The sequence below is a fragment of the Lonchura striata genome, chromosome 2 (genome assembly GCF_046129695.1).
Source record: "Lonchura striata isolate bLonStr1 chromosome 2, bLonStr1.mat, whole genome shotgun sequence".
NCBI lineage: Eukaryota > Metazoa > Chordata > Aves > Passeriformes > Estrildidae > Lonchura > Lonchura striata.
Window position 1 is genome coordinate 58,444,276 of NC_134604.1, and position 144,179 is coordinate 58,588,454.

Genomic DNA, 144,179 nt, shown 5'->3' on the forward strand with positions numbered 1-144,179 from the left:
AGTGTGCCACCTGGACCCCAACTGTTCCTCCAAAAAGATACAAATCTTACACAGCTCCAGTGAATACTTTGGAACTTAGGGTGTTTCAAAGACATTTGATACTTCTGTGTAGAAAACATAAAATCCTGCTGTTTGTTTTTTTTGTTGGTTTTTTTTGGTTTTTTGGGTTTTTTTTTGTTTGTTTTATTTCTTTCTGAATATAGCTAAGCAAAGATTTCTTTTAGAAGTTCTATGCACAGCACTTGGCAAACCATTTGATCATATCAATTTAGTTTAAACAAAAATTTTAAGCCCTCCATAGGGAGCGAAAACGTTTATCTGAATGCTAATAGATAAATTGTATTCTTGAGGCAGGGGTTAAAAACCTTGAGCTTTGTGTTTCACTTTGTTTTGTTTCTGTCCTGAAATCTATTCTTAAACAAATCAGGCAAAAAACACACCTTACCAAGCACCATGGGGAAATGAATATAGGGATTCCTAAGTATTCTCCTAGTTTGTATGCATGATTCACAGTCTGGTGGCAAAAATCAATTTGTCTCTTTAAAAAGGTCCCCTTGGGGCTAGAGGAATGCAGAGCTGTAATGGTTTACTGTCTTGAGAGCCTTTGTCTGATGACAAACAGAACTGGAATTGACAACAGAGAGTTATAGTCATAAGTAAAATTATTCCTGCGTTATGGCTTTTTCCCTCACCTGGCTTTGCAAAACTGCACCTGAAAAACAGTGCATCTGTGTCATTCACGTAGTCACCTCGATTGCATGCTTCCATGGTATTTACAGGTACTGACAGTGCTTGCATTTTTCTATCCATTTATATGTGCTGATACTCCTTTGCAAATCAAGCACTCTTCTGTCTGCACAACTGTACAGGCATTGGTAGATATTCAACCATGCGCAACAGAGAACCCCACTGAGAATGTTCCAACCTTTATGTCACACAGTGAAGCATATGAAAGAAAAAGTGCATGTCTGCACACATTTCATTACCATACAGGCAGCATCAGAGACTGGAGAGAGCATTAGGCATAAACTCAGAAAATAACAGGTTTTATTCACAGTTCAATCCACTGTATTGCTTTAGACACATACTATTACCTGTCTGAAACTTCCCTGTACTAGATCTTATTTTCTTTAATTGAAAGGTAAAAATTTTAAAGATCATCCCTTTTTACTCTAGCTAATGCAGAGGACCTTCTGTCTCTTACAAGTTATTTTTGTATTACAGTTAAGATTCATCAGTAATACCATCCCCAGTTTAATGTCTGTCTGCCAAATGCCAGTGGAACATTGCTAGTTGATACAACACAAAGGTTTAGCCCAATGCCAGAGAATTTTTTAAAGCTTCTTGCTTTTTATCTACAAATAAAATACATTACCTCCTAAATTTGGCACTGAAATTAACTAAGGCTTCAAATATTAAACGTGGGCATGGGAAATCACAGACTGTGGCAATGAAAAAATACTGGACTGGTCAGGAAACCTTTTGAATTCTTATTTGTTCTGATTGAAAATCTTACAGTCACTTGTATATTTTGTAATAAAGTTGTTGTGGTTTAACTCAGCTGGCAACTAAGCCTCACACAGCTGCTCACTGACTCACTCCCCACCCATGTGACGGGGGAAAACAGTGGGAGATTAAAAGTGAGAAAACTCATGGGTTGAGATACAGTTTAACAGGTAAAGCCAAAGCCGCACCCACGAGCAATAGAAAGTATAGAGTTTTCCCATGGGCAGACAGGGGTTCTGCAGGAAAGCAGGGCCCCACCCTATGTAACAGTGACTGGAGAAAACCAATGCCTTCAGTCCAAACACCCTCTCTTTTTCTTCTTCCCTCCAGTTTTACAGTCTGAGCATGATACCATGTAGAGGGAATATCCCTTTGGCCAGTTCTGGTCAGCTGTCCAGGCTGTGTCCTGTCCCAGCTCCCTGTGCAGCCCCAGCCCTCTCTCTGCTGGGGTGGAGTGAGAGGTCAAAAAGGCCCCAACTCAGTGTCAGCCCTGCTCAGCTGTAACAAACACATCCCTGTGTAAAAAGCACTGTTTTTGTCACAAAAACAAAACCAAAATAACAACAAACAAAAATTATAAAACAGCCCCCTGCTAGCTACTACAAAGAAAATTCATTCTACATCAACCAAAATCTGCAGGAAAGTGTAACTAAAAATAAGTATTTTTGAAAACAAAAGGAAAACTGAGAGAAGAAGAAATTATCAAGAAAACTTCCTTTTCCCCCCCTTGAATATGAGTTTGGTCAAACCAGAAGTATACCAATTCAATAAAATGGAAACTCTGACTATAGAACCTTGTTTCAGTTGAAAAATGGAGAAAGATGCTTACTAACAAATAAAAAGATTTCTGTCCTCCATTCAGGTACTCAGGGCGATAAAGATCCAAGTTTACATTATGTGCAGCAATAGGCTGTCAGTGTACAGATGATAAGTTCTGTTGGCACTGGATGCAGAAAAATAATTCAATACAGAATTAGTATGGTATTATGCACAAGGATATTCTGGATTGATTGTACAACCAGATGTGTGAATTCAATCAAGAAATGTTTTTTGTCACCTCTTTTCAAACAGACATGCCAGCTTCATTCCCAGTTGAGATGAGAATAGGAATCCATTGCTTACTCTATTAACAATAGACAATTTTTCTAATAATGAATAGATTTTTTTCCAGTCTTCTGATGAAATTGTTTAGTGCCAGATATAGCTGTGATTTTTTTTTAAATTTCGTTTTCTCTAGAGAGGGAGCAAGAGTTTAATTATTTAGGCCTGAGGAACTTGTTTTGAATGCATCTGAAACAGAAGTAAAGTACTCAGTAGCATACACCCACAGATAATATTACAGCTTTATCTTACAGAAGGCATACACCCTGGTTAAAGGCTAAACAGGAGATAAGTGAAAAAAAAAAATCAGCATCATACAAGTATACTTTAATTCAATGAAAATCACTCAGTCCAGGTCAACTAGAAGATATCACTGGTGAGATTCATTGATATCAAAATACATGTGTACTCACATGTGTTTTCTCTGTTTGTATACTAAACAATATGCACTGAAAGCAGAAAAGAAATGTTTAGAAATCTAGAAATACTTTTTTTTCTAAATTATGCAGTATTTTCTTCTCTAAATTTAGCCTTTTATTTATTACCTCAGGCCCACTGTGGGGTTTAGAGTTATTTCTTCCTTAAAAAAGAAGCCACCTTCTCTCTTTCCTTTTATACAATGTGAGTAAATGAAAAGCAGTTTACCATTACCTACAATCACAAAAAAAAGAGACAGTGTCAGGTATTCCCAGCACCTTTCTCCCAGTCCTGTAGCTTTGCCTTTGCACAAAACTTAATGAACTGATATTGCATTATTCTACATGCATTTACTACAGAGATGTTTACTGCAAAGCAAGGTCAGTCAATAAACTTCTTATGAAGGACTTGGAGGATTTGATCCACAACCCCTTACTGCCTCCAAAAGCTTTTTTTTTTCTTTAAAGACCATGCTGATCATAACCCATTGGCATCTTGCTTAATAGGCACATCCCATGGCCTGCTGGGCCAGCATAACTTAATAGGAAAGGGAGATGCTGATGGGAAAACATGCACAAGAGAGATGAGTTGTAAAAGTGTAACTGGCACACACACAGAGCAAAATATCCCTGAAGACTCCAAAGACTTCTCAGTCTTGAAAACATTTACAACCAAGCACAGTGATTTATACCCCAATTCCAGCAGATTTACTCATGAGAGCGAGTAATATGCTCAGTAGTAATTAACAAGCTTGAATTTTCTCTGTTATTTTCACTGACTCTCACGCCTCTTCACACTGTCAAAGAGGTGTGAAAGAAGAAGGCTTGAGAAGAGGATCTTATTTCATGTTTTTTCCTCAAAGACATTTTTGTGCTAGCAAATCCAGCTTTGGGGAATAAATGTCACCAACCAAGAAAAATCAACAAATGTGTAAATCTGTATGTCCCCATCTCATTTATCTCATCATGTGTGTCCTGACAGTCCTCCAAAACTATCATTCATCTAAATAAGTTGTGAATTTCAAAACTGAAATTTTAAAGTGGGTAATTTGTCTATTTAGTATTTTTCCGTTTTCTTTTGCTCTGTATTTTTCCCTCAAAACCCACCTGCACAAGCTGACAAATGTAAATTGCTGCATGAAGTCAGGTACCCAGGTGTGGTCAGCAAATTGACATTCATGTAGAATGGGTTGGCTCTAGGATATTATAAACAGCCTTCTTCTTCCAAGTTTTAAACCATCAGTTTAAGGTTTCCTATTCAAAATAGCATTTAAAATCTTGTTGAGCTTTAAAGCTTTTGCTGAAGTTTCAGTAAATGGACCAATATATACTGAAGTAATGTCTTATTTGATTTCTTAACACTAAGCTCCATTTTAGCTACGTAAAAGTAAATTTAGGGCTAAAGCTGCCATATAGAGTGAAATAAGATAAAAATTGCTTTTCACCTTGCAAAGGGAATTACATGACAGAACACATTTAATATTGTACTGTGTTTACATTCCTAAGAAAATTAAGGGAGGAAGCTTTGTCTGAATTCAGACAATATTGTGTGTGCTTTTATAACTGTAATTGTTGAGAAGATAATCTTCTCTGTAAATATTTGAGTTAGGACACTATCATTTGACAAAAGGTATTTTTGTGCATACTTAGTTCCTTTTATAAATTCCCTTTACTTTATTCCCTGTCTTTTCTCAGAAATTTTATCCAACTTTACATCATAGTTCTGGGTTTTTTTATAATATTTCATTTGGTATGAGTTATAATGCTTTCTTCTACAATCAAAGATATGGTTGTGTATTAGAGATAGACATGTTCAGTGCTCAGGGGTAGATATACATTTCAAGAGGAATCTCTACAGTACAGTTTTTGCCTTCGAGATATTTTGGGATTTAAAAAATGATGAATCACAGAACTATTAGGGTTAGAATGGACCTCTGGAAATCAACCAGTCCAACCCTCCTGCCAAAGGAAGGTTGCCTAGAGCAGGTTACACAGCTACATGTCAGGTTTTGAATGTTTCCAGCAAGGGAGACCCCCCTTCAACCTGTACCAGTGCACTGCCACCAAGTTCTTCCTCATGCTCAGGTGGAACTTCTTGTGCTTTTGTTTATGCCCATGACTACTTGTCCTGTAATTGAGCATCACTGAAAAGAGTCTGGCACCATTCTCATGGCACCCGGTTTGAGACCCTTATATGCATTGACGAGATTATAAGATATTAAATAGGCTTAAGTAACTGAGTGTTCTTTCTAAGCTAAGACAGCAACACATTTCTCCTATAATTCTCAGAGATGTTAAGTATTGGAAAACATCTTTCCCTCAAAATGTATCTAATTTTCCCTAGAAAAAAAATTTCATTAGATCTTCAGTTTTGTATATCTCACTATTCAAACTTAGTATTGTTGGTGGAGCAAAATTAATTAAAGTTGAGTGAAGTGGATTTCAGTAACCAGAGGTAAAATCTCAATTATCATTCAGCTCCATGGCACAATAACCTCTGATTTCATTGCAGACAGGATCCAAAATAAGTTCTGATATATATATATATATATATATATATATATATATATATATATATATATATATTTATATTTCCAACTAAGTCCTCATGACATTCTTTAATAAATTAAGGAATTTTGGATATTTTCCTGAGAAGAAAGAATTCTGACATGGCAGGGTATTTGGTTTTGGTGGATATCTCCTTCCTCACAGTGGATGACTCTGGAGAGACCAGCTGAAGCAGAGGTCTCATAACACCTCAGTATGTCAGAACAGTTCCTGAGAGAAGGAAAAATTAGGCTGTAAGTGTCCATTAATTCCTGAAGTTATATTTTATTTTTTCTTCCAGTTACTGTGCCCCAGACTGCTGCCTCCCAGATGTGCCAAAGCACTATTGCAACCCGAAGTCATAAGTGAGTGGCTGGAATGCTTATGCAGAGGTACAAGGAGGCAACAGGGCAAGGGTGAAGCCTTGTGCGAGGCTGCTGCAGGGAGTCCCTGGCTCTCAGAGACTGCTGCTCTTTCCACTCCTCAGCTGCTGCTTTGAAACCCTTGCCTGAGGAGAGACACCCTTATGTGGAAACCACTGATCCAGAGATTCCAGTGAGAAATGTTCAGGTAGCATCTTCCATATAAACTCAGGGTGTATAAGGACCTTCCAGCTGTGCTGTTAGACTGTTTGTTCAGTTTCACAAAGGCCCTCATCACGACAATGGTTTTAGAAAGTGCCATTTAGGACAAACTGCGTCAGGTTACCAAACTGATACCTAGTGAGGATAACACTTGAGGGAAGATAACTCCTGCAGGCAAATACAGTTTGGAGCTCTTTTCATTTTTGCATGAGACCTCCTCCAGAAAGGGCTCTTGTTTAACACATCATCTTTATTTTACCACAAGGGTAAAAACACACTGCTGTAACTCATTCCTGAACTTAGACACATTGATTTTCTCTTTCTGACTTACTGGGAAATTTTGCTGTGTTGCCAGAGAACAACTCCACAATTCTGTCTTTGTGATCTGTGTAGGTACTTCTAAGGGCAGAATTTAAAGAAAGTGTTTCAAGGTTCTCTTTTGAATGACCTAATATTATTTCACTTGAAATAATCTGAGCATACTTAGTAGCACAAGATTTTGATAAAAAATGCTCTTTGAATAAAAAATATTTTATGCGCAAGTCGCATTGTCACTTTATATTAACTTTCTTATCCATTTCACCTTTATACTGTCCTCTGTATTCATTCATTTTTAACTAAGTTATCTTTTTTCAGTCCTGAAATAGATTTTTAAAAAGACAGGAGTGCCTGTGTCAGTCTTAAAGAAAGCTATCCTCTGGCAATTAAAATCTGCTTGAATTCTTCATAAGCAGAGGAAATTTTGTTAGAACTATGTTCTCACTGTAAACTAATGAAGTTAATGTATAACTCTTCCATCCTTGAATCTTTGAATCCTTTGCAAAAAGGCACTTCAGTACTACAGTGTAATTTTGCTCAGCGATTTTGACCTCCTAAGGGTTCTTCTGGTACAGAAAATTACCTAGACAGAAATGTTACTTTATATCAAAATGTACCTGATCAAATACAGTATAAATATCAAATTCTGTAAACTAAATTTTGTGAGCTTATTGTGCTGGGTTTTGATTCTGAAGCACTAAATGTGACATTTCTGTAAATAGGCTGCTTCTGTTACACATTTCCTCAAACTTCGACATGCTCTTAGCTAAAAAGATCTCCAACCTAAAATTAGTAATGACAGCACTCAGCATCTCTAAATGCCTGTTGTGATTTTTTTCCCCTAATTGTTCAATTTTGATCTAATATCAGATTATAGAGACAGATCAGTTAAGTGTAGTGCTGCATGATGCCATTTATTTGGCTGTAGCAAATAGGAAGACTATTAGCTAATGTCCTTTCTATCTTCAGAATCAGTAGATCTCAGACCCTGCTGCTGTGGTTTATGTCCAGGTATAATTGCAGCACACTTCACAAAGATTCCTAAATGCACTTCAGAAGACAAAATGACCTTTAAAGAGATGTTCTTCTTCTGCATGTGACCATGTCAAGGATCACAGCATGTAATGACACAGTTACACTGCAAATGACTTTTGGAAATGATACTAATGATTTTGAAGCAACATTTAAACAACCGGTGTCTCAACAGGTCATGTTGTTACCATGTTGTCGGTGGTATGTCAATAGATCATGAGAGATCACACAAATCTTCCAGTTAAGGTAAAGTCATTTCATTGCAAAGATTTTTGTAGTACTGCTTCACGTTCCTTATTTTCGTGAGTGCCTGTGTAAATGTAAATGGAAAGAAATAACTAAGAAGTCTCTTCTGGTTAGTTCTGCACTAATCTCAGTTCAGGTTAGGGAGTACCTTTGTATTCTTGAGATAGCTCTACTCCCTAAGCCACCATATAAAACATTTAACAGGCCCCTGCTCACCCTCCCAAAATTTTCTACTGTGGGATTTTAAACAGCAACATAATAAACCTACCTGCAAGGGCACTGCATCCTCTTTCATTAGCTTGGAAGAAATTTAACTTTACAGAATGCATCAAAATCCCTGCTGTGAAACTGTCATCTTCTGAGTGCAGTCAAAATACGCTCTATAATCTCTTATTCATTTTAAAATCAAAATTATTCAAGCCTCTGATTTTTCCTTTATTTTTGAGCTGCAGTTTTGGTGATTTTATAAATCCTGAATAAAAATAACAGATCATTATTCACAGTCCTTTTAGTCTTCATTAGCATAGAAAGACTCACCAGCTTGCTAAATAAACAGAACACATAGGTTAGACATATGTTTCTTCACCTGACTTATTTCATGATGCAGAAAGTACTTCAGTTCTATTTCAGCCCTTTCCTGTGTGAGAACAGAATGCACCAATTAATAATGTCAAATTACAGCCAGAAACCCATGCCTGAATGAGCTTGTCAGGACAATGAGACTTTTCTGCTTATTATTTTCAAAAAATTCAAGTGAAAGAGAGAAGCTGTGAGCAGTTGCAAAATTCTCTGTACTTTATCAGTGCTAAATAAAGGACAAATAAATATGTGTAAAAAGCTTGCATGTTTAATGCTTTAAAATAACATAAAATTTAAAAATCAAGCTTTATGTATGAGGCATTGTAAAAATGCCAATTTTTATATGCTTGGCAATGACAGTATCAGCTATTTAGACATTCATTTAAAATGTTTTTTAATTCCTATTTGTACAGTCTATCTTAATCCCTTATTCCACTTTTATTAGTATTATAAAGACAATTTAACTCTGAAAGAGAGCTGGAAGGTCTTGAATTTGATGTAGGACTCACCAAGAAAAAGAACCAAGAGAGGATTTGCCTGCCTTTTGAATAGTGTAGGTGTCCTAGACCCTGCCTGGACATGACAGATGTGAAAGGACACCCTGTGTCTTACAGCTGCTTATTTATTATCATTCTCATGCAAAATAAATAGCATTAATTGTTTTCAAAGACTGAGGGGATCTCCACCTCAGAAAATGGACCATGCATTATTGTGTCACTGCTGAGTACCACAGCAATTACATAACAGAGAATTCCCACTGTGAGAGGTGGGTAAAAATAAGCGCAGTAATAGAGAGTGAGTACAATAATAAGAAAGCATGAGCTTGCTATGAGCTCTCTTTCCCCAACAAGTCTTATAACACCTCCCAAAGTCAAACAACTTGTGGGTAGCTTGTTTGGCAGCTGGCTGAGCTGCTGCACACTTGCTGGAATAACTCACCCACAGATGTCTATGCCTGCTATCCTGGCAGTGGCCAGGCTTTGGAGCATTTCCCACAGTTTGCGGCAAGAAGCAGCACCGCAACAAGGACTGACTCTCCTCCCACAGGCTTGGTGCTTAGCTCAGCCCTACTGCAGCCATTCTCTTTAGACTGGAGGAGTGCTTACAGAATTCTTAGAGCAGGTTAAAATGGAAACCAATTTAGAAGTACTGTTATTACATCAGTGTATTGTGGAGATAATTAAAACAACTGTGTTCCCTATCCAGTAGGAATAAACAGATTCTTGCTGTATCTTAGTCTAGCAAATGAATCTTGGTAAAGGAGAAATCACATCCTTCCAGCCAGGACAGTTGATAATTGTTAAATGGGTTAGGTGTAAGCACAGTAAATAAAGTCATCCAGTTACCTGCCATCATCTAAGCAGCAGTAGCTGAACTGGCTGTGGGCAGTGTCTTGTGAGGGGATTCAATAGCTCAGCTAAGAGCTGAAAAATCAATCTTTTGTCTAAATCAAATCAATTGATATTGTCAGCTAACACATAATTACAGAAAATTTACTTTTCCTTTGCAGTTATTTCATGCACCATTGTGTTCAAGATGTCTCTGTAGCAATGGCAAAACCTTCTGGGAAAGCCTCGAGTGTCAGCATATCTTTGACTATGTGGAGTCAGGTGGCAGCTGCACATCTGCCTTAGGTCAGACCTGCCACAGGACAGCTCTATGTTTCTATAGTGCTTTTTAGTATCTTTCTTCCGTGTTCAGACACCAGCTATGAAGCAATGAATCATGGAGGCACAAAACAAGTTTCACACCTGCAAAAGATGCCTGTTCAGACGAGGCCACAAACCTTACCCCATGGTTAACTAAATACAATTATCATAATTTCTTCATTAGTTATGTTCATAGTTATACCCTCCTTGAAAGGAGGAACTATTTACAGAGGAAAGAGTAAAATATTTTCAGGATGGCCAAATTCAGCATGACAATTTCCCTCAGAAAAAATACACCTGTGTTTGTGAGAGCTTGTTATGGTAGTTGAAAACAATATTTTGGCTTTATTTATTCTGCCTCTCTATCCATTGTGGAGCAGGCTGGCACCTGCCCTTCTATCCTAAGGAAAGGGCTAAGTACAATTGTGCTGCTCCCAGAAACCTCAGCAGGGAGCTAACCTGTGCCAGCCCATTTTTTGTTGTAACTTATTTTCTCTCACTGGTCAGCAATTTGGAGGTCACTTGCATGGAAAAAGGAGAGAGCAGCTTATTGGCAGCTACTCTGCTGCCATGGTGATTCCTGGAGTACAGAGAATAGTGCATGAAGGATCGTAGGGGGATACAAGGAGGTAGGAGTCATCATTTTTATACAGAACACAAAATAATAGAGGAAAAAAAGTAATGTAGGTCTGTAACAGCAAAAATGAAATAACATTTATATATCAAAGAAAAATAAGTCAGCAAAAGAGATGCAGAGATTGGAAGGATATGGATGCATGGCAAATTCATCATTGGCTTAGTATAATTTTAAGAAGCTATAGTGGGACTGGGGAGATTTTTGTTTGCTTGCTTTTCTCATAAATTCACAGACAGAAAAATGCTGGCCAGCTCTAAGAAAGGGGCATCAGTCATGCAGGCATTTAGCCAACATCACTACTGGGCCCTATGAATGTCAGGTGCTATTCAAAAAGCTAATTAGTTTGTTTTCCTTCAACACTTTGTTGAAAGAATGTTTCATTACAATGCAAATGGTGTTAACTCACAACACAAGCCAGTCAAAATCTTTCAAAACACCAGACCTTTATCATAACTTGCCGAATAATAAATGCTAAACTCACTTTAGAAGATACAATTCATACTGGTAGCAGGATGCTGACTGTCAGACAATTTTACAGCCTTTATTATTCCAGGTACTTTGAGTCCCAAAGTAATTTGTCTTATTACCTCTGTTAACAATGGATTGGCACTTGCCACTGTAACTAGCTGGATTGATAGCTGAAAAGTAAACTACTGCCTTTGTGAAAAGAATATGGTTGAAACACATCCTACCCTGTGTTTTTTTCTGCTGCTGCTCCCTCCTTTCCTTCCTGCCAGCAGCAACTACAGCAGGGCCTCAGAGTATGACAGGTTCAGGAAAGCTGCAGCCACATGCTCACTCCTCTGTCATCTTTCCCAGCCCAATTACACATGAATTCAGTCTCTGTGCTGTACTTTCTTGCCCAATGACTTTCTCTGAACAGATTGCTGAGCACTTTCATTCCTTTCTACTCCTGCCTTCATTTGGGCTGGATCAAGACATTTCAAAAGTCAGACTGGATCAGCTCTTGTCAACTTATTAATCATTCATTAAGTCCACTTAATATTTTTGGCCTTTCCTTTGTCAAGTTCATTGATTCAAGCCATAGTGAAGCTCAGGTCCCAGAAGGGCGATGAGAGCTACCATGAGTGCTCTCCACTGAGGGTGCCATTGGCATGAGGTGCTGGTATCTGATGAAAGGCATCAGTTTATAGCACAGATGAAACACTGAGCCTACACTCTACACAGGCAAAGACAAGACAAAACATGTCTTTGTGTGAGGTGGTTATTGTCTTCCATGTGAGAGGAAAAATGCTGGGCTACAGACGCAACTGAAGGAGGTGTAAGTCTTGGCCAGGCAGAAAAAATGCACTTAATACAAGATGCTGATTGCTCTGCTATTCAGACCTGGAGGGTGGGCATTCAGTACCATGCTACAGCTTACAGTGCTTACAGCTGGCAGATTATACACTGATCTTACAGGACCCACAAATCAAGCTCTGGAAAGCCATTGTTGCTGAACAGAAGAGAGTTTGAATGACAAATAGGACAAGAAGAAAGGGTAAGACTCTTTTTCCTGGTGCCAGTCATGTTACTGACTTAGTAGTCTCAATGATTAATACTCAGAAGTAGTACTCAGAAGTCCTAAAAGAGTAGTAAGAGTAATGTTAATTCCACCATTTTCTTCAGATGAAAGTATTTTTCCCATTTTCACAGTAAGATCCAACTCAAACTCTTACTCAATGCAGGGATTCAAGCACTTTGCAGGCAGAAAGAAAACAATATAGAGATTAGCAAAATGCAATGCTTTTTTAAGTGCCATGATTTATTGTCAATAAAATGTGCAGACAAGTAGATGCGCTTTTAGATAGAAACAGTTTAGAGACCTTAAAAATAGTATTATTCACAGCAGAGTATTTTGTTTTGTTCTTGACTCAATCTCAACAATAGGTTAATAGACTGAACCTTGCCACTGCAAGGCATGCTCATATGTATGCAAAATAAAATATTTTATAGGACTGATGGCATAACTGATATTAAAATAGTAATTTATATCCACAGAAATTTTAAAGACACAGACAGAATTTTTAATATTATGATTGAAGAATCATTATTCAGACCTCTGTAAAAATTAAAACTTGCAGAACACTGTTTTGAGTATATCAAATCATTCCATTTTTCATAATTTCTTAAAGTTTTGTTGCTATTTAAGTAACTTTCTCTTTATGTCCTATGTTTTTTGAAGAACAATTTTTTTTTATTTCCAGTTCAAAAACTTTTTGATGCAATATTTATTTCATTGAAAGGCAACATTTAATATGATGGGTTTTTTACAGTGTTTGAGTTTTACACTGTGATTGGAGGTTGGTTGAACTGATCACCGGTTCATCAATCCTATAAGCTAGTATGTCTTTGGTCTTGCCTGTTTCTAATTCACACTACTGAGCCAATGGCCCCTTCAAGAGATTTATCTCTCTGGTTTTGGTAGGTCGGAAGCCTGCACTCAGATCCTGGTTAGAGTATTCTATAGCTCTCTTGCAGCCCCTAATATTTGGGTTTCTTCCACAAGTAATCAAGATTCGTGGGGAATTGGTGCACATCCCAGTCTGCTCAAATACAGAATGAAATCTTGGGAATTAGAACAACTACTCCCAGGAGGAGATTGACTTCACATCTTCACAAAGAAACAATTTTTAACAAAGTTCTGTTAAGAAACTTTCATTTGGATCTTCTGGACAGACGTTTTTGAAAATAACAAAAAGTGGCTAGCTTTTATTTGCAAAACTCTTGACTGTTGCAAAATTTTGACTTCGCAAAACAACATATCAAGGACAAAAAACAGGAAATGAAATTGTGAAGGTGGATAATGTGCAAAGAGGAAGAGAAAGAGCAGAAAGAGTATGTAGGATGTGAGAAATGAGAGATCTGGATGGCTGTTGCCAGACAAAGCATCTGTAAACAGACCTTTGCTGCAAAGTGTTCCATACACTCTACCAGTGTGAAGTAAAAGAGGGTCTATGCATCAATGAAACTGGATGTAAAAATAATCAGAGGACAGGTCTGCATTTAGATTAAGTGCATTAGAAATATTCACTCTGTTCTCTGTATTTTCATACTCTGAAATCCTAAAACAGAAAACCAAAACAAAACAAAAAACAAAGCAAACCACATCAGAATGAAATTCAACTCACAACTAGGAAGAGTATTTGCTTTTAAATATAATTGAAGTAAGGACAAAGTAAAATTACAGAACAGCAAGGCATGAACCCACTGCATTTTCTCTGTGTGATACTGTTCCAAAAACTCAGTGAAGCAAGATGCTCATACTGTGTAAAATATTAAATTATTCATTTGATTTGTATTTAATGGTTCCAAAAAACCCAAGCTGGTAAAACACAAACAACACTTAGTGCACCTTTCTTTTTTTTTTTGCTTCAGGAGGCGCTTGTTCCAACACCTTCTGCATGCAGGCTAAATTATTTCCCTCAAGTAAGTTTTGTTTCTATCCAACATTAGTAGAAAGGTGTATAGTCTTTCATTCCCATGAGACACATATGTTTTCACACCCCCAAGCACATTGCTTTCAACTGCTTGTTAAGCAGAGCCAATGAAACTGAGAATTCTTAAACAAAACACACATTAGCATGCCTCTTGTTTTCTTAGGTTTTCATTGCTCCATTTACTATTTAGAACTTCATCCCACTCCTATTGAAGTGAATAATGAAACTCCCATTGATTTCAATTTCAAAGCCTCTCAATTGCATTAACATCTAACTGTTGGAAAAGGGAAAGCAGATCTGTGAATGTTATGAACCAAAGTTTTGCTTCTGTATCTGCTCCACACTTCTGTACTATGGAAGTTACTGCTTTATCTGGGATATTTTCTACTTGTGGCCATGTTTGCTTGTCTTTTGCAGAGTGCTTCAAATTTTATCCAAGTCATAGTACTGATAGAAATAAAATGAAATTTAGAATATACCTCCCACCTTTAAAATGTTGCACGTTTAGTAGTTATCAATTATTATTTAAATTTTTGTAACAGAGGGACAGGAAGAGATGCTAATCTGGTTCATCTTCTGTTTGATAATAAATCTCAAAGAACACCAGCTACTGCAGGGATAATTACCCCAAGCACTAGGGCTGCCCTGTTCATTCTTCTGAAGTGACCGATAGTCTGGGAATGTTAATGCCACTTCCTCAGCTTCCATCAACTGCACAAGCTATCTCCCTCCTCCCACTTCTAAACACCTCTGTGGCTCTAGGGCTGTCAGCAGAGCACATGCCACTATTCCTTCTCTTCCTCTCTACAGAGTCCTGTTACCACCTGTTTAATAACCTGTTCCACTACCCTTCACCACCTCCCTTCTTCTCCATCCTTCATGCTTGAATGATATTATGGGTTCCAATTCATCTGAAGATGTTGATGCCAGTGAAAATGTCCTGAAACAGGCAGCCTGCATAATCACACTAAAACTTTTGCTTGAAGCATACAATCTCTGATGATCTGGCTGAGATCTTTCAGAATAGTATACAGTTCCACAAAGCTGGCTTCTAAAATCCAGTTCTGCTTTCCGTCCTTTCCATATTTTATATTATCCCATGTATTGAAACTGTCTGAAATCCCAACACACATACTTCCATCCCTGGGAGAAGTTCCTTTGAAAGAACTCTTTGACAAATCAGAGTATGGCTTGCATATATCAACAGACATTTGTTTATAAACATAACTAGATCTAATTGAATTAGTTTTTTATTATATTTGTTTAAAACAGCCTTAAAACAGCCACAGCTATATTTTTTTTTCTTCTCCCTTTTGAGAAAATTGCATTTTGAAGCTCAACAATCTTCATATCCACCCACCTCCTCAAGATGTATTCAAGTAAATGTAATCAGACTCGTTCTGAAGAAAAATATTTCATTGAGGCTAAGTAGAGGTTTTACATTTATGTGTGGGGGATATGTACTTTAAATAGCAGTCATTTTTCTCTTGCCTGGGCCAAGCCTTTTTGGTCTCACTGGCATTGGTCTGTTAAAGCCAATAAAACTGCAGTGGAGAGATGCAGACTCATTTTGGGCAATTTTGAATGATTAAAGAAAGAGGAAACTTTTAGCAATGTAGCTGCTTCTTGCTCAAATTAAAATAAAATTAAAAATAATTAAAAGGAAGTAGTGAGGTTTTGAACAAGCATTTGAATTTTTCTTTGCAGGACACATCCATCCACATGTTTTAGTGGAAAACAAGTATGATTTTATGTTTTTGTTTTTGGTTTTTTGTTGTTGTTTTTTTGGTTTTTTTTTTTTTTTTTTCAGAATTCCTCATCTCCACAGGAGGTAGGCTTTCTTTCTTTTGAATATAAAAAAATCCTGATGCGCTGTTATTTGTGGTGACAAGTTCATTGAAGAACAGACCCTTCTTTCTTTTCCAGATACTTTCAAGAACAACTTGCCGAGTGACTTACTGGTCACCTTCACAGATTGTGGCAAAAAAAAATACCAAAAAAGGAGCAATCAAGAAGTTGTTCAACTTTTCTAACACTTTCAACCAGATTGAGCCCGGCTGTGTCCGTGCCGGGCGGGCTCCCCGGCTGTCCCGCTCACCGCGGGGCCACACGCAGCGGCCGCCCCGAGGCTCTGCCCAGCCGGGCCGGGCCGGGAGCGCTGCGGGCGGGGAGCGCAGCACGGACACACACGGGGAAACCGAGCCACGGCAGCGAGGGAAGGACACTCGGCTGAGTCTGCGGAGAGCTCATCCCGCAGCGGGCACAGCGAGTGACACATCTGAGCCCCAAGGGGCCGCTTTCCAAGGGCAGAGGGAACACGGGGAGGACACAGCCGGGGACCGACAGGAGGCATCAGGGGAGCGGGGCAGGGTAAGGGCTCCCCAAGAGAAGCCAACGCGGGGAGGAGCGAACCTCACACCCAATTCTGCTTCCAGGAAGGGATGGGAGACAGGGAACTCTCCAGAACCAAAGGAGTGTGCTAGCTTTGACAGACAGGCCTGAGACAAGGCACAAGGGAGCTATACAGGCTGATTGACATGTGCATTGACAAACATTTTGGTGGGGGAAAACTGGTGAACACCTCACGACTGAACCATCAGGGAAACCAAATGGAGTACAGAAAATGAACCACCACAAACTGACAACAAGGAATATTAAAACATACCACAAAAGAACAAACTGTAAAATAACAGACTACCACACCAGATAGTTTTGGAACATAGATATTCTATATTCCTCTATTGTTTTTATTCATTCCCTTTAGCACATTACTGGCCATGAAGCCAAGAGGAGGTAAAAAGAAAGGTCTCTTCATCTGCTTAGCCCATCACATAATGTAGGGTTTTCTCAGTGTACGGTTTTTGAAGAATGAACACTTTAAATTTTTTTAAAATTTTTAAAATTTTAATCTCGGGGAATCTCATGTTATATTTAATAGGTTTTCAAAGGCAGAGCATTGTCTCCTCCTTTCCAGATCAGAACAACAAGTTTGGGTCACTTCTGACTTACTTCTAGCAGGTGAGAACCTCTAGTGCCAATATGCCAGCAAGTCACAGACACACTGACACAAGCACTCATACCGAATGACTGCACCAATGTGAGACCATTTCTTTCTAGTTGTCCAAGTGAACAGGATAAATATATATATTTCATATATATAATATATCATATACAATATACAATATACAATATACTATATATTAAATATTAGATATTATTAGATAATTATATATATATGTATTTGAACAGGATAAATATATATCTATACATACATACATACATACATATATATATATATATATATATATAAAAATAACTTCTTGTCACCCATATAGCCATAGATTTTTCCAAAGGAAGTTGCCTTTTTCTATTATCCTGCTCCCCATTCGAACTAAATCTTCTCTGGAAAAATATGAAGATAATTCCCAGAAGTAGGGGTGAAAAAAAATCTCCATTCAATTATATATTACTGATTAAGGCGCTGTGAGTAAACATATATTTTTTCCTATCTAAACTCAAAAAATTCCTCATGCAGTATCTGATTCTGGGTAGCATTTTCGTATTTGGGATTGATGATAATAGTCTTACTTTATTTTATAGACTTGGGGAAAATAAGCATAAGTGGAAGGTGAATAAAAGACTCAAAACTTCACTTCCTGTAAGAAATAGCACAAATATAAGAGCCATTCAACAATTCCTGAGTGTTTGTATATTGCACAAGGCTGACAAACTCATGCATTCTAAATCCTTTTGAGGGGCGGACTACTCACAGATGCCTCAGCTGTACTCTTATTATGCAAATGTATGTTGACATAAAGTTGCCCAGATATCTGAGAACTGCATTACCCTAGTAATTCCCACAGCCCTGCCTTAGCTCCTACCCTTCTCTACTAACATCATTCTCCTTCCATTGTGGGCGGCTTTAGAGCATACTGATGCAAAAGAGCAGAATTTGCCCCTTAAAGTAACAGAGAGATTGACATATGTTTTCTCCATCCATTTGGCTAACCTACAATAAAATGCCTGGTGCTCCATCAGAGTTTGTAATTGATTGGCCAGTAAACAGCTTGTTGATAATAACATATTCTCGCCATCTGATGTTTTGAACAATCCAGTAGCAATCTGCAGCAATGCTATTTACACTATGTTCCCTGCACTGGGCATGGATCCAGCTTTTACCACCACCAAGAACAAAGAAGCAGGAGGTCTGTCATAACCTTCAGAAGTTTTTGTGAGTAATTTTAAGGTTTTCAGAGACAGTTTGGCTTCTAGCAGAGGATTTGAACACAGAAATATTTTTCGTGTTCTTTGTTTTATGTATCATAATGGGGAAAGAAAGATGTACAGAACAAGTTTTCATAATAGATAAGCATTTGAAGGACATTGTCTTTGACTTCCTGCGAAGACAGAGTTCAAGCAATGCTGAGAACATCCCATCAGTCATGTTAGGTGACCTTGGACTGATCTTCTAAGTTGCGTAATGCAGTGTATCTCAAATCATGTCCTCTGCCTATTTGGATTGTTTGCATTATCTCCCTTTGGGATCCTCCTACAGAATTGAGATCACAGAGGAGCTTGCTGTATGCATGTTTGTGACCTCTTTTGGTATTTTGCTCTCTATAATCAAATATTTTTAAATTATATACAAATAAGGACATGCAAGTAATAGCACTGACAGAAGTCTTAGTAGAAGCAAGGTCTCTCCCAGTGTCAGAAATATTCCTCAGCTCTCTATAAAAGTTCAGTACAGGCACTGAGAGTACAAGTGCTAATGTCCTGAAGTGTGAGACTGAGGAACATACCAGGATGGAGATGTGTCCAGAACAGAACACGAAGCTACTGAAGAACAGTCAATTGCCTTCAAAGTACTGTCTAAATTTAGGCAATTCCATTTCTTTACAACAGCAGGGCAGGGCTTGAGAGGATCTAAGCCTTGCACTTCACTTTCAAGCTGCTCATTTCAAACGCTCATTTCCATTTTAACAGTGAGTATATTTTCTTTAACAGAAGTGTATCTACTGCATGTAATTATAAGGCTTAATAATGGTCTCAAGTTGTGTTCTTATCAATCACATCCCAATGAATTTAACTGATTTATCTGGCTTTTTTATAACATTGAAAATGAGACCTTTCCCCCTCCCAATGTCCATGATATTCCAATATTTGCTATATCTGTATAGAATAACAAACAAAAAGACATAGCACCTATTGAACACCTTCTTTGCTTGTCTTTTAAAATATCCCCAGCTGTCCTGTTGCTTGGAGCTCCTTTTTACTTCTTTCAAGAGGACCTAAGGTCCCAATGTCAATGGTTATTAGGTTTAAGTTCTTTGTTGTAGCAATAAAAAAGTCTTCTTGGCTAAAGGAAATTTAATGTCTTCCATAAATTTAAAAAATATTTTCATATCAGATTATTGTACAAAACTATATCTGCCCACACTTTTTCTTAATTAAAAAAATCGTAAGCAAATAAAAAATGTTAGTATTCTGCTTAGTAAATCCTTCTTTGAAGATATCCCTTTAATTGTGAAGATTTTCATTTACACAATCTAAGAATTAACACTGTTTATTTCAAACTATTTGTTTTCTGAATACTCATCTGAAGTTATCTCACAATTTAATCTCCAATGGAGCTTTTTATTCTTTGACAGTATATTGGCTACATACCAGTTTGGGGTTTTTTTATCCTTTTCACAGTTTCTTCAGCTCAGCTGTTCCATATAAGCTGCCAGCATTTTTAAATGGCTGCTTTCATTATTATTTAATGTGTGTTGGTTTCAGCAAATATTGTAACTACAACTGTTGCTTATTATGGGTCTTTTTTTTCCCTATAGTCAGTCAACTGGCAACATTCCAAACTCCTTTTTAATTTCCTATGACTAGAAAACTGTGCTTGCAAGGTCTACTCACTCTTTCAGATGTTTGACATCATTACTATTTAATATGCTCCTTCAAGAAATGTTGTTGCCACAGCATTTCCTGACAGCTTTACAATTCTGTTTCCTCATTAAATACAACTGTAATTGTGCTTAAAAAAAAATTACTTTGAACACAACTATTTCCCACTCTGTCCAGCAATACCATAGGAGACTGGCTCACTACAGATTTGTTATCTTCCCTGAGTTTCCTGAAAACAACTGCACCAAAGACCTAATGTAGTTCTCAGAATTTCCAAGAAAATTTTAGTATCTACTCACCTAGGCAAGAAATAGGGATAATGGAGTGGCTCAGCACCTCTGGTTCATGTTTACATAATCAGTTTCAAAAAGGGAGGGATGAAGAGGTTTCAAAAGTCTCTGGAATCTTGCCTTAGTCATTTAAACAACCCAGTATTAATTAATGCTTCCAATTCTATTTAGACTATTTAGATCTGCAAAGTCATGATAGAATTTTTACATGGCCTTTGAACCTTGAGAAAACCTTGTGGGTATTTTTTCTCATGATGACTTACACAATAAGTAGATGTCCCTATCAATAATGCACCAAAGAAATGTAAATCCTCCTAAATATTTCCTAAAATTTTTTGTTCACTGCCTAGCCTTCTATTCATCCCCCTTGTTAATTCTGCTCTATATCTTGACATTTCCCCACAGGCATTTAAATAAAATTCTATTAGAGTACCCAGCTGGGAAAGAAACCCCTTCCTCATCTTCCTTTTCTTTTTCTCCTCTGCCTCACTTGTCTCATTCAGGACTAAACATACTCTTAAAAACAATTAACCTTATTTTTCTAGCATTTTCATTATAGGGTGAAGAAGGAAAAGGTATTTCTTCATCTGAGACATTAAAAGCAAGGTGAACAGGAGGGTAGGAATGGTGATTCAAGGCATGTCAGCAGGAAAAAGGCTTGCAGGTTGATAAAATTGGAGAAGGTCCATCATTAGGTGGTAGAGATGCAAAACTACCAGAAGGTATATGTGTTTCTTTCTTAAGCATTTTTTCAACCATAAACAACATGGAATCTTTTTTTCTATCATACTCTAAAGCTGTCTGTTATGTGTAGCTGAAACTGTGAGGTTCTAATCCCTAAGCACTGAGAAAGCTTAACCATGGAGTAAAGATTTACCTTGTGGGAAAAGCAACTTTTGGAGGGAAGGATGGCAGTTTGAGACTGTGACCTGCCACAGCAACTGGGGCACTTTTAAACCCAATAATATATTATTTGAAATGGAGGATCTTGTCTTTTCTATCAGAAATATAGTGACTTAATTTAGGATGGAACAGTATGTCTTGTCAAATGCATTTTTTTTAATCCTGTCTGTTCATTTACTTCTCCTGGGGAGAGGATATGCGTATGAGAAAGAGAGAAAACAAACCACATATAACAGATATTGCCAATGTTGCTCAGCAAATTACAAGTTATTCAAACCCTGTTATTTGATGGCCACACATTATTTTATTCACAAACAGGAAGTAGGTCTCCAGTAGCACAGACCTTCATGGTACCTTGTTCAAGCATTTGCATTTATTGCAAGGAAAAATAAGTTTTAATTGGTTACTGTATATCAAGATATTTTATTTAAATCTTTATAGTTGCACAGTAGTTGCAGTTTTGAATTCCATTATGCAGCCTTCAAGTTTAGGTAAGAAATGGGTCATTTTGCATCAGGTAGAATCATAGTCCAAGTCATCAACCATAACCCACTATTACAGCTATATCATTATGCAAATTAATACAACAGTCCATGAATTCAAAATTAAAACAATTCTTATATCAGGAAAATGTATGCAATCTGCATTTCCATCAGATATTTATCAGACTAAGTTTCTAATGGAAGTGATTATTTGAATTATGCATGACTATTTTAATTATTTAAAACCTACACATTTCTAACAAAACAATTGAGTTCTACCTGTCTAAAAGAAGCCTTTTCAAACTTAATATGAAGATACAGAATAAGTAGGTATTCACATATTAAGAACATGTAATTGTTTGTTTGTATTTTCCAATTTCAGTTCACTAAACACAGTTATATTTGCATTGAAAATAGAATTTCTTACAAATGTTTCTTTCTGCTATGCTGTTTAGTTTTTAAAATCTGTTTTCATGTACAAAATTACCATCAAATTTGTTTACATCAAAACAGGAACTACATAAATTAACTTCCCAATGAGATGTGCCTTAAAAGAATATTAAGGTTGAAAAGTTGAGTGCTCAAATGAAGAACTAACAAAATTAAGTTTGCCTGTGTTACTCACATGCACATACATCTTCCATCCCTTGTGAATTGGTGATGTTTCTAAATCTTCCAAAAATACCTCTTCACATTCATGCCCATTCAATGGTCAGGAATAGCAATTATTGTAATGAAGTCATTATAGCTATGTATATGTAATATTGCAATTTTAATTCCATCTTAAATATACAATGCTTCTATCTTCATCATCCAATTTGTTTTACAGAATTCATGTTACACCTAAGATAAAAAAAATCAATTTAACCATAAATTTTAATAGAGGAATTTGCTGCATCTGTAAGGAGTCAATGTGGATAAGGAGACAACACGGGACCAGGTAAATCAGATAATAATAAGTTTCCACATCCCTTTTCCAGTGTTAAAAGTTATAGCTATACGTAAGAGTTTGGCTGGACTAAGAAGCAGATTTTTTGTAAATAAAAGTTATGTTACAAGCAAAAGTGAATGTTTTCTCTGAGAAAATTAATACTGGAATTCAAGTGATCTGCTCCAAATACCATACCTATAGATCTTGGTAGATATAAAATTAGGAGTGTGAAAAATTTGTCTTGTATTTCCCTTCAGATTCTTAATTATTAATTTTACTGATGCATTTTCTCTTGTGTTTATCTTGTCACTGTTTTCATTTTCATTCATATTTACACTAAATATGTAAATGCAGCCCCAACACATTAAATAGCACATATATTTAGAATGTTAAACATACACTGTACATCAGAAAATGCTCTGGAGTGTCTCCCAACAGAGTTTTGCTATCTAAAGTTAATGAGTTTTAATGTACGGTTTCCTTGTACCTTTCCTTTTTCTGCACATCAATCTGTTCATGGCATCTGTCAAGCATGCAATAGCAGGGAAATATTCTCTGGGGCTGTCAGTGAAATGACACCTTTCTCCTTTACTGGAGTTTGAAAATAATGCCCATATTTCTCTGAAATTCTCCAGGCAATGTATGTCTGCCTTACAGAACCAACACCATCTGCCCAGGCAGATTCTTAGAGCCAATGACACATAAAAGATTTTATCTGATCTCTGATGTCAAAGATATTACATTAGGTTATCAAACTTCCACTTAACTAGATGACTTACCTGCATGCCTGACATTCAGATAAAATGGTTAAATAGAACAGTGACTAGGGTTAATTCACTGTATTATCACAATCAATTATTATAAGCAAGGACTCTAGTATATGAAGAACAATGCAATTACATGTTCAAATAAAGGCTGGAACACTTTGGCATTAAATCACTGCATGGCAGATGACCATATTAAAGCTATATGTGTTTTAGCATTCCTGAAATATTTAGAAGCACACATTGTATCTGTAGGCAACATACAGACCTGTACTTGCCCTACAATTAATCATTACACAAGCAAGCCTCCACAGGTTTTCATTTTGAGTCTAGCAAATGCTTTGTGGTTTCCTGAAAAAGCTCAGAATACTCAATATTAAGAATTTCACCCACTTTTGAACATGTCTCAAATGAGTTGCCTCATTTATTCATTTATGCAACTGTAAAATGGGTGTACTGTACCCATCTGTCTTAGTTGATGGAAAGATATTTATCCATATAAATTTGTTTCTTCAGTAAATTGTTTTTGAGGGTTTATTGAAGAACCATTCTTAATTTTAATAAGATAAATAAAAAATCTGAAGTAAAATTAGAACTGCAAGTCAACCTGAAGACAATGTGGATTTCCTTCTGGTAGTTGCATTTACTCTCCAGGCCAGCTGTAAAAGTACCAAATGTCAAGGCATCACCATTTACAGATGATATCAGAATTTTTACCCAAATAAATCATGCTGATTATTATCATTACCACAGCACCTTCAAGTATGATGACTTCAAATGATTCCTCTCTAACCTGGTGATCTCATCTTCTGTAATTCCATTTCTTCAAATTGGCTCACCCTTGTCCTTTAACATTAATGGCAAAGAAATTATGACTATTGAGTGAGAACTACACTTACATTAAGAGAAAAACTTATTTTTAACTATAATTTTTTCCCCAAGGATATATTAAAAATCATAATCAAAAAATAAATGAGGACATAGCACTGATCTCTAGTAGAAAAGAAAATAACCATGCGCTTAAGCAACACTGTCTCCAACAGGTTTGAAATGCACTGCCTAAGTGTCTTCCTGAAAAATTATAATTGATTCTGTTGGTGCCAGTGTGTCTGAATTTTATTAAGTCACAGCAATGGGGGTACACTGTTTTTACTGTTTTCTTGAATGTGGCACAACCTAATTTCAACATTTCATTTGATGAGTAAGAACATTTTCTATAAAGAGTTGATTATTTTTCTACAATATGAATCCTTTCCTAGAAACAAAATACTTAACTTCAATTTTCAGAGCAACTCAAATTTAATTCATTGGGAGATTTGAGCTGTTTCATACTATATGTCTCTTTTACCCCTTTAAATATCGTATAAGAGACTACTATTTTTAATATAAACATTTAAGCTCAAAATTAATCTTAATGTTATTGATTACAAAATTTACTAGAAGACCTAATTTGATGTAAGTCTAGGATGGTGATTTTGATCAGTAATTTGTAAATAATTTTCAAAATATCATTTCTGAACTTTCTGCCAAAAAAGTTTCAGCTTAGAGCATTCCAGCATTTCCTTTCAGAGATAATTATGACCAGAGAAAATTATTTTTTTTACCAAGTGTACATCAGTCTAGAAACATGAAAAAATAAAAACATTTCAATATCTATGCAGCTGGGCTTCTTTTATTTCATTCAAAAGTAGTTGGTGTTTTTCTGTAGTTCCTTCTAATCTTCCTTTGTTTTACTGCTTTTAAAAAAATTCTGTTTTATGCATCATAGTAGACAAGAAAAATACTAAATCCAGGTTTTTCTTATTCTCTCTATAGCAGAGAAAGAACCAAATCCTAATGACTGCTTTAGAAAATCAGATCTTTATGGCTTACAACTAAACCAAGGAGACCTTGGCCCCAACAGGGTTTAGGCTGACACGAATACTTGTAGGGGATCAGCATTACACTACTTACCAAATATTTTTGTCAGAGAATACCACAGTCGCCCCACCAATTCCTGCAACACAGAATAGACAAAAAAAATGTACTATTCAACCAATGCAATTTCTTTTTACTACTCCTTTTGCAAATGAGTATCCATTTATTGCCAGTTTGACCAAAGAAAATCTTTCAGCCTCAGGCTAATAGTCTGTAACTGTAAGACATGAGCTCTTCTGCTAACCCACCTTCTAAAACCCCTGCTGCTGGGACCTGGAAGTCGCCTCCCTGCTTCAACATTCTAAGTAAGAAAGCAAACTATGTCAGCATAAGTCACTTAAAGAGCAGCATCTGTGCTTGTCTTTCCTGTCGTCCTCTGGTACTTCAGACACACTGAATAATTGAGCTTGCTGGACTCCGACCAAGTTATCTATCTCTGACGACCGGTGTGCTGTAAATTCATACAGAAAACTGTTATATTCCACTGAGCTGCAGCTCCCTAGATAAAATGGTAAATTTTCTGCAGATCTTCCTGTCAACTTCAACCTGAAGGTAGGATTTAGGAAGGTTACATTTCTCAGCAAACAGTCAGCTGGAAGAGCTTTTTCAGCACCTCTCAGTATTTCCCTTTAGTAAAGCAAGGTGAGGGGTTTTTTTCAGCCCTTAAAGAAAAATAAAAATTGAAGACATTTATTATGGTTACAAGACTTCAGTAGTTCCAGAAATGTTGTCTTGAGGTCACTGCATTGTCAGAAGACCTGAAGAATTGCTTCTCTGCATGAAATGTAACATCAATACCAGGTTTCAGCAGCATTCCAGCCAGCAGTGAAGTAATTTGGAAGATATTACATTTACAGGTTCATTGTTTAATGTTTGCTCTTTCTCTTGTCTATACTTTCAGTTGAACTCCTTTAAAAAATCAGACAAATCAGTATCAATCTCTAAAATTGATGGCTCTGAAGACAAATAATTTTGGGGCAAAGAGTCAGACTATCAGCTACATTTTTTCCTAAAATTTTCAAGAGTGGATATGTGTATTATATTTAGATTAAATTTTTTTAAAAAATATTGTTCCCATATTTATTCTGCACAACTGTGAGAAGCTCAGTAGATGAGAAATGATACATAAGGTCTGAAAGGTCCAAAGCCTGTGCTGAGTAAGCATCATTCCAATCTGCTGCTACAGCTAAGTGGTAAGGCACGTTATTACAAAGTCCCTGATTCATCTCCTTTCATTAGAAAACTTTCAACTGTAGCAACAACAAAAAAAATCCTTTTAATGCTTTTTTCTACTTTTTTCTTTTCTTTCCATACTAACACCCACTCTGGTGCTGAGAGTTTAGAAACTGCTTTTTCTGAGTCTCTTAGTGGTTTGCACTATTCCAAACACAAAGCCGTTGACTGGCACTTCAGAAAGTGATGTGAATAACTCACAGCATATTGGTTTTGACAACATAAAATAAAGGATTTGCCCCCCTGCTGTTATTGCCTGGCGGTGCTCTTGTAGAAAATAAAAATAGCTTCCAGAGGTAAAACTTTGAGGGGTACAATTACACCATTTGTGTAAATGGAAAATCTGTGAGGGGAAAATGACATGAGCTCTATATTATCAGGGCTCAGAACTACCACTGGTTTTTTGAATTACATGGCCACCTGTCACAATTTTACTTGAGATGTCAGTGAAATGGTAGGAGCCTGTACTAAAATGGGATGAGTAGCATTTAAAATATTTCATCACTGCTGATCTTCACATCTGCATGTAATATTTTTAGACATAAATACTGTTGAAAAGTCATTGGCTTTCCTTCCTCACTGTCTCATAACACAACCTGATAAATACCAAATTTACTTTTCAGTAAATTATGTATTAATGCCTTTATTATTCAACCACAAACATCATTAAATAATGCACCAAGCACTAATAATCTGATAAAACCAACAAAATCAGGGTTTGCTTTCACAGAGCACATTAATCTGGAAGAAACTTTAATTGCATTAGAGAAGTTACTCTTTTGTCTACCACTTGTCATAGAAATGTGTTTTAACATACTTTCTTAGCATTCTATATAGATCAAACAGTATACAATACACAGGAATGCCTTAAGGCACTACTGAACTGCAGCCATGTCTTCAGCAAGATATAGTTATTTAAAAATACACAGCAACACAATGCAAGCTTTACTGAAATTAGCATGAAAATATTAATAGAAATAATCTAGTGGGGAAATCTTGGTTTTCTGTTTTGCCCTGAGTACAAGAGCAATCATTTCCATTTGTATAATTTCCCCGTAGTTAGACCATTTATCAAAAAAGGAGACTGCCCCAACTCTAGGCCCTTGTCAATGACCTTGTCAGTGGCAACAGCCTCCGCTTTAGTTGGTCACTTTGCTCAAATCTGCCTCCTGATTTTCCTTCATACAACCTGCCGCAGCCTTGCTACTCCGCAATAAGCTGTGCTTATTTCCTCATCACATCTGCAGGATTCACTTTTCCTGTTCCTCAGATAATGTCATCTATCTTTTAAGTTCCTCAATCTGATTGTATACTTCTGGATCCCGCTTCACCCTCATATACAGATTTGCAGCCCAAATACAAACACCTCTCTCAACTCATTCTCCTTCTACTCTCTCCTGTATATTTGGCCCATCTAACATGTCCAAATATGAATTTCAATACACTTTGAAGACATGCTGCATCTGGTCGTCTGAAGAAGTATAACTCAGAATTGTTTGACATTTCTGATACTAATGTTTCTAATCTTTCCCTCATAAAACCTTAAGTGCAAGGGCTGTGAGCCCTCTTCTTGGATGAAATTACATCCAGAAATAAATCTATCTGTCCCTTCATTTTACATATTATCACTGAGTAAAGTAAAAGAACAAGAAATAAAAAAGAATATAAACTTATGTTCCATTCCTTGAATGAACTAACTCCTGATATCACACATGCGGGAGGCTCGAGGCACAAGAGCAGCAGGGGTTGGGGAAAAGCAAGTACTGTATCTACCAAACCCCTTATAATAACATCCAAAACTTATAACTGATATAGAACTATTTGCAATTCTACCTCCTCCTTAGCATCTCAATATGCTGAATCCTGAAAGGTAAAAGGAACAAAGGGGAAAACAAGGGATGAAGCACATTGATAACACAGATTAGCTCTTGTCTCCACTACTCATCCTATTTTTCTTTATTGCTTCTGTTTTACAGTTTTTCTGTTTTGTTTCCACTTTTTGGAGTTGCTTAGTGATTATCATTATGGCTTCTAAATCATTTTACTTTAATTAGTAAGGCTTTGATCCCAAATAATTTTCAACGTGGCCAAGTGCCAGTCAGGGTTGAAAATAATTTCTGTCCACTATCAGTTTCAGAATGCAAAAAAGGTCAATCTTTGTACAGCAAACTAGTGAAAGATGAGGGAAGATTTTGTTAGAGGTTGATTAGAAACAGTGCCACAAGTGATTTTTTTCCTCATTGAACACCAAATGAAAACAGTTAATAGTTTATTTCCTTTGTGGCATGTGGTGCCATTGTAAGATAGTTGTTGCTATATTAATTCCATCAGCTTCTTAGATTTATGCCTTGATGTATATTCAATCTCCTTCCTTAGTACTTTTTTCCCTTCCTTTTTTTGAGTGATTATTTTTTTCTTATGCGGTTTTTCCACCAGAGTTGCTTTTACATTGAGACCAAAGGGGCTTTTATTTTTCTTTGCTTACATTTTTTATCGTGCAAATTTGAAGTTTGACAATAATGGAGCAAGATAAGAGGCTTTCCCTAGAGCCTCTGCAAATCCTTTGCACAATGCTTTGGAATTTAGACAAAATTGCTAAGCCCTTCAGATTGGTATCTATTTAGCCAATGAGAATTTGTATTATGATCTTTGTTATAAAGAACACCATGGGACAGCAAAAAATGTACTTATAGATTATACTGAAAAAATAAGGAGTGGAATTCTAAGATGCTTTAAATAACTTTAGGGCAGAACATGAAGCACTTAGTCATATTGGTGAAGTACTAATCACTTGAAAAGACCCACAGAATTAAGTCTTAGAATTTGTGTAGGTATTCTTCAACATGACAAACACCTCTAAAACCCAGACCATAAATTACTTTCTGTTTTGCGTCCAGTAAATGATGCATGTAAGGCCCTAAATTTCATCTTGAATACAACACTGAGGAAAAATTTATTCTTTAAGTGGATAGTCATAGTTTGTGATTTATTTTACCTAACTTAGGACACTTAGAGTCTCTTCAGTCAATAGAGAGAGAGATAAACCTTCAGAGGTGACACATTATTTTTGATTTAGACAACAATTGACAGAAGTTACCCTACATGCAGAGTATTCATCCAATTCATCATGTATGGTATTCATCCAATGAATAATTAACATATTAAAAAAAAAAAAAATCCTTATTTCTAGCCTGTGCATGGTTAGCTACCACATGCAGCTGTTGGATATCAATTCATATTTTGCAAAGAATGAAGAAACATCTATTATCAGAAGTCTATTTCCAATGCATGATAAAACCAACCTTTTAAACTACTCTTTGACAAACTGAATAACTTTTATTTCTAAAGCTCTTTCTTTTTCTTCAAGATTTCTGTGAAACATGTAGGTATTTTTTTTCTGTTTTCTTAAACATTTTCATGTTTTTATAAGAATTTGAATAATCCAGAAGTTTCAGTTAAGATACTCTTCACTTGATGAGCTTTGGCATCTTATTAATGACTTTTTGTATTGCCCTAAGGATAGTGAACTTAAATCAAATTACTCAGGGTTATAGGAGTTACTGTTACAGAGATTCCAAAAATATAGGCCAGTAATTAGATTTGGCCATATATGTGTGAATGCCACCAGAAAAACAAACAAACAAACAAACAAACAATCAAAACCAGAATCATTGAAAATACTAATATTTCATCTCTAGAAATTTGGTCTGTGAAATTAGAAATTTAGGAAGTGGATTCAGTCAAACGGGATAATCATTATTATAGATGTCACCATTACCTAAGGAAAAATTCTTCCAAAACAAAATGGCTGACTTTTCAATAACCAGTGACTGTTCATCATTATAAAGTTCCTTTGGAATATACTTAGCTTTGATGGGTTTCTCTATTCTAGTTTCCTGCATTTCGATTTCTTCTATCACTATTTTTCCTTTCTTCATCATCATTTTTAAAGCATAGTCAGATTCAAAGTATGATTGATTTGCAGTGCTGGTGCATAACAAAATGCAGTTTTTCACAGGATTCTGTGAAAAATAAATATACTGAAAAGCTCTGTTCCAATGCATTGTTTTCAAAAAATCATTGTATTAATAATAAAGTGTTTACACTCATATTTTAAGTTAAATTTGAATTTATTTGATGTCATGGATAAGGAAATAATATAATGTCTAAATGGGTTATGATGCCTGTAATGATGCCCATTCCCATCCCCAATCTCTTAAAAAAAAACACCTTGATTACAGGAACCTCTAATTTACATTATTTTATAGTGATATAATGCCACAACAGACTAAGAAAAATATTATTTTTGCCCCCCAATATCACCCAATGTATATAAAATATCAAAGCTGATGGAACCCTTCATGAGGTAATCTTAGTTGCTAGGAAGATAAACCACTGGAAACAAAACAAAGTCTGGACTCATTTTGTTCAGGGCTGTATAAATCCAACACAGAGGCAGAATTGCTTAGGAATTTGTAGACATGCTAATTCTAAGCAATTCTGCTCTATCTGTTGGTTCTAAATGCAATTGCATGGCAAGCAGAAGATATGAAATTCTCATAGTTAATTATATATGACAGGGAAAAAAAAAAACACAAAAATTTTCAGCCCCTACAATTTGAAAATGAAGATATATGGGAGAGTCCAGGCACACAACAGGGGAAGAGCAGGATCTGCACAGAGGATCTGCAAAAAGAAGAGGACACCATGCTAAATGACATAAGTTTATGACATTTTGAGAGTAAGCAGGTATTCCTGAAGTACAAAAGAGCAGGAAAAATTTGTAGGGATTACTTAGCTCTGAAACAGAGTATAGTTTCTCAGAGGTGAGAAAAGTTTGGGAAAGGAAAAAAAGCACATCAAAACAAGTAAGTTTCAACCACAGCAGGAAGAGTAAAAGGTTTACATACAGCAGAAGCGAAAGAAGATGAGAGAACTGAAAGTAGTTAATAGCAGTAGAAACAGAAGGGCAAGGTAAAGAATGAGAGAGATGGAAGGAAATGAAAGAAGTAATAGAAGGATGTGATTAGGAGAAAACGTAGCATGATGAATTAGAAGAAATGTATGTTTAAGATCCAATTTGGGATCGCAGAAAGCTTTATAGAGACACAGAGAGATGAGAATAATCAGTGGAGATAAAAAGAACAGACCAAAAAGCGAATGATCAAATGAGTTGGATTAATTCAAGAAGTAGAAGCAGTTTGATTGAAAGCAGAAAGTACTTTAGAACTGTTCTTCAAGTGATGAATTGCAGTAAAGAAGATCCAGCAACTGTATTCTCATAGGTATAGCCTGGCCCTAAACATCTCCTTGGATGCAAAAGCTTCACTCAGGGCAGTAACAAGGCTTGAGGCTGCTCACCTCACACTCTCATTGTGTGTCATTCCCTAAATCTTGTAACTGATAGACCAGAGATTCTACATCCAAGCCTCCTTGTTCCTCAGTGTTCTACCTGAATGGGTCAGCTGCCCTCTCCACAGCGCCCAACCCTGTCTCTCCCAAGGTCCAAGAGCAGACTGGCTGAAGAGAAGATGCTTGCTCATATGGTGGCAGCACTCAACACCTCCTCCCACAACTCCAACATCTCCTGCTCCATAGGATCTGGGGAGGAAGATAGAGGAAGAAGAACCACAAAAGGGTGGGAATCAACCTTTCCCTTCTAAGTGCAAAGTGCCTACAAATCTGAAGGCTGTGGTATAAACTTCCCATTCATCAACCACATTGTTACACAAGCTGCAGTGCTACCCAGTGACATTTTAAATGAATCAGCTACAGGCTATGCACATAGGATGATGGATTATGGAGCAGAAGCAGGTAAAACACCTTGAAAGAAGAGCACAAAGAAATAGACCAGGGCTCTGAGGAGCATCCCAAGATGCAGAAAGAACGAGCTGCCAGCATTTGTATGCCCTTTGCCTTGCCTGTGCAGAAAAACCTTCTCTCTGTGATACACCAGCTGCTGGCACAAGTGTATCAATGGGACCAAGGAGGAAATCAGAAATACCCAAATAAGGAAAACCAGACAGAGAAAACCCACCAGAAAATAAAAACCAAGCAAGAAGTAAATTAACTCTGTCTGATGATGGTTTCACAACCTTTTGGAGCACACTGCTGCTGCCCTTAAAGGGGCTCTTTGAACTTCCCTGAGGGAATAAATACTAACCTGAAAGGATTAAAAGCAACCTTCACCTGCTATTCATCCCCCAGAATGCATTCTGGTTGCATATCCCTGGTGCTCTGAAATTTGTCTGTGACATGTAGCTTCAAGAGCCAGGCCCACAGCACTCGACATGAGCAGCACCTCATGTGACAGGAGGACTGAGTGCCTTGCCCAGGACCTTGTTGAGGACAGGGATAATGGAGTGCCTCGGCAGGAGAGTGTAAGATCTCCTTAAAGTCAGGGATATTCTTTTTGTCATTGATGAGGACATAAGTGGGAGAACATGGCTGTGGCTGACTGACAATTGTCGTGGGAAGTTAGAGGAAAACCAAGGTCTTTTACTAAGTAAAATAAAAGGTAGCCTTGCCTGTCTTGTCACATTATCCAACTGGCATCAGATCTAACAACTCAGGCTAAAACATGAGACCTTGATAATAGAGTTTTGCAACTGTTTTGACAAAGGACTTGCTTGAAGAACTGGAGAACAGAGCCTAGAAATGGTATCATAGAGTCCTTTATAGTCTAAAACTTTAGCTTGAGAAAAGAAAATAGTTTGACTTGAGAAAACACCCATCACAAGCTACAATTAACCGGCATCTTACTGCACTGGGAGTGGGATCCCACCAACCAAGTGCACCAAGGAATACTTTTGTTCCAACAGACTCTGTATCTTAGATATACCTGTAGCAATTAAGATTAGAAACTGTGAAAAAGAAAAAGATCACTAAACAGAACAGCACCAAAGTAGAATTCTAATGTCAATTTGAAGTTAGTTGAAAAAGGCTTAGGGCAAGGTATGGTATTGCTGCCTTTTTTTTTTCTTTTAAATTCTCTGTGTGATAAATGAGGTGACAAAACAAAGCTAATTTATTTGTCAGAAAAAGATTCTGTATAATGAGAAGAATAGGTGTATGTGTTTACTAGATTGCCCATTTTGATTTATCAGGAGACTATATAAATATTTTTTTCTATTATCATCCTTTTAAAATCTATGTATTTTGTCACTCTTCCTTCCCAACAAATTATTAATAAAGGGATATAAAATTAATTGCTTAACATTTAATTCCAAATTTCATTAATTTGTTGTCAGTATTTTCTCTAGGTAAGTGGCATCTGAGCTAGACTATCCTTTCAGGCTCTGTTATAGAGCATTCAAATTAACCATGATATTTCTGTTCTTCTGTGTGCCTCCATAATATCAAAAAATCACCTGCTCATATTATAGACATGCAAAATTGCATGTGTATCTATAATATTTTATACAAATATATATATGCTCAGCTTAGGGTTATGTGTTTGCTAAAGGTGTCTGCTTTCTCCAGCTGCCTTATTCCAGCTGCCCTCTCCTTCCTGCCCAGGCTGACACTTCCCTGTTTGCATGTTCAACCATTTGGCAAAGTTTACCTAATATCCCAGAGATTCACAGACGCGGGCACATCCCTCACAGACACCCAGCAGTTGTGGGATGATGCAGGTGCTCATCAACACCCCCATGTCTGACTACAGCAGCAAGCACAACATTTCACTCACACTCCCGAGGCTCTCAGCAGGAGCTGGCAATTGCAGTTCTTGCAGTGTTCGTATATGTGCCATAATGGGTGACATCCTCCAGGGAGGGAGTTGGGAAATCATCCATAAAGAAGACATAAGAAAAGTGGACAGCTGGGTTCATCAGATGCAGGGGTCAGCTAGGCAACAGTACTGACTGACCCCATTTTACATGACTGGTCCCTTTTACACTGCTTTCTTTTTATCCATATTGTTCCTTCCAGCTCCTCCCTCCTCTGCACATAGCCTCAGCACTAGGTACAATCTCACCAAGCCATTCCAACACCCAAGCCACTCAGTGGCTTGTATCCTCATCAGTTGTGAACTCACTTTGTCAAAGTCAGTTACCTTGACTGACCAGGTTTGTTTCTGACTATTGTCTTTTTTTTAATGCCAGTTGGGTAGGTTTTATTTCTATGTCTGTTTTCCTCCCTTTCCTTTCCCTATCCTCCACAAAAAAAAAAAAAATAAACATCCTTACACATCAAATTTCCATACCAATTAGTGTGAATATCCATGTTTGTTCTTATTGCAACGTGCCTTACCATGTGTCAGTCAGGTTTGTATCTGTTTGGTTTTCTTATTTGTCTGTTTGTCTGGTTTTTATCCTTCCTTTGCCTAGATATTCTTAAAAGAATAGACACATTCTTTCCACATACCATTAGAGTTCAAATTGACAAAGTCCAGATCTGTTTTTTTCTATAGCTTGAAAGTTCAAAGGGAAGAAAAAAGAAACAGTCGGATAAATGTGTGCTCTGACTACCTGCACAGCAGAAATCAGTATACTGAGAAATGTTCAGATACTGAAGAAGCTGAATAGCCTCTTTGCATTTCTTTTGTATTGCCTTCACTCCACCACCTTGGTATATTAAGCTTGATCTTTGCATAGGGAAATTTTCTGAAGTGCAGGCTAAAAAAGCCAATCAACTCCTCCTCTTTAGATTAAAAAAAGTAAAAAGGAAAAAATCGTCCCAGTCTGCTTTATGTATAAACCTATTCATAGAGTTCTAGTTAAGAGATTTTTGGAAATGTACAAATCTCATTATCAGCAATGATTAAACATGGGTGGTTAACCTGGGAGATGAATTTAAGAAGAATGTTAAAGCAGTGATACTTTTCTCCAGATAATCAAGCCTGGGAAACACAGTTTAATTTGTATCCATTCTAAGCAGCTTCATACGTAGGGCTTCTCTGAACGTAGTTCTTTCCACCAGTGTTTCACTTGCAACTAATTTTTATCTAAGCAAATTACTTGTAAGGATTCAGCCATGTTTTCCTTGTGCACCTCAAATTAAGTCAGTTCCTTTTAAGTACATGGGTGCAAAGGGGATACAGTTTTCATCACACTAGCTTTGATACTCTAAGAATTCATCAGAATACACTCAAAACCTTTTCTATTTCTAAACAAAGAATTCACCAAAATATTATGCAAAGAGTAACAGATGCAGTGTTCATTGGTCACATAGCTTCCTCCTTCACAACCACAAAAGCCTGACTTGTATAAGTTTTTGAAAAATGGTTTGAAGGGATGTGGTCTTTCATCATGTTCATTGACTGAGCAAAGTTACTGTGATGACATTGTAAATGACTAAACACACAACACAAGTAATTATGTGCATGCCAGTTTGTGGATGAAATAGTGGAACAGCTGTTTCATGACTCAGGTCATAACTAATAGAAGACATAATTAACACAAGCTAACAGATTTTTAGAAAATGGGTGCTGTTACACTAGCATTTGACTGTTAAACTGGAACTCTAGTAAGTAAAGAGAAGAGAATTACTACAATGTGCTCAAATTCATGTCCATCCCATTCTCTTCTTCCCTATCAAAAATGGCAAAATAAATGCTTAGTGAGCAACTAAGAAAATTCCTTGGTTCATATGTAATTTTAATACAGAGCAGCCTTCATTTCTACAATGAAATTGGTTATACCACTGATGTTTGGTGCAGCCCCAATAAGATGCATGCATATGGACTGGAGTCCAGATCATGATTTTGTTCATGCTTTTCCCTTTAAGCCTAGTTTAGTTTCCTTTTCCATAGATTAAAAAAAAAAAAAAAAACTATTACAAATGGTAGCATTAAACTGTCCATACGCATGACTAAATGATATTGAAACATATTTGGATATGTTGTACTTTGATCTCATTAAAATAGGAAAAAAATAAACTTTCTAAGCACTGAAGTGCTTTCCTAAATCAGAAATATCACCAAGGTGACTTCTGACATATTTTGGAGGTACCAGTTCTAGATGTGCATGCAAGTAGGGCTTGTTTTGATTCCTACCATTTTATGTCAATATAAACAATCACAAAGTTCAGAAGCAACTGTGAACCATGAAAGATTTCTGCTAAAGAAATGAAGACTTCTGTAGAGAAAAGGAAGTAAATTGAGGCAACTCTATTGCACCTTGTGTGAAACACTGCAGATTTCCCCAAATCACATAGTTCTCATCTTACATTTGTTTTTTGGTTTTCCCCATCATGCATGGAAATCAGAAAGGAATAGAAAAAATGCCCTCTGAAACTTTCATAAGACACTTCAACCAGGCTTTGTTGTATCCCCCAAAAGCTACTATACCCTCTGTTTTACATAGATCCAAGAAAACCATACCACATCTAACCAATATACTCAACTCAGAAATATGCTTACTGTTCTGAGACAGATTGTCAAGCTGTGTCATGCCATCCACCTTGGCCAGATGTAAAGTCAAATTCACAAATTGCACGTGAAGCAAAATAAAAATCTGAGTATGCTTAATTGCATGGTCAAAAGATCACTGTGCTCTCTCTGGACTTCAAAACATCCTCTTTGATTTTCTAGGGCTACAGACACATTCTGATCTCTAATGTAATAATTCGACCACTGTATTAGAAAAATATTTTTCTCTCATAAATCAAAACAAAGCAAAAAAAATCTGGAAAATTCTTTATATTATAAACAAGAAAAATATTTCTGTCAAAGGATGTGCAGATAATTACTATGGCTAAGAGAACACAGAAAACCTAACAGCTATTTGTTTGTTTTGAAGTTCTACCAATTCTTATATGTAGCATAAATTTCCATGGAGCTGCTTGCATCTTGGTTCGAATAAATGGCTCTGCTGAAGCTTCAGCTCCAGAACATGGTTGGAATGAAGAAGTGTTTAGAATAGGAAGCGACTCATAAAAAAGCGAGCAGTTCAAGAGAAAAAATGTGCTAACTTCTTTTACAAGCATTTTACTCATACTAAACACAAATACCATAGGAAAATCAGAATCTGACTGTATTTCATCAGTGAGGAGCAAATTTAAAAACTCAGTAAGATTGTTCAAGTCACACATGTACAAAAATCTGTGCAGCTACAATCACAGCTCCAGAAACTGAACATCCCATTCTCATTATTGTCGTTGTTCTTGTTTTTTTCCCCTTGTAAATGTTCTCTAGATAGTGCTGTCATGCTCATAATGAAGTGTCATCCTTCCTATCTTGCAGTGACTCAAGAAATTAATTTTTAAGATGACTTCCAGGCATAATTTACTCAAGATGTGAAAGTTGGTTCTTACTCTGAAGGCACATCACCAATAGATTCTGGACATGGTGTTAACTGAATAAAACAGATGCACAAACAAAAATAATAGAACTCGCTTTCTCACAGTGGTCTTGACTCTACACTACTATCAAAAACTACTTGCTTAAAAAAGTACCTTTTATTTTTCTGTAGTAAAAAGAACAAAGTAGAGCACCTAAGTACAAACTGAGCATTTGTTGCAATAATGCAATAAAAATTTATATTTCCTTTAATCTTCCCATGAGATACTTTGATCTGAGACTGATCCTGAAAAAGTTTGCAACAAGTAATGCTTGCTTCACCTTCTAGATCAACATGCTACAGATGAATGGGCCAGCCATCATCACTGAACTCAGGCTACAAATATGTTAAAGATGTCAGAAAGGCTTCCTTGTTCCTCAATTCTCCCTATGTATGTACTGACTTTATATAAATATAGATATGTACACACAACATCTATTTGGTTCCTTATTCCTTTTCACTGAAGGCATATGAAATAATGATGTCTGCAAGATCAGAAGTCCAGAACACCAAAGATGTACTGCATGAGGCATCAAAAACTCTTAGTGCTGTTTGAAATACTACCAGTTCTTGGAATGAACTCCATATCCAACCCAAAATTTTCACTTATGTGTGTTGAAAAGTCAACATTCACCTTCCTATCTCAGTAACTCTGAGAAAAAAAAAAAAGTCAAACTGCTGATAAAAGCCTATGGATATGGATACTCTCCAGTACAAACCAGTTGTCATATACCATTGTTATTTAAAACCATTATGTGATTTAGAATGAGATCTAGGTTTGAGTTCCTGTTGGTACTTCTGTACCCATCCAGTGGCTTCACACCATTGCTTGAAAAACAGATGTTTTGGTGGTCTAAGGAGGTTTGTTTGGGGGTTATGGGTTGTTTGGGCTTTTTTGTTCTTGGTGGAGCTTTTCAACTCAACCTTCTATTTCATGTTATCTAAAGAAAGATTTGATTTTCCTTGGCATGGCCCTTAAAAGACAATAATTAAAATATTATGGATCTGAATGTCCTGAATCTGAACACTATTAACCACAGCACTTTGGGGTTTATATTGCTCATTATCATATGCCCATCTATAGATGTGTCAGCCTCTGTCGTTACAAATTGCTCTAAGGTCATGGTTAAAAAATTCAAGTAAGAGCAAGGGAGAAAGAAGGGGGTAAGCATGTTTGTAGCTAATACTTGCAACAGTCAATTCTGCTTGCAGCATTAGATCAGATAGCTTAGAAAGCACTAATTTAATGGTCTGCATCCAATGTGCTCTGTTCCTTATGATCCAGGCAAGTTTGTTCTCTGGTATACCCTAGAGGGTTTTCTCAGCATGTAAAGAGAGAAATAAATTTTACAGGCAATACATCCTTCCTATAAAATACCTGAACTACTTCATTTTTATCTGAGCAATGATGCAAGACAGAAGGATCTGGCCACTTACAACACATATGGTATCACTTCTGAGGAAATCTCTTTTTCAGATACCATAATTATCCCTAAGTTTCCACATTTAAGAAGCACCTGGCCATTCTGTGTAAATGTTGATGACAGGTTCAGCTATGGCAGTTGTCAGCATACCATAATGAAACTGAAGTCTTCAGGTGGCCAAACGAATCTGATGAATATTTAGTCTGGAAGAGGAAGTCAAAAGCTAAAAATAGCCATATTCAAGGATCAGAAATTCCAGAAAATATATAATCATTGCTCAAATCACTCTAGATGCAAAAACTGTAGAAAAGCATTGAAAAAGCTCCCTTTCTTCTTTCGTACTTTCAAAAGATCTCAATACTTGACTAGGATGCCAGTGTATGAGAAATACATAAAACTCAGGATATATCTTTTGCAAAGAACTTGCATTCAGAGAGACAGTCAGAAGTGAGAAAATAAAATTGAGATACTGGGGAATAAAAAAAATGATACTTCTGACACTTCTCTCACCTTAGATCTGTCTGGACATGATAGCAAGACAAATTTTAATTACATGATTGAAAAAAAGAGAAATTACCAAATATGGTAAATTATTATGGAAAGTGCATCTCAATCTTAAAGATAGTAGAAGAAATCAAGACAGCACTTGATTAAAAATCTGCTTGAGGCTGGTTTTGTGTACCAATCAATATCAGGTGTCAACTACTCTTTACTGAATGTAAAGATCATTTGTAGAGTGGGGAAGGATGGTGGAAGGGTTTTGAAGATGAAGTCAAGCAGCTTGTGTTTGAAGTGCCAGAAAAGCAGTAGCTAGTGAAGGAAGGTGTGGAGAGAGGTGAAATGGTTGAAATGACAGGCCAGGAAAATGATCTTTGCAGAAGCTGAGCAAGATTGCATTTGTCAAAGGGGGAAGGAAAAAAGTGTGTTTCAGAAGCTGAGACATGAGATATTTCAGCTGTAGAGATAGATAGCAAAGTCACTTCTTAGATATGGTCTGTGAAAAATAGACATTACATGAAAGTGCAGATTTAGGAAGTGGATTCAGTCAAACGGGATAATCGTCATTCTAGATGTCACCATTATCTAAGGAAAAATTATTCCAAAACAAAAATGGCTGACTTTTCAATAACCAGTGACTGTTCATCATTCTAAAGTCCCTTTGGAATATACTTAGCTTTGCTGGGTTTCTGTATTCTTGTTTACTGCACTTCTATTTCTTCGATCACTATTTTTCCTTTCTTTGTCATCACTTTTAAAGCATAGTCAGATTCAAAGTATGAGTGATTTGCAGTGCTGGTGCATAACAAAATGCAGTTTCATGATGAAAATCTTAAGCACTTTCTAGCAAAACCATAATCTAGGGCTGAGTGCTGATGCCATAGCTATGCAGCCAAGAGTTCAGTCACTGGCATCTCATGTCAATAGCTACAGGAAGTTCTAGATGCTTCCTGTGTGCAGTAGCATTTGATGTTTACTTCAGGAGACATCAGAATATTTGATAGCAGACACTGAATTAATTGTGTGTTAGTGTCCAAAAGGATTAGGTAGATAGATTTTTAAGCCCAGAAACATGTGATTTGAAAATCACTAGGAACTAGTACTGCTGTTTAAAATGAGCAGGAAGTTATTTGGATAACAGATCTACTAATTTCACTCAGATACTTAGAATGATCAGAATATCACAAGAACAAAATCTATCATCTTATAACACAGTTACTGGAATCTTGGGCACATGTTAATGACTAAAGCACAAAGTAAACTCAAATAATTACATGAATTTTCCATATGGTTTAGAAGGGTTTTAGTGATGTCTTCAAGAGACTGAGGTCTCCCTGACACTGGATTTATGTCTCTCTACCATGAGCTGTGATCTCATACCAGAAAAACCTAGCAGTCCTGTTTAGATTGGATTCCTGTCCAAAACTTGTCATACACCTTTCCATATGATATACTTCTACAGCAATTTATAGTATTTTTCATTAGCGTTTAGATTAATTAAATGTGGGATTAATTTCTGAATTTGCAAATGAAACAAACTATATTAGTACTTCATGTTCCTCTTCTTCCACAGCCCTTTGTGTGCTGGTCATTGAAAAATGTGACAAAGAAAGGAGATTAGTAAGAGGAAGTGTTCAGGACTAGTTTCTAAAAGGGTTTATTTTTCACCAAAATTTCTAATAATATTGTTAACCAGCTTTGTGTAGTATTTAATTCTGGGTTAGATAGTTGATCAACAATGGGAAAACCAAAATTTTTAGGTCAAATTGTTTGGTGATTACATACTATATAGAGAGATTGATGCATAGCTGTCACTAGCAGCCCTGTTTTATGAATGATATCCTTCTGGAAAAAAAACCTCCAATTTTTCATATTGATTGAATGAATACTACTGAGGCTATGTGCTTCAAATCTCAGCACAAAATTCTGAATTCAGATATGCTTTTGGGCAGAGTCCTTGTTTCACTTTAGTATTCATAGCTGGAAATTTTAAGTATTGCAGTACTTCCTGAAGCATCTTTATAATATTATATGAACAAAGTGGGTCTCAGATCTTGTTGGGTCTCTGGAAGGAAGACTAAGCCAATAGTCTAGGTGAATTTATTCAGTGAAAAAGTGCCCTGAAATGTTGTTTCTCTTTGGACCGCTACTTGCTGCTTTCAGGGGTCACTCGCCGCTGTCCCCCGCCCCTCCCCAGCCCCCCGGGACCCTCCAGCTAGCTGTCCCCTCCGGGGCCGGGGTTTTCCGCGGTCCCGCTGCCCTGGGCTCACCAGGCAGTGGCTGGGTTAGCACGGTCCGAGCTGCGGCGCTGCCTCAGTCACCGCTAGGATTCGAGATAAAGAGACCAAGAGAGACCAATGGTATGCTTGTCCAGAGAGATTGTATTGCCTGAACCGTAGCAGGGACCAAAGGCCCTGGGCTATTGCCCAGATACAGTTTCATACAGCAAAATTAAGAGATAAGGATTAAACAATAGAGACAGTGTCCAGCTAAGGCACATCAGAACCACCCCAGGGGCCAGGTCCAATGGGAACTGCTCAGGGGTGGGGAGAAGGGGGTTTACAGAGGAATGATGAAGTGGGACTTTCCCGAAACAGTGGAGCATACATAAATGTATCTTTTACCTCAGTTTACCATTCCCAAGGCCTTTCTAAAACAATGGGGCATACATGAATGTATCCTTTTCCTCAGTTTACCATTCCCAAGGCCTTTCTAAAACCTTCCTCCACGCTATCATGCCAGCATGATAGCAACACTGAAAAAATGTTTGATTCTGTTCTGGGACATATGTATAAAACAGTTGAGTTTCTTACAGAGCAGTTCATCTCTGCACTGTTAGGATGACTAGCCTAAACCTGAAGTCTGAGAAAGAGCATTCTCACTTTATTCAACTGAAATTCAAAGTATTGATTCAGATAAATTTCTGGGTTATCTATCTAAATATCAGTGACAGCTAGAGGAACAAATAAATTTAAGGCTTTATTTTCTAGACCAGTCCATATTAAGGGAATAATTTACCTAAAAGTAATTTTTATTGTATAATGGCAAGAAGGAGGAAATTCTTACTCTGTTTTTAGAAAGAGGCAGGGAAAAAACAGCATTTCTCCAGGCTGAATAGAGGAATTTGATCCAAATACTTTGAATCCTAATCTATTCTTTGATCATTGACTAAATTCCTCATTACAAGCATCCATATCTGCATTTGTCTGAGGAATGCTTGGGATTCCCTGTTCCAGCATTCCACAGAAAGACTTTGTGTATTTTTATTTTATTAGCATATAAATACACAATACTAAGTTGTAGTTGAGAATACAAGAGTTTTTTATCATCTTCCACAGCAGTTGTGTTCGAGAAAATGCCCCCAGTTACCAACACTGAAAAAGATGAAAGTCATTCCACTTCATGCAGTCCAATATAAAGGGACTGGATGTGCTCTCTGTTGAGTGAAATAACATTGGGGTAGAGAGAAGGCACTATGTTCCTATGTGACATGACATAATTCAGGTGATACACTCCTAAAATCCATCCTTTAGTTATTTTCTTGGGTGTTTTGGGCAGAAGAAGCATATTGGTTTGGGGTTTGGTTTGTGAGGGTTTGGGGTTTTTTCTGGAGTTTTTAAGATCTTTCATGTCAGGACGATTTCTATGCTTTTGAAAAGGATAGTGGAGCTGGGGTGAGAAATTATATGTATTTCCTTCTTATATTTAAACTGCTTTGACTTTATCTTCAGTCCTTTTTTGATCTTTTGACATGCATCTCTCCTGACTTGCCTGATATCTATTCTAAGCAGTGAAATGATTGATCACAAAGTATTTCAAATATGTGGTGTTTGGAGAATGTAATATCTAATACTCTCTTAATAAAAAAAATACATACAACACAGGTTTTATCTGACACAAATGCATTTTTAAATCCTTGGATTCATCAATATGATTGTGGCTAAAACACTCCTAAAATGTATTTGGCACTCCCTCCTCATGTAGCTGGCAGGAGTAGGCTGTACACAGACCCCTTGGCTTTCATTTTCCTCTGCCTATTTTTGCAGATGAGTCAACCTTTGATGCTGACTGAGAATAGAGCTGGCAATTGCTGGGCCCAGATGCCACACTCGGGGCTCCAAGTCCTGAACAGAAGGATTTGTAGCTGGCTGCTGCCATGTGCTACTTTAGATTCACTGTCTATAACCTGGAGGGTTTATATATAATTTGCCTGCTGCTGCCTTGGTCATTGGTATCCATGAGATGTTCAGTGTTGCCTGGCTAAGATTGAGCTTAGAGTCCACAGCCTGTGCATGTCCAGCTTTGCACTCTACATTTGCCACTCCTGTCACACAGCAAATGTGTGCACTGGGTGGAAGAATAATTCTCATGCCAAACATGCACACAAGCAACGGACAGAAAGTTTCTCAGGAAACAGAAAATTCTGTGAAGTCTTTCCGTAAAGTCACACAATTTAGATGTCTGAAGGCAAGTAATTTCTTCCAAAACAAATCTTTTGCCAGATAAATATTTTTATAAGAAGGTTGACATTCAACTTTTTGAATTACTACATAAGAAAAAAATAAAAAAGAAGACACTTTCTTTATAATCAAAAAAAGTTATTGATTCTGAAATAGACAAGCTGGAAAAATAACCAAAGGTTTCTCTAATGCAATCTTACAAGAACTTCAAAATATATAATACCTCTTTGAGTTATCTCCACATGTACATCAATTACCACCAGTAGCCACCATATATACAAAAATTACTGCAGAAACAAACCTTGCCTTTATGGAGATTATATAACTCTGTTATCAGGGAGATTAGAGACAAGGAGATCATATCTCTTATCATTAGCATGTTCAGTGCAATACTGTATTCAGTACAATAAAAGTCCTATTTGTTTTGGTTTTTTTGTTTTCCCCAAGTCTCCTAATCAGGTTCTTTTAGTAGATTTGATTGTGCAAATAATATTCCCAATTATGCTTGCAGTAAGAAATAGACACTTGAGTAAAAGACAAAGAAGCAGGGCCTAGATTTGTGAAATAGAGCATTCTATAGAGGAAAGAGGCAGCACAGAAAAAGAAGTATTAGCAAGTGAAAATATGCAAGAGCTGAGTAAAAAGTTAAATAAAGCCCTATGGGATGTAGCAGTGAAGGCCAAAGGAATACTAAAATAAGTTTGCCAATGATACCAGACTGGGAGGAGCTGTCGATTCTCTCAGGGGCAAAGAGGCCCTGCAGAGAAATGCACACAAATCAGAGGGCTGGGGAATCATCACCCATATGAAGTCCAACAAGGGCAAGTGCTGGATTCTGCACCTGGAATGGGGCAACCCTGGATGTACAGACAGACTGGGGAATGAGAGGCTGGAGAGCAGTGCCATGGAAAGGGACCTGGGGGTCCTGGTTGATGGCAAGCTGAACATGAGTCAGCAGTGCCCTGGCAGCCGGGAGAGCCAACCCTGTCCTGGGGGACATCAGGCACAGCATGGCCAGTGGGTAAGGGAGGGGATTGTCCCACTCTGTTTGGATCTGGGGCTGCCTCACTTCAAGGGCTGTATGCAGTTTTGGGTGCCACAATATATGAAAACATTAAACTGTTTGAGAGTGTCCAGAGGGCCACGAGTACAGTGAAGGTCCTTGAGGGGAAGCTGTACGAGGAGCAGCTGAGGTCACTTGGTCTCTTCAGCCTGAAGGGGTGACCTCTTCCTCATGAGGGGAAGAAAAGGGGCAAGCACTCATCTCCTCACTCTCACAACCAGAGCCAGGACTCTGAGTTCAAGTGCCTGGACAATGCCCTCAAGGTATATCAAGTGATTCTTGGTGTGTCCTGTTCCTGGCCAGGAACTGGACTTAATAATCCTGATGTTTCCCTTCCAGCTCACCATATTCTATGATTTTATGATCTCTTCCATGCAGTTCCTTGGCAGAAACTGCAAAATGAGGTGTCTGAGGTGTCTGGCTCCACAAAGAAATGGTTCAAAAAGCTCATGCTTTTCCTCATGTTCATAACATGATGTCTGATACATTTTACATAGTACACTAGAGGCAACTAAACTACTACTAAGTGATATCAACAACACAGGACCAAAATTTATGCACTGATACAATATTTTCCATGCTGATGCCTAGTATTTTGAATAAAAAAATACATCGAAAAAAAAAATGTTCAGTATTAATTTGACAGCAGGTATAATTCTTTTTCTGGTTCAGACAAAGGATAGCTATTTAACAAGAATTTTGACCAAGTTCAATGACTTCCCTAAGGAGTAGCCCATAAGAAGGCTTATTTGCATACATTAGATTAGCTGTCTTTGCTTTACATGATGGTGTTAAAGAAATCAGATCCTTTCTTCAGCATATCACAAAATCCAAATTGATATTATATCATATATTTTGTTATTAGCTATTACTTTATTTGTAGATCAAGACACTAAAAACAGATAGGATTTAAGCACAGAACTAAATGGTTGCATTAATTTTATATGATTTTCAATCAGATAACTTGTACCAAATATAGAGATAGAAAAAGACATGGAAGGAATATCAGGAGTATGATTGGCTGCCTGGAATTTCAGTACTGCAGCTGGTATTTTGTAAGCATCACAGCAGAAAGGAGATTTAAAGGAGGTATTAAAGTAGAATAGCAAAGAAGCTTATCTGATTGATTTTGCCTTTTTCTTTCCTCTTTCACTTCAGTTTACATGAGGCACAATATCATTAAGATCTGTGAAAGGGAGTTTTCAGAACCATTACACATAATATATGCATATGGCAAAGCTGAGAAATGAATACTTGTGAACAGTAACAATACATGGGCTGTTAGTGCTTGTCTTGCCTGTGCACATCCAACAGCTGTACTGCATAGCAGCACTAATTAATTCAGAATCAGTCAATGCATCTTCAACAGCTATAACTAACATGAATGTTAGTCATTCTTCCTGATGATGCCATTGAAGGCAATGGTGAGGGTTAATTATTGCTGAAATAGATCTGCCCAGAAATAATTTGCTTGTATAATGGTTAGAATGTAAAGCCAGTTTTTTTCAGATGAGTTGTTTGGTGAGTCAACACTGTCTGAAAAATAGAAACTTTCTAACATAAACAAGTACAAGCGCATTTCTCAAATAGTGTCCATTTATTCTCATGTGCCTATTCTTAGGTGTCTCTTTTTCTAATTTTGAAGCTCTGGGTTATTTTTTGTTCTTCTTCTTTTTTTTCTTTTTTTTTTTTTTATGCGTGTTCTGTCTGCAAGCTACAGAGAAAACACTGAAGAGTCCATTCATTCTTGTTTCTTATGACTCATCATAGTTGTTGATATGTATTAGAAGAATTTAATCTGAAATCATGGGGGTTTTTGTTATTGTACAAAAGGAGTGCTATACTTTCAAAATGTAAGAATTCCAGAATTTTGAAGAACTCTGTCAGGCTCAAATATACAACTTTGAATATAATATAAAGGGAATGTAACCTCAGTCATTTTCAGAATTACTTCAAATAGCTCTAGTCCATGCTATTTTTCACAGAATTTAATTTTAACCTTTAGTGCTAAGGATAGATATATGTGGCCTGTATTTAGATACATATATGCTGGTATATTGACATAACTGTGTCTGTATGTGTTGTCTGTATGTATGCACAGCTATCTCTCTTTCTATATATATGTGTGTGTGTGTGTGTATACATATATGCATGCATGCATACATGTGTGTATAGATTTGTATATCTTCTTGTTTGCTTCTCTGACTAATGAGGCAATAGATATTCCCTGTCAGCTTTGGCCTCTTTATTTCTGGTGTTCAATAAACATATTAGAAAACAAGTGTTCCTCATGCAAAAGAAAACAAAAAGACACAAAAAGCTGGTGGATCTAGCACAGTTATCCCCAAACTCAACCTACTGTGTATAAGGAAACTTCTAACTTGTTGCAACCTAACAGATCTCCTGGTCTGACACCTACAAGCAAGAAAGAGACAGAGATACAATCCAAGAGTATGTATAACATCAGATCAAGTCCCCTCCGACTGAAATGAGTTTAAAACAATACTTTGGAATGCAAAAAGTAGGCCATCAAGTTTTCTTTCTTTTATTATTGAGTTGTCAACTTGTCATATATGGGGAGATTTTTGCTGTTTTCTCTTTAAAAGCCTCTTTCCTTTTTAAAGGTCAGTCTTTTTAAGGCACCTAATATAATGAAAAGTCTAGTTTTCTTTTGTGGTAAGAGTAAACTGCCTTCACAGTTAGATTAGGTTAAATCAAGTTTGATGAAGAGCAACAGGTGTACTTGCAGGGTTCTTAAGAGCTGGTAGATATGAACCCAGAACTAAACCTGTCTCATGAGGAAGTCTTGTAAAATGTTTTTGAATTTTGTAAAATCCTGAAGGGCAAGTCTTTGCACATCTGAAAATTTTGCCTCTGTGACTAGCCCACGCTTTCATGAAGATGCTTTCAACATATTCAAGAAGTTCTGTACTTACAAAGGAGTTTAACTGAGAAAGAAAGATGTGAAAAATGTAACCAAAATGAAGTCATGTCGAACATTCCAATATAGAGTTGAACCACAGGCTATTTTAGTTCTGCTGCAAGAAAAAAAATCCAAAATCCTGAATGAAAATAACAACAACAAAATGGCAGAACAAACAAACAAAAAGTCCCTGAAGAACTCATGTCTCGAACCAATTAGGGTTTTAAAAATAAATACTCCAAACTTTAAGGGAAAAGAAGAGGAAATTCAGATGAGGATTGAAGAAGGTAGGTGATTAGGTGTAACTAAAGTGTGGATGCTGAGAGAGAAATGGATAGTTTCCCAGGCATTGTTCTGGGGAAAGCTGTGAGAAGCTCAGAGAAGAGAATGAAAACAATCTGCAGCTGGTGTTTTGAACACTTGTTTCTCATAATAAGGTGTTTACCCAGGGTGGTTTCCTAATTAGCCATTGGTGATGGTCTGTTGATTAAAGGATCAATCAGGTCCACCTTTATCAGAAGTGTATAAAATAGAATGGGTTTCTGATTAAACTGGATTGTTAGCCTTCTGGAGACCTAGAGTCTGTGTGTCACTTACTCACCTGTTCCTGACTCAACAGTGACAACTAAGGGCAGAAGCACTCTGTGAACAGAAAATAGAGACAGAGGTATGCTAAGAAGCATCACCTGAGAATGACAAAAGCAGCAAAACTGTGTGAGTTTAGAAGAGACACGGGATAAAGCAGAACAGTACTATGAGCCCACCCACAGTTTCTTAAGAGAGCCTTTCAGAAATGCTCTCAGCTACCCCTCAGGTCAGAGGTGAGACAGATTATTCCATGAGAAACCAACAGAGACAAGCATAGTTCAGGATTTTGTGCACTCAAAACATATCTATGCCAGCTGATCCACAGCTGCCATCTGAATTTTTCTCAAAGGACTACACAAGTCAAAATAATTGTTTAATTTGCAAGTCATCACTCCTACACTGCTCAAAGAGTGCCTAAAGCTCTAGATCATGCAACTAGTGCAACAGAGAGGGGTGAAATACTTGCCAAGTCCACACTGCTGATGCTCCTGGAAAATCTTGTTCAATTTCTTGTATTAAAGATGGCAGAAACTACTGGAAATCAGTGCTAATTATTTTATGTGGTCTCTGACTAAGAGTGTGATTGCTCAGTGAAAACAGGGGAATTATCAAGTGGATTAAATTTAGGAATAGATATTAATGTTTACACTTTAATACAACTAAATATTGCAGCCACCAATCCATACATAATCAGTTGGTTAAATCAAAATCTGTTATAGGGAGACAATTTACTAATTAATTGTTTAAATCATATAACTACTTCTGGATAATAATTGAGTAGTTTTTTTAATCCTGTGTAAAGAAAGAAGATGTAATTTAAATCTTTCTATAAGGAAACCATAGAAATCATAGAAAGAGTTTAATTGAAGGGATCCTTGAAGTTCCTCTAGTTTCAACCCCCTCACCATGAATGGGGACATCACCTACTAGATCATGTTGCTCAGAGTCCTGTCCAACCTGGCCTGGAACACTTCCAGTGATGGAACATTTACAATATTTACAAATTATGTTTTTGCTGCATAGAAGTTGCATTTTTATTTTGAGAATCAAGTGTACAGGTAAATTAACACTGATCATAGTAGAGGTACCATATTTTTATGAAAACATATGAAAACAAAACAAAACAGAGAAGTTTATGAAATTAAATATTACTCTTTTTTTGTCCATATTTAAAAACTGTGATGAGTCTCTGCTAAACATATTTACTAACCACCATCCACAGAATCAAGGAGATGTGTATCCTGATGTATAATGAAGTGTTAAAAGTGTCTTGAAATCAAACTCTAATCATTAGCTCTTCTTGGATTTGCATTTTAATAGGTAGTATCATTGACATTAACAGGAATTCATGTCTATCTGGCCAAACAGTATAAAACAGACATAGCAGATTACTAAAATCGTACTTGGATTACCTTATTTTTCCCAGCTTCAGTGTGGCTACCATTAATAATCTTAGTGTAATTCTAATGATATTTAATATTTTTAGCTTTTTAAAATTCCATCTCCTAAAGTCACATAAAATATCAGCTTTAAAATAATAAGAAAATAATTTCTAATTTTGTATTTGAGAAGAAGGCATTAAAAACTCAAATCCTGAAGATCTGCAGGACAATAGATCTCAAAAATTATTCTTTAAACACTTTGTGATAATAAACATATCTTAAAATCTTTCTGCATCCAATTCATGATTCTAAAATTATGTTTGGTAATATTATTAGTTCAATCATAAACTGCCAGTTGCTGAGATTAGCAACTAGCAGGCTGAAAATAAGAATATCTATAACATTAAAAATTTCAGGATCTTAGATAAAGAACCAGATACTTTTGAGACTATATATGAAAGCCAATATCTTCAAAAAGATATTTTTGAAAAGTTTCAAGCAGCAGTTTGAAGTTTTTTTCAGAAGAGAACAAAAGACACTTTGATCTCCATATGATGCTTCTATCAGCAGTAGCTACAAAAAAAAAATGATTATACAAATAGCATATTCCATTATTGTGACATAGCAGTAGCAGAATTATTTTACATGTCTGTTATAACTAAAGACAAATTGTAAAAAGAGAATGTAAAATGTAATTTTTGAAACTTTCAAAAGAATTTTTAAGGAATTTTAGAATAGTTATTTATTCTTAGGTAGAATTTTCTCTCTTGGTTTCAGAGAATTTCTCTGGGAAGACTGCTTTTTCTTCCATGGCACAACTATCTTGTGCAAAATGTTCAGACTATTTAATCTCCCGACCAATTTATAAGCTATAGGAGACTACCATGGATAATACTTAAAGGTAGCCGAGGTTCTCTTTTAAGATCAAGATTTAAAAGCCAAGATAGACTTAAGCTCAACATTGCCTCTTTTTATAAATGGAAAAAATCCAACCTAAATTGTTCTCCTAGTGCTGCAAGAATGTTGTGCAATTCTTCTCTTAGTAAAAAGATTTAGGGATATAGCTCTTTGCATGCTGAGATGAAGATTTACCACTGAAGTCTAATTTGATTTATCAATCAGACAATTAGTGTATTATTAAAAATTCACTGCAGGGCCAATCTCTTGTTGATTTACATAATTAAGATATCTGCATTCTAAGCTAGGGTGCTTGATAATCAGTAAAGTCTGTAGGCCAAATTCCACCCTCCCATTTCTACACAACTTTACAGCAAGCAGCTGTCTCATAGAGTTTGGACAAAATACTCATATACATAACAAGCCTCATTAACATCATTATCTATAAAACAAGAGCAGCACACTAGAAAGATTCTAGAAAGACCTTAATTTCTATAAAGGCATTAAATGAAGGGTATGAACACAAAGGAGGAAGAGCTTTTCTTTCCTCCAAGTAGATTCAAATTAATATGTCATCCTATGCAATAATGTCAGTTTGTAATATTAAATTCTAGCTACTGTTCATGACAGTTAACATGAAATTTAATTTGAAATTGTTGGCCAGAAATGAGAGTTTCAGAAGAGTGAAGGTATAAAGGTATGATGGAGAAATGACATAAAATGTGAATTATGCAGAATTTAATACAAGTAATTAAAGACATATAGGACTAACTTTTCATTTTGAGACTTCTGGAATTCCTTTTAAATCTTGAAATATTATTTTTTCTCAGTTCATATAAATTGAAACTGTAATGGAAGCTTCCGTAAAGTTCAACAAAATTTCAAGTGATCAGAAACTTCATTTGCTAGAACTTAAAATACCAGATCCAGCAAATTCATTCTTATGTATGTTCCAGTGCTTTCAGTGGAAACGAAGTATGGTAAACACTAAACACTTCAGAAAACTGCTCCTAACAATTACTATGTCAGGTCTTTGCTGATGGATCTCGCTGGCTAAAGAATAACAAAACATATTGATGTCAAGAAGTAGTGAGTATTGTGAAAAAATAGCATACAAAGAGGTGTAAGTTCATCAGTTATGTACTGCAGTGAAGACTTCTAAATTTTTTTTTTACTAAATGCAGACTTTTGCAAACATTGATATTCAGATGGTTCTCAAATCACAAGATGTACTATAAATACTCATTAATAGGGGTGATAAATTGAAAATAAGCCTGTTTCTTTGCTTTTTTGTGCTATTTGTAAATAAGATACTTAAGGAAATAGATTTTTTCTGAAAAAACTCTTTTAAAGACCAAGATATCCAGGAAACAATGGTTAGTTTCTTCAATGAATCATATCAAAGAGCTGCCTTTAGTGAATGGCTGAATTCATGGTCTTATAGGTCTTTTCCAATGCAAGAAATTCAATGATTCCAGAATTCTATATAAAAGATCCTTTTTTTTGTGCATTTCACACTTCCAACAAACACGCCATGAGAAAAAACTAGCACTTAAAAAGATAAAAAAATTTATTATTTCAATCAGTCATAGCTACTGCAGAAAAAAAACGCAAAAAAAACCAACAAAAACCAAGAGAATTATGTTTTATTACAAATTACTTCCTAAATAGTATCTTAAATACTACCAAAAAAATTAGTTTCATCCTTCTTTTTTGTTGCGTTTTCTGAGGATGCCACTTAATTTATATTTTGCTATAACTCTCCTTATGCTGAGGATTCTGTTAGTGCTTTAATAGTGTCCTTTATTTTAAAATTAAAAGGCTAAGGTGACCCCCTGTTGAAAATCAAGGAAGTTCTGCTTATTTGAAAAGGATAGAGAGGGAAAAACAAAGCAAATTGCACTATAAATTTAGAAGGTGGTGAATAATAGTAACAAAACCTGTATGGTTCTTCAGGTCTTTCAAATATATTATTATTTCAATATTTTTGACTTCAAGTCATTAAGACCCATGAGATGAGACAGGAAATGAAGGAATTTTTAAGGAAAATCAGGGGTACCCCTTAAAGGTGTGCCTAGATGCCTACATATTTCAATGGAAAAAGAATAAATGATTGACACTCAGAATAAATACATTGAAATGCAAAAATTTGACCTGCAATTCATTAGAAATTATATTATGATAAGTGACATCCACAGCTACCTCATATACCACCCAGGCAGGCCAATATTTTGACCTTACAAATTCCAAATGGGATAAATTTTCATATGTAATATAAGAAACAAGATCCAGAAAATCATAAGAAAATCATAAGAAACTGATAATGCTGCTGTGGCTGACAAGAATGGGACTATGAGCATTTTACTCAAAAAACATTAAAAAAACAAAATTGAGAGCAGCTATAAGCTAAAGATATCCAATTTAAATTGACATATGAAACTGAAAAATGAAAACTTGAACAATAAAAAGGAACAAAAGTTGTGAACACTAACTTTTATGTTATGAATACTAACAACTAATACATAAGCACACATAGAAACTGATGCAAGGCTTTGAAATTAGTACTCCTTTTTCTTTATGTTAGCAGAAAAGATGTTGTTTTCCTCCTCAATAGCTTAGAGACTCATCCAAAGGATAATGCTCAAGACTGCACATATCAGCATGTTGATTATTTTCCCTGTGCAGAAATACATTATGTGGTTTATAGCATCATCTCTGCAATGTACAAATACAGGGCACATTCTCATTTAGAACATTGGAGGTTAACTTATTTAAAAGTAATTGTCCTTACTTGTTAGTCTGATAGAGCTCAAAATTATTTAACTGAGCACTGTCAGTGACAGACTTACGCACTTATTGTTGTATCTGTAATTTGCTGCACAAAGCATTTTCCAGATAATCCAGAAGGAATTATTGTCACGAGAAATTTGTGGCCAAAGACCAAACAAATATGTAGAAAGTGACCATGAAAGTAATCTATCACATGTAAGTTTGCTGTGAGCAGCACAGCTGAGATGTAATGTTCTCAGCCAAATAAAAATTCCTTCCAAACAAGTATCCTGTCCTCAGTAATGGGCAGACTTGAAAGCTTAGGCAAAAGCATAAAATAGGGCAAACTACAGGGCAAGTATACAGCATCTCCCAGTGATCTATAATGTCAGTAATTCTGTGAGACAGAGATACCATCATGCTCAAGTTGCACTAAAAATATCATCTGACAGATGAGGCACAAGAGAGACAATATTGCGACTAAGTCCCAGATTTGGCTTAGCACCCAGAACTTTTTTGGCTGAAATATTTTAAAGGTGTCCTCTGATTTTAAATGCTCACCTCAAAGGCTGCCAAGAACAGAAGCACTCCACATAAGCAAACAATAAAAAAAGTCCATCTCCTTGCACTTTTCTCATCTGAGGAAAGGAGAATAAGTCTTAATTTTTGTGGGTTTTTTACTGGGAAGTAGAAAGACATTATTAAACTTTGTGAAAATATGACATTTAAATACATTTAAAGAGCTATCAATAAAATAAATGGCTACAGTTCATTACCATTTGAGTTAATTAAGTTAATTTATTTCAAATCCCAGTGCCCTCTCTAACTCATTGTCTGCTAAGTAGGTCCTGTAGTGATAGGATAAGGAGTTGTGGTTTATACTAAAAGGTGGTAGATTCAGACTAGATGTATTGAAGAAATTTTTACAGTGGGGAAACAGTGGACTAGGTTATCCAGAGGGTTTCTACATATCCCATCCATGGAAACATTCAGGATCAGGTCGAATGGGACTCTGATCAACCTGATCAAGTTGAAGATGTTCCTGGCATTTGCAGTGTGATGGGCACTAGGTTAACTGTAAAGGTCTCTTCTAACCCAAACCACTCTATTGTTCTGCGAAATGCAGGATGTACTGATGGATTTGAAACTATGACACTTGGTGTAGTTACTTAAAGTGATCACAAGTGTGACCTAACTCCCCAAAGGCTGAATATTCCTGCAATAAATATACTTTGGGTCAGACCCTGCCTGGATGGTTTGAAGTGTATTTTATCTTCTGTAGGATATTAAGAGAATGTTTCCATAGGTGACTCTTTATAATGTGCCCCTACAGTGTGTCCACCAACGTCACACGGATTCAGGTAAAACTCGAACAGTAGATGTATGACAAAATAGTGTTCCAGTATTTATTTCACCTACCTACATGGAATGATTTAAAGTATACTAAACTTTTGACTTTAAAAGTTCTTCATAGCAGAATAACATTCACAGAAGCTATTCAATCTTATAACTTCAGTATATTCCTCCAAGTTAGTTGTCAGATTGCAATTAGTGCAATTAGGCTCTATTGTGCCCATAGCTGGTGCTAATTTATGCTGCTTTAGAGAGTATAAAACCATGTCACTAGTGTTTAATTAGAAGGGAAGGGTAGATAGGTGGAGATATTAAAGAATTACAGTGCCATTAACAGAACAGATACATAGAAGTAAAAAATGATCACCTGCAACATCAGCAAGGCAGCATTTCACTGTATCAGAATCCTACTGACAACTCCAGAGACAGTGGGTCTGAACAATGCATGCCAAGGGGATCACAGCAGGGTACCAACAATGCTGCTTCCGTTCCTTTCAGACTTGGGCCACACGTGGTGATGAGGACCTTAGCACCAAGATGCCATTAGGGTTAGGGGTAGGGTTCAGAGAGCCACAGAGCCTACAGCTCCAGGGAAAAAGGTATTTCAAGGGGATCATTACAGGGATCCTACATTGTTATCTTCACACCTAATATAGGTCACCAGTGGAATTAGCTGAAGTTATATGAAGATAGGGTGAGATCACTTGACTTGTTTACCATAGACAGACACTGAAGGGAAATGAGTTTGCAGTTTCCTCACAAGAGCAAGTGCTGGGGTAGGAACCAATATCTCCTCATTAGGCGACCAGAAAGAAAACACTAGTGAATGGTCTGAAGTTGTTTAAGGGGAGATTTAGGGAAAGATTCTTCCTCCACAATGTGGCTGGGCACTGGGAGACACTCCCCAAAGAAAAGAGTGTGGCACCACACCTGCAAGATTTCAAGAAGCATTTGGACAATGCTTTCAGGCATGTGGCATCATTCTTGGGGTGATGCTTCACAGGTCCAGGAGCTGGACTTTGATGGTCTTGGTGTGACACGCCTGGATCCTGTGACCTCTGGGCATGACCACAGGGTCAGGTCCTCAGGAGCCAGATAGCATAAAACAGCTTCCTCTCAATGGCGGGATGACACTCAGGCGGCTTAGTTTCCAAGAGGGTTTATTGTAGGAAAAAGCAGGTTGGGAAGCGAAGGGGAGACAACCTCTCTGGAAGGGAACTCGCACTGAGAGCCCCGAACCAAGGGTGGGGTGAGGATTATAACTGTGGCAGAGAAGGAGGGTCCGGGTAGGAAACATCCAATGAGGGAAGGGTTCAGGGGCAGAGTAGAGGATGAGTGATAGGGTCACAACCAATGGGGACAAGGGGAAGGAGTGGTTAAAGGGAAGGAACCAATGGGGATACAGAGAATGAAGAACTTTCCAGAACTGGGGGATGGCTTACATAATGATGGACAGGGACAAGAGGAAGGTATAACAAAAGACTGACAACAGGGGAGGTGGGAAGTCACACACTTGTCACCTCCCATGGCAACTCAGGGGGACTATTTCCTAAGCCCCCTCCCACATTGGTGTGTCCCTTCCCATTCAGGTACTCTTTTGATTCTATGGTTCTAAATAAAGCCCACTGTGTTTTTGATGGATATTAGGTGGGCGAGTTTTGCTCTTCCCAGCTATTAGTATCAGAAGATCCAGACTGCAAATCTGTAGCATATAATTTTGTTCATATTTAGACTGCTCTTTTTAAAATCATTTCCCTAGTAGCAAAGTATTTTATAGAACATAAATGACATCTTATTACCCAGTTCAATCTGAGGGATATATATTTTATAGGTTGTTAATATATATCAACAATTTTTTTTTCTGTATGAATATTCTGGATTTACTGTATTACTTGGCTGAAACAAAAACTCCAAATCTGTTGATTTCTACAAGTTGTAGCAATGTTATTTCTAATCTTACATATTTACAGTTTCAGTTCCTTCTTTATAGCAGCATGCCAATTCCTCACAGAGCAGCCCCCATTAACTAACTGGATTTGCAAGCTAACCAATGTATTTATGTAAGCAAAGAGAACCAACTGCCTGTAGTCTAACAAATCATAAAAAGAACTGTGGCATGCTCTTATATTACAATAAAAAACTTATCTATCAAATGGAAATTGTAATGCTTGCTGAAATTTTCAGCTAAAAGAAACAGTAGCACACCCCCTTGATCCCACCAACCATTTTCTCTAAGTACCTACAAAGCAAAATTATACACTAATCTAAGAAGTGCAGAACAGTTTGTATGTGAAATACTGCAATCAAGTATTCCATGCATTCATACCATCTTTTAGAAAATGCAAATCACTGATTTCAGTCAAAGAGAGATGTAATCTAAGGGATCTGACATTTGTTACCAGCTAAATGAAATTTTCCAACATATATAAGTGACAAAAATGTTATTTGAATAAAAGACGTTATGGCCTGTGAAGAAGGGAAGGGGAGGGGAAGGGAAGGGAAGGGAAGGGAAGGGAAGGGAAGGGAAGGGAAGGGAAGGGAAGGGAAGGGAAGGGAAGGGAAGGGAAGGGAAGGGAAGGGAAGGGAAGGGAAGGGAAGGGAAGGGAAGGGAAGGGAAGGGAAGGGAAGGGAAGGGAAGGGAAGGGAAGGGAAGGGAAGGGAGGGGAGGGGAGGAGAGGGGAGGAGAGGGGAGGCAAGAGGAGGCGAGGAGAAGTGAGGCGAGGCAAGGCGAGGGTGAAGGCAAAGTGGGAGAATGAGAAAGAAGGAGAAGGAGAAGAGAAGTCATGCACAGGCTCTCAATCTCCTGTCCAAGCACTTATTTGGGATAAAAAGGCCTATATTTAATCTCCTGAGCAGTCATTCAATCTGTGTTTCTTGTGATTTTTTAATACCCAAGCCTTGCAATTTTAATTTTAAATTAAATAATTGAAGGCATTTCACTCTACAAAATTAATGGCCAACAAAAAAAGGAAAATACAATTTTGTTTTCAGAAGCCAGACTAGATTTCATGGTTTTGTTAGGTCTTGGTTTTTTGGTTTTTCGGGTTGGTTTTTTTTTTCATTCTTTCATTTAAATCAATCACAATGCTTTAAAATATCTTTGTAGGTAAAATATTCTCAACTGAAATTGGGCCATATGGGTATGTGAATTTTTTTTTTTCAAAACAGATTTTAATAAAGAGCAAGATAAAAAAAATAATCCCTTTGTAAAAACATCAAATTGTGTACTTTGAACCCTGTCCTTTTTGTCAAAAAAGTAATTGTTCCGTGAAAAGATATTAATGCCACCCATCACCTTTTTTGGCCTATGCTTAAATATGAAGTTCTGTAAAGAGACATTATTTAAACATAAACCTTACTCATACTATGACAAAAAATATGGAAAAAATCTGAGTTGATTTATGGTTTTATTTTCTTATTATAATTGAAGCTGTTTGTTTGTTTGTTTACTTTTTGGCACTTAATTCTGAATGCTGTAAGCATATTATATTATTTCTCATTTTCATACTTTATCAACTTTAGAATGGCAGACTTACAGTTTCTGTCCACCTAAGGTAAAGTATGCATAACTGTATTCCTTATTGGAAAGAACCCTAAATTTAACACTAAAAACTGTCAAAGTGTAGAGCAAAAGACTCTAGGGTGGCTTAATGGCCTTACCAGAGCTTCTCTACCCAGAGGATTTATTAATTTTTTGTCAATGGCATAGCATGCTCTGTGTATGGACGCCATTTAAATGGCAATCTGGAACTATATATGGCCTACCTGAAGCTGGTTTCAGCTTGAAATAATTATTTATATCCTTGCATTTATCTCATCTAAATTTGTCTGCCTAAAAGTTGAGCATAAAGTCCAAGAACATTTTCAAGATTCATTCTAATGTTAATGAAAGAGACAGGTGCCATCATGGGACAATTATTCCTGCCATCATTTTGGCCAGCTGTGTTGCACTCTTGGAAATGGTGGTCTGTCTGTTGACTGCGGAATTATTCTGGATGGCTAGTTTGCCATTGGCTGGCTAACATAACATACACAGTGAATTGTTCTTTGCTTTAAAAATTCATTATACATATCTGAAGATAGGATGTCTTATCTCTGGCTTGTTTCCAGGCAGAAAGTGTTGAAAAGTTCAAGTGCCCTAGGTGAGTTTTTTGGGATTTGCTTTTAGTTTTTGATCCTGGCTTTAAATCAGCAGGAGAGTACACCTGTACACACCCAGCTGTATGGGTATATGTGTGCTCTTTATGTATGAGTGACTGCTTTGTTCTTATGCTTCTGAAGCCAGTTGAAGAACAAAGAAAATACTGAAAGATTAAATAAACATGAGACTAGATATTGGGCTGTAGCAGGGCTGAGTTGGCACCAAAAGACTCTAACAATTAGCTCATACAAACATCGTGCTTTCATACAGGAGGAATGTCAGGAAATATACAGCTGTCATGAAGTGTCTTTCACCATCCCCAGGCTCTAGAAATGGAGAAGGTCTGAAACTGTCCATAAGCACAGTATTTATGACTACCATAATTGCCCACTAAAGCCATGCACAGCCAAGGTCTGCCCTGAGTTGTCTGCATATGTGCTGGGAGCTTGGATTGTGCAACTGGTTATATTTGATGGAAAACAATGTTGTATAAATGCCTAAATTCTAAATGAGCACTTTATCTGCTCTTGCAAAATAAATTTGATTTGCACTCAATTAATGACACAAGTGTGCTTCACTGAAAAGTATCCTAATCTAGTAAGTGTTGTTCTATCTTCCATAAAAGTAAAATAAATACGTTTTCCTTGAGATGCCGAAGTAATAAAAAAACAGCATATTTTCCAGTCAAATAATTTAAGTCTTTTAGGTCTTTTCTTGTCTCCCATGAGTTCTCTACTACTTTATCAAAAGAAAGAACAGAGAGAAAAAATAACTCAGAGAAAAAGAAGAAAAGAATCATTGCTTACAAGCTTAGCAATTATTAAAAAAAAAAAAAAAAAGAAGAAGAAAAAAAGAGAGTATCAGATAAATTTTCTTATTGCTAACAGTAGCAAAAATCCCCAGAGGAAATTATTTTAATCCTATCCCTAGAAGAGGAAAAAAGCCTGAGCCAGCAGCTTGATATTACAATACTTTTTAAGGTTTCTCTAGGGATGCTAAGGAAGAAAAAATAGATATATATGTAGCGGTGGTGAAGAAAGCCTAGACTTTGATCTAATGCAAATTCCAGTTCAATTTAACTAGTTAAATCTCCTCAAATACTTTCATCCTGGAAAATTCCTCAATACAGGTGTGCAAGAATAAAACATGAAGAGCAAGACATGTCACACAAAAATGCTGTCCCATCAAGAGCCTTCGGAAGTTCTTGTGTTTCCAGAATTAGAGCCTCTCCTGTGACTCCAGGTGCTAAAGGGGGAAGGAAACACTATGAGCCCTTTATCTTTTGAAGAGTGTAACCTGCTTTCTGGTATGTTCTGGCAATTGCATGTTCCCTTTGAAAAAACAGTAAAGCAAAATGCCCCTTAATTTATGGTACATAAATTGCAAAATCACAACATCTATCACCTCAGTGCAAGCAAAAATGCTGTGGTTTTTGCCATAGGACACTTATGATAGACAAACTGTATTACCTCACAGCAGAACATCAAATTACTTAATCCTCAAAGTCAGTTCCTATTCCTTGGTTATAAAAAGATGACCATATTAATGGAATTTATTCTGGTTCTGGTTCATAATAATTGAAGTGCAACATTTTTTCAGATGCAGGGACGAGAGATTAGGCATGTCTGTGAATTTGACTCCTCAAGTTTGAATATTCGGCATGCTAGATATCAAGGACAATAACCCCACTCTAAAGGCATTAACAATTAGAAATTTGCAGCTCTGAAGTACACAGATATTCAATCAAAAGATAGTTTCTCAAATATTTTTGGGATGGGATGAGAAAAAGAAACAGCAATCTGAAAGAAAGGAAGGAAACCTGTAAAGTTTATCTATCCAGTTGTATTTTAGAGATGTAGGAAGTATTAAATATACAGAAAGGCTTCATGGGATATTAGAGGATTATTTAGGTGTTTGCTTCCTGATGATAACATTGGTTATGACACTGAATCATTATAGATATATTGATGCAATAATATCACAAGATTGCCTGATAAACACTGCAGAAATACTGTTTATGCTGTTGGATGCTGTGCAAGCAGCTTTTTGGTTAGCTGGAAATTAAAGCAAACTCCTCAGAATATAGGATCTTGAAGAAATTCAGGTGGAGATAAACAATGTTAAGATAAAGGAAATGCAAGAACCTGATTTAAGTTCAGAGGACAAACAAGCACATCCATACATAAACAAAAGTAGGCATGCAGTCACACTCAAGAGACTTAATAGCTGAAACATGGAGGAGGGAAAATAGAAAGCTGCAGTTCAGTGAAGATCCTTAATTGATTAGAATGCCCACAGCAATAGGAGAAAACTGGAGGAATCAATTAAATATTACAGATGAGTTATGGCAAGCATAAAACTCTTAAATAATCAAGTGAAGGTAAAAAAAAAAATTGACAAGTGAAACATTTCCAAGATATTGAGATATAATAAAGATGTCCTTTTTTTGTGTCATGCAGTCAAAGGTTTTCTTTCTCCACATGTTGCACCACTTCTTGTATTTAATACTTCACTTTTTTGTGAAAATTAAAAGAGCACATTAAAATAACTGTGAATATTCAATATGACCATCACGTTCAAGTGTGTCAGGAAGGGGTGTACCATGTCTCTAGCTCAGTCTGCTGGTCGTGAGAGGAGGAAAAAACTTTCAAGATATCATTTAACAAATTTGCATAATAATCACCCCCTCACACAGAAGCCATAAATTTCTTCAAGCATGCTACAATTTAACCTAACACAGTTTTATACTAGACACTGACATTTTAGATAGAAGTAACTTGTTGCAAGCTTTAATAAATCTCATGACTCTCAAAAGGGACTGGCAGGCATTTGTAACTGAGGTAGAGACTCAGTGGAGGTTGTAACCAAGTTGTTTAGAGCCCCTATAAGCAGTAGGTAATTTAATCATGTTGCAATAGAGTTCTTAGGACTTCTGGAAGCCTATTCTGAAGAATATTTATTTACATAAACTGCTGTAGGTATGTTTGAGTTTAACAGAATTTTAGAATGTTTTGGATTGGAGGGATATCTGAAGTAAAACACCACAAACACAGGAATATATGTACAGTTATACTAACCCTAGTATAATACAATAATAAAACAGTTTAACTTGCAATATATTCCAAGGTTGTAATTTCACTTATCCCAGAGCATTTCAAATGCCACAGTGAAATTACAAGACACTTCTCTTACAATAACTTACATTCATATATTGATGTTGGGTTTTGGTTTTTTTTTTTACCTTAGAGGATTGAATACCACCTTGGAAGCCACCTTCAGCTTTCTGTGGGTACTTACTTGTCTGAGGAGAATACTTGGAAATGTTTTTAATATCATCATATAGCTGTTTAATCTTTAGCTGCAGTCAATCCGTATCTCCTGTTTAAAAAGGACACCGCCAAAGACAACATGAAAGTCACACTGATCTTGATTTGTATGAAGATTTGCCTCATTTCTAGCAGTTTTAAATGAACACAAACTAAGGGGAAAGTAATTTTTAGGTTCCTGGAAGAAACTCTTAAATTGCATACACATACTTTCTCAGGATGGAGGTCAAATGCCCACCTGAATACTGACCTTCAATCAGGTAAGGTAAATATGAAACTTTGCCCTTTTACTTTTGGGACACTGATTATGCTGCTATCTGTGACTAGACTGAACAAGAATTAAATATTATTTTTAATTTTCTACTCCTTTGTGCAGACAAACACATGCAGCAGTCTATACATGTAGATCATTTGAGCAGATACAAGTGGGGGAATAAAACCATCACTGTGAGGGTGATCAAACACTGAAACAAGCTGCCTGGAAAGGCTGATTGTAGGAATATTTTCCTCAGTCAAAAAAACCCTCAGCCAGAATGGGCCCTGATCAACCAAGCCTAGCTGAACCCTCTTCCTTCTTTGGAACAAAGGTGAGTGTAGAACAGCTCTGTTGGTTCTTCCCAAACTAAGTGATTCTGTATTTCTATGATTATATAAGTCATAAATCCTACTTCCTATGAAAACCTCTTCTGTACTGGGAAAAACCCCAGCTTTCTCAAAAAAAAAAAAAAACCTTCCTCTGAAATCCTGCAAGAAGATGAATCTTAAGGAAAAGACAGCTTTTCAGGCAATCTCCTTCTAGGTGAGACTCTTCAGGTCTCACCTTGATTTCTTCCAGGTCCTGAAAAAGTAGTACAAGGAAAAGCTGTAACCCTTTTATGAATGACAACCATGCACTACATATGTATACTGTCCTAAGCAAGATCTTGTGACCAGTTTTCAATACCTTTCAGAAGTTTATTTTAGACATGTGCTACAATCTTTTGTATCCTGCTATTGGAATTATTTACCCGTCCCTTATAACTAGTTCTTTTCACCTCCATGACCCCAATGACTTTATCCCTTGTACAAGACTCAGTAAAAACCTCAAAAAATAACTGAAAGCCTCTATTTTCTAAAATTCTAACTCACAGCAGCACTATTTACACAAAAATGTAGGAAAAGATTACTACTTTCATGGATTTATGTCCCCATCTCAGGCTGAATACTGTTTCTTGATAATCAATAAATTCAGTTAACGCAGGCTTTTCTAGCTACTGAAGTAACTGTGGATCCAACCATCTTCTGAGGGTTTCTGTGGGAGAACTCAGATATTAAGGAGAAGAAGGAAACTATAAGGAAAGATGTTAGAACTACTGAAGCATAATGAATAAGTTGTGGTATTCTGACTGCATTTTTCCCAGCCCGCAGACAAATAGCAATGCCAAAGCTGTACTTTAAAATGGGCAAGTGTGAAGTGATTGCCAAAACAACCAAATATGTCTATGGTAGCAAAATATTGTTTGAAACTCCAGAGCAAATATTGCATCATTGTAGAAATTTCCATATTGCTGCTCTAGTAAGGGAGGAGCAAAGAAAACATGGCAATGAATTATTGTAAGGTTCTGCAAGACAGACTTAAAAAAGTAAATAGGAAATAGGGTTTCTACTGGAAATAATGGTCATTCTGAACAATCCTACCATATACCTATTAGCACCATCAAAGACTTAGGAAGTATAATTCTATACATAGATGCACACACACAAAAATACATCTATATGGCAATTCCTAGTCACAAATTTTGTAGAAATTGGTCTGGAATTTAAAAAAGAAAAAAAAAAAGAAGTCAAAGTTACTTGGCACAATACAAACATACTCATATATGTTTAAAGGACTATATACACACTTAGAGACATAGGATTTGCCTCCTTGAAAAGCCAAGAATGGAGTAAAGTGCTTCCTTCCAACAGAGCTGCCTGAATAGCAAAAGGTGCTTACAAACTGGATATACTAATAAACTGGGAAAGGCTAGTCCACTGGACTCTTGCTGCAAATCTGCAGATTATAAATTGTCTACAAGGGATTCCTCTTGCTTAACTAAGGGCATTGAAGTTAAATAGCGTCTCTGTAAAGAACTGTAGTTTCAGTCTGTCATCATTACTGACCACTGAGTGGTCAGTCACCAGTCATTAATTTTGGGCTTTTAATTCCAGACACCAAAAAAAGTAGAAACTATGTTTCCTTTATATTCAGCTATTCCCAAGGACTATGTATAGGAAGAAGGAGCATAAGTATCTACATATACCGAATTCCAGCTTTGCCCTCCTTAAAGTGCACTAAAGAAAGTGTGATATTAGCCACATTACCTCATTTTTTTTTACTTCTGATCTGTTTCTATCTACACATGCAAACATATAAATGAGAAGGATACAAAGAAAGAGAAAAAAATGCACATTTCTTTTCCATTTTCTTGTCTTCAAAGTTTCCAGAAAAAAAAAAAATCTTTTACATTTCATTTTATTTTCAATCTTTTTCTCAGCTGGGTAGCTGGGATTCCTGCTTATGTAATGAACAGCAATACAAATTCCACTTCATACTGGTACTCTTCTTCTGATAAATTTCCCTGTTTCCTGATTTACCGGTGTGTTCAAACATCCTACTGTTAAGATTGTCTTATTATGTATAGGAATAAATGATCCCTCATTTGCTGGAGAGATCAATGTAAAGTAATTTGGTGACATTTGTGTATGTTAATTTGTGGGGGGAATGGATAATTTCATTTTAATACACAAGAATTTACATACTTTCCTATACTTGTGTAAAAAACTGTCAAAACCCACTGAAACTAGAAAAAATAGAAGTAAACCTTTAATTTCCTTCCTAGTTTAGTAAGTCCTAAATCATGATGTCTAGATTTTCCTTTGTACTTTTAACTTTTTTAATTACCTTTCAGACATACTGAAATTCTGTATTTCTTGGAAAGGAACCCAGGAATCTAGGAAGAGTGTGTACTTAAACTAGAAAACACTCCTGGATTTTTTTTCCCCTCAAAAACACCCAGGAGCATATTTTCTATGGCATTTACCTGAAGACAATCCCAATAATGAGCACATTTGCCTTCAAACCCAGGCAAGGTGCTATTCACATCAACACTGTGTATGTATATACCTTCTTCCTTTCCTTCCCATTATAAAATAAAGGGAAGAATATTTATTTTTTTCATAGGAGATTCTTGAAATGCAGATTTAAGATAGGGAGACATCTTTAGAGTCTCAAATAGCAAGCAGCAACACACTGGTAACTACAAATTTAATCCATTAGAGTGCCTCTTTTCATTTTATCTATGACTTGTGAAGTCACACATCTTTTACTTCATATCCCTCTGATGCCTTTAAGTTCTTGTAATGTATTTTTCTCATGTTGAATTTCAGTGATAGTAATAACAGTAAGAGAGTATTAATTATTTCAGTTTTGTCAAGTCGATCCAAGATGTCTGATACAACTGTTGTTATTAAAGGGGGATTTAGATGTCAGAGCTTTAGAAGCAAGCCTAGAGAATTTGAACTTGGTGATGTTTCCAGAGGAAATTGTTCAAGACAAGCTAAAAAAGAGCTATTGGTGAGATATTTCAAGCCATGTGTGTGGACTGAGCTGTGAGGCTGACATGATGTTTCATTGGAGTTTTTGAAAGTAATCACTGATTCCAGAGTTTGCAGCTCTACCCTCCAGATAAACTAAGCTTGTTCAACATGTGATAATACTGAGGAGAAAGAAATTTAAGTATGTCTTCTGGGAGATAATTCCCTGTATAGTATATGAATGTATATGTTTATGTGCACCCAAGCTAAAAAAAGAGTAACAAAAATATTTTCCAAGTTTTGGAAGAATAGATTCCAGATTATCAGGAAAGTTCTATAGTGGATACCATAAGCAAATCACGTACATTCTCCTTTTTTTTTTTTTTTTTTTTTTTCTTTTTTGCTTATTGTTTTTATAGTGATTGGCTGAGAAGACAAGGTCAGACTAAAGAAGAAAAAGACCTCGAGTTCTGTAAGGGACAACTTTTACTCCAAGCTCCAAGCTCCAAGTGTCACTATAAAGGACTTGTTTCATTTCTGTTTTCCAAATAACCTAATTACTACTCCCAGATAATAGCAGGAATACAATTCCTTTGCTTGTTTGAATTTATAAGTCCTTCCCACATAAGCTCAAAATTTATGGCAAGAATTAGGTGATATCAAACTTAGTTCTCTCTTGACAATACTTTCCAGAATACCTTCCCTCAGATACTATTCATGACTGTATGGTTTCAATCTACCTGAAAAATTCAGGAAACTTGTCTTTGACAGAAAAAATACAGTTTAGTCTTCCCAGGGAGATACATACAATGCATCAATCTGTTTTCATTGTACTTTTAAAAGACCATTGGAGGCCATTTCTTCAGGCCTCCTTCAGGAGGCCATGAGAACAAACTGAAACATTCCATCTGAACAGAAGAAATGCCCTTTTACTGTGAGGTGACTGAGCACTGTCAGAGTGGTTGTGGAATCTTCTTGGAGACATTCTGAACCCTACTGGAAATGGTTCTGCACAGCAGGTCCTGGGAGACCCTGCTTGAGCAGGAAGATTGGACTGGATGATTTCCACAGGTGCCTTCCAACCTCAGCTGTTCTGTAATTCTGTGAAAATCTTAAGAGATTCACTAATGATGATACAGTATCGATGTATAGTTGGAAAAATAGCAACTTCTGCAGAAATGACAATCTAGTAGAATCCTTATTACAGATTTAACTCTTAAAGGCAATGTCCTTGTCCTCTGCTCTTTAGAAGATGTGGTGGATGCCACTCCCTACAAATTATCTTGATCCCTGTTTGGATGTAACATTATCAGGCTCTTTGGCATCGCTTCCAATATTCATCAAGATTTAGTACAATTTCAGTAACTCACTCATCTGGACAATGTGGATGAGGGTACTCAGATGCCTATTTATAAGTGCTCGAAGATTTGTGGATGTAAGGCACATGAAAAAAGGAGATTCTTTCTGGAATTCTGAAAATTCTTGATGGAATTCTAAAACTAAGATAAGCTTTTCATTCTTTATTTTAAAATTCAGTTCTAAAACTTCCTGCATTTATATTGCAGAAATCAAATCACACCTATCAGAAACTTCAAAGATGCATATATTTTATATTAGCCATTAGCCTGGTAAGCAATATTCTCAGAGATAGCTCTGATTCCATTCCAAACAGAACACCTTGTTAGCTACAATGTTTTGATGTGCTCTTATCCTTCATTACTATTTTGGAGCTTTTTTCCCTCTTCACTTTACCTCTTTATTGCAAAGCATCTCACTCTCTTCTAATTTATGTATAGTTTTGCCCAGCCTCAAAATGTCATTAAGTTGATAGGTCACACTTTAAATTAAGTTTGTCATATAAAAGTGTAATTTGGATCCAATAAAACAGTTATTACCACTTTTAATTAGGAAAAGTAGGAGTCGGGTCTGTCTGAGAGACATTCTTTGACATAACCACGCAGAGAGCCAGGCTGCAGGTTTTTTCATTCAAGTGGAATCACTGATTATTGCAGCAGCCCTATTCAAATTCAGCTGGGGATGCATTCATCTGTCAGCAGAACAAAACTCAATTAAGAAAAGAAAGATATTTGGAAATTACAGTTTCAAGTGTTCATTGGATCTCGGGTTTTACTTGATTGCAATGGTGCTCTCTCAGATTTAATAAATGTGCAGTGTCCCCCTTGCAAGTGGTTACTGATACATTCTTGCAACATCTAAGATCACGCAATTGGGATGAAGGCTAATATTGATCCACCTAAACGCAATGCTTTTTTTTTTTTTTTCCTCTGGTTTGTTAGTAACACTTGTGACACCCTGAACAACAATTTATAATCTGTTCATATCAGGACAGATTCATGTGCAATTTGCAAAATGTCTACACTTGACAAGTCTGCTTCTGCTGAATGTTACTGCTCTTTCCATTTTATCAACAGTGAATACATTGCCTGTTTATCAAAGAAGTTAACAAAATACTTTTGGAAGTGCAATAATTTTTATTTGAGAAATTAGTTCTAGTAACAAGTGCACACATTTTAGGTTACTGGAGCTGTACTGAATTTAAGAGTGTTACAGCAGTGACAAAGAGGAATCAGGCCTCTGGCATGGACTCATCTGCAATTTTGAACCCTCCATAAGATAGGTCTTTTTGCATGCAGTGTCTTTTACACAAAAATACAGATGTGTTTGTAGCTGCAGAGCAAGGATACTTTCTTTCACCAGAAAACTAAATGGTGAAATATAGAAAAGAACATCAGTAAGAAAATAAACAGCCCTCTATCTAAAAGCAAATACATATTTAACATGAAAAACTGACATTTACCTTAAAATAGAGAGGTTAACTGTTTAATTTAATAATGCTATCTGGAGCTCTCTTTGCAATTCCGAGGGATGCACAATATTTCACGCTTTCACAACATGTTATATTACATCAATTAACTTTTTGGGGATTTTGCTGCAAATTTTATATATAGAGAGACAGATAGGTAGCTATATACATACACATGTGCACACATATATACACATACATATACATGTGAGTACACAGTCAGAGGGATTTTCCAAGAGGGCACTTTCCAGAGTTGTTACATTTTCAAAGGGCTAACTAAGTGTCAAATGCCAGCATTTTGAAAAACTAGGTATATTTTGTATATCTTTAGTCACCAGATATTGTTGTTATCTCATATTTTCCATACAGCTGCTCCTTAAAGTATTAGAGTGGCAAGGTTATGTGCTGTAGTAGTTCATCTGAGGGGAAGTGATCAGCTCACCTCTGTAATTGCTTTTCTAGAGCTCCAGGCATAGATTTGCCATGAACTTTTAATTCCCTCTCATACACCACCTACTACATCTTGTCTCCTGCTCTGTTCCTATGGCATAGGTACAATTCATTTTCCCAGCATTTTGTTGCAACATCAGCCTGGCTCCACAACCTTACATGCTGGATGCAATAAATCACCCACAAGCAGAATTTCCCAAGAGTCTAGGATAGATTGCTTTTTTCAAAGTTAAACTTCATGTTGTCCTCTTGCCTAATATATGCCCTGATATTGAGAAAGTCCCCTTTCACAGAACCACTTTCATTTCAACCACTAACCACTGTTTGTATCTGCCACTGCATTTGTTGAACAAAATGCCAAATATTTGCCTCTTCTAATGCACCATATTATTCTGGTCTTGAGAACAGCCAAGAAATTATGCCCAGGGACAAACATAAAACTAAAGTAAGCATTTAGTGATATCCTTCTAGTCTTCATCTCTTTCTGGCTTAAAAAGAATTCCTTTTTGAATTGGATAATGTGTACTCCTTACTTTATTTATATCTTTGTAATCTTTTCTATTTGTTGAATCACTTTTTTTAACTATTTATGTTTTCAACATCTGTAGACTATGTCAGTGGTTTGAAACTAAACAGAGCCAGAAAAATATTCCCAAACTGGAACTACATCATCTGCTAAGCTGTTACAACAGTTGCTAGCACAGTTTTGGCTTGTACCAGTTAGAGCTCTTTCAAATAATTCCCAGGCACAATTTGGGAGTTAGGCAAAAGCTAATCATTCCAAAGCTAGACCATTCCCAATAGGTAGTTTGGATGCAGTTATTCTGTCTTGGAGGCTACAAGACTTTAGTACAAATACTAGCTATTCCTTGCCAGTTAGCCTCAGTGGCAGAAAATTACAATCTAAGTACATCTATATCTAGCATATCTAGTCTGGACTTCTAAATATAGCAAGAAATTATCCAGTTTACTCCTGAGTTGTATTAAAACCAATGTTTTCAGACCATTTCTAATCTACTACCACATAACTTTTTTCGTTTCACATTCCCTAATTCTTGTTTATTTACCTTGTTCATGTAATTGCTAAGCCACATTACCAGAAGCATAAAATAGCTGCAGTATTAAGAAATAATCTAAGGGCCAGATCTGAAGCTAATGTAGCAGAAAACTAAAGCCAGATGAGGCATCTTTACTTAAATGTGGTGATTTACTAAATTATTATTTTTAGCAAAAAATGTATTGAGAAATTGTTCAGATGTATAGCGTTTAAGTATGTATATATCAGGTTGAACAACTAAATTTATTAAAAGGCAATGTAATTGCCTGAGAAGTGGAGTGCCTGTGTCTTTAAAAGCATGCTAGCATACTCCTATATCTGTTAACGCAGTTAGGAAATATTTGGGATCTTTTATTAAAAATATGCTTTTTGAAATTCAGCCGTCAGATGTATTAATTTGGAGGACAGCCAGGCTCTCTGATCCTATTCACCACATTTGAAAACCCTCATATGGCTGGAAAAATATAATATCCGTCCCACATTTCAGAATAGTAATAAGGGAACTGAGGGAGTAATTTACAATTGAAGAATTGCAAAGTCTTCACTGGACCGGCACGTGCCAGGGAACAAGGGTAGCCTGGTAACATTGGCCTGATAATTCTGAGGACCCTACACTCTCCCACAGCTGGGACTTTGATTCACTCAGAAACTTTGAGCCAAGACCTCTCTGTTGATCATTGTGCAATGAATCTCCAGCATGGGAATTCTTCTTGAACTGCTGAGGAGTCACTGGTTGCCCACCATGCTCAAAAATTCACACTTCACATTATAATAAAAAAACTAAAAAAGCCTGTCTATGGTCTGGATGAGATTGTTAACAAACCCACATTCTTAACACAGGGCTATATTCATCACAAGGTCTTTCTTTCTGCTGTTCTGGTCTGTATGGAGAAAAGAGATGGTATTTTTTATTAGACACAAATTACAGAATTAAATAAGGATGAATGTTTCCAAGTCGAGTAATTTCTAATGTATTTCTCATCACTTTTCAGTTCCACTACGGTGAGGTCAAAGTTTATACCAGACTGTTCTGATACCAGAAACGGCCAATAGATAATTAGCTAACTCTACATTAAAAATAATCAACTTTCTCTTGAGTCCAATAGCATCTATGTAGCTTGAGTTAATAAAGCGACAGCGACAAAGCACCCAGTCTTTATATGGGGGCAAACAAAGAGAGAAAGGATTCACTAATTCTCAGAGCATGAGAGATCGCAGCAGCCACTCCCATCCCTCTGCACCACTGAAGGGAGGAGACAGACAATTTATGAGTGAAGCTGAGCCTAGGAAGAAGGCAGGGGTGGGAGAAGGGGTTTCAAGATTTGGGGTTATTTTTCATTAGCCTACTCTGATTTAATTGATAACAAAATTAATTAATTTTCTCCAAGCCAAGTCTGTTTTTTACCATGACAGCAACTAGTGAGAGGTTTCTCCCTGTCCTTATCTTGATCCATAAGCCTTTCATTATATTATCTCTTCCCTGTACATCTGAGGAGGGGAAGGTTAGAGTGGATTTGATGGGCAACTGATGTGCAGACAAGGTCACCTCAGCACTGACACCGATAAACCAAAACATGAAATAAATACTCTGATCCTGTGATTTCAGAAGGATTGAGTGAAAGAAGAAACAGAGTTGTTAAAAATTAAAAAAAAAATAAATAAAGTTCACACATTCAAGCACAAATATCTTCAATAATTAGCAATAACAGCAAGGGGAACACAATTACAGGCAGACTAAATTGCTTTTTATTTAAATGTTCTCTTTTTAAAATGTATCCCAGTGTGAAAGTCCCTCTTTAAATTAGTGAGAGCATGCATAATCTCAATGTCTCCACTGGGGGTTGTAAGAATATATGTCCTTTCACTTGCTTAGTTGCGCATTTAGGGGATTAGAAGAAAATTATACAGCCCTGGGTACTTTATAATGACAGATATCAATAGTAATTTAGCTAATTGAGTGTATTCCAGCTTTATTTTAATTTACTGGTGCTTTTCACTTTATTCTTTGTTATTTAGTTCTGCCTGAGTATTCCACTATAACTATAAGCCTTGACCCTGCAAACTCTTGCTTATAGAAATAGACTTTTCTTCCCTTATCAGGAAGGAGTTTTACAAGTAGATCTGTAACCATTAAAGGACACTTAAAAAACTAGGGCAAAGAAATGCCTATATCAGTTTCTAAAACTTTTTTAATCCACCAATAAAATAAATCCAAGAAATTCTTCTGTAAAAAGAGAATTTTTTAAAAAAAACATAAGCAGTTTCAATTTTGTTTATAACATTCAATTTTTGTGCTCTATTTTCTGTAAAATACAAAATTAAACAACATGAATGGAAATATTCTTGAACTTTCAAATGTGTAACTACTTGATGAAAATATACTGAAAGTTACTGGTTTTGCCAAGTCCTGACAAAAAGGAAGAAAATTTGGAGAAAATTTATCATTGTTTTGCTGAATATTCTGAACATGCTACAAATTCATCTGAAGGTAATAATAAAATCTAAGCAAAACTCCTACCAGTTTGTAGGATAAGATGAAGGTTTAAAAACTGAAGTATGATCTTTGTAGAGTATTTTCTGGAAGGATTAATTCCTGTAATTCCTATATATTATGAGAAAGATTGTCTCTTGCCTTTACCACTGTACTTCAAAACTGTTACAGTATTTAAGATAGTGGTGTACTATTTTGACTTGGATGGAGTTCATTTTCCTCATGGAAGCTTATATCATGCTATTTTTTGGATTTGTGTTGAAAACAGTGTTGTTAACATGGGGATGTTTTTACTATCATTGAGCAGTGCTTACACAGCGTCAAGGCATTTGTAGTTTCTCAACCTCCCCTGACAGGGAAGAGGCTGAGGGTGCACAAGAAGTGGGAGGGGACTCATCTGGGACAACTGACCCCAGCTGACCAAAGGGATATTCCAGATCATATGACATCAGGCTCAGCAAGAAAAGCTGCAAGAAAGAAGGAGAAAGGGGGAGGAATTTGGAGTGATAGCATTTATCTTCCCAGTTTGTTGCATGTGAATGTGATGGAACCTTGCTTTCCTGGAGATGGCACTTATCTGCCCATGTCATATGCTAGAAAGCAACCCATTGTCTATTTTTTGGTAAACTGTTACTTCCATTTGCAATGTTCATCCAGAGAAAATAGCTGTACCAAAATGATAGAAATTTCTTTAATAACTGAAAAGGATGTAGGTCAATCTCCTCACAAATAATGCTGTACTAAAGAACTAAATTGCATTGGGGGCTTTGGATGTACCCTCTGCAATCAATATTTTTAGCTATTTCTTTTACAAGGTGGAAGACATACTTCTTATTGTGATTATACTGTTTCCCAAAAATACTCCAAAACTAGAATTGCAAATATGCTTTGGAGGTGCTTCAGTTTGCTTGTTTTATTTGCAAGGCCTGACCTCCCAGTCACTGTTCCCTGAGTCTGCATAAGATGCTATCTTTTCAGCCTGCCATTGCTGCAGCAGAAGACACTGAACATATCCTTGATGTGATCCCCAGTGGTCATGTTAGTCTAAAAAAATGCAGAACCCTTGGCAGGCCAAAAAATCCTGCTACTCTAACATTGCAATGTTTGTTTTACTGAAAAATACTTTATTTGAAAGTTAGATACACTGCACTTTTAGTTCTACTAAAAGACTGACAAGGACTGAATTTTAGAAGTGTATTTATAGTTTAAATTAGACGATGTCCAAACACATCTTTGCTAATAGACATTAGCAATTAAAATAACTTTATAGATATGTACTGCCTGTAGAAAACAATGGGTGAAAACCACACTTATTCAAAATGTTTTCAGGACAATGATAAATATAAATCCCATGGGACAGAAACATGCAAAATGGAAATTCTCATAATAGAGCCATAGAGCTAGCAATATTAAAAATATAGGTAATTTTGCCCTGGAAAGTCCAGGACATACCTTGGAACTTTACCAAGTTTCAAAAAATCCCTTTAAGTCCTTAAGTCCTATTTTTCCTGAATTTTACTGAGTTTTGGAGGATCAGCTTTTTTGAGTTGGTGTAAAACTGTTAAAATATTAACAACATGAATAACCTGACACCACAATACAGTTCACCAATCTAACATTGTATGTGTCAAGAGATTAAAAAAAAAAAAAAAAAGGCAATAACTTTGAGGATGACATTTCTCCTTCTGTGGACTATACTGGAAGGGAAAGCAATAAGTGAATGCATTTTGAGACCCAAAGAGCTTTTTGTTGCAGGGTGGAAATTTGATGTAGCCTTTTAGACTGTAGTCCAGTCACACACTGAGCAGCCTGGCTCTCAAATCCATGATAACTCCATGCAATGTAGGCATGTAGTAGTTCATCCATCAGTACATGATTGTTTCCTACAGTATATTCTTGAGTGATTTATCCAATACAGTGTTAAATTATTCACATGATGGGCTCCCAGTTCCTCCTCAGGGAGATTACTAGGAACTAATAGACCTCACAGGAAGTTTCATTGATGTAAAGCCTGCATTTTTCTTGGTTAATTTTCATTCAGTGGTTCTTATTTATGTTCCCTTGGACCCATCTAAGCAAATCCTGTGCATTTTAGGTGTTTACACAAGTCAATTGACTGCAGACACATATTGCATCCTCTAGTAACCAGTGTCTGGCCAGTGGTACCCATTCTCTTATTTTTCACTCTTTCTTCATAATCTGTCTTCCTCAGTATATTTTTAGGTTGAGTTTCTTGACATGATAATAAGTTGTAAATTGGTGGATTAACAGCTATCCTGAAATCAACTGCTTTAATATATTAAATATATGGACTAAGGACAAACTTAAAAATCTCCTTGAATACTTTTTATCACCCAGCATCAAGAATGTTTTGAAAAATTTATGTTCTTAGTGAAAACACAGCAAAAGTTGAAAACTGAAGTCTCACTTGGGAGTACATGATCTAATGATTCTCTCTCTTACCATCAATCTTCTGCCATTATTTTTCTGAAATATACCATATTGGCAAGCATGTCCACAAGTTATTTAGCTGTGACCTGCCACTGGTATTCAGTCGTTTATGCCAAATGGGAGCATATAATGTGACTAGAAGTCCCCTGAAATATTGCTGAAGGTTGTTCTCTGAGGCAGATGCTTGTACTTGACTGTCCTATATATTTCAGTTTTGTGTACTATAGAATTCCATTGATTCCTTCCTTCTTTTTAAGAGCTTTATGAGATGACAATTCAAACCAAAATTCAAATTCTTCCTAAGTAATGCAAAACAACAAAAATCTAACTCTGAATATATAACTCGCAGGTGTACTGTAATTAATAGGAATATTTAGGAATAATTACATGTGATTTTCATTTTCTTTTAGTGTAAGCTTTTATAAGCTATGCAATTGAGTCTCTAACGGCACCTCCCAGCTTAGTGACTTTGGTGAACATATAAGGGATAATTTTATTATTTATATCATTATAAAGATAAATTATTCCTTTTATTAGTAAGAAATATAGAATTTTTAAGGAAATAGTGCAATGAGTTTTCTTCTGTCTTTTTAGAGTTCTCAATCTTTCCACCAAGTTTCAGTTTACATCATTTAGTTACAATCCTTGCTAATGTTTTGTCCCAACAATTAAAAATACACTGAAAATAAAGCATGTGAATAATTAAAATCAACCAAGATTTTCCATATTTCTAATTCAGATGCAAGTGTTAATGAAAAAAAAAAATATTTCCAGGGACAATGGAGGACATTTAAATCACTTATTTTTAGACCTTCAGAGCAGACATTTAAGTTAGCATAAGTATGCAGGTTGCCTGCAGAGTGAATGGAGACTTTCAGCTGTCAAAGACCCCAGTTATTCTTTGGTGACATGCAGTGAAGAAAACTGATCTAATTTAGGTACTTCTGCCAAATAATTTATAAATAACTAATAATTATGAGCTTCATATTTAGGACTACTTTGTTAGTCTAAAGCCAGTGTACATGATCTCCAGGTGATATAACCTGAAGTAATTTTGAACAATGCATTTAGTCATCACTATGGCCAAGGCATCAGAAATAAAGAAACTTCAGGATTCTATTACTTTAGTTGGGCCACTTCTGAAGTACAACCTAAGTTTTCAAAATTTAGTGGGTCAAGGTCTATGGCAGCATGAGCTACCTTTTTAATCCACTTGCTGCATTCCTTTAAGGGTAATAAGAGTAGAAAAAGTTGACAGGAATACTTTAGTACTGAGACACAGAGGAAGAGGTATGAGAAAAGAAACCTCTGATGCCCATCTCTACTGTGGCAGAACTTCCTGATGGAAGCATTTGCTGGTCTCTTTCTTCCTTGAAACTCTTACTTTTCTCTCTTTAGGGAAGTCCACACTGTAATTACAGAAATGGTTAAACTAAACTTTCTTTTGATTTTTTTTGACAAATATGTTGGCCAAAATACTAACTGCATATAGCCAAAATTAAACCACCAACTGCCATTTAACCATGCACAAGAAATAAATTATTTGTGTCTAACTCCAATAAAAAAATATTATTTATGCTGTACTTTGGAAATTATGTGGTGACAGACTTATCATGTGTGTGGGCCCCATCTAACTAAATATCATTTAACATGATTGAAAGAAGGGAAAAATGCCAAGTCAAAGCATCATTTCATGAAAACTTTAACAGATTGTATTCCCTCCAATTAACTGAAAGGAGTAGCAGCACCACACACTTCTTTGTGCACTCACATCTTTCAGTGAGCACCTGCTACCTGATGGGGGCTTTTCCCACTTAGGTTTTACTGTCAAGGAGAAAGCTAGCAGTGTGAAAAGGTTTCATGGGAATTACTGTCTTGTTATATTATTTGTCACTTTTGTTAAAACTGTTGAAAATGAGATAAAGTAGTTGCTCTTAAAACATTCCGTATAATATGAGAACGACACTTTATTTAAACCAGTAGATTTTTTTCCAGACTCTAGCAGCAGTTGCTTCTGAGGTGAGTGCCAAAAGATTACCTGTAGTTTATGGGACAGATTTTATGGAGTTATTTCTAACTCACAAAAATATCAGTGATTTATAGGATCGAAATGTATGGTATGTATGACCCTCATATACATAACCCTTTAATAATCTATATTTATATTCCTTCCTTCCTTCCTTCCTTCCTTCCTTCCTTCCTTCCTTCCTTCCTTCTTCCTTCCTTCCTTCCTTCCTTCCTTCCTTCTTTCCTTCCTTCCTTCCTTCCTTCCTTCCACCATACCTATTTGATAAATTCTGATATATCAAGAACACAGGGCTACAGGACTACTGTACGTAGTGTCAAAAATTCAGCCTTTGACAGTAACTAGAGGCACCTAAGGACTTTCCTCTGTCAGACACTTATGACCGTGTGTCACTCTCCTTACCTCAGCCTCATTTCGGAAGCAATATAACTTTGTTATAATAAGTCCTTTGGAGAGGCAAGATTTACTGATTCAGCCAGAAGACCAGAGCTCAAAGTTTTTTTTTACTTGTAACTCAGAGCATGAACAAAGGTTCTTGCACTTACCTGAACCCAGGAGTGTAAACATACCCTAAATGACACAATTTGTTCCTACATGTATGATGAATGTTGACCTCTGATGACTTTTGCAGTAAATAGCAGCAAAAAATATATAACTCTCTCTGCTCTCACCTACAAGAGCACCAATATTTTCTGCCATCAGGATAACAGTTTTTAAAAGCATACCTCAAACCCTGCACTCATTTAAAAAAAAAAAAAAAAAAAAAAAAAGGCAAAATTAAAGGAAGAAGATAAGAAGGCCTTTCTCAATACCTATTCAGACCTGTATTTTGGAGCACAGACTGTTCCCAAATAATAAATAAATAATTATATCCCAAACAATATAACTTCCATATTTGACTCAATATTTAAAACAAACTATCAAGACAAAAGAAAATAAAACCAAAAAACTCCACAACTTTCTGAACAGCACTCAGTGAACAAAATATGCCAAGAGGAAGCCCCTGTGATAGCTAGAATTCTGCCTGTCTAGGTTACACATTAAAAGTAGACGTTGAATGTAGCTAATGTAGAATTGAGCTAGCTGTAGAAGATATGGAGAAGGCACATCAACAAGAGGAAAGACCTGAGAGCTAAACCAGCAAAGATCATGATGTAGTACCATAAGTGAGAATTTCAACCACATATTTTGCACTAAGAATTAGAATAAAATTGTACCATGAGAAGGTATAAGCAGCTTTCATAACTCTTCATTCATGGCTAGCTACTGTCACATTATGAAGCATTATCTCCATTAGGGCAATGTGGGATGCTCCACCTGGCAATCAACACTGTTGACTGATGGACAATGCACATCTGTTTCCAAAATCTGTAACTGATGGACAGCATACATCTCTTCCCAACATCTGTAACTACACAGCATCTGGGGTTTTAAAAGGATCTAAGGATGACTTCCACTGACTTATTAGCTATGCAGCTCTTGTGGCATCCATGTAAAGCTGAAGCAAGCATATTATCATCACCCTAACCTTAATTTTTATTATATAAAGAGAACAGGCCATGCCAGACTGTGATTTAGTACACCTAAAGTCTAGATTGTCTTCTAGAAATGCCTGCTTCTGTTGCCTACAAACAGAGCAAAAGACAACAAACTTCTGACTTAATTGTTTTGGTTATGTATCTGAAGTACAGAGAATGAATGTGGCTCTGTACTGTGCTCAATCAAGTCCAGAAACACAAAGTCTTTAAAATGCAATGAGCTATAAGGCTGCAGAGGAGTGTTGAAGAGGAGATGTGATTTAATGGTACTGTTCTGGTCTGCTCATTTAGGAGGAATTTTTCTGCCAAACATTCACCTAAGTTCATCTGGAATGATGCTTTAGTGCTGTGAATGCTTTTATATGCACCAATAAATGAAACATCCCCATGAGTCACAAGTTCTGTAGATTCTCACACTCATTAATTAGAAGAGGTCAATTTGATGGATGAGAAGGCAAAATCCTATTTGGTCTCACCACCCACCATCAGAAAAAATGAGAAAGGAAGACTCAAAGCTCAGATTTAAGTATTAAGATTCAAAATACGTCTCAATTTAATTGTATTTCACATCTAAATAACAAAAAAATTTGGCTAGCAACAGTTCCTCCTAAATCACTAATAACTTTGTGTGCGACAACCCATATCTTGCATAGGTATTCTTTGCAGAAGAATGGTACTCAGTTGCATCAAACACTGACATTGTCCAAGGACAGGAAAAAAGTCAGTCAAGGAGTCAGGATCTAATTTGTGAAACAATGCAAGTAGTCAGAGATCATACAGAGGGCCGGTGAGGGTCACAGGGCCAGAGACATTAAATCACAGGCGAGTAGTATGTATAGATCCAATTTCAAAGTGACCTTGCACTAAGCATATGTTTTCTTTTGCTCATGATTAATTATAAACATCAAACCTGTGATGAGAGATGTGAATGATTTTGCAATAGACTGTGTGGATTAGTTCTGAAAGGACTTTTTTCATTGTTGTATATATAGCCATACTACAAGTAAAATAGGGTGGGAGACAATAAATTCTAGATAATGATCAAAATCCAGTCCTTAGATATGATCTTAGGTGTTTAAATACCAATTAGGATGCAAATAAAAAACTGAGCCACAGCTGAGAATCATAGAAAAATCTGAGCTAAAAGGGACACAAAAGGACCATTAAGTCCAGCTCCTCATCCTGCACAGTACAACTCCAAAAATCACACCACGTGTTTGAGAGTATTGTTCAAGTGCTTCTTGGACTCTGTCAGGCTTGGTGGTGTGGTGTGACTACTTCCCGGGGAATCCTTTTCCAGTGCCAAACCACCCTCTGACTGAAGAACCTTTTTCTAATATCCAGCCTAAACCCCACGACACAACTTCAGGCCATTCTCTTGGGTTCTGTCACTGGTCAACAGAGAGAAGAGATCAAAGCCTCTTCTTCCTTCCTCACTTCAATCTTTGTGAGGAAGATCTGTCCTTGTAAGGAATCTGTAATTTTCCTCTCTGTCTTCTCTTTCCTAGGCTGTGTTTGCGAACAGTAGCAGCTATGCATTTGCATATGCCATGATGCCAACTTGTGTGTTCCAAACTTATAAATAAAAAGCAAAATCAGTAAAATGTGCATTTCTGCTTCACTAGAAACAAATTTGACAGAATTTTTTTGAGACTATCACTCTCCACAGTAACAGGTTCTGAATAAGACATGCACAACTCAAAAGATCTATTTCCAAATCATTAATAACAGCTATAAATCACATATGTCTATTTCTCCTTTAGCAGAAGACAAGATATGAACCCCAATTCAAAAAAGCATGTGCATCAATAACTATGTTGATATATCAAGTATCAGAAAGTTAAAATAATTCAAGTTTTCTAAATGGTGTTGCACAAACCATCCTGCACAAACCATTTTTGACGCTTTCTCTAACGCTATCACTTCAGAAACTTTGTAACTTATCTGAATTGCAACAAAAATTAAATGTCCAAATACCACTAATATATGATAATTTATGCCCTATTTCTTCATGGTAAGTGAAGTATTACTTGTATTATACTTAGTAAATCCTAGTCCAATTTTGCAGAATGACAGGATGGTTGAGGTTGACACAGACCACTGCAGACCATCTAATCCAATCCCCAGCATATTTAATGACCAGGTTGCCTAGGACCATGATTAAAATGGTCTTCAACATCTTTAAAAATGGAAAGTATACAAGCTCTCTAGGCTTGAGCACTGCCACAGTAAAAGCAATTGTTTTCTTCTGTTCAGAGGAATTCCATGTGTTTTGATTTATGATCATTGACTCTTGCCCTGTCACTGTGTACCACTGACTAAAGTCTATCTATGTCTTCCTTCCCTCAAGTTATGTGTTTATACACATTGATAAGATCCCCTGAGTCTTTTTACCTCCAGGCTTCTCAGACTTAGCACTCTCAGCCTCTCCTGATATGACAGAGGCTTCTGTCCCCTAATCACCTCAGTAGCCCTTCCCTAGATTCTCTATGGCATGTCCTTATCTCTCTTATATGGAGAAGCCCCAAACTGGACCAGTCACTCCACATGTGTCTCACCTGCACTTAGGGGAAGGGAAGACTCACCACCTTTGGTCTGCTGGCAGCACTCCTCTTACTGTACCTGTTAGGTCTGGACACTGTTGGCTCATGGGCAGCCTGTTGACCCTCAGGACCCCCAGGTCCCCCTGTTCTGCAACACAGTTCTCCAGTCTGTGGGCCCACAGCATGCATTGGTGCATGGAGTTTTTCCTCCCCACTTGCAGGACTGCTGAACTGCATTAAGATTCCCACCTGCCCATTCCTTCAGCATGAGTAGATCTCTCTGGATAAGAGTACAAGTATATTGTGTATCAACCACTCCTCCCAGCTTTGTGTTCTCTGCAAACTTGCTGGCAGCATACTTGATCCCAGCATCATCCAGGTCATTAATGAAAGTGTTAAACAGAATCTATATTGAGCCCTGGGATACAGTGCTGGTGACTGCCCTTCAGCTGGACTTTGTGCCAGCGATCTTTGAACCTGGTAGCTCAGACAGTTTTCTCTCCACATCCCTGGCCACCCAACTGCCCAGAACAACCTATAATTTTAACATTACGCATTATTGCGCATTATGTGTCTTGTTTTAATTTATCAGTGCTAAAAAAAAAACCAATTTGCCTGTTGTCAACTATATAGAATCTGCTGCGATAAGTCATAGCTACCCAGATATCAAAGGTCCAGAGTAAATTCAGGGGATGAAAGATATTATTGACTGGTTATGTCTTCCACCTATCTGAACTCATGTCATCACCGCAGCCATGGCAACACATAATTCTGGCTCATCTATGGTCAACGAGTCAAAATCAGAGAATGCATTGTAGAAAGAAATCTAACAGCAAAAAAATACTCCCATGGTTACAGAAAAGGGATTGTTGTACTGAGGTGGGACAGCGACAATACTGCTAGCCTAGAACAAATATATTTACCATAACTTTTAGAAGTATAGCTGCAGATAAGTTGAACAGCTATTAACTGAGCAAAATTCCATCAGGAGTAGAAGTCTTATGCTCTAAATCTAGAAATTTTATATTTCCAAGTCTGAAAAGATCACCTAATACTCCCTGTAAGTTCTACTTGTGGGTAATTAACCTAAACCTAAACTAGACATTTAAGATAGAAGTAAGTCTATTTCTGCATATGCCTTTTTGTCTCAATGATTAAAAAAAGTCCTTAGGATGGCTAGGATTAGCTTAGATGCCCAATTCCTAAAGGTAGACATAATGAAATCTACAGTGTGAAAATTATTTGAATGAGGAAAACAGAGACCTTTGGAAGTAGTACACCTGTACAAATCCACAGAGAAAAAAGTCTCAAAGAGAATAAATGGGTTATTTATGGAGCTTAGTGATCAAGAGTGTGATGATGGAGGTGACAGTGACAGAATAAAAAAAGGAGAGGTGAAAGCAGTCACAGGGCAGGACAGTAGATCACACATGGACTTGTAAAGTTGAAACTGGCAGCAATCTAACAAGGAGATGTCAGATTTCTGCATCACCTTGCAAAAATAACCAGAGGGAGGCAAACCCAGAATGAGAATTTAGGTCAAGATCTAGGAGTCACAGTCATTAAGCATGTGAGTGGGTAAAACCAGTTTAGAAGGTACATATAAAATGTGATAGTAAAATATGTATTAACTTAATTAGCATGATCAGAGACAATGCATTCTCTTTTTATATATTTAACTAATCTATGTGAATGGAAAAAGGTTGAAAAAAAATTCAAAATTTAGATTAAGGACAGTAAAAAGACATTAATGTTCCAGACAGATGTCAAATTAACCAGGCAGCATTTGTTGACAGTGTTTAAGAAACCTAAAAATGTAACAGTATGAATTGTTACATGGGTACTGTATACAATGGGTAACTCCAAGGTAGGAAGTATTTGTTCCTGGCAAAATTGCCCCAAATGTATTTAAGAGAGTTACAGACACCGACATAGGAATTAATATTTAGAACAGAAAAGATTAATCTATTTTTTCATATTTTCTATGATTTTTAAGGTATGTGGTTTACCCTGCTAGATTAAGAGCTCCTCTCTTCCTACCCAGTATCAACATTCCTATAATAATATCAGCACCTCCATAATGCTGATATTCCTGTCTTTTAGACAGCGAGTTCTTCTACATTCTCCTAAGGATTATGCCTATCCATGTGGAAATATTCAACTCTGAGTGATTCCACTCTTGTTACTCCCAGATATTTGACTGATTTCTGTGTTATTTTAGTCTGGCTCTGAGTTTAAATATTTTGCCTTCTGTTTCCCTTCCACCCCAAGCAAATAAAGCATCATCTTGACCTTAACTTGTTCTAGGAACATTACCCCAGAGGTTTGAAAAGATTCTTGGTTTAGGATGATATTTTATGTTTTTCCAATTGTTTGGACTGTGAATCAAAGTAGATGCTCTATCTGTGAGATAACTACTTTGAGAAAGGCAAGAAAATAAATTATAAGATAGTTATGAGTAAACTGCTTTCCATGGAAGTGGGAAAAGCACAGAGGCAAGTACTGTTATATTTGGCTTCATATTGTCCATTTAAAATGTCTTCACTGTAAGCTTTTATCAATATAACCATTTATTAATATAACCATGTATCAATATAAGCAATTGTTTATATTGATAAAAAGACTACTCCTGTTTAAGGTAACACAGTATTTATCACTGTGTTAATAAAGAAACATTAATTAAATCAAATATTCTTTATCCAACAGTAGCCAACACTGTAGAATTCAGGGTAAATGACCAGTGCAGTGATTAGTAACACTCTGTACCTCAAGCAGTGATCTATGTTGCATGTTTCAAGCATAACTTTATTATAACCGAAAATTTAAAGCACTGCATGCATATCATACTTATTTGCTGAATTCACTACAAACTGTTTATTATTCTTTGACAATTTTTTCATCATGGGAAGGAAGATGCCCTAAAGGGTCGAGGAGAATGAGTATACATATGTAGAACCCAGAAACATTCGATCTCATTAAGCAATGAAAATTGTCAGTTTAGCACAGGAATGAAAGAATATGACATTGCTAGTCTTATTTACACAGATGATTAGAAAGAGATAAAGTAGCTGACCCAGACAGCTAATGAATGCAGCATTAAAAACACAGCATTTTCTGCCTTATTTTTTCTGACCTACTTTTCTTTCCCATAATTGTCTTACAGTTATATCTGAAGTTCACATATTGGTTGCATCCATTATTCTGGCTTCCTAGTTATTTGTTAAATTTAGTGAGAATTTGTTTGATTAGCTTTGATTTAGTTCCTCTTGAGAGCCCTGAAGGACTGAGAAAGATAAGCATATCCTACGAGTAGGTCCTACACATGTACTCTATCTCATTAAGGAATGAAAAGTACTGGGTTAAGGGAAGAAAGGAGAAGAAGGGTTATCCCTATTTACACTGATCTTTTCACAAGCCAAGGCATGATTCTCTATGTTATTCAATTGGTTTTATTCTGGTTTAACTATTTAAAGGTAACTACGTTCAACAAACTTTGGAGTTCATTTAGAACCAAGGAAGCTGGATACTTCTCAGTATATGAGGTTTGCATTTTTAATTAAATTTTTTAAAATGACTGTACAAAATCTTGCTTTTCCCCTATTATTCTACTTTTTCACATCACTTTGTCATCATAAGAGTGCTTCACTAATATTCATTTCCGATCTTGATCTTAAAAACATTAGGTGGTGGCCTTAAAAAACCTATATCTTTATTTAAGAAAGAGGGACTATTTCAACCATTAACAAAGAAAGTAGTATTTGATCCTCAGTCTGCTTACTGTAGTTAGCTAGGCCTCTTGCCAGAAGTAAAGCAGAAAGAAAATAATTCAAAATGTTAAGCCATTATTTTTTGCTACCATTGTCAAACTGGAGTCTGTGATTTACTAGATTTTCTATGTACTCTTTGTGCAAAGCTGACTATTTCCACACTGTGTGTCAGGCCATCCTATGCAAACTGGTGAAGTCTCCTTCTACAAGCTCATTAACATTTCTGTTGCATTTTTTAACAGGACCTTTAGTTATATTTGCAATTATAGTATTTGCCCTTGACAAAGGGAAATGAAAATTCATTCTTTTCACTATTATGATATTTTCTTCTTTATTTTTTCCAAACATTTTTATACTTTCCCATACTTACAAAATTAGCTAGATAAACACATAGAGAGAGGTCCAGTGGGAACACATTTCCTTTTATAATTTTTCCACTTTAGAGTGTATTTTATCTTCATTGAGAATTTAAAATAAGATTCCTCATACACATCAACTTTGAAAAGTTAATAAGTCACCTGGATGCATATTCAAATATAGAATCAGTTCCTAATCGGCCTCTACCTCACTGAGCATATGACCTTCCTTTAGCAAGAACTGTCAAAATTACAGCTCCAGTATGCTGGAGATCATGGAATGGTTTGGGTTGGAAGGGATCCTAAAGAACATCCAGTTCTAGTGTCCCTGCCATGGGCAGTGACACTTTCCACTAGACCAGGTTGCTCAGACCTCCATTCATCCTGCTCTTAAACACTTCCAAGGATGGGGCATCCACAACTTCTTTGGGCAACCTGTGACAATGCCTCACCACCCTCACAGCAAAGAATTTTTTCTATCATCCAATCTGAACCTACCCTCTGCCAATTTAAAGCCATTGCCCCTTGTCCTACCACTACATGCCCATCATAGTGACTTTTCTTTTCCTGCACAGGGGCAGAGGTAAAGATGACCATGCTGGGTCTTTTGAACAGTTACCTCACTTTTATGGAAACATAAAGGCTATCTCTTTTAAAACATAGAGTATAGCTCTTTTTAAAATCAATTTTTATTTTTCATGAAAAATCAGGTTCTCATGCAACCTCTTGATAAAAACAGCTTCACCCATATGGAAAGTATTCATCCCTTGTTGTGAAAGTGGATATAAAATCCCAAAAGTTGGTAATGCTTGGGTTTTTTATCCTACTCCATCCTTCCCCAGTGCAGATGATTATAATTTACTGGTTATAATCTGATCAGTTTATGAGTGCATGAGAGTCTTGCTCTACTCAGAAACACACTGAAGGATTACAGAAGCATAAAATGATTTTTTTTAAAGGAAACCCAGTCCCTGAAGCCAAGTCTAAATATCTTCACAGAGTGATGAGGATTTTTGCAGGCAACTGGGAAAAATCACCACTTAATGTCAGCACTTTAGAGACTGGTAGAGGAGATCAGCTTGAGAAAGATGCCAAGGCAAGTGTCTAATCAAATGGAGAGACCTATACTCAATGAAACCTGTACTTAATTAAATAATTCATGAATTTAAAATTAGACACTTTTCTCAACATGCAGTCAAAAGATGACAGGACATTGTCCTTTAGGAACAGCAAAGAGAATAGCTTTCACAATTTCAAAGAATTCCCTATCAAGGTGTTGGAAAAGCCATAAAGCCTCATCAGAGCTAGTGTTTTGAGTCCTGGCCCTGTCTCCTTTCCCAGAAATGCTTCACATCTCAGACCCTTGATGATCACTTACACTGTGAGCCCACAGAGGGCTGGGATCAGCACAGAGCACCTGCCCAGCAGCCAGGTGTTCTTCACAGCCTGGTGGCCAGGGGCAGGATTTTTCCCTTAGTTACAGCTTGACGCTTGTCCAGGTGTTGTTTTTTTGTTGAGACATATACTGAGATATTATAACTTGCATCTTTTACAGTTACTGTGAGGCAGCTTATTCATTAAAACAAACAAAAAAATATAAATAGGGGCTCACTATTAAAAACTAACCCTGTGTCTGTGCTGTATGATTATTACAATGTTTGAGGCCTAATTTAGTGAAGGCGATCTGTGCTTGACTAAGAAATGAGAACATTTAATTGGCTTTGTTTTGAAAAAGGTACTGCCTCCTTTATTTTTTTACTTTTATCTATAGCAATTTGCATTCTCTTGTCCTTACTACTGCCTGGCATGTACAATATCTTCCTATCCCTTTAGTTTTGTTTGCTTTTCTTTCATACGATCACTTAATTATCCCTTTTGTACTTCTAGCTTGTGGTCTCTGAGCCTCTAATACATGGCTGCACCAATTTCACCACCCCCAAGGCTAGTCAGGTTAAAGATTAATGAGTAGACCTTACCCAGAGGCTTTACAAAGGTTACACATAATTACAAATGGGTCTTTTATGCAGTGTTGAATATGTGAAAGCTACCAAAAGAAAAAAAAAAAAAAAAAACAGTAAGGGGAAAAATAACAGAACATCTAGGATTTAAGTTAGCCATTTAAATCTTTTCAAAAAAACCTAAACAAATTAGGAAGTTCTACCCTTTGTTCCAAAGATGGTGATAAAAACAAAAACACCATATGGTGGAAATTACTCTACATCTCAATCTTGCAACATCACTACCTACTAATTCTCCTTTGAAGTTAAGTAAAATGTTTTTCACTGAGAAGATATAAATACAAAAAGGTCTAAAATTGTTGATAAATCTTCAGTTAACTAAATTCTCATATTTGACCATTTGTTGAAGGAAAAAACAACCAAAACATTTCTCCTGAAGGAAAAACCTTAAACGATTGCTTAGCCTAGCTTGGTGAAAAGACATATGCTGGCTAATTATCTTAATCTTGTGTCTTCTTAACTCACAGAAATACCTTAAAATGCAAACTTAGTATCTGAGACAACACTTTCATAAGTGCAAGTGCAAATTTAGGTTCATAGAACATACAAATGAAATAGTCTGACTTTAAGAAATTCTAAATTCCACCAAATCCCATTTAAGTTAATAGAAACTACTTTGGAATCTGTCTTCAGGCACTTCTTGTTTGCTCCCTTGTTTTAAATCTTTCAATATAGCAGATAAATGGAGATTAATAATAAAAAAAAATGTTTTAAAGACAAAAAAACCACAAAACCAACAACAAAACCCCCCTCTACCTTTCATATTGTGTTATTAGTGTGTAAATAATGGGATAAACCTGTCAGAAATGTCCAAGAAATTTCATATTTTAGTACTTGCTTCCAACTCTGGATTGTAAGACTATGTTCTCAGAGGTGCTTTGTCTCTTAGTTTTCAGTTAAGCTTAGAGGTGACTGAAGCTCTGTCAAAATATTGCAAATTTTAATGTCATTACTTTTATACAAATCCTTACTGGTGAAAGGACAAAACCTGATTACTCAAGAACACTTTTATGCAGAAAATGGCACTATTCACTAGTGAAACCACTCTTCAATAGTAAGACAATAACAGAGAACCCATAAAACCACTGAAGTCCTACAATTGTCTCTGAAAGTGATCTAAGCCCAGATGTTTTGTATGTTTAGTTGGATTTCTCATTTAAGCATTTGCAATACAGGTGCTCTGTTTCCTTCTGCTATTTTCTTTCTCTCTTCTCTGTTGCCTGGGAGCAGTATCTGTCTAGCCATTATTCTAGTTATTCTCTTTTGTAGACAAAGTTGAGCTACTCTGCAAACTAGGAAGCAATGTTCCAAAGACAAAAGAAAGCAAAAAATGTGAAGAAAATAATCTTAGAGTGCTCAAGCTGAAGGAGGGTTAATTCTTAAATTTTTGGTTTATTGTAGTTTTTTGACTACAAAATTATTGCTTAGTGTAAAAGAAGCCATGCTTTTGACAGCAGCAGACACTGCCCTACCAGTAAGAGGGAGTCAAGTTCCCTTTTGCAGCATAACCAGAATCTCCTGATTTTTTCTTTACATTTGACTATGAAGTAAAATTTTTAACAAAGTATTTCTTTCTTTCACAAGCCGTGAATAATAATGACTTCTTTTAGGAAGATCATGCAAGCAGGTTAAGTGAGGGGATTCTGCCCCTGTACTCAGCCCTGATGAGGCCACATCTGGAATGCTGTGTCCAGTTCTGGGCTCCTCAGTATATGGAGCTCCTGAAGCAGGTCTGGTGTAGGGCTACAGAGATGAGTAAAGGACTGGAGCATCTCTTCTGTGAGGAAAGGCTGAGGGAGCTGGGCCTGTTCAGCACCAAGAAGAGATGACTGAGAGGGGATCTCATCAATATCTACCAGTATCTGAAGGCAGGGTGCCAAGAGGATGACACCAGATTTCTTTTGGTGGTGCCAAGCAGTAGGACAAGAGGCAATAGATAGAAATTGATGCATAGGAAGCTCCATCTGAGTATGAGGATGAATTTCTTTACTGTGCATGTGATCATGTACTGAAAAAAAAAATCCCAGAGTGGTTGAGGAGTCTCTCTCACTGGCGATATTCAGGAATCAGCTGGCTGCAATCCCATGCTCTGGGATGGTCCTGCTTGGACAGGGAGGTTGGACCAGATGACCTCCTGTGCTCCCTTCCAACCAGATCCATTCTGCAATGGGCACAGAAGTAGGAAATAATCTCTGAGTCCAGATTCTAAATATTATTTTTTGTGGTGTACCAAATTAAGATTTCTTCTGCTGCCTTGGAAAGATTGAAAGAAGAGACAAAAGAAAGTAGAAAAGAAATTTGGTATTGGCTAGTGATAGATTCTGCTTTCCTTCCACAGGCTGTTTTGAAATTACAAAGACGTCTCATAGTTCCTATCAATAAAAGATACAGCACAATGCTTTCTCCCTGGACCTGCAGAGCTGAACCTTAGTCATACAAATAGATTCACATTGGCTTCAGTGAAGCAGTTTGTAGGTTTGATACAAAAACAGACATATATTCATATATAATTCTGTAATTATCGATGTGCATAACAATTTGCAGGACAGCCACCTCATGTTTGTGTCTGACTGGCTTTAATTATATTAAGCACAGCTAAAATTTCTTGTCTTCCTGCCAGGCTGCCACACTTTTAACTCTGTATGAGCTTCTAGGAAGGAAAATAAGCCTGTGTGCAGGCTTTCATATTCATGGACTTCTATTGTTTATTTTACTTCCTTCTAAGCTTGAAGTAAACAGGTACCTCAGTTATCAACATGAAAACAGAGAATTTTGTATAGATTACAGGTTGCATGAAAGCAAAGGACAGCACAGCATGCTTGTTGGTGCAAAGTAGGAAAGTAGAGGCATAAACCACATCCTTATATTGTGACGAAATTGTTCTGCTGGCACTTTCAGTGTGTATGAGAGGCAGGTTTGAATGTTCAGCTGCATTTTCCACTCTGGCTTTTGAAGGCAGAGTGTAGAAACTGGACATGTTTTGATTCCTAAGAAGCATACTGAAAAAATATTTTGAGAGAAAGTGGAAAGAATGAATATAACATGTTCCTTTCTCTAAAGGGAGCAGTCAAAATTACTGACAAAGCAATTTCACTGTATGACTGTGGTTTCTACTGCTGTGTTAAGTCTTCTCTTTTTGTCAGTGCCCACACCTGGGTACCTACAGATCCATGGCAATGTTACACTCTTACATCAGTATGCCTGAGTACTAAAGGTATTATAAGCCAATAGTATGGACTGCAAAGGACTATGAGATAGTGACTCTGCTACATTTCCTAAAGTGTGCTCTATTGATTTGGTGGTTTTTCCTGAAGAGTGTGTTTGTATCTTGGTGGCTTTCATATCTCCAATCAAGTGACGTAGAAAATAGAATTTAGATTATTTGTTTTATTCAGTTATAGATCCATTTAACTCATACTAAATTTCTTTCCGTTTTCAGATGGCTGTAGCACATGAACTGTGAACTGTACCAGATGGGCTTACTCCTACTGCAAACAAAAAAATTAAACAGCCAAATTGAAGCCTTTCTTCACCTGAATTGTCTCAAAGTCTGTTTTATGGTGACTTGAATTTCATAACAATTGTCTCACTAGGTGACACATGGAAGTGTCCTCAAACCATGGGTCTAGGGGTATCACTGCATTCATATACACATCCATGAGCAAATTATTTAAACTGAACAAAATTATAGATCTTGAAGGATGATAAAATCAGTATAATAAGTACTACTGCTTTTAACTCAATAGCACGTGTTTTATTCAGGTTGCATTCTATGAAACTTGGAAGATAAAGATACCTTCCATTAATATAAAATAACATCTTCTATAATTTTATTCTACCTTCTATGTTTTTCTTTTTATCTCAAAACCATTTTGTTGTTCTCTGAAAATATACATACGGAAAAAACGACAGCTATTCTGTGTGGCGGAAATATGAAGAGATTTTGAGTATATTTGAGATTAGATGGATTTCTGAAACGTACAATATAATTAGGGTGTTTCCATATTTAATGACCACTGCATTTTTAGCAACAGGAAAAGGGAATATATGCAACATGCAGCCATTTACCTTACCATTTACCTTAATGCTACAGTGCTTAGCCTGAATGGTCAGGGTTTAAAAACTTGTGCAGCCAAGTTGAAGAAAGTTAATATGCTAGTACCCCTAAAGAATATGCATTAATTGTAAAATGTTGAACACTAGAAAAATAAACTGGGTTAAACTAAATATCCAACAGTTCATCTCCAACAACGGCCAGCAACAGATGCCAATAGAAAGGAGTAAAATAGGTCAAGCATACAATGATGCTTTCTCAGCCTCTAGCAATGTGTAGCTCTTGGCTTTCCTAAGCCAGAAATGTCATTTTGAGGTGGTGTTTGGGGTCAGGTTATTAAGAGTTGGGCGCTGGGAGTGAAGAAAACATCTTTAAAATTGAATGTTTGTACCATAAAGTGTCTATAATAAATTCCTAAAACACTACTTGAATTCAGTTTTCTTAGAGATTGTTTATTAAGGAAAACCTATAGGAGCCTGTAGTATTTATTGATAATTGGGGATGGGAAGGTGTAAAAATTATGCAGAGGCACTGAATGTTTTCATTACACTATGAAACCTCTATGATATAGCTCACAGGACCTGAAGAAAAATTATTCCCTTGCAAGTTTGTTACTATTCACATGTACTGATGTACCTACTCTTGTGGGCTATTGAGGACTAGAAAAATTATTGAAAAAAATCCTGAAATGCCACACATGTCCCAGTTCAGAGCACCAGAGACACAAAATATTTAACAGGGGAAAAAAATTCAACCAAGCAAAGAAACTCACAACAAAGCAAACAAACAAAACAACTCACCAAGGAGCAAAATGAAAGTAAGGCAGCGTGCTGGATACACTGTCATGTAACCTTTCTACCCAGTTCTTACTTTCCCTCACACTCTACTTCTCCTCTGAAATTTTGCTCCATGTTACAACTTGATCACTGAAAACTAACCTAAAGGAAAGTGATCTCAACCTAGAATCAGCTTCTTGGAGACAAAACCCCACAAAGGCATACTGGGGAGCATTAACAAATGGATGGATATATGGTATATTCAGGATGAAAAATAAATTATAGTACCTTTAATGCTAATGAGTAGGGCTTAATTGGAAACAGATCTCACTGAGAGAAGCTATGTTCTTTTGAGATCACAAGTATGACAAAGTCATCTAAGTAATTTGACCCAGAAGTTAATCACATTTTGAATAAAAAAAAAATTATATATAACAACAAAAAAAAAAATCATTGTGGTATGTATACAATGAATTAAAACTGGCTGAAAATCATCACCTAATAGGAATATTTTTAGTCATGTCTCACCATGATCTCTTCTTGCCTCCATACTGGTCAATGTTTTTTCCAATGATCTGGAAGAAAATATCAATAATGGTAAGGTCTACAGATTACACAAAACCAAGTAAAGTGGTAAACTGGGATAAGGACAGGTCAGTCTGACAGAGCAATCAAGTTCATCAAGTTCACTTAGCAAGATGAGACCATCTGAGCATCATGCTTTCTAAAGCAATTGAATTTAAGGACAAGCATCTGTGAAAATGGAATTTAGGTCAGAGTTGAAGGAAGGACTGGTTTTGAAAAAGTGCTGGTTTTGAGGTGATAAATAGACAGTGTTTCCAACATGACCTCCTTGTAAAAAAAAAAAAAAAAGCCAAGCTGTATTCAGAAATGTTCATCCAAGGATATTCAGAAATTAAAAAAAAAATAGTGAGAATAGTGAGAAGTACAAACTATTTATTCCACCATATATAACTAGTAATAATATTAATAAAATAGCACAATATATATTTATAAAAACTCTGTTGGCTGCAAAATAGGATGTTTATAAATTGGAAATGATTGGTAAAGATATAAAATAGCTACCTAAGACCTGGAAAATCTCACTTTTCCCAGGAGCCTAGAGCTAAGTCTTGTTAATGTATGTGGGAAACATTATGAGTTGGTTTGATCACTGTGCATGTCAGGGATAAATTTCTGGCTAGCAAATAATGATTAAAAAATCTTCCACTGGTTTAGAAGTTAATCAAGACAAATTTAGAGAAGTAATAAGTGATTTTTTTAACAATAAAGCTATCAACTGGTAGAAGAATTTATTTTGCAACATGGTGGAACCTCTGCTATTTGAAAGCCCTACCTCCAGTAAAATATATTAACATATATTCTTTACTCCACCCAAACTTGTAGATCCAGGGAAACGTATTTACAGAAAAGATGCTCCCAAAATCTTACATGAGTGGCCTAAGATGTTGTTATAGATGAAAAAATAAAAAGAGAGAAAAAAGATGCCTACAGTGAATCAAGAGGAAAGTACCTTCCTTGAAATATAAAATAAGATTACCTCATTAATGCTGATGAGGTATACCAGGATAACCATTTAAACATTTCTCAACTTTTACACCTCAGTATTTATCTCTGCAGTTCTAAAGAAAGCTAGTAGCAGAGGCAATAGCCTTAAGCATAACCTGGCCAAAGAAGGAGAGAAGGGGATGCATTTGTTGGAAAATGGATCACTGTATAATTTGGACAAGTTTGCTGCTGTTGAGACACTGAGAAAATGAGTGTCCCATCACCTGTGGTTGATGACCCTCAGCCAGCAATGCAAGTGAAAAGCAAGTGACACAGGTCAGAGCACAAGGGGAAATAATCACATGCAGGACTGGGTCTGCACAGGGCTGCTGTAGGGGTGGATAAACATTTGTGCAGTATGTACAGAATTGTGCACTTCATCTAAAACACACTGATCTCAGCCAAGCAAGAGAAATACACACAGGTATTGAAGAGATCCCCACAAAAGATGGCCTCCTACAGGATATGTAGCAATGCCCACGTGTAATAGGTGAGCAGCTTCTGTTGATCTAGTCTTCTCAATCAGTCATCAAGTAAAAGTGGCACCGTCACAAAGCCAGAGGCTTGTGTATCTCATATATCCCTCAACTTCCACATTGTTGCCATGTTTCTGGTTATGACTTGTGAAAACACTTAAATACTTTCATATTCATATTCCACAGACAGATTAAATCATCATTTTATTGTGAGAATGTCAGCTTGTTTCCTTTTGTTTTCTAAATTGGAGTATCGTGTCCAGATATAGGCAACCTAATGATCTCTGGGGTTTTATTTTTCTGTTATTACCTCCAAATCAAGATGATTTGGGCTATTCACATAGCAGTCTACAGGAGTAGTACAACTGGATTATCTTTGATCATATTTACTTAATGTACCCAGTATAGGTCAAAAGCTCATAATAAGAAAGCAACCTGACTCCACATCATCATCCAGACAGCAGAACCTTGCATACTTCAGGCTGCACTATGTGTTTGCATATACTCTCCCTGAAAGCCATGTATCAGCCCATCAATGTTTCCAGCAGCTGCTAATTAGCACCAATCCAGACTGGACTGCATTATGAGTCAGTGCCACAGAACTCAGGACAGCCAGTTTGTGTGACAGAAACGTGTTCTCAACAGAAGTGCAGATTCTGATGAAAGTTTTCTAAGTATTTGAGCATTGGTGTACCCATGGCAAACAAAGCCCAGAGAAGCTCTGTCCTGTTTATAGCTGCAATATATAAAGGTCAAGGAGCCCAAGTCTTAGAGAAGCCAGTTTGCTCATAACTGGACAAATACTTCTCAAAGCAGCTGTTTTAGACAGACAATAAAACTCTCTGAGCATGACCCCATCTCTGAATGCAATAATACTTTTGGGAATACTACTTCATCTCCTGAACAACTCTTAAACTGAGGCAGATACCTTGCTGTCTCCTACCTTGCTAGAGTATGTAAAGCTTTTTAAACCTGCTAATGACTATTAATGCCATAACATGGAGGGAAGGAAATTTCTGCCAGACACTCAGACAAACATGTCTTTATTTTTAGGACCAAGAAAAAGCACTTTCACCAACAGCATCCTCCTTGAGGTTTTCAGCCCAGTCAGAGTGGGTCTGCTCAGCACCCAGAAAGGGAGTGTCTTCCATGACTGTGAGCTTGCAGCTCAACTTCACAGCTCTCCCAGCAGAGCAATTGCTAATACATGTTGTCTCTGTGCCGTGTAAACATACACTCACCCTTTTACTTCATTTTGCTGGGTTCAACTTTTATTTCAGAGATACATAAAGACCATCATCACTGGTATGAGAGTGTTTATAATGGAGTAAAAGAAAATATCCTTGATCCATCACATAATTTCTATATGTGACTACTGAGGCTTTCTAAGTGATCTCTCTGTTTAGCAAAAACCTGCCTTGAGTAGCTCACTGCTACCTTTGGTAACACAATGCGAAAAACAGTGTCTGCTCTATAACACAATAAAATTGACCTATAGCTCAGTCTGTTTCTGCTAGCTGAAGGTTATTTTGCTTTGACATATCCTTGCAGTGTCCTCTGCTTTAATTAATAATGTTGCTGCCATGCATTATGAAAGTCACTCTTTTGCACATACTGGTATCTTTCCAAATTAGGCATTTTAAAGTTTGAGCCTTAAGAAATACACAGAGTATTTTCAATCAAAAGTCCAATCTATTTACATGCACAAGAGCTGAAAGATTTTTCATGCAAGTTGTTGTACTCTTAGGTTTTTATTATTTCTGCTTGAGCAGAAAGCAATAAATATGTCTTGAGACAAGGGAGAAAGTTAATAAAAAACTGTCCTTTCCTCTTTGTGCTAGACCCTGTTTTAAAACCAGCTTGGCTTTCATGAACAAATTAATTGGATTAGCTCTGCTTCAGCCACAAAGGACAACATTCTGTGTCACAAGCATATTGTATAATGAACCATCACTGCACTAGCATAGTAGAGGACTGATCCTGAAATTTTATTCAAACAAGTATTATTACTAGCATTAACATTACCATTCAGTTTGTGGGATACAAATAAAATGAGTGAAATGAAAGAAAAAACTGTATGGTGAATGAGGGTATAGAAGGGAGGCTTATCCTACATAAGCCAGCTAGTCAGAGGGAAGCTGCTCACTGTCAAAAGATATTAAAATGATGACCCTAGAGATATTGTCAATGAAAATTTCACTCTGATTTGAGAAAATGTCAACAAAAAGAGTAAGAATTTATTTTTAAATATTTTTTTTATTTTGAAAAGAACAAAATAGCCATCTATTTATCCTACTCCCCTTCATCATGCTAATAAAATTTTAAGCTGAAACATATCTCATAATGATATGCACTCCAACCTCTATACTTTACAGCTTTCATTGATCCTCATTTATGTTTTATAAAAATAATTTTGGGAGGTTTCTGAGTGTTTGTGAAATAGCTCAGAATGGATTGCTGTCTGCTACTATAACAAATAATAAGAAATATAATAGTTATGTAGGAACCTAAACTATGAAATTGAAATGGCTGTAGTCCATAAAGAAAAAAAGTTTTTCTTTAAAAATTAAAGTGATCTTTAGGCTATTCTAGGTCTGGCTATTGATACTGGAAGTCCTATACATCACTATTTTGCACAGTATTATTATGCTACACCCTATATGGACCATTTATCACAGAACCTTATTTGATGTTTTGCTTAAGTGTTCAATAATCATAACACTTAATAAGATACAATTGGAATTTGTTCTTAATTGAGTTCCCAGTAATTTTTTTTAAAGAGTACTGACTTGTCCCTTAGTGGTAAATTAAAAGTTGCCAGTGAATTAGGCCATAAGGACAAATATCCTCTCCAAATAATACAGAACATCTAGTCATGGCAGAATTTCTGTTGTTTGGGAAGTTGATTTCATAGGGTTATTACTATCAATTACTGCTATTTTACCTTCTTCCATTACACAAGGGCAGAGGCTTAAAATAAAACCATGACTTCTCATTCTTGATGTTATACAAACATCCACCAAGGAGTAATGAGGGTCCCAAGAAACTTCCAGCTGCAGATTAAGGAGGAGCATTTATCACTAGTCAGCACATCCTGAAGTTATAGAATTGCAGCTGCTGCTAGGTGGGAGGAAGGTTATTACACCTACACCTGGCCTGAATTCATGCAGGGTACCATGCATGATGCAGGGTATTGTAGGCTTCTGCATCCAAAGGAGCAGTGCCACAGATGGGAGCTGGGCCTGGAAGATTGGGCATCCTTTAAAGAATCTCCCTATGCAGTCACAACCTGTGGCTTGCATAGACTCTTTCTTTCTTCTTCTTTCTTCCTATATTGTTTGTGAACAAAGTATGGGTAGTGAACTTCTAGCATCTGTATATATCCACTTATAAAATCTAGATACACCTTTCAGTTATGAGAGGCATAAATCCTTATTAACTATTAACTACTGTTATAGGTAGCATAGAATTATTCAAGCAATAAAAGAGTTTATTTTTTCCCTTGGTTAGCTGTAAATGAGCCTAGAGGGAGCCCAGGAGTTCTAAGTTAAGCTCATTTCATACCTATAGCAATAGCTTTAAAACCTAATCCTGGATATGTTTATACATTTTTAATAGGACCCCAATTTTAGACACAGTATCCTCCAGTGGCTTCAGCTGCTGCAGAATCCGCCTGCATGTTTTTTTACTGTTAGGCTCAGCAGGTTCAATGCTTGATTATCTTTCCTCCAGTTCAATATCTTCTCTTTTCCCTTTGTTATACACCGACAAGGGGACTATATGCAGGTTCTCTGTGGAGGATGTCTTATACGTGAACATGCAAGCAATGTGGAATCGATCTGGCTGAATCCGGTATTCAAGGAATTTAATTGAATTATTGAAATTCAGGGTTGAGTCCCTGGGACATTGATCCTGTATTGTCAGCCTCAAAACCTAGGTGCACTGGCTGCTTGATAATGTGCTCATACGATTTGCAGTAGAAGAGGTGGTGAATCAAAGCAGTGACAGTATCGCTAACTGACAGAAAACAGAGGAACTGATGCTGAATATATTTTAAAATAAATCAATATAGACTGGCCTGATTGAACAGTTCTGGCAATGTGTTGTGCTGGCATGGCTGCTGACTTACCAGTTTAAGAGTAGGCTCAGGATTCATGGTGGCTGGAAAGCTGGAGAGGGTTGTTGCTGCAGCAATACATTTAACTTCAAGACAGAGGATATTTGCTCATCTGTTTTCCCAGTAGCTAGAAACTATTGCTGCAGCTGCCAAGTGAAACAAAACAGGATTAAAAGAGAAAATAAATTATAAAATAATACCTACAAAAAGGTAACAAATAAAAATCTAAAGAAAGACCTTTCATCTATACTAATATAAGTGTACGTGTTTTGCTTACTTTCCTCAGATATTAAAAGGATCATTGAGAATCTGAGGCTCAGGTCAACTAAAAGAAAAAAAAAAAGAGAGACTGAGAAAGGCATTTAAAAGCATTAATGCAAATAATGCTCAGCCTTTACCATCTCTACTGAGACCTAAGTCACATCCTTCCTCAAGTCCAGCTGATGGAAAAAGGAGACAAAGCAGAGACAGCTGCAGCACTATTCTGCCCCACTGCATACTGTTTCTTCCATTGTTCTTTCTCACCAATTTGCCTGTTTCATTCAATTTTTCATTGTCTGCTTCCCTTGAAATGGGACCTGAGAATACTTGTCTGAGCTGGATTGCACAGCTGTTGCTTTAGCTGCTGAAAGAGGAGGGCAGCTTTATGGCCTTTCTGCAGCCTTATTCCTTATGGGGGGAATAGGCAATAGACAGTCTTTCCTTCGTTCGTTCGTTCGTTCGTTCCTTCCTTCCTTCCTTCCTTCCTTCCTTCCTTCCTTCCTTCCTTCCTTCCTCCCTCCCTCCCTCCCTCCCTCCCTCCCTTCCTCCCTCCCTCCCTCCCTCCCTTTCTCCCTCCCTTCCTCCCTCCCTCAAACCAAAAGCCAAGTAGTTACTGTCTCTGTTAGGATGACTCACAGTGTAATATGAGAGGTAATATCAGGTCAGAGTCCCTCTCTCTACACCCTGAAACTCCTCATCATGCAGATCCCCCTTTTCACCCATGAATCTAGAAGATATAAAAACTCCACTGTTATTTCACAACATGAATTGCTCTGTATTTGTTGAGATATTGGGGCTGTCACTGCTTTACAAGTGAGCAAGAGGGTATTTTAAAATCCATTTCCTTCAAAGTGTATTCTCAAACAATTTTCAATTTTCATCCTTTCTTGTTTGTTTGTTTGTTTGTCTGCTTCATTCTACCCTATTCATATTTTACTTCTGTGAATTTAAAATAATAAATTAATTTATTAGAAAAATGACACTCTGTAAAGGCTGACATAGCAGAAGACGGAAGAAGCGATGTTGAAAATGATTCAAAATAAATAATCAGCGCTGTGTCAGGGGACACTACCTTCAGTTCTGGCAAAGCATTTCCTATCTTAAAATTATTAATGTTACGCCAATTTAAAAACAAGCAGGAGTTTTGGCAGCAGGAATGCAGAAAAGCCTCCTAAATGGTAAAACACTTAGTTTTCAGAACTCACAGGGCATGTCTATACTAGTATATTAAATGAATCAAACTGTTCTCTGGCCATGAGGGGAAGTGCCAAGGCAAAGTCAGCATCCCCAGAGCGAGGAAGCTCTCTTCCTGTGAATGGAATGGCTCCTCTGTCCTTCACACCCACGGCTGCTCCCGACCATACCCACACCCATGTTGATAGTCAAGTGTCAGGGAACATATTAACTATGAAATCAGGTCCAGGAGGTAGAAACACGACTTGCGTCCTTCCTTCAGCTTATGGGAACTATCATAGCCTCTTATTCTTACCCAGGTAAATAAAGTGCGTGGCCCTTTGCAACACAGGCATTTCTGCAATTCTGAAGAAAGAGCTTTGGTTTCAAAGTATTTGCATTAAAATAAATTAAAACACAACCAAACATGCAAACACACAATCAAAGAAACAAAAAAAGAAATCCACAAAAAACTCACCCAACCAACAAAATCCTAAACAACAAAAACCTCACAATAACCTTCAAGAAATTCCTGTTTTTTCTTTCCACATAGCTCTTTGGAAGGTGGGAATGTTCTTTTTATGGTAATAAGTTTTATTTAATAAAAACTGTTAATGAGCCTCAGTATCTTTTTTTCCACTAAGGACAAGAGCTAAAGCTCAGTGAAATTAATGGAAACACTCCTGAGGAACCTAAGAGGAAATGGATCCAACCCTCTTGATCTTTTGCTTCCCCTGCAGCGATTTTATGTTGGCTCCCCTTTCTCTTTTTCACTATCATCCAATTATCATCTTCATTAACATAAATCAAATACTAATATATGATCAGTGCATTCAAGTAAATACAGAAGAATATACTCACATGCTAACAAGTGTGACTTCATAAAAATTAAATATATTGATTTGTAAAAGTTTCTTTGCTGACACCTCCGTAACTTTTGATTTAGAAGAGACTTTGCTTTTGGAGAATGCACTAAAACATTTCCTGCATGCTTAGAATTTCTTTGGTCTATGTGGAATCCATTACTGTAGTCCACATACAGAAATTCTGGGGGGTCTCTAATACAGTACCAGAATTATCACATAGATCTTCACTGGGGAAAAAAAAAAAAAAAAAAGCACTCTGTGAAAAAGCTTTGGACTGGGAAAATAAACACTGTTTATTTGCAAAAATACAATTTCTTTTATTACACTCCAGGAGGGAAAAGAGAAAGAGGAAGCAAAAAAATATCTTTAAGTTCATTGGTCTCAAGCATTGGTTGGTGCAAAGGAAAATTAATTCCTTTTCCCTCTTTTGTGCAACAGCACAGAGGGAAATTACCTAGGAATGTGAATAATTTCTGAACTGCTTTTGCTGAAACAAGAGTGCTACTGCAGGGGAGCTTCGGCCAAATGGATCTATGTGGAATATTCAAACCAAAATTTAAAATACACAGGACACACACCATCTCAGCTCTCGGGACTGTAGAGGAATTGCAGTGTTCTCTGCTTACCCTGATATATCTACCAGCACTTTATCAGCACTCAGATTGTTTTCAGAACTTCTGCATGCCAAGGAGAGTTTCAGCATATTGTGTTGTGAAGTACTTGTGTCTCTGGTGATCCTAACTGGTTCAGATTGCATGCTCAGAAGAAACCATCTGGATTTCATGTGCTTCGATATTTTATGGGTTGGTATTGACAGAAGACATCAAGTATTGACCTGGCAGGCAGCTGCTTCCCAACTCCTGGGATTCTCTGCATATCCTAGTCAGATCCAGACTCCTTGCTCATCAGCCCTCTTGATGCCTCTCAACAAATGATCAAAATTGGATTTACAGATTAGAAAGAACAGCAAGGTTCTTTTAAGGTTCCTAGGTTCCCAGAAAATAAAATATCTTTCCCCTTGACAAAGTAATACCAGATTATCAAAGTAGTTTAGTGTCAGGGTTGCTAACAACAAGACCACTTACAGGGGAAGGGGATCCAGGAGGCTGGGTGGTGGCAGGGCAGGAGCGGGGCAGTGTCCTGCCCAGCATGGTGACAGAGCAGGGTGCCTCATCCAGGCCAGCAAAGTGGGAACATAGACACTGTGTGCTAGCCCTCAGACCAGGCAGCCAGCCCCCTGGATAGGGAATGGCACCCAAAGGGCCCTGAGAATTAGCTTAGGTCGGTAAAGCAGCGCAGAGGGAGATCTACATACAGGTATACAATCATAATGTCACTGATGTGCACATAGCAAACCATAGTGAAAATTTCCTGTTGGATAATTTCTTAAGCTTTTTTATCCTTCCTGTTACTTAGTCTTCTGCAAGTTTGAGTCCCATTGCTCACTGTTTACTGCTTTGTCCAGGTAAATATTACTTTGATTTCAACAGCCCAGGTCTATATGCATAAGGACAAGGTAGGTCTTAGTAAAACCACTTTTTTTTTTTTGGCTTCATTTTCTCAACTTCAACATGAATTCTCTTGCTCTGGGACACTTTTCCATCTCCAGCTTTCTTTCTTCATAATCAATCTCATTATCAAGTCCTTTTCACTGATAACATTAAGGATTTAAACTAATTCAGGTTTTCTGGCACCACTATTTCTATTACTAAGATTTTTGTATAACATCTTTTTTTCCATTTTTAATACCACATTTATTATGTCTTATTTAGGTCAAAATTGTCCCTTAGCTTTAATGGGCATTCTTTTATCTGCTTCTATCATATCTTTATACAAATAGACCAAAAGTACTCTTGATTTTTATTTCATTACATTAAAAATTTTGATAAGATTTCACCACAAAACAGGCTTTCTGTTCCTGCAGCACTGCTATTAACTCTTTTCCTCTCTCCACCTGCTCCATTAGGAGTTTAACGTGTTGAGTTTTTATGACTGGAATTCTAAACTCCGTACCAGATAACGTCTCAACAGTGCAACTTATAATTAATACTTAATGTTTTCGTTTTGCAAAAGCCTCACTGGATACATCTGAGAATTGTATTTCCATTTTTTACTGCTACATGCACCTAGGTGGTGCATAATAATTCTTTGACTGACTAATACCCCTAAGTCTTCCTGTTTCAACCAGTGTGCCTTCTGATTGAAGAAATTCTCATTGCTCCCTATGTTCATTACCTCGCATTTCAAACTAATTAAATCACATACCCTGTCCCAGTTCTAAAGCCTATCCATTTCTTCCCATGAGATATTCTGATCACCTTCCATATTGTCAATGTCTGCTACATTTGTATTTCTTGAAAAAACATTAACGCTTTCCTGTATGTTGCGTTTGAGATGTTGCTGATACTTTCTATAACATTTAATCTGATTCTGATTCTCAAGGAATTACAGCCAATGACTTATTTTTACTTTAGAATAATTTTTGTAGTTCACACACTACGATCTTGTGCTAATCTACCTTTTATTACCAATGTGCAATTATTTTCCATGCACATTGAGTCCAAGTATATTATGTGCTAAAACAATCTCTTTAGACAAGCTCAGTTATCAAAGTTCAGTTAGATACAATCCACTTGCTAATTCAAAGGCCATTCTATATTTTCCATTCATCTCCATATATTTAAATATAATACAAAAGGTGTCCTTAATCTTCATGTACAACTAATGTATGATTAGCAGGTTTTATTGGGCCATTTCTAATACCTTTTTCAGACAGACCAAGTATGGCTCAGCTCTATCTATATATTTATCACAAGCTAGAGTCACTGCTTCCAGCTTCATCTGGAATTCATCTGCTTTTTTCTCTCCTGAATAGACCTTGGTCCATGCCTGAAGAGTTCAGCTGTCTCAGCAGGATACAATGAGCACCACGGCATCCCCTAAAGGCAGCCCCAGCAGTGCCAGGCTTTCTAAGGGGGAGCCATGGGTGAGCGGGTCTTGCTGGTTCAGCCAGGGATCAGGATTTCCAAAGAGGCACAGCAGCCCTCATTGCTCTAGACTGAATCTCCTAGGAAACAGCAAACTGAAGCTGTATTATCTGTTCCCCGAAGCCTGCCAATCTCCAGTCTTACAAATAGGCACAAACAAGCAGGAATAAAAATATAGACCTTGCATGGACCACCCTGCCTGGAGAGATGCTGGGAGCACTGTGCAGGGTGACCCCAGCTAGACATTCATCCTATAGATGTTGGGTTTGCCTCTGGAGGGGGTGAGCTAGCTCTAGTGCTGTAACTAAAGGAAGGAAAGATAAATGCAGAGTGGAGAACAACTGATGAAAGGCAGGTCCTGAGAGCAAAGCTGTGTAGGAGGTAATACTGCTTTGTGGAAAAGGTGTGCACTGAGTGGAGACTGCAAACTCCAAAGACAACTATCCTATTTGCAGGAAAAAGAAATTCTATTGAAGCTTTTGCTTCAATGTTTGGATAAAACCCATCTTTTTTCAAAGCAGTTATTGAAAATATTGGACTATTTATTAATTAATATGGCTTTTCAGTTCAGGGATGTCATCTTGTCATGGATGATAGAATGAAATAAAACAGAAAAAGATTTAATCACACTTTTGTAGATTATATCAAATTCAAAACATAATTCACATATACCATAAAAACAAGATAGAATTTATATGATTTTGTGAACAGGAAATGCCATTTTTAATATTTTTTTAAAACACTTGCCTTGCTGATAAACACCAATACAACTGTCACAGACACATATCATTTCTCTCTGTTATTCTTAGTAATAACAAGACCAAACAAGAATTTTCCCACTCTTTAATTTTCCCTGTGTCCACCCATAGCTTCTGGATTTGTTCCAATTGCACCTGAGCTCATTAGTGTTCCCTAATCCAAAGACTCCTGGTGCCACATTCACTTGGCTCCTGAGTGAGGTGTATCCACCACTGTGCCAGGTGAACATTTATAATCTGGGGCAATTAGGATGTTAAATTGAATGGAGGGCATGTGCAGAGAACGATAAAAAAAGCATCCATTTTGCATAGTCTCTGCCAGAAAATCTTAAAAGCTAAAGCCTTCTTGCTGCAAACAGCTTGGCATTTACATAGCTTAACTGTCAGAGTGCATCTCTACCCATTCAAGGGTATAGCCCAGTCCATAAAATTATCCATGTGCATAACAGCTGATGGGTTTAGAACAGCAGAGGTAAATGACTTATAAACAGACCTCACAGATGGCAAAACTGTTCAAAGAAGATTCTTTTTCTCCACTGGTGTGAAGTTGACTCTGAGGTACATAATTGCTGAAGCCTGAGAGAGGGTCAGAGAGCAGGTAGGAAAAAAAAAAGGTTGTGGGCATTTTTACCTCACAGCCTTGAGCCCTGCTGGTAGCATACAGCACACCATCCAGCCAGAGTTTATGCAGTAGGTGTAGGCTCCCAAACTAAAAATATACAGCATTTGCAGTAGCTCAAAGTTGGAATAGTGACTTTTACAGTAAGGTGGTCCATACTCTGCATTTCATTTCAGGAGTTGGACATGACTTTCAGAGTGAGTTCCACTGAAGAAAGGCCATTATGGGATCCTAAAAAATAAGCAAAAAAAATCAATATTGTTCAAAAAGGGAGAACAGGAAAGAGGGAGAGACAGAGAAGGAGTACATATGCATATGCAGTATACCGTGCTAGAGAATAAGGAATGACTCTTCTTAGTTTTACAACACAGTACCACGAAAGTTTTCCTGAAAATATGGTTACCACAAAGAAAAATAATATGAAGATGCACTGAGATTTACAAATGCTTTTTTACCTGATTAGATTTACTATGAATTCCCCAAGGCTTCTCTCTGCTTTCAGGTCTCTTTACTTTCAACAATAAACCAATTGCTTTGATAATTTAACAATCCATATTATTTCCTTTTCAGAAGAAGCAATGTCATATATAGCAAATTGAAGTTTCACGACATTTGAAAATTATTAATAAATAAAATCAGGTTTGGAAATCAGAGAAAGCAATGTCCATGAACTCCCCTCATTACCATAAAACTTTATGTTAAAAAATAAAAAATAAATTGGAATGTGCAACACTGGAAATATTTCTGCACTTTCAGTTCAAATCACAAAATATATATTTCCTCATTTATCTTCGCTATCTTAACAAACAAAAGTTCAGTAATATGGGGAGAGCATTCATGCATGAGTTTGCAAGCACAGCACGAAATAGGAAGATTTGCAATGTTCCAGGCAAGTATTTTGTCAGCTTCTTCAGTTTGCATGTTGTTTAGAGTGTTAGGTGTTTAGATTCTGTGATAATAGGCTCTACATTGGGAAAACAAAAACCACTAAGAAACTATCTAGCTAACATTGTGATAGATAGATAGATAGATAGATAGATAGATAGATAGATAGATAGACAGATAGATAGATAGAGAGAGAGATGTTTATTGAGGATTTTAAATACTTTTTTACTTTTGTGGCCTTTGCTGACCATTCAGATACAAGTAGAACTTATCAGCTTTCCCTATTTCAAGAATGTGTTATGATATAGATTTCTTAATTTGATAACTTGTAGATATTTCAAAGACAGATCATATCCCTAGGCCCTGGCACAACAGTCAAGAGTACTGAATATGACTTCTAGAATAATTTTGGCTTGAAATTATTTAAGCGAGAAACTGGATTTTTTTAAGTCTGGAAATTCTTTTTTCTTGGCAATAACCAAGTATCCATGGGAAAAAATATTAAAAATAACCAGAGACCTCAATGGTATATTTTCTCATACATCTCTAAATATACATAAACTTTATTTTGTTTCTAGACTAAATCTTAAACACTGGTTACTAAGTATTAATAACTAACATATCGAAATTATCCTATAAAAACAAGACCCCTTCCTCTTGTTGCAATTACAAAAATGCAACAGCCTGTTATGAATAGGTGCTGATGCACATCCACAATTTTGGACTGTATCTTTGTTCAAAAATGATGGCTATTTCTGTCAGCAGGGTGGCTGTTTCGGTTAACAAGAGTAGCCACCCTACTCTCAAATCTAACAGGCGAGTCGCTTGTATTTTTATACTATTCTTAGTGTGAGATAGCTAAATGAGGCCACCCCCTGGCCATGGTTCACCTTTTGATAAAAAACATCAGTGATTTTGTGCTCGACTTATATTTTACTGAGACAAAACTAAGATAGGACAATCTATGCCTTTGGTCAGTCTGCTTGAGGCAGCCATTGGGGTGGCATACATAGTAACCACAGTGTCCCAAGGACATAAACAAAGCAATTTTTGTATGGAACGATATATTTTATTACTAACTAACGCACTTTGAAAAAAAAAATCTAAACCCCCAAGCAAGACATAGACTCATGAGCCTGAAATGATCTAAAGAAACACTATTGTGCCTGGAAAGCTGCCTGTTTTGTTCATCTGATAAAACATATTTTCTCTTCATAATATCTTTGCATTACCTAGAAAGAGTCCTTTTAGTTCAGGAGTCTTCCCAATCTTTCCAATATCTAGAAAGTGGTACCAGGTTTCATTTCTACCAAATGTTCTACCTCACCTTTTGTCTAATACGCACTGCTTCATTGTGCCAGCCTAGGCAAGATGTTTTTGTATCTCTTCTGGAAATTGCTCATATCCAAAAACACAGATCTAACATCCTTCCTGTGATATAAGCTTATGCTAAGCAATGTCTCCACACTTCCCAAAATTACATGTGCCTGTATCGTTATGTATTCTTTGATCATGTTGAAAGGATGAATCCATTGTGCTTGTTTATTAGTCCAACAACTGTGTTCAGTACATGGGTGGAAACATTCCCTTCAGCACGTTAATTACAGATTCACACTAGGGGTTCCTTTGTGTTCTGAGAGAATACAGTTCTTTGATTACACAAGACCTAAGTGGCATTTCAGAATATCAGCATTAATAACTCATTCCTACAGATCTACCAGGTAGAATTAAAATTAGGAAGAAGGTTTATAACTTGTCAAACTATGTTTCTAATTAATGGAGTTGTGTAACAACAACTACTTGTTCCTTCACAGATTGCACTGTTTTCCTAAATACTGTTGTTCTGATGTCACATGATGAAAATCTGCAGTTTTGGAAATCTACCATTATGAATGTATAGGTAAACATAAGAACATATATTAAAAATATATAAAATCTGCTAAAATAGGGTTTCTTGCACAAAAATTTTGCTATCTTTCTGCAGAATGTTTATAGCCATGAATGATTTCAGATTATTTAAATGGTATAATTTAGCAGAAATAATACTCTTATATTATATTGAATTAATAATAATTTCCCTAAAAGCTTTTGTTAAAATAATTTTGTTATTCTTATGGAGAAGAAAAATATTCTCCTGGAGACAGAACAGGGAGCTGAATTTTTCTCCATTCCAGTAGTACAATTGTGTTTTGCTTCGAAGGTATTAAAAAACCCACTCCCTTTCATTTTTTTTTACCCTATTTTATAGTGAAAGTGGGTAATTTAAACCCTCTATGGATGGGATTGATCCCTTGTAATCTAGGCATCTAAACTCCTATTTTCTAAGTACAGTCTAATTCTTGCTTTCCTTGAAGTTAATGGCATGCAGTAAACACCTCCCAGGAAGTAGTCAGCCTCAGACAGAAATATAGCAAAGACCAGATGAATTCCTCTTTGCAGATGTTTGTTTCTTTCTATTAACTACAAAAAGACCTTTGGGTGATGAGCTCAGGTTTTAACTTTCCACCTTCAATATGCATAGCAAACATTCCTTCACAAATCCACATAATTACTGTCAAATCACTATTTACAACATGACTCCCTGGTGAAACCTACAGGGCTTACAGACAATGGACAAGCTGTTAGCAAGCTCAGACTTCTTCTGTGATAATTTGTTTATTTTGCGGTTATCTTATCCACCTTTTTCTCCCTGGTGGATGTTTTACACACCTATGTGTATCTTGCCAATCCGAAAGCAAATCCTGGCTCTGTGGAAAATGGCAGGGCCAGGATCTCTTATTCTCCCTCAAATATCATAAGATGTACGGAGCAGTTAGGTCTCAGTCCTTAAAATGGTTCACTAGCCTCTACATATTATTGCTCAAACCAAAAACCTACAAAGCACATATAAATAGACTGATCAAATAAAATAACTGTGACAGTAAGATCAGCTTGTTCTGCTTCTAGGGAAAAAAAAAAAAAAAAAAAAAAAAAAAGAAACAAAAAAACCCCACAAACCAACACAGAAACCATACAGTGTAAAATGATCCTTTCAATGAAAATTGAGTTTTTATGGTTCCTTATTAGAGACTTCCCTTACCACTAATTATATTAAACTTCTACATTCTCTGCTTTTTCTCATCAGTAATCTCACAATCTCCAAATCTGTGAAAGTAAATGCTTAGTCAGTGTGTAAATTGAGAACAATTATCATTATGACCACACAGTAATACAAAAATAATTAGACCATTGCTAGCAGCAAAAATATAAATCAAATCAGTTTGTAATAGGAACATTAATAATTTGTTAAAGATACAATCTATTGCACATGAAGATGGGAAAGCATCTGAGCTAAGCTGCTGAGCTGAAGACAGCCCTTGTTTTGAAATAAAGAGCACAGAGTTCAGGGTATGTGCATCAGTGATAATCTAGGGGTGATTGTGTTCAAGAGAATTTACAACCTATTCCAAATGCGTGAACTCAGTGGAACTGGGAAATCAAATGGCTGAATAGTATTTATTATGCTACCCTTATCTTTGCCAAGGTGGAGAGAAAGACTGGAACAGTTCACTTTGCCTCCAGGCATCCAGTAATGAGCCAACCAGTGGTGCATTAGGAAGTAGTGGGCAAGTGGCATTATCATCAGGTGCGTTTTTAGTAGCAGAGTCAAGTAGCACTGGGAGCATTATAAGTAGTGCAGTTGAGTGCTGGAGCATTGGTTATTATAGCACAGAATGCACAATAGCTGGAAAGCTTTGGGAAATATAACAAGCAGAGTTAGGCCTGAAACATCTACTTTAAATACTGTCAAACTTTGAACAGCAGCAACTCTAAACTCAGACTTTCCCTTTGGCACCTAGGGATCAGTCTAACAGGCAAAACCTGAGTCTCAAATTTGAACTCCCCCAAATCCTAGAAAATCCTGGATACATTTCTAATGACAAGTAACATGGTCCAGATTCTTTCAGACCACAATAGAGAGTACAGCTGAATGCCACAGAGAACATTTCAAAAAAGGAGCTATTTGGCATGGTAAGCATTAGTAGTCAGGGAGCCAAGGAAATACCAAATGTGCAATCTAAAAATTATGAAAGAATTAGTTAATTACTAAAGTCTTTCCAGATAACAATACTCAAAAAAAAAAAAAAACTCCTCAAAATATCAGGGATAAAAAGGGGTCTGTAGGATAAGACTTTCAATGGGAGGAGGTTCTACTGCATCACAGCAACTGTATTATCAGGCTGTCAAGTTCTGAGAGAAAAGGACTACTTCCCAGTCCATGTTTTGATGCTGCTTTTGACCAGAATCTTCCCTTTTCCATACGTTCTCCTCCAGAGACCAATTGACCTAAAATACACAGTGGGTCTGCTCCAGCATTTCACTGGCAAGACATATATTTTGTGAATCAGGAAGGGGTGAAGAGCTGTATCCAACAGTAATTTGTCTTTCTCTTCAGAGTGGTTATGAGAGGTGTTGGGATGAGGAGATAAACACATGGTGAGGTGACATACAGGAAAGCTGGTGTAATAACCACAGAATAGAGCAAAACAGGAAATAAATGCGGTATCATGGATGTTGTAACAACATTGATATATATTTAGAGTAGGTAGCTACCTCACAGAGAATCATAGAATCATTAAAGTGGGAAGAAACCTCCAAGATCATTGCATCCAACCTTTAACCTAACACTGTCAAGTCCACCATTAAACAATGTCTCTAAGTGCCACATCTACACATCACATCACCCTCCAGGGATGGTGACTCATCCAAATTGCATCAGCTTGAAGAGAGCACATTTGGACTTAGGATGTTTGTGCACGGGGGGTGTATCATCAACAGAAGTGACATTTGATTGATATGAGATCTGGACTCTGGTCTTCCAGCTCTATACTACCAGTGAGATCATAGTAATTCTGGAAATTGTTGATATGTTCTGAATGGGAGACATGGAGAAGTCTCCATATCTTTTGCTGTCCTCATTTCTAAATCCACACAAAGCTGTAAACCTTCAGAATGCTTCTGGTTCTGTAGCCTTAACCTACCCATGTTTAAAGTCAGAGTGCAGGGTAGATAGAACAGCTGTATAAAGCTGAAGTCTTCCACAAGAAAGACTGGAAAGACTGTGAGAAGTGCTACTCACTCTCTGAGGTGAGATAGCAGTGACCAGCAGGAAGGTTAACCAGGAGTAAGGCCTCGGGAAATACTACTTAAGGGTATATGGGAACTGTGTTTCTCCATGGTCTCTGACAAATGCAGGTATCTTGGACCAAGTGCAGCTTATATCTGCATTAAACCCTGCAAACAGGAATGAAAACTGTGCACAGTGATAAATTCAGAGCAAGTAATTGAGAGTCCACTATTTATTGGTGACAAGAAAAGGCTTTGGTTATGGTATCAATTATGATAGGGAATGAAAATGTGGCTGGCATCTTCAGTTTGCCTCACAGGGAGATTTGTTTTATCTGATGCACAAAAGCATATGCTAGCAACACTAGCTGTGCTTACAGAGCATGGGAATATTTCTCTGCAGATAGCCAAGAGGTGACTCCAACAAAAGAAAACCAAAGACAGTGAAAGCCCAGACACTGAAATCTTAGCCATTTATGTGGGAACTAGAGACTGAAAACTGAAAATGCTAGCAAACTGGTGCAATTATGTTGGATCAAATTAGAAAAGCAGCTCATAACACATTAATAGAATTACTGTAATTGCTTCAGGAATACAAGGAGTCCGAAGGATATTTTCTTCTTTTTTCCTAATACAATAATATTTGAAATCTGTCAAAAATAGTTTCTCTTTTAAAGAAAAAGGAAACCTTCACTATTGCAGCAGTTACTGCATGTCCCACTTTTCTTAATGTTCTATTATTTTCAGCTAAAAAAAAAGGTAGAGAAAAACAAGCATGTCATTGGCAATTGTCTTGCTATTAATGAAAATGTAGGTATTAGTATGTATTGCATTATAAGCAAAGAGCTCTTTTGCTGTCTGTGCTCTCTTTTAAATAAAACTCACAAGAAGAGAATTCATAAGCAAGTTGCAGTTTAGTATAATGCTCTTCTCTTTTACTTTACTACTGGCTTACACATTTGTTCTAGAATGAGGATTTCTGCAAGGCTGCTTCAGGGAGGGACCGGTGCTTTTGCAGTGCCTGGACTGATAGTAAAATCCAGACTGTTTGCATCTGTAACTGTTAACAAATTGAGCTGGTCTAGCTCAACAAATTTAGAAATAATACCTAGATAACTTACATTTTTCTCATGTGGAACTATCATTTATGGGGTATGCATCTTCTTCAGGTGTCAGTCAAAACTGATAATGCGCTGCAGCTCTCGTAAAAGAGGTACACAGAAGCAGTGTCTGTGCAGATTCATGTCTGAGCTTGGTGGGTGCATCTCCTCATATATCTTACATTAATTTTTATGAGATATTTTGTCTCCTGGAATTCTGGGTGTTGTTCCCATTATTCAGCTGTTTTCCACATTTGTGCTGTCTGCCTACCTGCTTCTGCTGACAGCAATCGACTGGGACTAGTTCTTTGCTATGCAGAAAGGAGCTCTTTCTCCTCTGAACTTTAAAGGGTGTCACTCAGAACACTTTCTCCTCACAGTACCTTTAACTGTCTGCAGAGTTTTGCCCCTGTTTATGGTATGTTTTGACTTCTGGGTTTGGTGATGGGAATCCCCTTGTTAAAATAGAGGCGATAACTGATGTTCAGCCATATTGTCTCTCTTTTATTTAGGCCTTTTTTCTCTACATAGCTATGTATGTTCATGAAATACAAAAGGATTTAATTTTTACACCTTTTTTTTTTTTTTTTTTTTTTTTTTTTTTGCTATGCTAGGGTCAACATTGCCAAAAAAGAAAAGAAAAAAATAGGAATGGGTAGACAGATAATGATCACAGCCTCATAAGATATGTTTTCTTGAGAATGAAGTCCAAACTATTCCACCTTAACAACCCTAAATGAGCTATTTCTCTCCGAGTGGTGCAGACAAACCTGCATATGTTTGGGCTTCTGCTATCCCTGATGAGAGTTTTAGTGTGCTGACTGCTGACGTCCTGTTTCTTTTCTTGTCCTCCACTAAGCTTTTTTCCCTCAGGGGCAGAGGGAGTGGAGAAGACACCACTCAAAGCAACAGCCAGAGAAAGGACTGTCAGTGCAATGGGAACTCTTGCCCAGGGGAGGGAATTACACTCTGAATATTAGTCATGCAGATTAGCCCTTCTCAGGGGAAACTCTAGGGAGACTAGCTTACAGCACTCTAACAAATGTTTTCTGGTAGTTCCATCACTAAAAATAATGTTGCCCTTTCAACTTTGCAACTCACAGTTTGAAATTAAGAAGTTTCCATGTTTTGACCGCGGATAAATAACATGAGAACTTTATGTACACCTCAGTTTGTTAGTGTAAGTAACCTTCTCCTGATTTAGGACAAATGTCCTCAGTGAACATATACACAATTCATTTGAGATTTTACGCATAGTTTTTAATAGAATTTTACCCAGTTTTTCCTTTCTGTTTAACAAGTTTTTTGATATTTGTATCTTTTAATTCAAAGACTACAGTCAGATTTTATTCTATTTCTTGCTACTACCTGTGTAGTAAAGAAAAATGCTAAAGAATAGTTCTGGAGAAGAAAAGGAAAGAGAGAAAAATACTTTCTGTATTTTTTAACAGTAATGTGCAAATAATGTGTAGAGAATATCTAAGTGTCTTTATATATGGCTTTGATTTACACAGATTGCCAAATCAGAAATGACACTGCATTCTCAGAATATAAACCAACTCATAAACTTCAATTATACCCTTAAATCATACCATCTTGAGGGCTTGAGAGGTGTAATTGCTTAGGGAAAAATTTTAAGTTAGTGAAATAGAAATATTTACACTTATTTTAATAAATTTCTAATCCAAACCCAGTTATAACCTGAGTCACTTCATTAACTTCAGTGAGATTTGAGGATCAGGCCATTTGAGCAAAAGGATGAATAAACAGACTTTGACATTTCTCCTTAAGTGCAGGGTACGTGTGTTTTTTGCAGGGTCTTCCACTGTAAATGCCCTTTTGTGAAACCCTGAGATGTAAATTCAGGGACTGACATCTTCAGCGCTTTGTTTGATCTCCAGTGCCATGCCATGATTTAAGAAGAGGCAGTTTCTAAAGTGCACTTGCAGCTGACTCAGACAGGCCTTTATAGTATTGATTGCAGGTAATGTTTGCTTTATGTACTGTTCAGTACAGTAATCCTAGATATATTGAAAGTGGGATCAGGGATCAGCATAAAATGATGTGACACTGTTTAGAAAAAGGATATACCCCTACCAGATCTTTGTAATTACAATACAGGGAAGTTTGATGAGGCCATTACTGTATTAATTCAGTCTCTATAAATGTTACTGTTAAAAGGATCAACAGGATCACCATTTTTATAGGAAAGACTTACATTTGGATCACAAAAAGCTTATTAGTATAGATCTCCAAGATTTCTCATTGACTTGTTTAGACAGATGTCTCGAGTAGTTCAGAACTATTCCACTGTTTCATACATAATGAGGTCCATAGCATTAATTATGTATATAATTTCATTAGAAGAAATGTTCTTTTGCAGCTACATGAAGTAGGCTACATTTATTCACACTATAAGAGATGCCACATTTTAATCTATCAACATATATCACTACCATAACTGAATATGCACTGTAAGAACCTTAAACTCTAGCATAAATCTGCACTTTTTCCATCAAAGCCTGGTCTCTTTCATACTGAAAATATTCCTGATGCATCTGTCTGTACTCAAGTTGAAGATAGAATAAATTACTGGCTCTCAATATATGGTGGAATTCTTTTATTTTTCTCCAAGATTAAGCTCAGAGCAAGGACTTGGTGTTAAAAAGAAAATATCCCAATAAGTCAGAAAAGGTGAATTCTCAGGAGGCAGAGGATCAACAATAAGTTTTATATAAAAGTTATACCTATACTCCCCAGAAGAGTTGGAGCAGAAACCTCCCAGTTCCTTCAACCACTGTGTGAAGCTGGATCCCTATACAAAAATTTGGTACCTGATCCATGAACAGAATGGGACAGTTCCAGCTTCCCTTGCTGGGAACCTGCCAGTGGAGAAAGCAATAGAGAGCAACTCTCTGTCAGAGCTATTAAATAAGCTAATATGGCAGGAGAATGCACAGTGGTATGTATAACATTTACAGAGTTGGTTTTAGTGTAAGATTACTCAACTATTCTAGGATTTATAGCTGTTAAACTACAAATATTCCCCACTGTGGACAGAATTGTGTCAATATACCCATTCATTTGGGAGGTTTTAAAATCATTAGGGAAGGTTTGCAAATGATATACCCTCAAGATTCACTATCTTTTACCACTGTGATTTATAACTTGAAATGCTTTAGCATGGGATAATCTAAATGCTGCTTAAAGCTCAATCACTTGAAACTAACTAACCTGTTAATTCCTGACTGATCTATGTCTAACCCCTTTGCACTGCCAAGGATGGTTTATGTTCAGAATCAAGAAATACAGGCTGAAATCCTATAGTCATAGGAACAAAATACTAGTGTGGCTGCTAAACAAAATGAAAAAGAAAGGGTGCATTAATTGCAAAGCTGTAAGTTGTGCTGTGAAAACACAGAGCTATACACAGTAAAATGCACCTACTTTTAAGTGATATCCTTACAGGTAAAATTTCATGGTTCAGGTGAGAAGATGAAATGTATATTTTCTGAGTTCAATTACATTGAAATGATTGATTGTCATATAGTCCGATATTTGGTTTTATTTCTGCTTAGCCTCAGTCATTTTTTAACCCCCAATCTTCCTGATAAAAAACCTTTATGTGACTTTCCTGTGCAAATTCCAAAACCTGTTTAAAATTCAGGTTATGACTGCATACATTTTGATTAAGTAGGTTTTATTGTTTACAATTTCATAAATTGGGAGAGAGTGCAAACCATCTACAATAGGTCACAAGTGGTATTTTATGAAGGGGGTCTTTTCTCTGCCAGCAGCTCTGGCCTATATTCTTACTCCCACAATGATGGAAGTTTGGTGTGGTTTTCAGCTTCTGATGTCATTCGTTCTCCATCTGAATATGTCTGTGCTCTTCCTGCCAGGGCATGCCTGTTGAACACCTGCTGTGTTGTCATAAGTGTCCACAACAGAGTACGAAAAATTTAATACATACTCTATATGAAAGAGTCATTGCATAAAAAAAAAAAAAAAATCCCTGAAGTATATATATTAAACCTTGGGCCATGCTAAATTAATTCTGTTTGCTGTTCCATGGGAAATTGTCACCTTTAGCAGCCCAGTAGCACAGCATCAGCAGTGGATTGAATTCACTTCAGGGTACCTCATACCCTGGAAATGGGAGGTTTGTGTAGGGTGTATATGCACATGTGCCAGGCATAGTCCTTGGCCTCCAAACATCCACATATTTGATCCCTGCAGGGATGTTGGAATTGTGCCAGCAGCTGCACTGTAGATGCACACAAGCTCTGAGCTCATCTTTTCCCCCACGTCTCTGAGGAAGAACGAGAAAAATCTTGATTTCAAGTTCCTGTTGCACTACCTGACCTGAAAGACCTAACCCACCTACCATACAGCCTTCAGGATCAGAAAATACAAGATGAAATGCTGTACTGATGGAACTAAGAAGCAGTGGGAATGTTATACCCTATTTCTTCTTTTGGGAACGACAGCTATACATCCACTGTCCAGTCTGGCAGTAAGCCCCAGGCCCTCAGGGAAGACAACCAGTTTATCAGTGCCTCAATCACCACTCTAATTTGCCATGCAGAAACTTGCTCAGAGCTGCTGCCTGACTGTCCTTCATGGTGGTCCTTTGCAAGAGCCAGCCAGGGGCACTGTAACTGCTGTAGGAGACCAGAGCTTTGCCTTGATCATTCCTTTCTTCCAAACTACCCACTGTATTGTGATAAGATAGCACAGAGATGCAGTGGTATCTAGAAAATCCTCATATTTGAGGAGAAAGGAGATTTCTTGCATCCAAAATCCCTGTAGTTGAGGGGAAAGGTGATTCCTTGCATCTTCTGCAAGACATGCTTCACAGGGCTATGAGCCCACTCCCAGGCAGCAGTCCCCTAAAACATCAGGGAGTCTGATCTCTCCTACCAGTTCACTTGCCAAGTTCCTTTCTATGCTTTGAAAGGATATTTTTTTTTGTTTAAATGAGTACTGAAATGAATGTATTTGCCATCCCCTCCCTTCAAATGCTTGTTGCTTTGGAAAATCTATTTTATCACAAGATACAGGGTATAATTTGGTGGGATCCCCCATGCTAATCTATTGGCAGTGTATCACTGAAGTGTACTTAAAATTAGGCTCCACTATGAAAAGCCATGTGTTGTTTAAGCACTGCCAGCACACTTGGAATTTGCATGAACATAAACAAAGCAAGTCTCTGCCCCAATGTGGTTACAGAAAGGGCATTCCAGAATCAATCCCTGTATGACTGGTGCTACTTTGCAGCAGTCTGCAGTGTGCCAAAGAAGGTGTGTGCACGACAAACTGGGGGCGAAGGGGGTCCCTCACTTTTCTCATCCAGAAACTTATCAAACCCTACAATATCTCTGACGAAGATGCACAGGGAGCTGCAGGCAGAGAGCCAGGCAGTGACTAAATGCTGCATCCCCAGTCACGCACACACACAAACACCAGGTGTAGCACACTGGGACAATGGTGAGAGATCAGACACCTCCTCCCTGCATCCCTTCTCCTAGCACCGCCCCTTACAGGAACCTTTTATTTCTTACATCGAGCGATTTCCACCTAGGTTTGCGAGTGGGAGTCATGAACGTAGCCCAGCTCCGTACCTGAAGGGGTCTTCTTGCTTCTAGCACCCTTTTCCCCGCTGGCCATTTCTCCTGCTTGTTTTTACGCGGCTCTCCGCCCTGGCTGCAGCGGCCCCGAGCCAAGCCCCGCTCTCGGCCCATGCCCATACCCGTCTCAATCCCATTCCCCATCCCCATGCCCATGCCCATGCCCGTCTCAAACCCATTCCCCATCCCCATGCCCATGCCCATACCCGTCTCAATCCCATTCCCCATCCCCATCCCCATTCCCGGCGCGGCTCGGGGCGAACTGCGGGTGGGCTGTGCCACCTTGTGGCTATTAAGGAAAAAAAAACCCTAAAAAACAGCAAAACAACCCGCTGCTCGCGTTACAAATTAAAATCTCCTCTCTCATAAATATCAACTTGTTAAACTCTGACTTCAGTTTTAAAAGGCAGAAAATTAAAATGTATACCTCTTTCTCAAAAAATTCGGTAATTAGACATAATCCACAGGTGTTATTTTAATGATGCCAGCTCTTCAGACACACGGGCTGAGCAAATGTAGTGTGTTGTTAACTAATTAAGCTGTCTTAATTTGCCAATTTAAAAAACTTAAATGTCCTGAACAAATAAAATCATTATCTCGGATTTCTTCGCCGTACGTGCTGCCTCGCACCATCTGATGCCTGGCACCCTGGTTTGGATGCACGGAGCAGCGTCTGGGGGCTCTGGGAGGCTCCAGCAGCCCTCCGGCACCAGACAGCAACTGGGTTTGCAAACCGGGGATGCTCACACCATCCTCGCTAACAATATCTGATAGTGGCTTTAAAAGCCAGCTTGTCTCCCTCTATTACCTTTCCAGCCCGTATCTTAATTGCCCAAGGAGAAAACGACACTCAGGCAGCGTCTCCTACTGAACGGAGCTGAGCTGATTCCCCCACCCTGCTTTAGACAGCAGGCAGGCAGGGGCGACATCTTATCTTTCAAGGAGACACTTTGCATCTCTCAGTGCCACCGTGGCCAATGACAAACTTCCATCTAACTTTCTCCTCTCAAAAATGTAAAGTAAGAAAACAAAATCTATGCATCATTTAAAGATGCCCCAGGATAGCTTTGAATTATGCAATCCACAGTTATGTGAGCTGCTGTTTAAGGGATTCTTTGGCTCTTTTGTGGCACTGATCAATCCCCTCTTGGTTTTATTTAAAAGACCCAGTCACTGAAGCATTCAAACCACATTATTCATATCTTTCATTCACATGCCTGGAAAATAATTCAAATAAACACACAAGGAAGAATGAAATATATGCTAACTAGCTACACTTTTCACAGGTTGGCCCCTCTGTAGAAATCATTCGGAGAGGAAATAATGGGAGGATTAAAACCAGCTTTCAGTCTATTTTAATCCAGGTTCAGGTCATTGCCCTTGTCATTCAGAGGGTTTGTTCCTAAGGTGCAATCAAATTGCACAGGTTGAGGCTGTTGTGCAGAAAGGTCTGTTGCTCTGTGAAAAGTATTCCCTTGGCCGGTGTCTGAGCACTCCACAGGCTGTTCTAAATTACCCTGGCCTTTAACATCACAAGGTGCCCAGAAAGAGATCAAGCACCTGTTTAACAGGGCATATCACCACCACACAATTTCCTCTCTCATATCTCTGCTTACCAGTGGCCAGCAGCAGGACCCAGGAGTGGCGTGGGATGCCAGGACCAACTCCGCATGATAAAGGTGTGCCCGGCCCTCTGGGAGCTAATTATGTGGGTACAATTTAAAGTGATCACCAGAGAATCTGCTCCCAACAAGGCTGTGTGTCAAGGACTGATAGTTCAAGCAATTTTCAAACATACACAGCTGGGATACTTATACAGGAGGATTTCAGAGCCATATTAAATTACCTGCCTTGGAAATTCTGGTGCTGAATACAGACTTGGGTTATTGATTTTGGAGGACACATAACACAAATTCTACAGCCCAGCTTCAGTTAGCCTCCACCCCTGGGACCAGACATGGAAAATGATGCTGTCAACCCGCTGCCCACCCTTTCCAGAAGCAGCTTTAGCCCTTTGTCTCTGTCCTCTCCCAGCAGCAATCTGACTTTTCCATAGCTCATCCTGCAAGGTTATTTACCACTGTTGGAAGGACAGCTGGGAAAAATTCCTAAGAGGGGGACTATGTCCTAAAATCTAGATTCAGCACCCAATCCAGAAAATTTTAGCCATCCTGAAAAGACAAATGCCCTCTCACAAACATAAGCAAGCCAAATATATGGCAATGTACCCTAGAGAATGCTATCCTGGACAGGTATTCTGTGGACCTGGATTGCAGCCTTGTTCTGCCTCTGGCTTATTTTGTATGCATTTTCTCCACCTTGCAGTCAATTTTACAGTAGCTTCTAGCTCAGGCACTTAGGCATTTGAACTGCCAAATGAGGTTTTGAAAGGTGTGCTCACATTTGCATATATTTTCCAAGAACATGTCTTTATTTATGCCTCTCTCTAGTAGTAAATTTTAATCCTGCTAACAGCAGGAATAAATGTAGTGGGCAGAATCAAGTAGACTCTAGGAGCCTAACTTTTTTTCTTATTCTCTTCAGACAATATATAACCTTTCAAGCTTGCCTTTAAAAGACAAAAAAACCTCTACATTTAAAGAGGCTTGCTTTTTTTCTTTTTTTTGCTAAGCCATAGACAAACTCTGTAGAAAGGGAAAAGGAGATTGAAACAGCCTTAAGACAACTGAAGTATCTTTTATTTCCTATACTATTTAACGATGGTTGCTATTACTTTCAGAATCTAGTATTTTGCAGGTAATAAAAAGAGTGAAAAATCAATCAAAACAACAGAACTCATTCCTAGAGGACAAAAAATCTTCAATATATAACTGACTGCCAGAAAGCAAGTGTTAAAATATCCTGCATCAGGTAGAAGTGCTGCAATAAGGAATGGAGACAAAATACAGAACTATAAAAGAGACAGCTCACATTTTAATTGAAGAATTGAACAGCGGCTGACAAGGCTCTGTGCTCTGTTTCCGTGGACGATTTCAAAAGGCCAAGCTGCAATGTATAACACCCAATTCAGGCTGCAATGCTCCTGAGAGGGTTCAGGGACACAAACTGCTTTTATTATTGTTAGTTAGGCATCAGCAATCCGCTGAAAGTGAAAATCAGACTTTCCCCACTAGGCACACTTGGGAAGCTGACACAGAAATCTTACTAGAAAAGGCACAGAAAGGAGAAATAAGCAGGAGGTTTTACAGAGTCTTAGTGAGAAATTATTGTCATTGCTTCTCAAAGAGAACGAGGCTGTCTTTAAAGCCTCAATTCTAATGCTATTAAAGTCGGTGGAAGTTTTAGAGATACTTGAATAGCAGAGGGATTTTTTTTCCCCTTCTTCAGTTTTCCTTGCAGATCCAATTAATACAAAAGGAAATTGACTGGTTCACCTATTGTTCAGGTCTCGCTTGCCTTGCCGTATGTAAAGCTTGCTCCTAAGGTCTGCAGAGCCATATAGCATTTACCACACTTGTGAGCACTCCATAAATAAGTAGTATGAACTGTAATGAGAATCCTAATGAAATGTGTAGCTTTGTGATTGAAAAATCTCCTTTCTTGAGTTGTATTTTTTAAGGAAAATTAAAGGGATGATTTGTAGCACCTGATGTCACAAAGCCTCCCAAGCTAATATACTGGTTGCCAGGTCACAATATTATGGAAACATTGATTTTTCTTTTGTGACACAGTCTTGTTATTTGAGAGGTATTCCACTGCCAATTAAAGATCCAACAGCTGCCACTGGCTAGGCAAAATTTCATTTAAAAAAGGAAAAGAAAAGAAGAGAGAAAAGATGTGAAAAGGAGAGACATAGCACACAGGCAGAGACACTTTCAACATGCTTCAGAGGAGCATAGAGGGGATCCAGCAGGGCACATGCTGCTGACAGAGGAGGCTAACAGAGGGGGGGAAGGCAGAAGGCTAAAAGAGCTGCTGATCCCAAATGTTACCTTCAAACTGAAAACAGGAATTGCCATGTGGCATATCTAGTAAATGAGGCTCAGAGGATTAAAACATCACATCTGAGGCTCTACAAAGAATTGTTCTGGATGGAATTAACATCAATGCTTCTGAGTCCTCTTGGTGCTCAGCTGTATGTCCTTCTCATGTAGCAAAGAAAAGGGTTAAATGAAATCATAGAAGCAAGTGACTTCAGCAGATGTCTGACCTACTGCAGGGATTGCTGTGGAGATCTGCCATGGGAAACTGTATCAGGGCACACAGATGAGGCTAATTGCTCCATGAGGGACAGAAGCCAGGAAATACATACACATTAAAAAAAAAAAAAATTAAAAAATTTTTACTTTTTTGTATTCTAAATTTGGAGAGATCCAAGGACCAGAGTTTCCCTGGGAAAAAGGAAAGGGAGTCTGTAGAAAATCTTTTTGCCTTGCATTTGTTTGAACTCTGATTTCAAGCGGCTTTTTGCATCTCTTTGAATTTATACTGCATTAACAAGCACTCTGACTAACATTTAGGCAGGTAGCCAGTAGGGATCCTGACATATTTAATGTCCCTTGTTCCTTATGTATTTTTCACTTTTTAAACATAAACCTGTGAAACCAGGCGTGTAAGTATTTTGTGTAATAAGACCTGTAAGGTTTTATTATCTCTACCTTCCATTGCAGAGCCTCTTCATTTCATGATGATGCTGTGGTTTTGGATTCTATCACAGTGGAAAAATTTTTGGAGCAGAGACACCTTTGCTATGTGTTGCTAGGCTTCTCCACACAGTGGATCTCTATTTTGGGTATTTTTTGGGACAGTTTTCAGCATACACGTGTTGACAGGTGCTGCTCTTGTCTTCCACCCTGTTGACTCATAACCATAAAATAGATATTCAGCTCTAAAGCAGCTGGATGATGATGGGAACCCATGTTTTCACAAAATGTTTTTGGAGCACAGGTTTAAATTATGAGTTTAATAACATATAATGGCATGGAACTTCTGTTAGTTAAACAACACAGCAGAGGAATTAAACGTATCCTTCTCAATCAGTCCTACAGCAACAGAAGGCATTTTATATTCAAGTTTTAAACAACTTACAGAAATTATCAGGAGATTTTATTAGACTTGGTCAGGAAAAGCTTTGACAGTTGATAAAAAGTTAGCAAAGCCAAACTAAAATGATTTAATATTATTGCTGCTCTTCTAAAACATATGTTGTTTAACAACTTTTGATGCCAAATTTTACAAAAACAAGCCACTTTTATTTTCATGAAAACATGAAAAATTTCATTGCCCCATTTTTCTGTGAAAATTTTCACTTTGATAGAAAAGCAGCTTTTGGTTCAATGAAAATTGTTAATGCCTCAAAACAGATGTTTGCTGATAAATTAATATCTATAAATTAATAAACCTTCTGTAAAGCTATTGATATAATAAATAAGTAAAATCCTATTATAAACCCTTCCTACATGAAAAATCCTTCCTCTAGCACAATCTATATTTTGTTTTAAAAATTTACCACTAAAGAGGGTGGGTGAGATAAAGCAACTTTCACTGTCTTTGTTTTCCATTATCTCCCTTTAAGATTGAATGAGAATGTTCCTTTCATGCCAGTGCAGAAGTTTCCTGTCAGCAGTCTCTTGATAGTCTCCATACTGTCAGTTCAGTGACTTCAACACCAGTTTTTCCCTAAAGCTGTGACTGCAAGACAGAAAGAAATTACAAGAAAATTATCAGTAAATAATTAAAACTAAACCTGGACTTAATACAACTAGAATACCATCTTCTGAATACATCTATAGGCCATAGTTAATAAAAAGACATTTCTCATAATGCAAAGGAAAGTAAGAAACTATTTAAATGTCCATGTTCTCTACTGGAACTGTGTGCATATGGAATTACAGTTGTGTAAAATTATTCACAGGTGTAAATTTTATTCAGGTTGAAGCTTCATATTATTCTTGATCATGTCTCATTCTTTCTTTCATTTAGAAATCTCTTTTTGAGACTCATTTCAATGATCAATCTTTTTATTATAAAAATTAAAATATTTGCTGCAACATTAATTAATTTTTCCCTTCTGTAATTATTATAACTGAGCAAATAATTCACAATGAATAATTCATCTGCTGAATGTAAGCTCAGTTTCTGCTTGCTGAATATCCAGTAGCAAATCGACTTTCCAGTTTATTTGTTAATCAAAATCATCTGATAATTTTGTTAAATATTTTTTTTCCATGGATTGAACCTGAACAGTTCCCTGTAAGCCTTTGATATACAAAGCTTGTGAGCTTGCTACCGGATCTGCATTGGTACATCATAGTTGTTTGGTGAAGCATGTGACTTTAATTTTTTCAGTTTGGTGAGTATTGCTCTGTGGGCATGAGTACATCTGTATGTGAATTTAAGTATTGTTTTCCTGTCAGTAGAACTCAATTATTCAAATCTCTTTGGGGGAAACACCCCCTAAAGGAAATGTGAATATGTGAATCTATCAAATGCTGAGCGAGTATTTCCAACAATTTACTTACAGCTTGCACTCTGTTTTAAACAACTGTTATGTTATTGAAAGACAAAATCAGTAGTATCAAATTCTGAAGTTCAGCTAAAATGTAAATTGTTTCCATGCCATCGTGGATATTAGGGAACACTTTGTGAGTATAAGAAGTCCTTACTTGTCATAATGAAAGAAATTGTGCAGATGATGAATAGAACATATCTAAAGATTTATTGCCTAAATTGGAGAAACTGGATAAAATTTTGCCAGAAGTGAGAACAAAGGAAAAATGGTAAGAGGTGACTTCTACTTAAAGCAATCTATTCCTGACTGAAAACCAGGAGGTACTTCCAAATATCCTTATTTTTCAGTTATGGTTTTAAGGTGGCACTCCTTACCTGAATGATGAACTTGATGAATCTTATCCGTACAGTAGTGGAGGCCCATCTCCTGTAGACCTGTAGGGCATGAAAAATAATGAAAAATATCACCCTTCCAACAAATGCAGCATCCTCAGCCATACCCTGGTGCCTGGAATATCTGGGTGACTGATTTGTGGGGCGACAAATTTCTTCTCCTCTGTTCCCTGCATCTTTGCTCTCTGCACTTTTGCTTTGATGAGTTTTATTGTTTTTTCTTTTCTTGAAAGCAACGTTAAAGAAATACTGTCTGTGCTCACAGAATTCAGAGACACCATGTGAAATAATCTAAAGGCCATTTTCTTCATTGTTGCATAATCAGAAAGGAGCAGATCATTATGACATTAATTCAGGAAAATATTCTGCCAATCAGAGTTATAAGCTCTTCGTAAGAAAATGCAGAGGATATAGGGCTAATGGGCAATGTGTAGCAGAGTTCTGCCTACTTGATTCCACAAGAAAAACTATTGTTATGCTTGTTAACTGGATTAATGAGTTTTTCTTGATTGGCATAGGGTTCTGGTAAGGCAAGAATTAAAAAAAGAAGTTGAAATTAACATTACCATTGCTTTAATGCAATTGAAACAATTGCCTTCTCATTCTCCCAATAACCTCTGAATATTAGCTTTAATGAAATAAGATTCCAAAATTTTAAATAGTGTTGTATTACATTCTCAGTTTAATAAAATAACTTGGCATATAACAGTACAGAAACAAGGGAGAGAATATAACACCAGCAGGGTTTCTTGTTCATTAAAGAATTGACTTTTTAAACTCTCAAGCTGATAAATTTGCAGCTTCTCAGCAATAAAGCAAAATAGTACATTTTGTGCTTCAAGATTATTATTATTTCTCAATAATCTTAAGTCACATTATAGGACATTTTGCACAGTTGAATGTTTATTTCCTTTTCTGTTTTCTTCTTTTTATCTTCAATTTTTTGCTTTTCTACTACCTTAGAATTTCTCAGAATCAATGTACTGTAAAGCAAACCCTCCATTGCCTTGCCAACCTTCTGTACTCTGAACAGGCAACAATAAAAGACAAAACTGATGAAGATAGGACACATAGTTCAAAGGAATTGTAAGACTGATGTCTCAGTTGTCAAGCAGAAATTTTTGGTGGGCATCCTGACATAAAAATAGGTTTAATTAACATTATTGGGGTACACCTGTGGTACTGATGCCTACATTTGTGCCCAGAACAAATGTTTCCTTTGGAGTCACCTCCAATGTACAACCCACATAACCAATGCACAACCAACATGGTAGATATCAAACCACCAAAAGTCTTCCAGAAATGTTCATTTTTGTACATTTTCTTTTATGATAGTTTCTATGACTAGCTCAAATGTAAGATTTTGCATAGAGGATTTATAAAATAAGATGTCCTAAAACAAGGTCCAGTTAGGTAAGTGTAGTATTTTCTATGTCTCAGGTCCTATTCTAAGGCATAAATTGACCATGAAATTTTAAAGGGCTTTTTTTTCCTCAGGTTAAATTGTTAGGAACCACTTCTCTTTCTTCCTTATTCTGAAGCATGGGCAGTAATGCCAAGATGCAGCTGTTCTGATGTCCCTCAATAGCAAAACACTGAAAAAGAACTGTGGAATGTTATAATTTCTTTTAAAATTAATATAGGGTTGTTGGGAGGTGTTTTTGGATGACAGATATAAAGATGTGTGAGCATGTGTTCTCTGGACCAGGCTTCAATAGCATAATTTAATTATTTGATATGACTGATATCACTGAGTGAGTCTACTCAGTGACCTATAATGCCTTTCTCAGTCTTCAGGGTGTTGAACTTGTGCTGTCCTAAATATATTTTGCATTGAGCTATTTATTGCAAAATAATTTTTCAGGAGCTTGTTATCTGTCAACTTTAAAGACCTTTTCTTATTTGAAATAAATTCACTGGTATACATACTCATCATTTGCTCAGTGTGCCTTTAAAAGGAAGTCTGGGATCTCACTTACAGGAGCACCCAGAATGGAAAATGAGTGTCAAACTGTCAAAATTTTGGAGACTTTTCTTTTGACATGAACTTAGAACTTCTTTCTGTTTTTTCTTTGTTTTTTAGCATGTTACATCTTCAAAGTTCTTATAACCATTTTGTGATCACATTTATTATTTCTATTTATAAGATATGACTGTCTTGAGGAATAAAAAGCCTGAAATTGGATTTTTTTAAAATTCAGATACAGAAAACATCAAGTTGATAATTTCCTTATATAGCCTCTCCTTCCCTTCACTAGTACCTAAAAAAATCCTACCAAATTAAATTGAAGAGCTCTGAATTACTACTAGACATTGCTTTGATGTCTCTTTATACTAAAAGATGAATCTGGGAACATTTGAAGCCATCTGTGGTTTCAGCTCAGCTTAGACAAGCATTATTGTCTGGACAAAGCAACATAACTTTTCATAAACTTCACCAAAACCCTATGGTAGCCCCACGGGCATCATGCAGTGCAGGCTGGTACTGCCTCTCATGAAAGCACTTGTGGCTGGAGGGCAGGAAGTTGTTTTCTACTTCTCCTCTTCCCTGGGTGCATCAGAGCTTGATGAGTCTCCCTTATTACCATAAAAGTATTCATACCATCAGGCATTCCAATATTTCTAGGAGTGAGCTCTCTTTCCAAAGCCCTGTAGCCAGCAGAAGTGGTTAAACCGCTGCTGAAGCAAGGACTTCAACTGACTTTCATACCTCCAAGCTAAAATGTCATAACCCACAAACTAAAGAACCAGGCTTTCACATTTACTTCCCTGTCTGTCAAAATGAATACTCAATTATTTACAAAAAGTGGAGCAGCTTCAGCAAGTAAGACTGAAATGCACCAATAGGCATGCTAGAGAGATAGAAAATCTATATTTAAAATCAGAGAGGGAGGGGAGCTGAACCTGAAGCTTGCACTTCCCAAAAGCTACTGCAAACATCAGGATTGAAGAGACAAGAAAAAGGTGGTAAACAGAAAAAATATAGCATGATACAGTCACCTTTTTAATTTCCTTTGTCAATTCAATACTTGCTCCCGAATTTCCTCTGCATTACTATAGTGGCAAAAAATTACCCAACATTTTCTAAAGTCAAGCAAGATAGTCTCTTCAATCTGAAATTATTTTTAGTTTTGATTCTCAGGAGCTGGAAGAGAAGAAGCCAAACAAATTTGCTTTTCAGGTTGACTCAAGATTACTTTCTTTTGTTTTTGAGCACTGAACCAAAAAAGATCAGGATACATCTCTGTTTTGAAGGTCAAAAAGACTCAGCAAGGCCACTAGAAAAAAAACAGAGCACTTCTAAGAAGCAAAGAACATTTTTCCATAAATTGTGTGATTCAATCCCAGAAAATCAGATGTGAGAATTATAAACTTGAGCAAATAACTTATTCACAAACTACTAAGAAATGTAAAGGTGACCTGTAGGATAATAGTAGTCCGAATAGTTAAAGGTGTCATAGAGAAACACTAGAAAATGAACTTCTGATACAATTAAACTTAAAGCCAGTGCACAGTTTGGAGTATTCATTACTTAATCTTAATTAGGAAAAGCTCATATTCCTAACCAGTCTCATTATTATCACTAAACTAAGATCTCTTTGGACCACCTCAGATCACCTAAGACTCTATCTGGAAGATGAAGGGGCAAGACAAGAAGAGTATGTGCATGGAGAATAGATGGCAGCTTCATAGTCAGAGATATGTGGGGGGGGATAAAGTCCCAGCCCCTGGTCTTTGCTGAAAGAATATTTTCAGCTCAGTAAGCTGATTCCAGAAATAAGAGGCTGAGATCTAGCAAAGCACTGAACTTGTTAACTGTAGTAATTTTGCTGTCAAAAGTATCTGGTTTGGAAGGATAAATACCCTCTTATACTCCAAACTTGCAAGTTGTTTTCCCTGGCCTACTGATATTGCTTCTGACAGAAGCTGAATTTCCCTCATATATTTCTCATTCAAGTCTTAATTTTTGCTGTACACAGCCAGGAGATGCAGCTGTCTCAGTAGGAAATCATTGTGAAGTCAATGGAGCAACAGTATTTACACCATATGGATATCCAACATGCAGACTGGAGTATCACACAGGAAGACAAGCTCTTCTACCCTGTCCCTAGCAAAATTTACAGACATAATACAGCTCTGAAGGATCCCAAAGGAAAATATTTGACATATGTCTCAGAAGACTCATATAATTCCAAATTACTAAAGTTGCTGCTAAAGGTCCATACAGATAAGGAGACGTGGCTAGCTGTTCCAGCCACTGGCTTCATTAAAACAATCCAGAAAATGGCAATGCTACTATGTTATCACATTTGGGAGGCAAGGAGCAGATTAAGAAAATGGGCTGCAGCAGGAATGCAAGTAACCCCGTGATGGCCTTATTCAACATCCCTTATCCTATCTATTGGGAAAGCCCCATTCAGAGAAATGAAATTCGTATGTCCCTGGAGGGAGCAATGGCTCTGCTCGTCCAAGAGCCTGTGCCAGTCAAAGGCAATCTGCCTTTCAGCAAGAGGCAGTGTTTTTACAGAGCTCAGCAGCAGCCCAGTGATTATTGAACTCGACGTGCTTCACATGCTTAGCCATCGGTTATTCCTGAGGGTCTCTGGAACTAAAAGTCTGGCCTCCCCAGGTCACTCTGGCTGTCAGATCAATCACACCAGTGTGCCTGCACCAGCAAAGGCAATCTAGGGAGTGTCTCCTAGGGCTAGAAGGACAACATGCAGAGCACGAGAAAGGCACAGGGACAAGTGTTACATGCCATGCGTGGATCCAGTTTGGAAAACCTCTAATACATCCAAACTTGAGCAAACTTGGGTTATAAATAGGAAACCACGCTGGGAAGCAGCTACACATCTGCAGCGCATATTTCCTTCAAATGGATCCAGAGAGCACCAGGAGGCCCAGTCAGTGACGAGCAGCTGTAATTCAGCTGGAAGAACTGACTTCCCTCTGGCCCCCACAAGTTCATAAAATGGCAATCTCAGAATTATGAGCGATAGGCTTGAAGTGAACCTGAAAGATCTTCTCTCCACTCTTTGATCCAATTACCATACTAGATCTGTTTTTTCCAATGGGTATTATTCATATTTTGTTGGGGTTTTTTTAATGCACAAATTGGGCACTCCAAATCTGCTCTAGACACTCAATTCCATTGTTTCTCCTCCCCTAGTGTAAAGACAGAGTCCTTCCTTTTGCAGAAATCCCATGTACTCAGCAAAGTGCAATCTTGGACATGGATACTGGATTATTTCCTTCCTTTTTATTGCAGCTTTGCATAATTTCAGTTAAGATATCTTTCCCATGTAGAACACCACTTAATCTCAACTGACCCTTTTTGCACAACATTCCTAGGATCTGGATGCTCTGCAGATTGCACAGGAGCACAGGAATACCAAAACCATGATCTACTGGAAGCCCTTCTTCAAAATCCTCTTTGTCCTGGCAGAAGAGAGTGGGTAGTGATTAAGGTACACATGAGCCTAACCTGCTGCCAATAGCAAGGTGGAATTTTGTTCTTGTGTTCCTTATCTGTTTGAGAGATCTTAGGGACAGAGGCTGCACTTGCACTGTGCTCCTGTCACACGCAGCTCACAGTTATCTGCCTGCAGTGGGAGCAGCACAAACAATACTGAGTAGTTTGAGGTGATGGTAGGGTGAGAAGCAAGACCAAAAAAATAAATCATAGTTGAGCAGTGAAGAAAATTCCTTCTTAGGAATTGGTGCTATCCCATGGTGTTATCGCAAGGACATTTATGACAGAGGAAGGATCACTACTTTAATTATTTTCTATACTCCACCCCTAGCAGTTCAGTGCTTTACATTGTCAAGGCAATGGAAAAATGAGAAGTTATACAGCAAAGCCATACATTTCCTAGAAACATAAAACTGAAATATTCAGAATATAACTAGGTGAATGAGAAACTTGTGGCTTTTATTTTGTTAGAATGACTTGAAGTACAGCTTATAATGAATCAAAGTAATCACCTTATTTTTCCTCTTTATAATCTCTTCTCCCCTTTGTGATATATTGTAGAGACAGAATGGGTAATTTTTATTTATTTATTTATCTATTTACTTATTTATTTTTAATGAACTGACTGGTCTTACAGATAATTTCTTGGCAGGTATTTTTTTCCTCCTTCTACTAACTGACTTAATTAGAATAAAAACTAAACTCGGTCCATGTTTCAAAAGATAAAACTTTTCCCTGGTGGGATTGAGAGCAATTCCCAGCATCCTTCAACATAACAGTTAATTTTCTACTGCCATAGTTTTGAAAAGCTTGCAGATCTGCAAATAAGAAAATGTATACTGCATGTCAATATAGTGTTCTGTCCTGGTCTTTTATTCCTTGATTAGTTCCACTTTAGCCATAAAACAGGAAAGTAAACAAATGAAATCATGAATCTAAAGATCAGCATGTTATAAAGGAAAGACAGTAATTCAATTCAGTAGGCATTACCCGTTCAGCAAATGTTTCATGGATAAACATTACCAGAGCTGCTCAGGGACATTCCCTAAGAGCCATTTTCCATGACACTATGCAGTACCTTCAAAACCCTTGTAAAATCAGGTCAGTTTTCCAAAATTTAATATTGGAAATAAAAAAAGAAAAAAGAAGAAGGAAATTCTCCAGAGGGTTGAATTCCCTTTGACAGTGTATTCAGATCAAAGTATTTTATTATTTTAAAAAGATCTATCAAAATTTGAACAGTTTATTTGTGTATTACTATATTTTGTAGTGCAAAAATTGTCAGCCTCAGAATTAAAAGCCTCAATATTCTTGAAACAAACTGTTTCTAACCACCTAATAAAACTTGAAAGCTAATTTCCTTCATAGAATGTTAAAATACTTTGCTTCAATTCTCATACAGAATGCAGCCCAACTGTAAAATTTCAGAATACATAATGTAGTGGCACTTCCTTTCAAATTCCACTTGTGGTGCTCAGGAACATAGTTTAGTAGTGGACATGGCAGTGTTAGGTTTATAGCTGGATTCAGTGGTCATAAGAGTATTTTCTAGCCTAAAACATTCCATGATTCTAACTCTTCTACTCACTACGGCATATAAATCAAACCCTCCTTGCACCACTTAACATCTATTTTTGTTCAGGAGAACAGTTTCCTCTGGAGGACAGTGTGAGAGCTGTCAAATCCACTTCAAGATAGTGCAGGTCCAGTGAGCAGTTTTAGGAACTGATTTTTTGAGGTACTAAAAAAGGCCTGAAAGTTCCAGATTCTGCCAACGTTCTTCTATGGTTTCCTATCTTGTTTTATGTAAAGTCAGGATAATTTTTCATAAAGAATGCAACCAGGCTAAAAGGAAAATAATTAAAAATAACTCAACACAGCATTTCTTTAAATTATATTTTACATAGTTTATCTTGCTTCCATTGGTGTCAATTCCTGGGAGCCAACACTGCAAATCAAGCTTAGAAATCTGATTCTCATTTGAGATTGAAGATGATCCAGTAGCCAGAAACAGATCATACCAGTCAAAAGACAAGCATTCCAATTTCTGTTACTTGTGCCCTTATAATGCCATGAAGCTGCATTAAAGAAACATACATGGCATTTCTTTGTCCTGTCTTTGCTACTGTCACTCCATTTTGAGGATAAAGTAGTCTTTCATAGATTTACTCAAGAGACTCTAAGTTTCTTTAAACCTCAATCTTAATTTCTTCTGTCCTTAGTCTTCCCTAAGGATTTTCCAAAACGAGGTCCTCATATTTCCTATCTGTTGCTCTGGGGAAAATCCACATTGAAAACTTTATGTAAGGTTTGGTTCTTTTTAAGAGAGACATAGTGCAGCAAGCAAGTAGTATTTGGCTTCACACAGAGTGTGAAAATAAACATAAGATTCTGATTTCTGGAAAGGGTTGCCAGTAACCCATAGGAGACTGAGTGTAGCAAAGGTGTTTAATGTTGAAATAAGAAAACAAAAAATATTACTAGGAAAGAGAGGATCTACTAGAGATTACTTTAAAGACTACACAGTCAGATGAAGAAATCTAAGTCCTGGATTGTGGAAACATTTTGCTAATGCAAATGAAAAACAAAGGCATGACCAGGAAAAATTATTCCTGTAACAAAATAATACAGGAACTTCTGAGTTTGTTACTTTAAAAACACAAAATGCCTCTACCATGAGTTTTTTTATAAAACTGATCAGAATTCATAATCTGTGCACAGCAGATTTCCCAAGTCACATTTCATATGCTCAAAACACTAATTAAAATATGCCATTTAAAACTGAGATGCAAAGAAACTATATATTGCAACACTTATTCTATTTTAAGAGAATGTTTGGGGTTACTCTCCCACAAAAAAAAAAAAAATTAATTCTGCTTTAAAAGTAAGTATTTACTACTCTGCTGTTCTTTTCTATTTTAAAACATGACAATGTAATTCTCCATCTATATTCATACTCAACAGGTGTGGATATGTTCTCTGTCAATCTATAGGGCTGATCACATTTTCCAGCACATAAGGCAGTTGAACACACACCACATTCTGTAAAATTGATCACTTCAAATCACAGGCAGTTTAGGAAATATGTGTGTGTGTTTGTACTTCCAGACACAGCAGTAAATCTCTTATTCTTCATTCTATACATCAAAATTCAGAAAAATCCTAAGTAAATTTCAGATTTATATAAATATGATTTCAAGTTCAAAAATGTAACTTCCTGAATCTTTCACCTTATAACTTCTCTGGAGTATTGATTTATTTGCATATATTCCCTAGCCTAGTCAGCTTCCCTTTGTGTTGAATATGACCTTTTCTCTGTGTCCAAGTGTGAAGCACTGAAAAAAGATTTGGATGTAACAGCTGGGGAAAAAAAAAAAAAAAAAACAAAAAACAAACATCCAAATAAACAAAACAAAACACACTTCTCATATTTTATTTTAATGTAAATCATTGATACCATTCAGGTGGGTTTTTTTTCTCTTGAATAAATCATAGAGTGATGACCTGCATGATGTTGTAGGACATCCTTTTCCAGGTAGCTGGAAGTCTCTGTGTATGCATTGAGTCTGAAGCAGGCTAGTAAAAATGCTGTAATTTTTTTGCCCTTATCCTTTGAAACCTGCATTTTTTTGCCCTTATCCTTTGAAACCCCCTTTGGTCCTTGTTCTTGTGTAGAGTTTCAAAGGATATTTCCGTTCACGTTCCCTCCAACAGCACTGTAGAATCAGATTTTTCCAACTCATTTCCCTAGCATGAGGATTGTTTTACCACTTCTCATTCCCTAACACTAGCAACCTTGCTGTGGAAGATTTGTGATATCTTTCAGACAGGACAGGCAATATGTGTCAGGAATCTCGCCAGCTCTAGGTGACTCATCACATATGGTGGCACCAAATGAAACAGTTTTTTATAAAATTAATCAGAATTTGTAATCTGAACACAGCAGATTCCCCAAGTTACATTTCACATATTCGAAACACTAATTACAATCTGCCATTCAAAGCTGAGATGCGAAGAAACTCTATAGTGCAACATTTTGTTTTGAAGAAGAGGAAGAGATTCTCAAAGGCAAAAGGGCTGTGATATGCTTGTCTCACTAATATGCAGGAGGTATTAGGTGCTGCCTGGCTGAAAATTGCCTCTGAAAGTGAGGAGTTTTACTGTGTTTCATATCGCATCACAAATTTTTCATCATGTCATTGCAAAGTCATAACTCTGTTCGAGTTCATTCAAAAGGCCCATGAACTCTGGCAAACCTTTTGATAAATATCTGAGTTTTAAGGCAAATTTTATGCTACACTATCAACATTACCAACAGTCTTAATATACCTCAGTAGGTTGAGTCTGTATGTGGCAGCATATGCAATCCAGGCAATCAAACAAATCACTTCAGCCATTCATTCAGGTCTGTGAGTCATTGTTATTAATGCAATAATTTTGTACTCATTTTGCACTAATTTGGTACTATTGTTACCAAAATGTAAGTTTCTTTTTTTTTTTTCACTTTAATGCATTCATCAGTTCTAGTCACACAAAGATATCTTTTCTTTCTATTCCTCTTCTTCTCATCCTTTTTCTCTCTTAAAAAAGTGGAGGTCTTTCAGAAAAAAGGGGACATAGACTGGTTCACCTCCATCTTTGGTCCTGACACATATATTAAAAACTCTAATTAATTATTGCTTTTGCATCTAGTTTTTGATGCACTATACTGCACACAACCCTTATCTCTCTTGTCAAAATTGAAGTCATTCTCCTAACCTCATCTGCCCTTCGTGTCCACATATAGTACAACTGCAATTAATTCTGTTAATTCTCTGATTACTTTTGAATTATATATTTATATAGGATATATATATATGGATAGATATTATATCTGTATATAATTAATATTTTTTAAAATAAATATATTGGAAGGGAAAGACAAGAGGGGAAATCCAGTTATCAGAGTTTAGCACTGTCCCATGTTGTTATCTATGCTAAGTTACATGCCAGCTGTGTGAATATAGGTGATCGTGAGAGAAAGAGCCAGCCCACAGAGCTCCCAGGTTCAAATTTAAGCCACCAGTGGGTTTTTAAGATTCATTGTGCACACAACATTAAATTGTCTGAGTGAAAGGAGCAAAATGTTGCTCCCCTGCATGAAAGGAACAACCACATGTAAGCAATAAAATCAGTTTACGCTCAAAGTAGCACTCATAGCCATTTCTGTCCTCAAAAACAGTGCTGAAATTCAGTAAAAATCAGCATCTGTGATCGAGGAGTTCATATGTTTCATAAGGAATAGTCTCAATCTCACTAAAACATCCATACAATTCCTTAGACTGATCTTTAACCAGCAGGGTTGGTAGTGATTAAACAGGGACAATAACATAAGTCTAAGAAGATCAGTTTCTCTACTTACAATATTTTGGTTTTAGGAATACTTTCCATACACCTTTGAATTACCATGCTTATCTACTACCTGTATTTTTTACACTTTGTCCTGAATTTCTCACAGGATTTTCTCGCACAAAGGACAAAGGACGCAGGAGATGACACTAACACTGTATGCTGTACAGAAGACAGCTGGGGAACACAATCAAGCACTGCACCCATAGCCACTGACAATACTTCTCTGCTAGCCTTCTCATCTGCTCAGCTCTTCCTCCCAAGCTTCTTCCCAAGACAAGGGAAGACCTGGGATAGCCATCACACCAGGGTCAGATCCTGGGAGACAGCATGGATGATATTGTACCAGACTTGGTTTTCTCCATTTCTGTTCCCCTGGAAGTGACAGAGTCCTCACATCATATGAGATCCTTTATGGACAGTCATCAACAAAAATGTGGAGGTTCTCAGTTTTCTCTCACTGATCTGTTGGCCACTGAGGTACTGAGCTTTGAAATGTGGTCTGTAAATTAAGCATAACTAAACAAAAAGCAGTTATAACTAAAATAGCTCAGCGGGCTTTTTACTCTCAGGTACAATGTGGAGGACAGTGAAACCCTAGCTATGCAATAAGTACCTATTTCATGCTATAATAAAACAGCATTCTGCCGAGTAACAACACAGTCTTCACATCATTTGGGTGCCTTTGAACTGAAAAAAACCCAAACAAATTCACACAACATATCTACTTTTTCCTAAGGACATCACATGGGTTACAGATGAAGCCAAAACGGTGTGCCATGACACGAAGAGAAAAAGACTTGGAAAAGACTGAGCTTCATCCATGAGGGGATGAGCCAGGACATGCTGACCCTCTTTCACTTAGCAGCAAGAAGGCAGCTGGGGGATTTCACTGTCTGCTACCACAGCTGATCACAGCAGATGATTTGATTCATAAATTCATCATCTTCTTTTTAAACCTCTGCACAAGGACAGAAGGGAGTTTTGATGTCACTAGTCCACTTGGCAAACACTTGAAAGGATGCTCTGAAAAATCATTACTCTGATCAAAAAACACTCATCCAGCTTGGAGCTCAGTTATTCCTAGCCAATTTACATACACTTGTACTTAGGCCAAAATTATTCCTTAGGTTAAGTAGTTCTTTTTTTCATGCTGCTTACCCCTGTTTGATGTATTGGTCTGACCTGAAGAAGTTTTAAACTTCTCTTACAGGTGATAAGTGATTTGTTTCTTTGGTCATCTTAGCAGCTCTTGTCCAAACCCATTCTAATTTTTATTTATCACTACTTTAAAAAGATTTTATTTAATGCAAAACATGTTCTGAAGTCTTCAATCTGCTGCAATTACATTAATGGCACAGCAGAAGCTTGTTTTCCAGCTCTTACATTGAGCATCCTTCCTTTATTGGTCTGTGCAGTAAGAAGTCAGATATGACAGATGCCTCTAAAATCTGGATTTCTAGGTTTGTGTCATAAAAACATTGTTTATTTTTAGAGATGGGAAGCTGCATTGGGCACCATTCCTTTCATTTTCCTTTGGGACTCAATTTAGCAGCCTCGACATAGGTGGCATAGAGTCTGGGTCTATGCAGCTGTCATCACAGTCTCCTGTAATTCTTGTGTTCAATGTGCCATTTCTTTGCTGTTGCATTGGGTTTGTGTTGCAAGATTTTGTAATGGGGAGTTACAGGGGTGACTTCTGTGAGAAGGTATCAGAAGCCTTCCCAGGGCCAGGTGGGTCCCAGACGGACACTCCGGCCCAGTGCAAGTCCATCAGAGATGATGGCAGTGGCTTTAGGGCAACAGAGTTACAAAGGAGAAGAGGAATCTGCACAACACCAGTTGAAACCAGAAGAGCAACAACATATGAGAGGAACAGCCCTTCAGACACCCAGGTCAGTGCAGAAGGAGAGGGAAGAAATGCTCTGCACCAGCTGCAGAGACTCCGCTACAGGTCATGGTGAACTCAGTGGTGAAGCAGCTGTGCTACTACAGCCCATGGTGGCCCCTGGGGAGCAGAGATCCAGACAAGAGCAGGTGGATGCCCAAAGGAGGCTGTGACCTTGTGGGAAGCCTGTGCTGAAGCAAACCATGACAGACCCATGTCCCCATGGCAAGACGATCCCAGGCTGGGACAAGTTTCCTGGCAGGATGTAAGAGCTCATGGGCAACCCACACTGGACCAGTCTGTTCCTGGGGGGAATGGAAGGGACCCACAGTGGAGAAGTTTATTAATAACTGCAACCTAGGGGAAGGACTTGCATTGGAAATGTTCATGGAGGATGTCTCCCATGGGAGGGACCCCACACTGGAGCAGAAGCACTGCTTTTGGAGCAGAGGAAGAGTGTAAGGAGTCCTCCTGCACAGGAGGAAGGAGCAGCAGAGACAATGTGTGATGAAAGAGCCATAGCACCCTTTGCTCATCCCCCTGTGCTGCTTTCAGGAACGAAATAGAGAAATTGTGAGTGAATTTAAGCCTAGTATTTAAAAATTGGTTTTTATTTTCTCATTATCATACTCTGATTTGATTGATAATAAATTAATTTCCTATGTCGAGTCTCTTGCTCATGACAGTGATTGGTGAGTGACTGGTGAGTGATCTCTCCCTGCTCTTACTTTAACCCACAAGCCTTTTGTTATATTTTCTCTCCGCTGTCCAGCTGAGGAGGAAAATGATGGAAAATGATGGTACTTTAGTCAGTACCCGGCATCCATACAGGGTTGCCCACAGGTACCTTACAGCACATCATATGGCACTAGAAGTTTATGTTTAGGCAGCTGAACCACATCCTAGTTACCTCTACTGGAGGTATTCTCATCTGAACCAGTTGCCCTATATAACATGTAAACATGTCCCTTTGGTTACATAAATTCCATAATCCAATATTCAAACAGAAGTGTCCAAAGTCTAGTTTTGACTTCTGGTGAACTATTATAGTGATATTTCTTTAAAATATTTCTGAAGTTTATTTTGAAACAAATTTAATGGCAAATCAGATTTTTTAACTTATTCACATATTTCATGGTACAAACAGCAACATGAAATGCAGAATATATATTTTTCAGTAAATAAGTAATGACATGACAATTTACATTGCTGCTAACATTCCTTAACATGAATAATATGATAATTAAAATGTCCTAATTTTTGAAGTGTTTTTATGAACCATTATTATTACCCAAGACTGATAGAAACATATTATCTTTTTAGATTCATCTATTTTGTAATTTTAAAATGTCATACTTTTGATCTAGAAAGTTAGATGACTGTTAATTGTTGCAGGATTTGTTTTTTGCAGTATCCTAGAAAATTGTTTCTCAGCCAACACCAACATTTTGGAAAGACTGGTGAGTATATTAGCCCAGATTCATCCTGCTCTGCATTGGGCATGAAACATAAATTCCTAAATTACAATCTGGATTAATCTGTCATTTCTTTTACAGATCTTTCAACTGGCTAGGGCCATTGACAGAAAATATTGCAGGGGTAAAATAGGATTCTTTAAAACTATGTTCTCCTTGAAGACAGCAGGAAAAGAAGTGCAGTGTCTGAACACCTGCAGAGAAGGATCCCTTAATTACATCAGGTTTTCTTCTGATGAATGTGGAATTTTCTGCAGTTCATCTCATGAAAGTTGTCAAATATGTTTACTATTAATATAAGGAACCCATAGAACATAGTAACTAGTCCAATCTGCCTGTATCTCTCTGTTTCACATCACTGCATTAACAGATCAGAGCAAGACTCCCTCCTTCCAACTAATTTTCTCTGACTCTTGCTTCACTGGCAGCAAAGGGACTCTGTTTCAAAGGCTACTTCCAGGGTGGTTGCACACCTTTCTGCAACAGGAATGATGGCTTAAGGAGGGCCTGTTTTCCAGCTCTTACTTCCATGATGAGTGGTCTAACTGTTCAGCAGTTAGGCAAGAATTGATGGTAAACTTATTTAACACTCCAGATTTCTCGAGAAAGTTATTTTTGAAATATGGGCAGCTTGGGTGTCTCAACAGGACTTGAAGAGCTTGAGCAGGAAATAAGTGCTCAACTCCTAAGTATGAACATATATAGTTAGATGCCCAAGGTTCAAGCTAAGTACAGAGCTAACCAGGAAATCTGGATGGCATTAAGCTTAGACAGTCCTGAAAATCTGGACTATTAAGTCTGGGACTTAAAAATATTCAAGAAACTAGATTGTTATATTCAGGGATTTCAGCTGATGTTTCCTATTATTTTGTGCTACCTGAATGTCACAAGGCACAGAAAAAGAGGTACCTCAAGAGGATTCAGCCAACTCTGTGAATTGTGAATTGTGACTGTGATTCTGGAGATGCCTGCCACCATTGGTTACAGAGTCAATTGAGGTTTTAACTTAATTATTAAGTTAAGCTTTAAGTTAGATGAGATGCACATAAACCTGATTACGTCCATTATTTTCATATTGCAGGTCTTGGAAGAGTATGCTCAAAATAAGAAATTATGCTTGATACATATCATGTATCATGGATACATATCATGTATCATAATCATGGATTGATACATATCATGGATCAAATACCACCAAATACATAAAGTAAATAACTACACATTTATATTTAAATACTTTGGTCAATATATGATGTCATAGCTGGACATCTAAGAGGCAATTTCTCTCACCTCACCTTGACACCTACAATACTTACAATATTTACATATTATGTAGATTCCCTTTAGTGTCAAAATGGTGAAGTAGGTATTTCGTTATTCATCTGGCACATTGAAGTTGTCTAGCTTGAGTTGACAGGTGTCACACATTAGAAGTGCCTATCTCTTTTGCCAGTTTTAAAGCAATTCTAAATGACTAGCTCTGATTTGGATGGCTACAATTCAAAAAAGGAGAAATTAACCTCTCCCCAATTCTACTTGGTATACAGTAGCACAACATGCAATTCTGTTTGTGTGTTATGAAATAATAAAAAGACACATAAAGAAAAGCATATTTCTAATGGTAATTTTAATTTCAAACTGAAATTTTGTAAAATATTATCATTTTCTTTACAAAGAGCTTTGGGGGAAATTAACATTTAAAAAAACATGTTCAGAGAAACATTGAAAATCTGGACATCTCCTGTGAAGTAGAAATGCTCAGTTTGAACAACCCTTTTCACTTAACACACAAGTATTTGCATAGATTATATTAGGGAGTGATAGAAATACTTGTTCCTTAAAATCAATCAGTTGATGATGTGTAGGTACAAAAAAAGATTCTTTTTGTGTGGTTTGGAATAAAAGAGACCATGTAATTTTGTATTTTACACTTAAGGACACTCAGCTGAGAATGCCATACACACATTACCATCCATAATTTAATTTTGCATGTAATTTCATGCACACTGTGAATCCATCTCAAGCCTACTGTGTCTACAGAAATCTCATATTTCGTAAGCAAATATCACTTAGGCTGCACACCTCAAATTATTGTTAAGATAACCAGTGAAAAGAATGCAGCCCAAAGACACATGTACTAATTTGATAAATTACTTCCACAGATGTATTTATCCCTTGACTAATGAAGACTTTAAACCCCTAAATAAGTGAACAAAGGCATAATGTTCCCAGAAGCATTTGCCTAAAGTAATTTGAGGTTATTTAGCACCCAGCACAATGCACGAAGTCACTGTAAATTCAAGATTGCATGCCACATTCTGTTCAGACTTTACAGACTGGCAGGGAGCTGAAAGAGCAGTTCATCCCCTGCTCCAGTGATTTCTTACGAGGTAGTTTGCCATAGAGCTTGCTGGATTTTTTAAAAAGGTTTTAAACCAGAAAAAAGTTAACCTAGCAGGTAACATGTACTGAGGGAAGTACTGGAAACTGTTGTACTGTATCTTTCTTTTCCTTCCATTTATTTCACTTACAACATTAACACAAGGCTCAGATTTTTAGTAGATTGGCTTTATAATATATCACCTGCCTTGAAACTCAAGGTAACTCTACTTCCAGCTCCCACTCTCTGCTTAGATGGAGTTTAGAAGTGCTTTAGAAGAGAGCTGCTGGTTAATGTGTTCAGATACAGTGGAAAGGCCTAGCATGTCAGGACCAGATTCTACCACAGACATCACACCTGCCTGTTTGTCCAATATCATATACAGCCTTGGACTCCACATGGAAATCCACTGAGTTGCTAGATGAACATTCACTGCACATCCCAGCAAGCCTGCTGAACCCAGCCTAAACTTCCCCTACTGCACACACACAGCTGCCTTGCAGCCACCATATGTTTGTCCAGGTGAATGAAAATTCACAGAAGACAAAACAAGCAATCAGAAGTCCTTGATGCAAGAGCAGGTGGCAGAAGAGGCAGTTTGCCAATTCTGGTAGTTAAGAAGTGAGGTGGCTTCACCTCAGAAATGGCCCCACTTTGCAGACTAACCATCAGCTTCACTGAGTTGGGAAAACATGTGAAATGTTCGGAGATCTCAAACTAAATAAATATTGTGTTGGGGTTTTTTTTGTCTTTTAATTAGACATGCTTAGGGAAACTATTTAGATGGACTAATTATTAATTAAATATTGCTTCACTGAGATGTTTTTGAAGTAAGGGAGGAAGTTGTAATGCAGTCTGAAGTTATTATCAAGCATAACTGCGAAATTAGGAAGACTAGAGAGAATCTATTGGTGGTGAAGGTTGGAAGCTACTGTGTTGAGCAAAGTTGCCTCTTCTAACATCTTCACATAGAGAACGTTTAAAAGGATTGACCCTTACCTGAGAGGGAAAAAAAAAGACCTGTAGATTATAAGACTGAAAACATGCATGAAGAAATCTGTAAAAAAAAAATAGTAAGAAAATATTATTGGAAACCTACTCAGTGAATAGCCACTAAAGAATAGAATTTATTTAAAGAAAAAATAAAACAAACCTTTTATTTCTAAATAAAAGTAGGCTTCTGCCATGATAATTTGAAAATTGTTATCAGTGTGTGAATTTCCTGTGAAGCCAATTTAAACTCTCCTCACAGGAATAAAAAGATTATGTGCTCAAAGTAGGAAAATACACACTTTCTTCAGCAACAAAAACCATTTTGAGGTTCACGGTTTAACAGACCTATTTTAAAAGGTTCACAGTCTAGTGTAAAAAAAGTGTGAAAATAGGCAATTGTCTTTTTTCCTCTTCCCCATATGTATATGAAATCTATTCTGTAGGGTGCAAACTTCAACTAAAAATTAGCTAAATATAATTGTAAAAAGTAAAGCTGCAAGAGTGTCAATAACACGTTTTAAATACGCAAAATACTTAATTACATGGGAAGTGTGGTTCACTTGGCAGATGCTGCCTGCTCATATGCAGCATTACTGCTTCCAGTGAAACAAACTTGACAAGCAGACCTGATCTCTTGTTTAGATAACTATAGTATTTTCAGGGAAGAAAATATTTCTTCATCTTTTGGTATGGAAGAATCATCCCTAGCTTTAGAAAACCAGGATGTCCAAGTTTGTGGATTGCACCTCAGGCTTTGACTGGCACTGCAGCTCAAAGTCTGGTGCTCTGAACTCCAAAGTAAGCAAATTAACTGTACATTTAGCATGCATTTAACATTTTAATAAACAAGAAAACAAATTAAAAAAAAGTGCTAGTTTGGTAAAAACAGGAATCCATGATTGGAAGATGAGAGAAACTCAGAGAAACATCCAGAGAAACTATGGATGTTCCCATCCCTGGAAGTGTCCCAGGTGAGGTTAGAGGGGTCCCAAGCAACTTGGTCTAGTGGGTGACATCTCTTGTGGCAGGGGAATTGGAACTAGAGGATCTTTAAGGTCCTTTCCGACACAAGCCTTTGCTTGATTCTCTGAGTCTGTGAAGGAACAAGTCAAGATAATTAAAAACCCTGTCCATGGGCTAAGCCTTCTTCAGCACCTTGTTCTGGTGGGAGAGTGGGGTCAGTCCTTCCTGAACCCTCCTGTCTATGAAATACTTTCCCCATGAAGTCAAGGTTGTGACAGGGGTGCCTGGCATAGAGGCAATGGAGAAGGCCACGTGTGGCCATAGGATGCTGCAGTTTTACTGGCTGGCTCGCCGCTCTTTGGGTGCCTCGGGAGCCAGGGCCCCTGAAGTACCCCTTTCCCTCATCAGCCCTGGAGAGAGGCAGGAAGCTTTGAAGGCACAGTAAGTCAAGACACGAGCTTGGACTCATCCTCTACAAGTTTTTAAAGGCCCTTTCTTCATCAGAACTACTTCTCTAGATGTCTAAAATTTTTTACGGAAGCTCAAAGCTCAGTGTTAAATGAGCTGGTTTTCCCTCTTGCCTCATCCCAACACCCCTCATTAGCAACAGACACAAAAGTAGGGATAATATCTACTGTATTTATGTGTTGGAGACACTGTCTGCTAAAATCAAGAGCAGACCTTGAGAGCTGAAGGAAAGCTATAGAAAAAATATACATAAAT

The 144,179-nt window shown here is 37.1% G+C and overlaps 1 long non-coding RNA gene across 1 annotated transcript; it reads right to left on the bottom strand.

Annotated features, from left to right (window-relative positions):
* Nucleotides 1-24,107: 24,107 nt before the first annotated feature.
* Nucleotides 24,108-98,709, bottom strand: LOC110470887 (uncharacterized). The gene is made up of 4 exons (XR_002465494.1): nucleotides 98,660-98,709; nucleotides 93,014-93,060; nucleotides 25,277-25,319; nucleotides 24,108-24,169 (listed from the first exon to the last, which is right to left on the bottom strand). It is a non-coding gene; the product is annotated as an uncharacterized LOC110470887 (long non-coding RNA).
* Nucleotides 98,710-144,179: the final 45,470 nt, after the last annotated feature.